General features: G+C 34.8%; 5 protein-coding genes across 7 annotated transcripts in view; 4 read left to right on the top strand and 1 right to left on the bottom strand.

The window, feature by feature from the left end:
* MS3_00000021 (uncharacterized protein) overlaps nt 1-700 on the top strand; it is a 7319-nt gene extending 6619 nt beyond the window's left edge. Inside the window, exon 5 of the mRNA XM_051207956.1 lies at nt 440-700. Within this exon, the coding sequence (XP_051068778.1) occupies nt 440-441 (2 nt within the window). The 3' untranslated portion in view covers nt 442-700. The remainder of the gene's footprint in view (nt 1-439) is intronic.
* An 11495-nt stretch (nt 701-12195) lies between these two features.
* MS3_00004882 (uncharacterized protein) lies at nt 12196-25718 on the bottom strand. Of its 2 annotated transcripts, XM_012939807.3 has the most exons (6): nt 25479-25718; nt 23614-23740; nt 23468-23581; nt 23079-23433; nt 21031-21243; nt 12196-18715 (listed from the first exon to the last, which is right to left on the bottom strand). In XM_012939807.3, the coding sequence occupies exons 2-6, from the start codon at nt 23721-23723 to the stop codon at nt 18539-18541; spliced, it is 969 nt and encodes a 322-aa protein (XP_012795261.2). In that variant the 5' UTR covers nt 23724-23740; nt 25479-25718; the 3' UTR covers nt 12196-18538. The 2 variants fall into 2 exon arrangements, with proteins under 2 accessions (XP_012795261.2, XP_051068777.1); XM_051212858.1 differs by having other exon boundaries at nt 12196-23581; nt 23614-25718.
* A 3232-nt stretch (nt 25719-28950) lies between these two features.
* MS3_00004881 (uncharacterized protein) lies at nt 28951-47158 on the top strand. 2 transcript variants are annotated; one of them, XM_012939806.3, is made up of 10 exons: nt 28951-29027; nt 29750-29896; nt 29940-30030; nt 30065-30153; nt 30198-30296; nt 30341-30425; nt 33920-34201; nt 40472-40650; nt 43608-43792; nt 46417-47153. In XM_012939806.3, exons 2-10 carry the CDS (start codon nt 29763-29765, stop codon nt 46671-46673), a joined length of 1401 nt encoding a protein of 466 aa, XP_012795260.2. In that variant the 5' UTR covers nt 28951-29027; nt 29750-29762; the 3' UTR covers nt 46674-47153. The 2 variants fall into 2 exon arrangements, with proteins under 2 accessions (XP_012795260.2, XP_051068776.1); XM_051212857.1 differs by having other exon boundaries at nt 28951-29151; nt 29940-30153; nt 46417-47158.
* Nucleotides 47159-94545: 47387 nt separating this feature from the next.
* Nucleotides 94546-113763, top strand: MS3_00000020 (uncharacterized protein). The gene is made up of 16 exons (XM_051207955.1): nt 94546-94858; nt 95448-98265; nt 98370-98393; nt 99176-99196; nt 99718-99738; nt 100614-100637; nt 101488-101511; nt 103252-103278; nt 103838-103855; nt 103958-103984; nt 105191-105214; nt 106582-106599; nt 107294-107314; nt 107894-107917; nt 109587-109610; nt 110084-113763. The coding sequence occupies exons 2-16, from the start codon at nt 98223-98225 to the stop codon at nt 110140-110142; spliced, it is 399 nt and encodes a 132-aa protein (XP_051068775.1). The 5' UTR covers nt 94546-94858; nt 95448-98222; the 3' UTR covers nt 110143-113763.
* Nucleotides 113764-132735: 18972 nt separating this feature from the next.
* Nucleotides 132736-138548, top strand: PTBP2_2 (Polypyrimidine tract-binding protein 2; the record flags this gene model as incomplete). Its single annotated transcript, XM_051218943.1, has 12 exons — nt 132736-132771; nt 132817-132879; nt 132959-132973; nt 135193-135273; nt 135306-135722; nt 135769-135879; nt 136613-137203; nt 137692-137725; nt 137902-137994; nt 138039-138330; nt 138370-138433; nt 138480-138548. The coding sequence occupies 12 exons, from the start codon at nt 132736-132738 to the stop codon at nt 138546-138548; spliced, it is 1866 nt and encodes a 621-aa protein (XP_051068774.1).
* Nucleotides 138549-144179: the final 5631 nt, after the last annotated feature.

Here is a 144179-nt window from a genome sequence, read left to right as displayed (position 1 = left end):
GTTATCAGAGGGGGTTTTGTGGAGATTTCTTTTTCAGGAATTTCACTGATTGAAATCATGAGTCAATTGAAGCTAAACCACCGTGGAAAGCCTTGAAGTACTGAACGGCTCAGTGGTCTAGTTGGTTAAGCGCCTGGCGCGAGACTGATAGGTCCTGGGTCCGAATCTCGCGGGGTGCGTGATCGTGTGTGCGCACTGCTGAGGAGCCCCGTGCTAGGACGAAACGGCCGTCCAGTGCTTCCAGGTTCTCCATGGTGGTCTAGCTTCAACTGACTCATGATTTCAGTCAGTGACACTGATAGTTATCTATTAAATGATAGTTATCAAACACTAGTTTAGTTAATATACATGGTAAACATTTTAGTCTCAATCTTATTTCTTTATTTGAATACATTTGAAATTCTTTTGAAATTACCTTTTCCCTATTTCTTACACATAGAGACAATTGTATGTTTCCTTTGTATACTGACTAAAATTTATATATTGTTACGTCATTGTTTGACTTCTACACTGTACTAAATGTAATGCTATTCAATTATATGATTGTTTTAACTGTTAAATGATTGTATATACATCATGATATACTAATGTGTGATATTATATAACTGATAAAGCCAATCTCAGTTATTCTTGATTAGACTATCATTTGAATACTTGATCATGAATTCTTAACCACTTTCGAAATCTCGAGCTTTCTCCTGCATGATATCGTTAGATGGTAAGAGAAACATGTGCAGTAAGGACAAAATCTTGACATGAAGCTTAATTATGGACTTATAACTGTAGGGCCTGATGATGAAGTTATTGAAAACAATTGTTCGCTTAAATATTCTTCATTTTTAAAGCTTAATTCATGAATATAAAAAAATAGAATGTTTTATGGTTTAACATTATGAATTGATGTGTTAATTGGAAGTATTTGAATTATTGTATGAACTAGGAATCCCTGAAATAGAGTAATTTAGATTAAGAAGAACTAGATGAGCACAAACGAAGGTATTGTATTTGGAATTCGAAACACAAACACCAAACTTGACCCATGGAAACTTCTTAAATCATGCTAAATTTCGCAAAAGAGTGTGTATTATTCCAATCGATGTATAGTACATAATCTGTCAATTGACTAGTGGTTCTCAGGTCTCTTCCGATGGATGCTATGTGGGAAGGATGTCATCAGTTTTGTTCTTGAGTCTGAAGACCTCACTTACTTACTTATGCTTGTTAATCCCCGTACAGTAGAATAAGTTGTTCACCAGCATTCTCCATCCAACTCTGTCCTGGGCAATCCTTTCCAATTCCTTCGAGTTGCCATTCATCCTTTTCATGTTTGCTTCCGATTCTCAGTGTAGTGTGTTCTTCGGCCCTCCTCTTTTTTGTTTCTCTTCAGCATTCCAAGTTAGCGCTTTCCTCGTGATGCAGTTTGATGATTTCCACATTGTATTCCCTATACAATTCCAGCATCTTGTCCTAATTTCCTCTTCAGCCGGAAGATAGTTTGTTTTCTCCCACAATAAGCTGTTGCTGATGGTATCCGGTCAACGGCTATTGATTATCTTGCGTAAACAATTGTTTATAAATACTTTTACCTTCTTGATGATGAGTGTAGTAGTTCTCCACGTTTCAGCTCCGTACAGTAGAACTTTTTTGACGTTCGTACTAAAGGTTTTGACTTTCAAAGATAGTTGTTTCGATTTTCAATCGTTCTTCAGCTGTAGGAATGCTGACCTTTCTTTGTCAATTCTTACCTATATGTCTGCATCATATACTCCTAATTCATCGATGATGCTATCCAGTTACGTGAACGTTTCTACCACTTCCAGAGTTTCACGATGAAGTGTTATTTAGTTGGTGTTCTCCGTTTTATATTTGAAGATCAGAAGTGTACGGAAAAACAGGTGTATTTATCGGTTTTATAATAAGCTAATAACATCAGTATGTCAGTCGATCTGAGATTATGAAGTTAGACAATTGTCTAATCATAACATGCCACATTGATATTATCGACAGATCTATCAGGTTCTGACTGTATGGAATCTCTTCGGCTCTTTAAGGGACACTGGAGGCTTCGTTGCACCTTCTAGGAGCCGTCCTAACAGTAGTCCAGGTGAACGTTAATTGAAATGAGTTAATACAAATTAATACTTAAGAATTTTCACTTCACCAGATGGTCAGAATTGGAGTGACAAACACTATACAATATGGTTTTTCTGCATGTATCGACTTATTTTGTTCACAAATATAAAAGATAAAATAAGTAATTTTTATAAATTGTGGCTGTGTGCCCTTATCAATTTATATCGTAATGATCCCGCCAGTCAAAGAACAGTGACTTATTGATCGGACCAATGATGCATATAACCTGTACCAGCAGTCTACAGTCCTTATCGGTCCTTCTCCCTTCTTAGCACTGCCTGTTAAGTTCAGAATACCAATTCCAGCCTCTGTGATATGAATCATGTCTTTCAAATATACTGGGTTTATATACCAATCAAACAGACCACATCGTACCATAAAATGGAAAATAACATTTGTACAAGATACAGTCAAAAGTGGGTGTGATTGAGGGAGACTGTAATTAATAGACAGGGTATAATTCAAGAATGGTAAATCGTATAATAAAAGTGTATGGATTAAAATAAAACTTATAATAAGAGGAACATGAATATGCATAGTTTAACTATTTAATAAGTATGCAACAAAATATATGTATCGCATTAGTCCATAGATAGTTCTAAAAAGTTAACATTCATAATTCTCGTCGGGATACAACAGTAATCGTTATGACAACTCCACTATTATATCGACTTCACAAAATACATTCGTCAAATCGAATCAAGAGTAATTTGCGAAAAACATTCAAGTAGCTAAGAAACAGTTGTTAATTGTGTGAAATTCAACAATGATAAGCAATAATTCGAATCGAGAGCTATGCACGCCAAATGTAAAGCATTTTGTGGGTGAAAAAAAATTATCAATGAACACTCATATAATAAGGGTGAACTACTTGGAATGCTGAAAGAATACAATTACAATAAAAAATAGATTAAATCATGAGTTCAAACATATCACGAATAACAATAAAGGGAAATTCACTGATAATTTTTAAGCTACTGAATATTAGTAAGTAACGTAACTAGTACACAGAAAACAATATTGTGATGATCAAGCAAAACTAATGATAGTATTATGTATAATGCACTACAATACAATACACATTACCCAATTGAGTGAAACAAGGTAAATATTTGAGGATAGTTTGACAACTAGGCTTAGTTCAAATGTCTTAATTAATCCTCTAATGTGTATTTTGGTGAAGAATATCATGAAGTGACGGACAAGCTGGAGACAACAAAGTTATATCATGAAATGGTTTGAATCCATGACATTTATCCACTAACTTTTTCAGAATAAACTAACGAGATCATTATCAGTCTCCATTCCCTAATGTTTATCTTCAAAAATAATTTTGTGCCACACATTACCATCTAGTTTGATAATGATAATAATAAATTGCCTTATTCAATCCTGTAAATTTGGTTAAAGCAAAGCAGTTGCACAAGTGTACAATACTGGTAGAATTTATAGTTTATATCGCACATACTGTTATGACTTTATGTCCGGCTTCTTATCATGTGATTTATGCACCAATCAAAATAGGACTTATGCAATCTTAGAACTGTGCCAAACCAATGACGTTCGACCGGTATGGGCAGCCCAGCGTCCTTATTGTTCCTATGTCCGCCTAGCACGTCCACTTGAGTCCAGAACACCAATACCAGCTTCCATTATGCGAATCAAATCATTTATTTCAGATATACTGGGTTTATATGTTAACCAAACAGACCGCAACGCACCATAAAATAGGAAATAATATTTGTACACAATAAAGCCAAAAAGTGACTGTGAACGTGGGAGGCAGTAGTCAGTAAATTGAACATAGCTTAAGAACCGTAAATCGTAAAATAATAAATTAAGGGTCAAAATAAAGCTTAAAACAAGGCAAATATAGATATACATAATCTAGTCACTGAATATTTATACCATGAGAATATATAAATAATAATAGTCCATTAATAAGTCTCAGAAGTTACTCGTAATGTAATCTTCATTAGGAGATAACACACACAATAAAAGAAATGAATGAAAACATTGTTCGATAATGATCAGTTGACATCAAGTTCCAATTCTTAATTCGTCCATTTACTTCCCCCATCTAGAACGTGATCACTTTCCATTTTACCAGAAATCAGATAAGGAGCAGATTATTTACATAAATATCTAATTCTAGATTTGTAACAATGAATTACAGATAGTATATTGGGAATGATTCACGAATGTATAAAGTTAGCTATTTGGTCATAACTAAGAATGTGACATAAATTAGCTTGCACAAGATTCTTCTCATAACATAAATAATTATGGGTTCGAGTTCCACGTGTGGGATCGTGGATGCATTAAATTGAACAGAACAAGAGCAAACAACCGAGCAGAATAACATGAATTCACCATATTTTGTTCGCTTCTCATCCGTTGCTTACGATCTGTAATATTTAAAATCAAGTTTATAGGAATGTTTACAAACGTGTAACAGTAAAAATGGATATGTCTCACTATAGTAGAGTAGTGAAGACATATAATGAGTTTTGTAAATAAATATAAAATGTGAGAGAAGATTCTGGACCATCAGACAGTAACAAATGACTCACTGACTATATAATGAAGTAGTTAGACGTAAATTAATAAAAATTAAGTTAAATATTAACACCATTGGATGCCGGCTCAAGGGTCTAGAGGTTAAGCTCTCGTACGCGAGGCCGAAGGTCCTGGATTCGAATCCCGTGAGTGGGGTCGTGTGTGCGCGCTACTGACGAGTCCCATGCTAGGATAAAGCTGCAGTTCGGTGCTTCCGGGTTTTCCATGGTGGTCTAACTCTGATTGACCCATGAACTGAATTATTAAATTAAGAATAAGATGAGTTGGGATTAGTTAATTTAAAAAAAAAACAGATAATAAGGTTATAACATCGAAACAAGGGATGCAATTAAAATAGGAGAGAGAAAGAGAGAAGAAAATTCCAAAAATTTTATAATAAACTGACGATAAAACCACTATGATAAGGATAGATTTACAACTGTGTTCACTTGGATATATAAGTCCGACTTTAGGTGATTAATGGTTATGACTCTTTCCAATTTGCTGACAGTCTCAACCATATAAACAGTATTAATAAGTTAGAAAGAACCTTGAAACTTGAAAGAGAAACGAAGTTGAAGGGAAGATTGATGAAATGGTGTATTATGCAAGGTACGATACTTTTATTGTATGTAATGATCCACAACAAACAAAACACCTAAACTTTCCCAACAATTCTCATAAAAATATTCAATTTACCATGGAACAAGAAATGGATGATAAGTTCCACATTGTGTTCTTGACTCAAATGAGCAGGGTTAGGCAGGAAGAACCAATAAAGACTTAAAGTTGACTCTAGTCAGCTCGTATTGTTTTACACGTCATTGGTTTGGCACAGTGCCAAGGTCGTGTTAATCGGCGTTCTGATTGACGATCTTGCCACTAGATAATTAACAGAGCATAAGAACATAACATAATGTATCTACATATTCTGGAAACGAACTACAATTATAGTTCAATAAGTGATTGCCAGTGTTCAGTAAATTTGAAGGTATCATCACAAACTACTAGATAATCAAACCGGAATTCCCCATATTAATCATTTACTTGACAATAACGGTTTTATCAGAAGGGCTTTGTGGAGATTTTAGAAATTTCACAGATTGAAACCACGAGTCAGTTGAAGCTAGACTATTATGGAGAACCTGGAAGCACTGGACGGCCGCTTCTTCCTAGTACGGGACTCCTCAGCAGTGCGCACCCACGACCCCGCACCCCGCGGGACTCGAACACAGGACCTACTGGTCTCGCGCGCGAGCATTTAACCACTAGGCCATCTCCACAAAGCCCTTCTGATAATAATCATCTGCTCACTAGTGACTGACTTCAAGAGATACTCCTGGAGTTCTAGTGGGAAGCCGTTACCAGTGGAGTTTAGCCAGGTCTGTTGTGAGATATCAACTCACTGAAGACAATGGTATAAGGTGGCGCAACTTCGTGGATTGGTTGAAGCTAGACATTAACACCCTCGTATGTCAGCTTGGTGGTCTAATGGTCAAGTGCTCGCACGTGAAAGCAGTAGGTCCCGGGTTCGAGTCCCGCGGGGGTGCGGGGTCGTGGGTGCGCACTGCTGAGGAGTCCCGTACTAGGAAGAAGCGGCCGTCCGGTGCTTCCAGGTTCTCCATAATGGTCTAGCTTCAACTGACTCGTGGTTTCAATCTGTGAAATAACGGTTTTATCGTGCCTCAAATTTTATGCCAAGTTAACAAATTATAGTGACAACATTGTACAACTGTTTTCTTCATGTAATTAATTGAGTTTCAATTCAATGGTCTGATTGATAAATGCTTATTCAGACACTGAAAGATTCTGAATTATGTCCCTCAATTCATTCAAGTGTGTACACTCCTAAAGAGTACATCGTAAACTGTGAAAAAAGGAACACACCATACTAATGATGTCTTGTAAGATCAAAGCTGTTATTAATAAGCAATGTATAAAAAAACATGAATACATTAAGAATGCAGTACAACTAGAACTTTAGTGAACAAGAACACCAGTGGGGACAATCGAATGTATTTGAGCACAAAATTACAGTATATCTCACTAAAATCTGAGAACCATATAGTAAATCATTAATTTGCAAAATATCAATCCATCATCTCAAACTTGACTGTCCCTGTTGCAAACACCAATCCATTGTCTCAGATTTTATTGTTCATGCGTTTTCACATTAATTGCGTTCCGTTCCCGTTCTTTCCTCATCGACCTTCTACTGAAATACATTCTCTGACTGACCACCGTTATATACTACTTGTGTGGATATAAGTAACCCACACCGCATAACCTCATATGCATTGTAAAGTGATAAATATAACCAATGAAAAGTATATTGAACAATTTGATCACTAAAGTAAAACATTTCCCATATAACATTTTGTGTAAAGCATTAAATGATCGTCACTTTCGATGTTTAGCATATTGAAGAGACCAAGTTGCTTTATGGAAAAGAATCGAATTTATTGAAGTATTAACAGCATAAGTGATCTGTTCAACTGTATAATATTCAGATATCTAATATCATTACATTTTAACCGACATTTTCATCCTCTTACCATAAACATTAACTTAACAGAGATACATCAGAAATCATACTGTATAATCACGATCTTTTAGCAATATATACCATCCTCTCAGATGTTACCTGTTAATCAACTAAAGATGTAATTTCATAGTAGACAATGTCCATAAATGATCAAAAGTTAAAATAACACCAACTTACAAAATAATAAAATGACCACTATTTTGGGTGGAGTTTTGTTTTCTTAACTAGATTTTAGTTTATGCAGATGATGTTGTTCAGAAAAATAATGAAAGCTCCACGATCGAACCATCCAGTTCAAAGAATAAAACTCCACCTAAGCTAAAAATCTTACTCATCATCTGAAAATCATATAACTACTATTTATAATTTATAGATCATTATAACTAAAATGAGTGGAATGTAGTTGTTCAGTTAACCATAAGCATTGAATACTCTCAGTTCCATTTCATATATACGTCTTTTGAGTTAACTATTTTGGACTTCTACTATTGATTTACAAAATAATTTTCCCCAGTTTTTCTTTAGCTTTCATTATTTCACTTGCTAATGTCAGTTAGTAACTAAAAATAGCCTTCAAATTCATTTATTTTTCCAGAATCAGTTACATAAATATTATTTCCAATCAATTTCTTATTATCATTATACGGTTGAGGAGATTATTAAGTTTTTGATTGAGATCATGAACCGATTGATGTTAAACCACTACTGAAAACTTGGAAGCACTGGACGGCCGTTTCATCCTATTATGAGACTACTCAACAGTTCGCATCCACGATCTCGCTAGCGAGACAAAACGGCTGTCTTGTACTTTCAGATCTTCAATGATCTTCATGATCTCAATCAATTTCTTATTGGTTGTATCTTAAACGATTAAATTATAATTAGTTGATTGGTAAATTTAAAAATAATCAACCTATATATAAAGAGAAAAAATGAAAAACTTTTTATCCATTGCAGTTACATTACTACTTATATAAGTAGATTTATTCAATATTATGAATTATATACAAATTACGATAATTATTATTTTGCTTTATTACTTAAAACATCAACATATATTAGTTAATATACATGGTAGTGTTATATATAATACATCATGTATTCAATACAACAATAGTAAAACATCTAATGAATGTAATTATACACAATGGATATTTTTAACAGGAGCCCCTCTTCTCAATTTTATTTCTTTATATACTTTAAAAATATTGAATACAAATTATTGTTTAATTGAATGTCAAAATAATTTGAAATGCTATTCATTTACAACAATGCCCGTAAGTCGTAGAAGGTTGAGGAAGTTGTATATTGCTATTATTGTCATTATTATTATTATTATTATTATTATTATTATTATTATGACTGGTAGTCGTAGTAGTAGTAGTAGTAGTAGTAGTAGTAGTAGTGGTAGTAGTAGTAGTAGTAGTAGCATTTCATAGAATTATTGGGACTAAATGTGGAATAATTAAATTAAAAACAGTTTCCTTATGAGTAAATGATGAATATTCACTTTCTGTCGTTATGTATTTTAATAACCAGTGACGTTTTTCCTCATCAGCTTACAGCAATGTTCACTTTTGTGTTCATTATTGTTAAGTGATATTGTTTAAGGGTGGTATCTCAAGTTAACAGACTAGTCATATCTTAAATAGCTCAGTAATAATTGCAGTGTCACAACACTAACTACGATAGAATGTAAATCAGTAGCATCTTGGCAAGTGACTTCAATCTTTTAGTATAAACCAATATATTAATAGAAAAGATCGTGAACGATTAGTCACGTATACATTAAAGGATTCATTTGGATTTGCTGACAGCACGAACCACATAAATATTGTTGGTAAGTTCATGGTTTCCTTTGATGTGACATCAATGTTTACAAAAATACCACTTCTTGAAATCACAGACATAATTTGTCAGCATTCTGACATCCTACCTCTACCAGTATCAGAATTCAAACGACTGTTAATCATATGTACAAAAGATGTTCCAGTTCAAAAATATCATGTACCGACAATTCGATGGTGTAGCAATTAGAAGTTCTTTAGGTCCTGTCCTAGTAGATATTTTCATGGCTAACCTCGAAAGAACCAAGCTCAAAGGAGCGATTGACGAAATGATGTATTATTCGAGGTATGTTGATGATATCTTCATTGTGTGTAATAATCAACAACATGCAACAAATCTGCTAAAATTTTTCAACGAAGCCCATCCAAATATTCATTTAACTATGGAACAGGAAAATGAAAACAAGTTTCATTTCCTTGATATCGCAATAAAATGAAGGAAGGATGACATAGTTCAACGCTCAGTTTATAAGAAAGACACGTGGAATGGGATTTATCTCAATCTCAATAGCTTTTGTCCAATCAGTTACAAGAAGGCACTTGTTAAAACACTATTTCACAGAACAAAAAGTATATGTTCTGCCGATACACTAGAAGAGGAACGGATGAATGTTAAGAAATGTTCAAAGAACAACGGATACCCCTGGGATTCCTTGAGAAATATACAAAAATTGAAGACAAAAAAACACCCAAAGAAACCACAGTAAAAAAAACCTATTTTTACTCAACTTTAATTCAAAGGTGATGATATGCCAGGATCAATCATTGTGAGACTAAAAACTGCATCGACAAGAACTTATCCGGCAGCTAAACTGATTGTCCTATCCAAAACAACATGTTCTTTAACACAATCAAAGGTCGATAGGTATCCCTTTCATATTACCACCAACTATGTATATAAAATCACATGAATCTGCCAAAGCAGTTACATCATTAGGACAGAAAGGAGGGTCTACGTCCGATTCAAAAAACATTAAATCCATGTAACAGAAGAATAAAAGATAATTTTAAAACTCAAGATCTAAGAGAAGACAAAGATTGAACGCCTATTCATCACTGTGACTAATTCTACGGCATGACACTTAATGTCTCTAACCATTAGTTTACATTCTGACGAGATAGTCTACAACTACTAATAATTTTAGTCCGACCGTCTATGACTTCGTGAACTAATGCCATGTCTCGGTTTGAACTGCCTTGAAATTTTCTTGTACTTATTGTTACATCAGTTATCGTTGTACGTTGAGATAGATGTTGGTCTTGTATAGGTAGCACATGTATTAGTCTTCTCAAAAGATGAAAATTTACTGACTCATCAACCGACTCACCACTGGTTATCTGTGCGTGGTGCAATAATACACTTAATCAACGCTTCGTATTCAACTTCTGATTAATACACCTTTGGGGCGTTATCAAGTGACGGTTATCAGGACGAACTGCATACGAAGTTTAAGGATTATATTGAATACCCACCACCACAATGTCTTCTTGAGTACGATCATCAAACACTGATGAATACTGTACAAGAAAAAAGTGATTATTCTTAAAGCCTTCGAATTAACTCATTTGCTTGCAGATGTCTTTACTAACAAAATTTCCAACTGATCTATGTATCATAAAGATCTGCCAAACTTTTTTCTCACATTTCATTGTAACTGTCACGACACAAATTCACGCAAACACGTACCTTCCAACTTCTAATCAGTATATTAATTCTATCTTATTTATGTCGTTTAATTACAAATAAAACTTCCTGCTCAGAGACTCCAGAGCACTGAGAATTCTATGGTTACTTATTCTTTTTATTATGATTCCTATTAATGTGTGACTCTGAAGATACCACAGGTATTTATAGTTTGACAACACTTCAACCAGTAACACCTTCTATGAATGAATCGTGCCAACCCAGTGAAATCAAAAGTCAGAAGCGAGGAGGTTTGAAGATGTATTTGATAGGCTCTCAATATATCAAGAAACCACTGATGTAAACTTGCTAGCGGTTGCAGGAGAATTTGAACAAGGCGTTCCCACTCGTGATCTGGTGAGGAAGCATGACCGAGAGCCTTCAGCTAGGTGAGCCTATTAAAACTAATGTGATCAGCATCCAATATCGAAGACTTACAGAGTTAGTGATTTTCACTATCAAAAGTGTTTGTGAACCGATTTTCTTGCAAAAAAGCATGAACAGGCTGATGTTATCGTTCAATGGTGTTTGATTCGATACTGTTCGATCAACAGATTACTAATATATTTTAAGTGACTATTTTCGGATAACGATGCAAAGTTTTTTTTAGTGACTGCCATGTCAACCTAATGGTACCTAACTTCGAAAATATATTCACAGTATTTGTAAATAAGATATACAACAGTCAGTGTTATGGATGAAAATTCAAACCGAAAGACCACCGTGAGAACCATTAAGAAATGAAATTATTTAATTCTCCACACGGTGTAAAAAGATGACTACAATAAACATAATATAAGACGATTTGTGAATAAAACTAGATAAAGTTCATGATTTATGATATTTGATTGAAGCTATGAACCGATCAATGTTAGAAATCTATTGAAAACCCGGAATCACTGGACAGCCTGTACATCGTAGTATGAGACTCTATATATATGCACTGGTATGTGAAGCTTTTGAAGAAATTTAATTGATCACACAGAATCTATTCCCTATATTCTTTCTTCTAATATTTATAGAGTACGGCATCATGTAAACTGTACAATGCAAAACTTCCAATTGATCCCTTATCGTTTGATGGAAGCTCATATATTTCTGCAACGAAGGCTTGTTGTGGTAGGTAGTATATCTATTCCTATAATACTTGTACACTGATTCAAAAATTTTCTGGTAGTGTTTTTTAACTTAACTTTAGCATTCATTTAATCTCGGTCGTATTGAAAAGAACTGCGTCAACACTTGAACTAAGAGTAGAGAGTGAAGTAGTCGAACGCGTTGACAACTTCAATTATCTTAGAAGTCTGATCAGCCTTAACGGGTTGGTGTCTGACAAAATCTCAGCGCGGATTCGAAAAGCCCGATTGGCTTTAGCCAACTTACGTCACCTATGGCGAATGCAAGCTATCCGTCTACCAATAAAAAGACGAGCATACTGAGCACCAGTTCTTTCTGTTCTAATTTACGGCTGCAAAACATGGACATTAAGAGTTGAAGATTCTCGTAAGCTACTACTATTTGACCACAGATGCCTCAGAAATATTGCTGGCGTCTGCTGGGATCACCGGGTAAGTAATAGTGAGGTTATACGCCAGGGTATTGGGGAATGATGGTAAATCAGTCGATGAGGTTGTGAATCTTCGTTGACTGAGATGGTTGGGCCACGTGTTACGTATGCCTGAAAACCGATTACCACGACGTGCAATGCTGACTGGTGTTGGGGATGGTTGGAAGAAAGTTAGGGTCGGCCAAACCAAAACGTGGCATCAGTGCTTGAAGTCACTAACTTCTGATGTGAGCCATGGTGGTAGATACAGACTACTTGGTTGGGTTCTGTTTGACTATCGTAACCAATGGCTGGAGACTGTCGGTGAAATGGCTCAGAATTAATCACAATGGCGTCGGTGTATACACTCTCTGTCTTCTTTCAAACTATGAAATTAAAATCACTTCATATCCGGTGTTCATCTTGCTGTGCTAATGATGTATGGCAACTTGGACCGATGCATATATGTGCCTGGTCCTATGTTGTAGCTGACTGATTGTGTATTATAATCGGAATAACAAAATTTCTAAGTTACAATTATTTGATTGTTAACCTAATGATAAAAGTCAATATAAAACATATTTCGTCACGTTTAATTAGTAGGCAATCTACTCTTTATGATTGCTAAACACTTTGACCATCATGAGTTTCTATTGTCACTTGACTAGATTTTGAAAGACTTATGGAATATACTGTACTCATGAATTAGTAACAATGTTATTTTATTCATCCGCGAAAGTAATACTATTTCCAAGAAAGTGTTGTCTTACTTTTCATCGCAACTCAATATATGGTCTGTAATAACAAGTAAACAAACATGATATTGGTAACTAGTTAGTCAGCAGTCAATGTTAAAGTCTCATTCTTACAAGATTTGCTGCAACACGATCATCTTGGTGACGTGTCTCTGAAATGAATTGTAAATATTACTTCCAGATCATAAAGTCTACATCAAACAGTAACCATATTCGAAAAACCATTGAGAATTGGAAAGTATTAAGGAGCTGTCTCATCCTACTATAAAGTCTTTGAGTAGTACTTATCCACAACCCTATTGGCGACTGAACACAAGAACTTCAAATCTCGCGGCGAGATTATAGATAAGACTTACTAGTGAGTGTTAATTAATGTCATCATTAAACAGCTGTATTATGTATGCCATGTCTAAATGAGAAATAAAAAATACTGTTTCTTACTAAATGATCTCAGGTATTCATTTTTAGTTTAGGCCTATTGCATTGAATCTATGAATTAATTTACAGTAACAAAAGGTTGATCAACAACCATCGACCATTTAAAAACTCTTAATTTGCTCCATATTCAGCCATTGTAAGTCCTAAAATGACGAAAATCTTATTTTCAGACAAGTGGCCTTGTGCCCTATTAATATATAATGTAGTGATACAAGTAGTTAGGGCACAGTGGCTTATCGATCAGACCAATGACGCACAAGACCTATACAAGCAGTCTAAAGTCCTTATCGGTCCATCTTCCTGCCTAGCCCTGCCTGTTAAGTCAGTAACACCAATTCCAGCCTCTGCGATCTGAATCATGTATTTCAAATATATTGTATGTTTATACAAACCAAACAGACCACATCGTACTATAAAATGGAAAATGACATCTGTACAAGATGTAGTCAAAAGTGGCTGTGAACGTGGGAGACTGCAATTAATAGACAGGGTATAATTCAAGAATGGTAAGTCGTATATGTATCGTATTAGTCCATAAATAGTTCTCAAAAGTTACCATCCATAATTCTCGTCGGGATAATAACATATATACTGTGAGATCTTTCAGTATAAACTAAATTTTGTTTAGCTGGGTTTTTTTTACAGAAATTTCAGTTTAGTTAATTAATAGATTGAGTCATGATGGAATAACTACTTTAATAATTCTTCAGTAGTAAAACTATTTCAAATAAAATTATGGCTCTTACACAGATCATTTCAGAAAACAATAGAATTTTAGATTGTACACAATTATTCAACTGAATTATCTACTTCTTTCAATTTATTACCATCAAATCATCTTGTCATAATTTGCACATCCATTTCCCTTTTTAAAAGTAAAACTAATCTCTGTATTATTTGTACAAATAAATCATTTTATTGTTATATTTCATACTATATGTCTTACTATAATGATATTAAATAAGTTACAATGAAAAACATTAAAAGATAACCAGAACATAAAGAAATCATCTTTTTAGTTCTCAACTGTCTAGATTTGAAGGATATATTTTGACCAATTGTTTAAAGATCATAAATTGATGTTAACGGGGGAACCGTAGTTCGATAGACTGACAGACTGCTAACAGATGGAAAACAGGAACCACTGGAAATCAGTTTTGCTATAGTGTAAAACTCTTCGGAAATGTGTATTACTAAGCCTGTTGGGAATCTAACTCAGTATAACAAGTATATATTAATTTGCTGGTACAAAGCAAACTTGATATCACTAGTGGTTATAGATTATCTGTTAGTTGATTTGTCGCTGTATATTATAGTTTATGCTACTTATATCGACATGAGTAGTATGTAACAATAGTCAAAATTAGATTGTCTGCCGGCACACGGTGAAGGAAAGAACGGGAACAGAATGCAATTGCTATGAAAATGCAGGAACAACGAAGTCTGAGACGACTGACTCTTATTTGTAAAGAATGAACAGTCAGTCTCGAGATAATTGATTGATATTTTGTGAATGAAGTATTTACTATATGGTTCTCAAATTTTACAAAGATGTGCAGTAACCTTATGTTCAAATATATTTGATCGTCCCCAATTTTGTTCTTTTTCACTGTATATATGTCAGTAAATCGTATCCGCAATACTGAAGACATTGATGTTGATCTTCAGAAATTAGTCAATATTGACGAGTTGATAATTTAATACTCAACACTGTGTTAGACTAATGTGAGAATTTTAATTGATCGGTATTGTTCTTCTTTGAAAATTGTACTTGTTGAACAGTTCAATGATCATAGGTCGCAGTTTAAATATGAATCTTATTCTTGTTAACAGCTAGTATATTTTAAATTTTAAGAAATTATTGAAGTGGAACAACTACATATATATATCTATGAGCCATCAGCTAATACGTTGAATATAGTTCCCTCCTTAAAATTTAGTCAACGGTTAATTGATAGTCAAGTTATTATAATGATGACCTATAGATCTACAGAATTTGACACTTTTCGAACGAAAATCTCGGTTTACTATAAATCAAGTGAAATTGAATTTAACAGGTCACTGCGATCCCACCATGTATTTTAAACCATCATTTCCTCTGCTATGATAAAAGTCCTTAGTGTGCGCTACTAAAGAATTTCAAACCGGAATGAAACATTACCCTTCTTATGAACTAACACTTTGATTAAACGTATAAACCAACGTCAAAATTTAATAGTCGAATTCATGAGTCAATTGAAACTATGCCACCGTGGTAAACCGGGAAGCACTGGACGGCTGTTTCGTCCTAGTATGGGACTCATCGGCAGTGCGCATCCAAAACGTTTAAGTTTAAAGTTGATTTTTATAAAGGACTTTGATCAACTGTAAAGCTACTGAAAACCGTGAAGTACCACACAACTATTTCATCTTAGCATATAAAATAACTATCTAACCCTCCTTAGTTTTCAATAGGTTAATCATTCAATCTCAATATGTGTAATCAGAGTTAACTTCTAATAAATGAATCGTTAATACACTCAAGTGTTATTATATTCAATGTCTAGAAAGGCTCAACAACACAATAAATCTTCATTTTTCTCCAAATATCTGAAACTATAACAACAATGAATAATGAAAGGAAAAAAAGTGAACAGATTTGTAGAAGAACTACTATAGTAACACTAGAAACTAAACAATAGAATACTACTTAAACATAGTCACTATTGAAAACCATATAATAAGTAACAACTTAGTATTTGAATGAATAGACTTTCGAATATAATAGAGATTGTTTTAAACACGCATGAAATGATAGTGCGGTTTCTTTAAACGAAACGATGCACCTGAATATATCTAAAGGGTTGATGGTATTGTATTAAAACAATGTAATTTGTGAATATTGAAGTATACAATCATAAAACAATCTAGAATTAAAATGCTAATTCTCATGTGATAAGCCAAACAATGAGGGATACACAAAGAATATACGATCTAGATAATTACATTGAAACAAATATGATTTTATAGCAGTATAGTTATTAGCGGGACATAGATTGGATTGAAGTATGCTCAATGCACGATTACGTTGGCGCACGCTGATTGTCTAATTCTTATGAGTTTTTAACCTGAACTAAATATTAATTAATGTAAAACCATTCTTGATTCAGAGAAATTCATATATGAATATTCCAATAATCTTTGAATTTAATCAACTTGAGTTAAGTTATTCTGGTAAATCTAACAACGCATATACTAACTCAGTTGACATCCTAACTACTATATGATAATTTTGACATTCTTAGAGAAAATCGACAAACGAGGAATGAAACCATACCATTGCATTAAACGGTATCAAAAGACATTGTATGTTATGTTTGATATTTCGAGGGAAATGATTAGAAAACTAAGCAAGCACTTTTAAATAGTTTACCCATAATAACTACATTACGATACTAGAAGTGGTTGGCCCAACGAGTGAAGTAGCGATATTTGACTCTAAACCAGTGTAAATTATAGGTTAAGGTTATGCTTCAATAATCTCAATTTCGATGGTCGTTTACCATAATTAACCATCGAACAGTATGACAAAAGTGTGCGAATTATAATTCATAGGATCATTTAGAGAAATCCATAAAAGCCATCACACGTGAAATAATTTTAAATATTCTAGGAAAGCCTTACACTGTAAACTAGAATCCCGAAGAAAATCTAAGTGGTTCAACTTCACACTTAATTGGCTGTACTGTTCTGTTTAGCCGAACAAACGTGTTTATGATGAAGTATTCTCATGCAAGTACTTCAATATATCAAAATATAGATTTCAACTACAGGATGCAGCAGTCTCGAAGAGGGTTGGTTCTGGAGAGGGGGGCAGAAGGATAAAACATTTATTCAGGTGTTAACATGTCTTATTATTTACTCCCTTCCAGAACTAATCATCTTCAAGGCCATAGAAAGAATGTTCTAAAACGGCAATCAAATAAACTGAGTGAGATTTCGTTTTTCTCATTGACTGGTCAACGACTGGAACGGCTTAACTGAACAAATGATATCAAGTCTATCAGTGAACGCTCAAGAAATTGGGTTTCCAATGGAAAATAACCTGCAATGATTAACACAGGTCACTGAAGACTGAAAATATAAGTCTGAAGTCAATAATACACATTACAATAAGCAAAATGATTCCCGCTTACAACTTACTGGTAAGAAGCTATTTGCAAATGGACTCATTGGTGAGATAGCACTGTTAACCGTTATGATTACATAAGTGAATACATGTTTAATTAACAAGCAATACGCATCAGCATCTTAACTAAAAACACTTTGTCTGGTCTACTTGACGTATCACTTGATAACAAACCTTAAAAATCGAAATTCCTCAAACCACTAAACTCTAATAGATTTCGCCGTAACATTTATTGAGGAATGCTTTCGATTTATACAAACCCTCTAGTAATTGGCTAAAACGTGGTTCCGAAATCACACGATTATTTTAAGAATCACTCAAGTTTTTTTCCATACAACTATACTTTTGCCAGTTTTCGTTGTTTTCTTTCACTAAAAACATGTTGCCCACTTAACTTAACGCAGCCGTTAAATGAACAAGTGGTGTCATTCATGGTTACTTCAAAATAAAATATCGAGTCATCATCATCATCAACGGTATAGAACCTGGTACATGTGTGAGTTGATCCATGTTGCCATACTAGATTAGCGTAACGAGATTAAAGTAGCAAACAAATGTTAAAATAATATGATAGCAATAATATAAAGAAAGAGTAAATCTTGCAAGATAAAGACGACACTGAACCATATCACCCAAAGTCGCTAACCACTGACTGTAGTTAACGCGCTGATACCAACCAGAGTTAAAAATTTACCAGTATGAATTAGACCAACAATCAAAGATTTCATAGACTGATAACATGTTTTGATTTAGCCACCTCTAGCCTCTTCCCAACTCATAAAAGAAATAATAGTAGAAGACAAAACAACAAATTTACAAAACTGAAACATAAATGAATTTTTGTGAGAGAGAAACAAGTTGTTTTATTTCTTTTTCTTTTTGTCGTGTTTATGTTTTTTCTGATGTCCTGTACCATTATTATTACTAACGTCACTAGTATTCGATAAGAATTTATGTTCAGTTAACAAAAGGCGAGCAACATTGTTGATATGTTTGAATCGATCAGGTCCAAGTTGAATACCACCATACCATCGACTTACCTAGAAAATAGAACACACAAACTACGAATGGCAAAAATAAAAATATGAAAACATTTAGGAGATTAAAGAAATAAGGTTTAGCCAGATATTTCAAATGAATTTTGACGTGTAGATGAAACACAACGATGTATTAATTAAGAAGTGGATCCTTGTAAAGAATATGTCATACAGAGAAAAATAAATCAAAAACCACTTGAATAGAATTCAGGAAAACTTGTAACTTTCTTTTTAAAATACCGCCAATCATTCGATAAAAACTTTGTGGATGAGTTAAAAGCTGCTAACTAACCAAATATCATCTGCTATGAATACAGTAAAACTTCAGATTTTACAGTCCTAAAACCTTAATTATTACACTCGTGCAACGAGAATTATTTGTGAGCCTACAATACAGATTCTTTTCAATGAGTTTCACCTGTTTTCTATTTCTTCATTTGTTTTCTGATATTTTATGTTGCCCTGTCTCTCAAGGTAAAAATCAGATTGTATGTAGCAAGGAGGTTCAAACTAATATTACTTTTTGGGGAGATAATAAAAGATTTGTGGGCCCCTACACGAGGAATAACAGGCGTAAGTAAAGTAAGTCTTTGTAAATGCTGATGTTACTCCTCTCATTGTCTAAATGGGTCAACAGCAACTGAAGTGTAATTGTAAGGAAACTGCTTGATTTCCATTTCATAAGTGTAAGCCAAGTCCTTATTTTATTATAACTTGCTCTAGGAGGAAACAGCTTTCTAGTGCTTCCAAGTTTCAAAATGTTTGTCATGATTGTCGTGATTTAAATAAAATATTAAAGATGCGTTGCTCTCCCTTTAAGGGGAAAATGTTACCTCATGATTGGTTTGTATTATAGTTCAGATTGATCATAAAGAATAAGGTAGCTAAGTGGATAAACCATTTAACGTATCGAAGTTTCATTTGCTTTATTGGGATGGTTTGATGAAATATTGGAGATAAAGAAAGCTCGCTTGACGTATACTAACTAGCATCTCTTTGTGGCCCTCGCGTGCCGTTTCACTGCACGGCAGTTTGCTGTCATATTTTATAGCTGTGAAATATCGCAACATTCGTCGGCTACTACTATTTGATCACAGACGTCCTTAAAGCATTGAGAACATCTATTCACTGACTGTCGGTCGAAGCCATATCGGTAGATACATACTAGCTGGTTGGTATCCACGTGATTACTGTGATCAATGGTTAGATATGTGGGATGACATGAGTTACGATAGATCACAGTAGCCTAGATGCACTGGCTCTTTATCGTTCTCTGGATTTTGAGTCCAAGCACTTCTTTACCCATACCTTTTTATTCAATTTACTCGAACAATATTTTGAACGTTTGATCTTTTTTTACCATAATTTCAACTACGATTATTTCGAATCTCATGCTATTCATCTCATCATGCTGATCTAATATGACTAGCCAATATTTGTGCCAAGGTTTACAGTAACTATGACTAAAAGAAGTAGAAATAAATTCAGTCTAACGAGAATCTAGCCAGCTAGAAAGAAGCGAATACATCATGGGTAGATCCAAACAGTTCACACTAATAAGAGTGGAAGCAAAAGGGCGAGTCAAAAAAGGTGACCATCAAAAAGGGGAAAATTAATAAATGCGGGCATTGAAATGGGAAATAACATTTTTAATGTTCGCTTAGCCCTTTATCCTGTATTAATATGCCCCTTTTTAATGGTCCCGCACATTAATGTCCACCCCTTTACACTAGCCCTTTCGATAGTCAACCTTTTGCTTGCACCCTTCAGGATGAATACTACTCCAAACGCGACACATTTAAAGTCGACCATCAAATAATTATGGTTAACGGTAGCTATCCACAATTAACGTATCGGTGTTTTCTCCGAAGATTGACACAAAAGGATAAACAATGTAACACTTTGAAAAAAAATGTGATAGGAGACAGCAATGACTTTTAACTCAAAGGACTGAACCTTAAGAATAATTAGACATTAGACCAGTTACACTGATTAGTAATTTTGCTGCCTTCGATTATTTGGTATTCAGCAGTGTAACCAAGAAGATTAAATCTACAAAGCCATTTTGTTAAGAACATTTAAATTTGCCCAAGTAGTGGAAATTGATCAATAATGTCTACAAGTGCCACTAAATAGGTTAATATTATCTGTTAAGAACTGAACTACACTATTGCTTAGATGAAAACCAACGAATAACAATTTCCCCTGTAGAGCATACCATGGTCAAATAAGATGTAACAAACTATATGTTAATATTACAACTTGGTACCTTGAATAATCGCCAATATTAAATACGATTTTTCAGTTATAACACTCACCATAACCGCTACATTTTCAATTCCTGATAATGTAAGTAAGTGTAATAGTCGACCACCTGCATGTGTTTCTCCATCATCGTCACAGTCAGCTTCTTTGGAGGAGATACGCCAAGCTAGGATATTATGAGTAGCTGTAGCAACTTTTCTATCCGTAAGCAGTGTTGATATAAAAAGGGATACTTCACCACGGGTAGAAACACGTGCACAATGAGCCTATACAGTCAACCGACATAGTCAATATTAGTATTTTATTAATGCCGCTCATATTGAACAGTATTATTTCATCTCACAAAATATCCCACAGCTTAAACGGAATTTTAACCGACTCATGGTTCAAACGCTGAGTTATCAAAGCAAAATGTAATCAATAGTCAATCGCATCAATCCGTAATTTGGTGATAAGTTGCATTAAAAACCACAATTTTCAGAAAACCAAAGTTACTTATATTGTTCAACTTAGGATATCAACCTACTTACGTATAACTGTCCTAGAGAAAACCAAGACTTCAGCAAAAATATATTTCTGTATGTGTATTCTCCTGAAAGATTATTAAGGAACTATAACAAACAAGCTAATGAAAAGATCACAGGGAGATCTCAATATACGTAATGCTACATAAAACATCTGGTAACTAAAAGCCTGTATGTTACGTTGTTTCGACTCTGATAATCATTCGTATATGCATATAACCACTGCCGGGGAAGTCCTACTCACTTCCTTCACGTGGCGGCAGTGTTGTCTACGAAATTCAGGACGAAAAGCGAATATCCGACGTTTTAACCGGGTCGGTGGACACAGAGAGCCCACCTAGGGGAGTTGGAAAACCCTGATCCCTAACCAATGGTCACATGGGTCACAGGATCCTGAAGGAACAAATGGCGTATGAACCAGTCGTTGGTAAGCGGCTATCATGAGACTGCATCTATTTATGTTGCTCCAATGCCTTGTGGATTAGACCTTTAGGTCAAAGGCTCGGAATGCGGTCATCTAAGAAAACCACCTGCTTGGGTTTTGGCAACCGGGCAGTATCCCAGTCCTCACAAAAATCGAATGAGATTTGTGTGGCGCATACTTATTTGGTGCCTCCTTGTACCAATGTTTATGATGTTAAATAAATAAATATCGTTCGTATAATTGGCTCTTTTTCCAAACTGAACATACTAAAGTACTTATGTTAAGTTTATGGAAGCAAATATATATGTTGTTATATGTAACTATCAACTGAAAAAAACAGAAAACGACAATGACGATAATGGAAATACCTACGAAAATAATTAGGAATTCTTGTAATTACTAGATAAAACAAGTTAACTTCCCGTCAACTAATATTACCAAATGAGAAATTACCAGAAAGTAAATATGCTTTAGAATGTTTTGGAACCAGAATAATAGAAGTATAATTGTTTTATGGTAATCTCTTGAGAGGTTGTGCAAATAAAAACAATAAATAACATTCTTTAACAATCCACTTAGACGAAAACAATCCATTATCACCAAGTTATTTCCTTAACTATCTTACAAGTACTCTCATCTTACACCTTGTATCCTTAACACTTCGAAAGTAGTTAACACAAAATGCAACTGTAGAACAATCGTGTGCCAGTCATGATATATAATTAACGTAGATCATGTCACGAACGTCCGTCAACGAATGTGTCAGAACAGTTGTAATAGTAATAGCATCAGTGGTAGTAGAGAAGAGAATACGATTTAAAAAGAATCAGTTTGCGGAATAAGACGTATAAGATCATTTTAAGATTAAAGAGCTATAAGAAAACAGTGAATGTACCTGCACCATTGGACCAACTTTGAGCGATTTCACCCACAGAATAATCATGAATCTACAGTTCAAAAACCAACATTTCAATAATAATCAATGAATAAATAGCTAATATCTAAGGAATACTTATAGTTACGCAGGTACTTATTGATAAACGGTGCTCTTGTTTAAAACAATCACTTTCAATAAAAATATTCCCATACGTCACACCGAAAGTATAGTTTGATATGAAACAAATATCGACCTTTTAATCACTAAGATAGTTACCTGGAAAATGCTTTTACGATCTATAAGCGGTTCACCATGATAAATCTCTGGTACTTTTGCGTTTAAAGCAAATGGCAAAATTTGGGGAGATATGTCAAGATGAGATTTTACTGAAGGCACCGATACAACCGCACTTGGTAGTTCGTGATTTTCCGGCACAGACTGTGATGATGATGCTTCAACTTTATGAATGGTTAGATTTTCAGTACTCGAAGACAAATAATTACACATGAATGATCGAACAGTCTCAACCAACATATAAACAACTGGGGAGCCAAGTGAAGACGAGACTACAAGCTGCAATTGTTTGTCGAGTTCATTAAGAATATTACACTTGAGCCAAGGTGCATGCAATCTGAAAACATAGATGATAACATCACAATACGAACTCATATTTTACTGGATTGACCGAAGGATAGCCAGGGACTTGCTGGAATTTCAGGATAATTTGTTCCTTGCTAGTAGTATCACCCATTTTTGAGTCGATCCTTATCTCGTAGACTCTATGACTCTATATAACTAAGAATAAATTTACTTGTTCTCAGGCTCCAAGATAAAAAAGTCCTCTTCATATATAGCAGAGAGAACTTCTATTTCTTCTGCTGCTTCTGTGAAATCATACGGCTGATCAGTTGAGAGGTTCATTCGCTTTACTCCTACTTCTAAATTTATAGTATATATACACACGAGTAGTGACGAACCGTTTAGACGAAAAATAGACTAACATACCTACTTTTCAAGCTCAACAACAAAATCATTATTTTTATGAAAATCTAATCAAAAAAATTAAACTGGATGGTTTTTTTCGCTGGTAAATACACACCGGCTTTTAAATAAGTTAATATTAAAAATGGAATAAATGCTCATCTGACTGCATTGCCTGGTTTATTAGATGGTCATATACATAATACCTGGCCAACTTATCATCAAATACACAACATTGCTTTACACTGATAACGTCAAAATATAGCGAGTGGCTGAGGATGCTCAAGTAAGTGGACTTCAGTTCGAAATCAACAACCTGTTAAAGTGGTCTCTGATATGAAAAAACCCTAAGAATAGAGCTGCGTCACAATGAGTATTGGATATGCAAATAGCACAAACTACAAAATTAAATCTTTGTCCCACTAGTATTAACTTACAAAGACCATAGGATTACAGCAAGTTGTCTTTTAAAGACTGGCTCACTACCGTTCGGTTGAAGCCAGTTATTAAAACAGTGACGACATTAGCTTTCATAAAGTGAGGTAAAACTATGTTTAAATTTGTTCACATGGCTTTAGCAATATCCAAACCAAAAAATATATAAAGGTCATAGGCCCCTGTTTGGAAGACGACTAATATCTTGCAATGAGTGCAAAGGATAATTACGTAGCGGGTATTTGCTTAATCCCTGAGCTACACGCTTAACCTTAAAATGGGCTTGATGACTTAAACGTTTTTACGTAATCCTACGGTAAGTGGATAAGACCTAATTATTACTCAATAGACACTAGGTGATTTCGAACTTGGCATACCACTTACTCTCATATAAGGAATACTCCAAGAACACAACGGATGGATTTAAAAGCTAAACAGGCAAAATTGCCGTAGTGTACCGGTTTTCCCAGTGAGTGACCAGAACTAGAAACCTACTACCGCAAGAACTAGCTAATCAGGAAGAAGACTAGACGAATACAGAAGGATATTTAAAAAAAAACTAACTCCAGAATGCTAAACGTGCAGCACAAACGCGAAAATCAACTGAAATCAACGTGGTTGTTGAAAGATCAATACAGATGTTTCTAGAGCAGCACTCCACCTACGATAAATTGTGCTGAAGGTTGTACTCACTGTGAATTTATGCCGTCAAAAAGTGACAAATAAGGGTCCTCTACGTTCTAACCCCAAAGAAGGTGAAGAATGAGAACAATTGATCCCTCCTTTGTTAACAATACATCCCAAGGGACGTCACGTTCATTTGAGTCATGTTTGCCTTTATTTCCCCTTTTTGCTAGGGTATTATTTACGAAGTAGTGCATGGTTGGTAGTGTTTTTTGAAACAGCGACCGACGTTCTTGTAGTATTAGTTCGGCTACAATCGTATAAAGTTGTACAGACATGTCAATGACCCACAAGACATCTTGTTACAAGTAGATTTGCCTACGGAGAAATACAACGATTGGCCTTAGGTAAGTTTACATCTTGCCTGAAGTTGCTTTATGTGCTGAGACATGTAAGGAGCAGAATATGATAAACGAACGAGGGTAAAAGTGAGCCAAAGACTCAGCGTGTGCATAGAACTCGCTTGCGTTTATTGAAGAAAGCCATCGATGACAATCATATATAACAAGCATGAATAAAGCTAACTACAAGTGACCTTAAAGCCGCGCTAGAACGACCTTCACACTGTCCACCTACCTATAAGGATTAAATGAGGGATAGAAATTGGTTTCAGGTATAAAGATCACGGTTAACAGTTGGTTGTTAGGGTTAAGAACTAGATTTTGGCTTTTCATCACGAACTGACATCAAACATAATGCCAAATGTGATCCACCCAAGTGAGTGGATGAAATTTGCGCTAAACCTTGAATCGGTTTCAATGATCCATAAATTTTTATTATTTATGGCAATCACATATATGGAACCAGAAATTATTAACGAAAGGTTCTAAATACATTGGTGGAAATCTATGTTAATCATTCAGATGCCATGATGATTTAATGTCCAACAGATATCAACGGAAGTAACCAAGCATAAAATTGTCTGAATAAAGTTCTTTTTCATATGCCTAGATTGTCGTCATTACGTCATTATGCAAAGTATAAATGAGTGATCCTTAAGAGATCATTAAAAGCGGATCCACCATATATACTGTACTCACTTCCGGAAAGAAAGGGGATTTTTAGTGAATATTGTTATGTCCTTGGCTATACGAATATCGCGAAATACGACTATCAATTTAGATATGCCAACTTATATGACCAAAATAATGACGTATACACCATTACGGACAGCCTACAGTTCAGACGTGTTTTTCTCATTCTAGTCCTGCCTCTCAAGTCCTGAATGCCAATCTCAGCCTCCGCGATAGTACTCATATGCTTCAAATATAATGGGTTTATGTATAAACAAATCAGACCACATCGCACCATGAAATGGAGAATAACATCTGTACAAGCTCAGGCAAAGATTGACTGTGATCGTGATAAACTGCTACCAATAGATTCAGAATGACTTGAGAATAGAAAATCATATAACAGCAACCAATAGGCCGTAAAAAGCTTATATTGAAAGTAATATGAACATACATATAATATAGTTCCCTACTAGTCCATAAGTAATTCTTAACGGCTATCATTCATTAATTCTTGTCCGGATATAACAAATATGTAACGGCAAATTAATCCTCAAAACAAATATTTCACTTAGTCTTCAACATTGATGCTGGCCTCATTTGTTTTACTAGACACACACCAGCTCAAGGAGCTCAGTCACTCATCCTCACTAGGTCAGGAGCGGGCATGCCATGCTACTCACCCTTTGCAATCATTAGTAAGCTTAGACCAAACGCTTTTCGATATATCAATGGGTTTCGAAATATAACTTCGAACCCCTACGTTTCAGACCTCTAGGTTGAATGAAAGGATATACTTTGATCATAAAGGTGTTTTGCGTAAAAGCATTTGTCTTTGTTACTAGAATAATAGCGCTAATTGAAAATCCTATACCTGCCATGATGGGAATGCCTAATGTATTGAAACTGAAGTCGAATTCACATCGTTGTCTGTATGCTAAATGGCGAAAAATTGGGAGAATTGTGTGTGAGGCCTTGCCAAAATCGAAGTATGGAATTATCGCCGATTAACCGACGACTTTTCGCTGGGCATTTTGGTTAACAGTTTTCAAGTGCGATGTGAAGCTGATGTATTAATCGCAACCCCATGTTGAGAGGGACTAGTAGGGCTTGTCGGAAGTGTTAACAGATGTTGGTGGATGATTTCTTCCATCTTAATAGAGCCATGGTTTGCAACATCACTTGTTAATCGTGTTTTGAATCTCGAAGCATTAAATGATTTGTTCCGTACATATGGATAGGCTCCGTGATCCATGAAAATATTGAGTTGTTTTAAACATAGCAAAAGAAATTCACTATCACCTCACTTCACGAACGGTACAGGAATCTCGTCAGGCCAACCGTCGTAGGACGTTTTCAATATATTTGGAGCCTGCTTGTTGGTGGTGAATGTTAAGTGAGTTGTGGATAAAAATTTATCTATCAACATTAGCACAACATCAGTGAGAAGATGTGTATTTCGTGGTGTAGCATTGTCAGAAGTGGTTGTTGAATCGATCACATATAGTATCAATACCGTCTACAATGTTACCGTTGAACATAAGGAATGTAGTTTGTTTGAAAAATGGTCGACACTCGTATCAAATGTAAATTGCTGAAAAACATGAAGTTTAAATGCATGTTTATAGTGCTTCAGTGAACATTTGGTCATGAGCGTAAACAACGAGGTCTAACAGTGAATTGGAAACCGTGACAACTTTAAGCAATATGTGACGTTTAATATCTAACTTTCTGAACTGACAACCAATTTTCCGTTTAACTATAGGCAGTGGAGAATATGTCATATATCATTCAAGATGCTTCGAAATTATCCTTATAGTAGCGCATGGATAGTTTGTGATTCGTGGGCCAGACAATTTCACTTAGAATATGACCGGTGATGTTGCAATCACCGTCAATAAATGAAATGGGAGAAGGTATGAAGAATCGAACTGACAAGCAGGTCACTGCTGCTGATGCGAAGACTACAGATTTTCAAACCCCTACATGTAAGTGTATATGAGTATATTTCAGGTTGTTGCGTATAAACACGAAAATTTCACTCTGCAGACAAAGTAAACAATATGAACATATCCAACGAAACAAAAAACGCACAAACAACAAAGTGTTGAAAGGTATGGCGAGCGCTTTGCGATGTCTGGAGAGAAAATTTGACAATTTTTACTTGGAAATTAGTAATAAATAGGTAATACTTCCATTGCTTTAACGCGTACTTTGAGTACTCCATCTTACCATAGGAAACGCGACTGGAATAAATGTACGCGTGTAGAAGTGACCGGAACCGTTAAATATAGGTTCTTTGTCGTTGTATTTTTAACCTCATTATACACACAACTTGTGAACTGATTTTTCTTCATCATATATCCTTTTTCCTTTACTAGTAGTAAGGATATATCAATCAACTTTTGCTCAGTTTTCATTATTTACGTTAGTGATCTACACTAGTGAGTAAGACGTTAAATAACGCAACCTATTATTATTGCATTCCGTGCTTATTGTTTTCATTTTTGTCGTCGCTTAATCCCATCAATTTCACTGAGCCCTAGCCACTGAAATTCGAGCACTTCATTGATCCTCTCCAAGGCCAAGGACCACCACTGCATGGGCCAGTCCATAGCGTGCAATTAATGGATGCGCGTCGGTTGTCATTGCCCTTGACGAGGAATAATGAAAAGTTTGACAACTGCCCGATGACTTGGCTAGGGATCAGTGACATTTCACTAGTTCTACAGTGATAATGACTAGATGTTCATATAAGCTCCTCATAAGACAAGTATCGTGACCCTGAATATGTATGCTCAGTTATCTTTGAAGTTACGACTTTCATGCTATAGGCTACTAAGCACAACTTCGAGATTGCAGTGCTCATGTTCGATTTGGATTAATTGGCTTTAATGACAGGAAAAATCCTTTTACCTTGAATAACTACCTACGGTAACTTTCATTGTTTTCGGTCGAAGTCACCCCATTTCGGATCAGTATAAAAGCAAAACCAGTTTGATCAACCAGTATATGGAATGAAAACAAATTAAAATGTCAATGTTGGTTTTACGTCGTGAGGCTCGTGTGCTAAGGTCAATTGAAGGTCAGACCGCGATACATATGTTGCAAAGTTGGTTATGAGGCTGACATAGGATACTGACTGTTTGATAATATTTTCAGTTGTTTTGAAATTATTAAGCATCAACCCTAAATCAGGTCTTCATTACCTCGCATGCTGCAAGTTGGACGGATCTGTAATTAAGTTTTCTGGTAAAATTATATTCTCACCCATCTGCTCTCACACGCTGTTTAACTAACTAGCATTTCAATCATAATTTTAATGTTCATAATATCAGTTGTCCAGAGAATTAGACATCATTCGCATGCTAACTCTAAACGTTTTGACTGTTTCTGCAATGATCTCATACACAAAAGCGACCAAAACTCAGTCCTTGAGATGTGTATTGATGGATACGGTGCGCTTGGTTAGATATGTTATTGATATTCTTAGAAGCAGCTAATTCGGATAAAATCTAAGCATTCTAGCTTTTTACGGCAAACAGAATGGTACATAAAAGCACTTGTTTTATCATTATAACCGACTTGTCTAGATATGCCATTAGACTGGTAATTTTATACGCTCTTGTGAATAATCTACTGGTAGGGAAACTCAAAATAACGACTTGATACCCTTGACTTCTGATTTAAATAGCATATTTTGCTTTAACATAATTTGTACAGGTAACAATAGTTACATGTATGGACGGATAATACTAGTTACATGTACAAATTAATATTATTTTTACTGTTAGCTTAAACTTTTGCTGATCGTACGTCACTTACTGATTTTAGATATTTTGGATATATGAAAATGGCTGTTAATTGTAAGACCGCTAGTCACGAACCGAGTACCGACGGAGATATCCAATCCACTACATCTCGAAATGATGACCATGCTAATCAGCCACGAGATCCCCATACAATAGGGAAAAAAATAAAGTGATCTTGAATAATAACTCAAATTACACTAATCTTTCTGTAGTGAGTACCAGGCACTCATGAGTTTAATCAAGGGTAATATTGGCACTGGGATACTTTCTATGCCAGTTGTTCTGAGATATGCTGGTCTGTGGGTAAATTTGTATTTGTATTTTTCTTATTTTCAAGACTGGGTTTACTATGATTATAGTATCAGGGATTTTGTCAACTTACTTAATGCATGTTCTTTTGAGAACTGCCAATGCAGTTCAGCAAAGGTATGCGTTCATGAATCACACTTGTTTATTTTGGAATCATATAGACATAATTGGGATAGATCAAAAATGGATTATGCCGAGACCGCATTTCTAGTGCTCAAATATGGTCCAGAAAGATTAAGAAAGCCCAAAGGAAAGTTGAAGTATGTTTTTGATCTTTAGTTGTGTCAAACTCGATTTATTTTAGACATACGGTCAATGGATTTTTGATTTTGACACAAGTTGGGTCTTGTTGTGTTTACACCCTATTTATCACGGAAAATATTCGATACGTAGGTTTATTAATTGTGTTTTGTGCATTGATTTCACTCTCTTCAGTCAATTGTGAACTGATATGTATTTTATATTAGCGAAAGTAAAACAAAACCAAACAAATATACGTTACTCTAGCTATAGTTCACATATGAAAAATGATAGTCAGTTAGGAAAATGCAAATGCAGACAAAAGTCATATTTCGCAATATGATGTAACGAACGCACTGCAAACTTTTCGAAACATAATTATCCACATCAACGTCCTTATTGAACAAACCATAGTCATCCGCTGACTCCGAGTTAGTGAATTTTCGTATGCGAAGCCAATCCATAAGTTGAAGTATGCTACGTTAATCAGGATCAAAGAATAGAATAAAAGTAAAATGGGACCAGCATCGACCCAGATATTTTAAACTAGTTGATTCAGACAACAACTCACTGTAATGTCTAAACCAATAATGAATATTCCAGTAGATAGGTTGCTCTGTAGTTGCATCTTTGATCTTTAACAAAGGTTGCTACTAAGCTGAAGTTATTTTACTAAACTCTGTCTTAAATTAAAACTATCCGATTCTGGTTTTGAACTCAATCCTATACATAAATAAAAGAGCCCACAAACGACCTAATCTTCAGCTACTTAAAGGGTTCGCCACATTCCTTACATGAGGTTAAGTCATCAGCTACACTTTTACCGTGAGTGAGGATCGTTGATTTAATATACCGTCTAAACACTAGACGTTCTAACATGTATTTTAGAGTACGGTCCTGAAAAAAGAAGGATTAAATTTTATTAGCTCCGATCGTTAACAATAGGGGGGAGTTGGAAAACCCTGATTCCAAACCAACCGTGCACATGGGCTCCACTATCCTGAAGGAACAAATGGCGTATGAACCAATCGTTGGTCACCGGCTATCATGTGACTGCATCTCCTTACGATGCTCCAATGCCTTGTGGATCAGACCTCAAGGTCGAAGGCTTCGGGTGTGGCCCCCTAAGAAAACGACCTGCTTCGGTTTGGGCACCCGGACAGTATCACAGCCCTCACACAAATCAAGTGAAATTTGTGTGGCGCATATGTATTTGGTGCCTCCTTGTACCAATATCTATTTGTTCAAATAATAATAATAACAACAATAGATTCAAGTATCGGACATGGTTAAATAGTGACGATTTATTTATTTATTTGAACACATAAATATTGGTACAAGAGGGCACCAAATATATGCGTATATATGCGCCACAAAAAACAATGAGAATAGGAAGAAGAAAGGTAAGGAGTGTAAAAGAAAAAAAGAACAATAACGACCAGATTAGTGTAAGGTAGTGTAATAGTAATTTTCATAATAATAATAACGGGGAAAACGTAAAGGTACAACCAGAAGAAATCTTCCGGTTAAGGAAGATACAACCACTTTTTATGAATAAAGTAAAAGAAGGTTACAGCAGGATTGCCACTGGTTTCTATTCTGAGCCATATCTGATAATGTCTCTAGCCACTGTGTCGCATCATCTCTCGGACCCCAGTCAAGGAGTCGTGAAGGACCAACACAAGCCAGCCCTTTGTAGCTTTCTTTCATACAACGATATCATGTCATACACTGACAACCTCTCCACTCTTTCCAACCAGTCCCAGAGACGGCAAATAATGCACGACGTGGAATTCTCTGGGACGACCTTCGTAGAACATGTCCAAGCCACCGAAGTCGGTGTTTCAAGATAGTGACACCAATTGCATTATCATCTCTGTGCCCGAACACACGATGCCGAATCTCTGCATTACTGATATGGTGTTGCCACTGGATGTCAGCAATCCTTCAGAGACAACGATGATCAAACACAGAGAGTCGTCTAACATCCTCAACTCGGAGAAGCCAGGTTTCACAGGCATAGAGCAGAACTTCTCTCACCGATGTGTTGTAGATCCGATCTTTTACAGCCAGACTGATATCACAAAGGTGCCAAAGATGGCCTAGATTGGCATAAGCTGCTCTGGCTTTCACTATACGTGTATTGATCTCATCACTTACGCTACCATCAGCACTTATGTAGCTACCTAGATACAAACAACACAGTCAGTTGTTTACAAAGGTCTGGGAACTAGAGAGCGTACCAACGTCATGGAATGAGTCGATAGTTGTTCCTATCTTTAAAAAGGTTCACATCGTTCCTGTAACAACCATCGGGGGATAAGTCTACTTCCGATTGCGTCCAAACTATTGGCTTCCGTCATACTTCGTAGGTTGTTCAAAACCCGAGAAAGATTGACTCGCGAGGAGCAGGCTGGTTTTCGTTCTGGTCGAGGTTGTATTGATTACAGAAAGGCTTAGGAACATTAGACAAAATGATAGGAAGCGTCCTCAGCATCATTCGTTCGTGAGAAAACTCGTGCTGATACGTCGCCCCGTATATATGGTCATAAGACCTCATATACAATTTCTGAGTTATCCCATTTTGTCAGATTGCTCTCCAACTAACCTGTCTGACATGTTTTTGATCCCAAGAAACAACTTTCCCAATTAATATGCTATAATTTATCATTTCTGGTTGAATTTCTCCCGCCATCAACTATTTCAGGTAAAAATATTATCCACTGAATACAGGGCTAGATTTAAAATGTAATCTAAGCAGAACATATTTCAGTAAATAGTCATTCTTTTATATGGTCAAATTAAAATATAGGCTAAACATAGTTGTATATTTTTTGTGGAGACAAATCCACTCACATACAAACTTGGCTCATAAGTTATACAGCCGTGAAAACGTAAGTATATAAAGCCAAAACATGAAACTGGTATGTTTCTAACCGTGGTCGATACAATTTGGATATACTAGTTTGTTTGTTTACCGATGTTCTACAAGTGTCAGATCCTATGCAGCATTTAAATATTCCGATAATATAAAAAGCTTGCGTAATAGAATCCGAGAATAGCTTAATAATTTATAGTGAAGCAATAAATATTACTCCAAAATATATATTTAATTAATTATTCAATACATGATCCCAAACTCATTATTCTTAGTGAACTCAACCAGCCGCATAAACGCGACCAAACATAGATGATATTTATTGATACGCTATTAGTCACAAGACGCATCCCTTATATCTACTGGATAAGTAGCTTATGTGTCTGTTTTCTTATGTTTTATTTTCTCTGAACCAATATTTTCTTTACAAACCATCTGTTGGGTTTATATTAAATGAGTCCGTGACTTAGTGTCTAACACACTAAGCTTTCAATCAGTGCGTCACAAGTTCAAAAGCTTTCTCACCCACTTCGGTTTGCTCAGTTGATCAGTATCACTAGCCCCTTCACGTGAAGTATGACCTAAAGCAGAGTATGTAAACCTGTAAATAATTTAAATTTTACGTAAATACTCCTGGTCTCCTATATATCACTTTATGATGGTTTCCTGATAAACAGCGGTAGTGTGTTATATATTATCTTAAGTAAATAGGCTTTGTGCCATATATAATAGTAATACTTCTTTTCTATCTTATGTTTTTTGCAGTTTTTAATGTCCTTCTTTCCACATCTAACTCTCAATGTGTATCTAGTGGGATTTATTGTTTGTCTAATACTAATTCTAATGAATTTTAAAAGTAGTATGCGTGTAGTCACCTATTTATCCGGTTTGGCTAATATATGCACTGCAATTGGTATGATATTAATATTCATCTATTTATTCACATCTGGATTACATTCAATATATGAATTTCCGGTTATTACCAATTTCAATGGTCTACTAATTGCATTTAGTATTGTCATGTTTTCATTTGAAGGAATTAGTCTGGTAAGTAAAAGTCATATTTATTTGACAACATTGTATCCTTAAGTTTTACCTCCGTGTGTATATGTATGTCTGTGGATTTTGGGATTACCGATGATTGCGGTGTGTACAAGCTATTTTGAAAAACAACATTTGGTCGTAGAAGATATTGAGTTATTGACTTGATGACTTCAATGGTTGGAGGATTTAGTATTCAGTCAATGGACCGCAACTTCGAACCTCATGTTACATACTGCTTTTTCAACGCAACTGGATAGCAATATTAGCTTTCAAGTAATCAGTGTCGCTCAAAAATAAGCACATGAGACGTGTAATTGGTTATTAAATTACCTAAAAAATAAAAAAACGACGTTCAGTAATTTCTCTACACTAACAAAAGATGTTTCTCTTTCACGTAAGCAACTTCTATGGACTACTTTTTCATTTTAACGATAAATGTGATGTTTATAATTCTGCGTTAAATGGTATAACTTTTTTTAGATTATCATAATGCCGTTTAAGTATTTTTACAATATGGATTGTTGCATTACAGTGATATTTGCGTTGTAACTGTAAATTGATAATGGCAACATCTGGAAATAGAATTGTCAATGAGACGAATGATGCTTTACCATCAAAGATATTGACACAAAAAACGATCTTTAGAGACGCTAATTTTTGTCTTGTAATATGGGATTGTTAGGTCTGAGAATAAGTGTTTCTGACCTATGACCATCCATATATCTTGGTACCGCTTGAACTTGAAACAGTGTGCCAAAGTTTTGTAACTGACTCCGTCTGCTGCTTAATTACCCAGGTAGTATCACTATACTTCACCATTTTAAGTATGGTTAGAAGCCTTAATATGTAGACTCGTACATGATAAATAAATTTAACTTATTTTCGCACAAACAGGTAGCAATCAGAAAGCCATATATTTATATAAATATTTGTATGTTGTGGTGGAATTTCTGGAATACTGCCATCTATTTATCTAACCAAGCTTTAAGCCACAGGAATTGACGGATATAATATGGTATCATGCGTCTAGTGATAAAAGCTTTCGATTTATTTTATGCTGTGATCCAGTTTGTCCTTTCTATTTGGTCTGACAGCCTCTATCTCGGTCTGATCTGACTGATTGATTGGTGATCCAGTGTAAACCAACTGTTCCAACTTCAAAGACGTCATTAATTTTTACACTAGATTATACAATAGGCTATCATTACATATTTGAGTGATTTTACATACCTATTAAAGCTTTCACAGACTTCGGCTTATCCTCATTGTTGAACAATGATCTAAATCCCAACGAAGACCTAAATTTTGTAGTTTACATCATTGATTGGTCTTAGAGAACTATTGAAAATCGGGAAGCACTAGGCACCTGTTTCGTCCTAGTATGTCCATCCACCATCCCACTTTGAATCGAATCCAAGATTTTCTGGTCTTGAGGTTAGCGGCTAACCACCAGAGTTAAGTGGTTAGACGCTTTATGTGTTAGTCTATACATTTGTTTATTAATGTGTAACCGAACGATTTATATATATACATAGTTTGATCGTTTAGAGCTTCGGGTTAAACTCACTTGTTTCATGTCATTCTAAGCAATTTTTGTCAAGCCATGTGTCAAGTGTCATTTACTAACTATTCATAATATCGCTCGTCATTTTACAATTTCAATCGATTGTGCCATGTTTATTCTCTTTGTTTTTAAACAGTCGAAATCTAACAAAATTTACATATCCATACAACTTTTTACTATACATTAATTGTAAAAACACTTAGTTTTTGTATGTAATTATTCAGCTACATTTTACATAACGCAGTGTTTAAAATTTTGATTGATGCACATGTGTGTCTCAGGTAAATTACAATATCATGTGATGATTTATTTGGCTTATATTTTTTCCAAAGGCTGTTAAAATATTATTTGAGTGAAGACGCTGATAAAATGCAAAGTCTTTTGGTAGCACTAAGCAACAATGCCAGAATGTTTGGAATGCGCTTCTCTCCCTCTAAATGCAAGGTGTTTCTTCAGGACTGGTCTGCGTCAATACCTAAACTAAGAATAGGGAGTGAAGTAGTCGAACGCGTTGACAACTTCACTTATCTTGGAAGTCTGGTCAGCCTTAATGGGTTGGTGTCTGACGAAATCTCAGCGCAGGTTCGAAAAGCTTGATTGGCTTTTGCCAACTTACGTCAACTACGGTGAAGGCAAGATATCCGTCTACCAATAAAAAGACGAGCATACTGAGCACCAGTTCGTTCTGTTCTAATATACGGCTGCAAAACATGGACATTAAGAGTTGAAGATTCTCGTAAGCTACTACTATTTGACCACAGATGTCTTAGGAATATTGCCCGCATCTGCTGGGATCACCAGGTAAGTAATAGTGAGGTTAGACGCAGGGTATTAGGGAATGATGGTAAATCAGTCGATGAGGTTGTGAATCTTCATCGACTGAGATGGTTGGGCCACGTGTTACGTATGCCTGAACACCGATTACCAGGACACGCAATGCTGACTGGTGTTGGGGATAGTTGAAAGAAAGTTAGGGCGGCCAAACTAAAAAGTGGTATCAGTCCTTGAAGTCACTAACTTCTGATGTGAGCCATGTTGGTAGATACAGACTACTTGGTTGGGGTCCGTGTTACTATCGTAACCAATGGTTGGAGACTCTTGGTGACATGGCTCAGAACAATGGCGTATGTGTATACACTCTGTCTTCTTTTAATCTGAGATTAAAATCGCTTCATATCTTTCTTCCTGTACTATATCTTTATATGCAATCTTTCTTTTATATCTTATTACTATTGAATTAACTACTGTGAATCCGGTGTTCATCTTGTTGTGCTAATGCGGTATGACAACTTGAACCGATGCATATATGTGTCTGGTCTTACTTTGTAGCTGACTGACTGACTGATTTGAGTCTGAAACTCGTAGGTCGTGGAGTATTTCTTGTTTACAAGTGTACTTGCTATAAAAGTTTGTATGTGTTCTCGGCTTACTTATATGGTTAAAACAAATAGTAACGTAAGTTTTTTTTATAATTGTGACTGGTTAACGGTTGTTAAGAAGGTGTAATCACGTGGGTCAGTCAAAATTTATTACATTCATTTTCTAGACTAGTTTAATCTTTTGATATTGTATATATGGTGTTCTTGATTAATTAACGTTTAATATCGTCCAGTTCAGGTTATTTTATATCAACTAATCATCAATATATATAAAATGTATAAAAATCAGTGGCTTATTACCCCAACCATGTGTGTACATTTTCACGGTCTAGAAATTATATTTTAGGTAGCTTCACTGGAACTGTTAAATTGTCATCCGGACTTCAAAGTGCTTATCATCGATATCTTATCCTTGACATATTGTTTAAGTACTATCTTGGTTTCATAGGTGACGTCCAATATACCAGCATTAAATATTTTTTGAGTAGATCTTCTAAGTCGGTATATTAAGATGCTACCAGTTATATCTCCTTTAAAATCAGGTGTTAGGCAAAAAGATTTTAACTACATTGTTGGCCTTTGTCGTATTTTACGGTTTTTACAAATAGTTTTTGGAGTCTATTTGTAGTGCTTTCCTTTCACACTTGGTAGAGATAGTGAATGTGGAACAGAAAAATGGCCAATTGGTTTATGTCAAGCCCCGAACAGTCTACGTACGGATTACGCCTCGTCTACTCAGATAAAGCTATCGGAACCAACTTCCGTAAACCAGACTTGTCTGTTCATGAGAGGTATATTCAGCTTCTGTTTTTCGTGGCCCATAATTAAGTTACCTCATAAACAAGCTAGATTTTATAAACTCATGCCCATTCCTATTCGTTTTTATATTTATTTTTGCCCTGTCCCATCCATAATTTGTATTTATCTTTCTTAATCCACATAGATTTCTTATCAGACTTCGCCAGATAGAATTTCCCTTATGACATGTTATCTTCACATAACTATATTATTATTATTATTTATTGGCATTTATTATTATTATTACTATTATTATTAGCTCACTTAACCCGACATAAACATCTCTGATGGTATTCATAATATTCATATGATTTATTGTGCTATACTCCTGCTTCGATTTGGGTATCCGGGCGGTATCACAGCCCTCACACAAAATTGATGAGATGACAAATATTTCACAAAATACTATACTCGCTCCGATCAAGACTCGATATCTTACTTTTTTTTCTATCCTTTTCGTAAGAGACCTTTCATATTTACGAATGATACACTTTGAAAGTTATCAAGCCTTAATCAATTCAAAATGTCACTAGTCTAACATATACCATTGTCTCATTCATTTGTTTAATAATGCCTTAATTTGACCTTTGTATTACAGTACCGATGGATTTATAAAACTGTAGAAACCGATAGTGATGAAGTTTTTCGGAATCAATTGTTTGCTCAGATTATTTCCTGTTTTTTTTTAAAAAAATACTCTGCAAATTTCCAAACCGGTAAAAGAGACGATCTTTAAGCGATTCTTAAGTGGTCTTAAGAAACTTCAATTACTCTACTCGGGTTGAAACGGGGTTATATGTCAATATGAGGTATTAGAATTAGAAGTTAGGGTTTTTGTCGCATAAAATAGCATAAGCTATAAATCCCAAGAATTGTGATCTTAAATCTTATTGGTTCGTTCATAAATTTTAGTCTTCCCCATAATATTTTATTATATATATATATAGAGAGAGAGAGAGATAGGGAGGGAGAGGAAATCATGTATTAATGATGTTAATTAAAGAAAGCATCACAATTCATATTTCCAAAATTGTTATGCAGTTTCTCTGAATGGTTATAAAAAGACTGAATAACCATTTTGTTCCAGCTGCCACATCATTTTTTGTTGTTGTTAACATACATGAACTAATTTAAGTAGTCAGTTAAGAGGTATATTTAACTAATGACATATGTTTTTATTATTTATGTGGGTTTGTATTTTCCGTTTGTTGATACTGATGATCTGAATATGATCATTTTCTGTTGGCATATAAACTCTTTCATCATTAAAGGACTTACCGTGGAATCCTATTGGTGACTAGATATACCATTTAGTTGATTGGGCTTAACTAATTAGTGGATAACACTTTGACGTTCGAAGCGAAAGATACTAAAATTTATTCTTTGTGGATACATATTTGACAGATATATCCAGCTAACGAGTCACAAATCGAGGAAACATATATGTTGTAAATACCTTTATTAGCCAAAATCTAAAATATTTTAAAAGTGGTTTGTACTTTGTTCAATATATGACTTTTTTGTTGTTGTTTAAACTATGCACAATAAGTATACGTAGATTTTTTGTAAGTGCAATCCTAAAAATAAATTCCACTTTGGTAATAGTTTTTCACATAAAACACTTTTTTAATGGTCTTTAATGACTTGCTGGGTCTAATCATTAACAGGGTTAATTGTTGTTGATGGAAAAATCGTTTTTTTTTAAGACTAATATGGAGTGATATTATTACTATCATTCAAGTCGTCGGTAAATACACTCCCAATGAGTAGTCAGTCACCTGATGTAAAAATTAACTGCAATAGATCTGATATATATATCCCTTAGTGTTTTCTTACCTAAACTCTATACTCTATTATATACTACTGTTGTTTACTTACATATACTCCTTTTTTCTCTCCTATATTTCTGGGGCACATACCATTTTTTTAGTGCTCATTTGAACCAGAACGAATACACAGTAAATAAAAACATAAAATAGACTATTGTTTGTGAGCTACTGATACCACATGGTTGCTTAAACAAAAGTATGGACAGGATAAGGAACGAACTTGCTACCCATTAGTTGAAAGTCAAGTGTTGCGGCTTTATAATCATCGCTAACCTATCACTTACAGCATAAATCATGCATATACTTAATGACCTAATGAATTATGTCGCTTGAAATAAGTATGAATTTGAACTAGTTTCAGGTCTAAAGCAGAATTTGATTCGAATTTCTTGAAATTTGCTCAAGCGTGATGCCAAGGAAGTTCCTCTTCCTCTTTCTCTTTATCAAGAAAACTATTTCAGGTTCTCCACTGGCGTAACGAACCAGTAAGTTACACAATTTCTTTACGACACTAACTATAGATTTGTGATAGATAGACATGCCTTAGTTCTATATAGCTTTCAGACCAGTGAACTGTTATAGACTGTCCACTTGTCCATGATGTACGTATGGTGAACTCCACTGTTACCGTCTTTAATAAAAAAGTGTGGTGTAATTTTCAATCGCACATTATGTTATGTTATTAATTTTTACTCAAATTTAGGTATTACCTATTCAAAGTAAAATGATTGATCCTACTGGATATGGTTTACCATTTGGTGTTTTAACTACTGGCATGATTATTGTTATCTGTATGAATGTAGCTGTTGGATTTTATGGGTTTTTAAAATTTGGTGAAGAATCTGAAGGAAGTATCACGTTAAATATACCGCAAGTGCCTTAGTAAGTTCAAGTTGTTTACTGACTGAAGATGATCGTGATATCATGTATTTCCTTGTATGTAATATGTAATATGTCATTTCACATAAAACTTACACTTCTCGGTTAGTGGTTCGACTGATATTTTTTTATGGAGAACTGCTGTATTTATTCAAAAACATTAAGAAATCTGTGATGTGTTAAAATTTTGCACTGTTTCTTGATAACTGATATAGAAAGTAGATTACTCTAGGGAGTGCTAAACATCAGGTACAAGGTAAATATGGCAAGTACGTTGATGTAGTACTTAAGTCATGTGTTATGTTTGACTAACTACCCCTTACTTCGATGCACTGTTTAGAGCCATATTAGTAAGTTGGAAGAAAGCCATGGGTGGTCAAACCAAGACGTCACATTAATCCAGTAATTCATTGACTTTTACTGAGCCGTATTAGCAGATGGAGATTTTCTGACTATGGTCAGCGCGATTATTCTAACCGATGGTCGGAGACGGGTGACATGATTCAGAATCGGTCATATTCGCGATCTCATCTAAATGTACTAATGAAGTCAACCAGCTTGAACCAATTCACACATGTGCCACGTTATATGTCGCGCTAAACTAACTGACCGACAATGACATGAATGCATTATTTAGTTAAATTAAACTACCCTTTCTCACCATAAAGATCACACATTTTTCATCCTTAACAGTGCACACATACATACACACACGAATTTACATACATTCGCTTATGAATCACCTTGACGGAAATGACATGACATTGATTTGTTCAGACTTGTTTTTTGACTGATCACAATATTCTTGTTGTTCCGTTGTACTATTTAAACCTGGATTAATTTTGATTTGGTTATTTGTTTTCTGAAGAATTGGCTTACACTGAGTCATGGAACGTCAGAAAATCTAATTTTTCTACCTATTGGGATATTACAAATATATTAATTAATTAGTTTATTCATTCCTTTTATTCCTCGAATTCATTTTTTTCCGAATCATATTATCGATGTGTAATCATTTTTACTACTGCTGATGCTGTCACTATTTTTACTACTGTCGAGTTGTTTTGATAACACCATGTTCTTGTACTGGTACAGTTTAGTGACCGATGCACATATGTGTCACGCTCTATATTGCTTATGACTGATTAACTTATAGATTACTTCATACTATCAATTTTTACTTTTCACTTAATTATGTAATCTTTTCCATTGTTATCATTCACTCATAATCTATCTTGACTGGTTTAATAATTTCGTTTAGGTATATATAAATATTACTGTATATTAGAGTAAAGCCTGATGAGGATCCAATTCGAAACAATATTGTTCGCTTATATCTATGTTGTTCTAAATTTGTATATTGTTGTTTTATTCATTTCATACATTGTGTTGTAATATATTACATAATACTATTCGGTAAATTCTTTTGAAGTGGTTTACCATTCACACTGTACTAACCTATATCTGTTAACATTCCAAAGTTTATTTAACTTATATAAGTAAATCTAATTGAAATTAATAGAAACACTATCAGTTTATCTAAGAAATTTTATATGATAAACATTAATTATTTTTTTGTTTTTGTTTGTTTATATTCATAAATGATCTTGTAAAAATAATTCAATGGACTATTCAAATGACAGTTTGATTGACCTTAAAAGATTACTTACATTTGAAATTATTATTTGATGACATATTATTCTTATAAAACATTGGTAGTTATACAATCCTATTGAAGTCTTCTATATAACTCTAGTATCCAACCATAACTTATTCTGATAGGATATACAGTCTTGTTTGTCTAGATGATTCAATCGAGTTATATTGTCAGGATCGCCCCCAAATGCCCTGATACGGCCAAGAGTGGGGAGACTCTGCTCTCCCTCACGAAATGCTCTCACATGGGTACGTGCATAAAACTACTACCAGGGAAGTCCTACTCACTGCCTTCTCGTGGCACGGGTGTTGTGTACGAAATTGAGAGGACGAAAAGCGAATGTCTGGCGCTTTAACCGGGCCAGTGGGCACAGAGAGTCCACCTAGGGGAGTTGGAAAACCCTGATTCCAAACCAACCGTGGACATGGGCTCCACTATCCTGAAGGAACAAATGGCGTATGAACCAATCGTTGGTCACCGGCTACCATGTGACTGCATCTCCTCACGATGCTCCACTGCCTTGTGGATCAGACCTCAAGGTCGAAGGCTTCGGGTGTGGCCCCCTAAGAAAACGACCTGCTTCGGTTTGGGCACCCGTGCGGTATCACAGCCCTCACACAAATCAAATGAAATTTGTGTGGTGCATATGTATTTGGTGCCTCCTTGTACCAGTATTAATGTGTTCAAATAAATAATATGCCGTCTAGGTCTTGTGCAAACACTTAACCATAACTTCCACTGGATTAGGGTCCAGTGATATAATTCTAGCCTCACTCGATTTGCGATTTATGTGACAGGAAAACGTAAAGGCTTTCTGACAGTTATCCAACCATCTGTGCTGAATAAGTACAGCAAGTCCGCGTAAATTGCCTCACTGTCAGAACCGAATCAATTATATATATATATATATATATATATATATATATATATATATATATATATATATATATATATATGTCTGCACTTACTTAAACGGAGACATGTGGGGCTCAACTGGACAAATAGTATACTCATCTGCAAATAGACCTACCTATCTTTTCCACTTCTCTTCACCATGTGACTGTGCAAAAGTAAGTGATCTGTCTGACGTTGGAACAGTACATGATCCGTCTGAACTCGGCTTGTCACGATATTTTTTAAGCTTACTGATGATCTTAGTTTTCTCAATTATCTTGTAGAATTTTGATACATTTTAGATTTCAGCTGTTTTATTCGTCTTTCATATTATGTATTTTGTTATCCTAGTGATCTGTTAATGCACCGTTCTGTTTCCTATTATATCTTCCATTATTTTTCACTATAGTTGGTTTGCTCCAGTTAAACCATTGTTTATCATAGCAATGTTTGTTAGTTATTTATTACAATATTATGTACCAGCACAAATATTCAGTCGATTAATGGAGAAATTAACGTGTCATCATGAAGCATCGGGTCGTCGACGATATATTAATTTGAAATTAATGCGAATTAGTCTGGTTATATTCTCATGTAAGTTAATATTGTAATTATGAGAAATATGAAGTATTTAATTCGTAGGAAAGAATAATCGTATTATTCGTACTCCATTTGTTTCACTGACTGTTCTATTCGAATGTCACTTGTCATGCTGTTACTTAGTCGTAAACAACCTTGAACCTGGTAAATGTTGTGTATCGATTCAAGTTATCACACTATATGTCAGCACAGTGTAATGAGATTATTAAGACAAATGTACTGATAGTATTTACCAGTAGTAGAATGGTATAACTTGCTACATGAATGTTTCATACAAAACATTTAGTGAACCACATGATATGCAAATCATGTTGAATTGGTAGGTCATTTTAGTAAAAGTGGTAAAAATATAATTATTCGGATATTAATTGTGGTGTGGGGTTGCTTGTAAAGAAGTTAGATTTATGTCGGACTGTAAAGTAGTAGCTTAGAGTTGTTACACATTTAAACCTCAATATGATCATGATAAAATCACTTAGCCTAACACAAACTGTATGAATCGAAACTAGTTACATAATAAACCTTGTTTTGGGAAACTAATATTACGGAAATCGCGACTACGAAATGTAAGTATACATAGTTATTAAACAATCAGGAAATAATAGAGGGATGTCTTATAGACGGAAGAGGAATCTGGTTTCCAAGGAAACGGAAAAATATAAAAATCAATTCAAATACATCGTTGTTTTACCAACGTTTCCCGAGAAGATTCTCGCATGATTTTGTGAAGAGAGTTGATAGAACCGAATGAGATTTGAGCCCTGATAGCTAATCATTAATTCCATTAAGGAGTTGATGACATACAGTTTTCATATATCCAAATCGGTTGTTTGTTAAATATTTAGTAATGTTTATTCTTGTGTTCATCATTTTGTATATCAGAATTTTATTTTGTTGGATGATAAACCTCTTCTACTGCACAGTTCTTTCGTTTTCTGATACGAAATCCTATATGACCGTTTAGTTGCTTTTGGCAGTTGTCAGCGTTTACAACTTTAATTAATTTGCCGTGCGTTGGAAGCCCTAGAAAACTTCTCTGAAAGTCTTCACAAATTACTGGAACTATGTCGTCCACTGAGTTCAGTAGGAACTTATCATAGTATTAGAAAAACGACAGATTCATTATCATGTTCACACAGGATAATTATCGATTCTGTGAATAATTTAGCATACTTCAGGATTTAGGTTGGTCAAGCCTAAGTGGCTTTTCTTGAATTGTTTTCCGTTTTCCAAGGCATACAAACCCCCGACGTGGATGTGATTGCTTTAGAGAAATCGTTACCCATGGGTTTTGGCGTGCAGACGTCGCACCAGGGACAAGTATACATTACATACATACCGGTTTTTCATCCATTCATCCCATGTCATACGTATAAGTATATTTTCTCACCTGGGGTGGTAGGTGGTCACCGCTACCTTCAAACATATTTCTTACAACTTACCGTCTCCTACGCATACCACTTGTACATAAACTTTTTCCAATGCACTTCATGACATAAACATAATCACACGCACTCTCAGGGTGGGTTGGTGGTCTTTTCTTTTTAGTATTTGCTACCACTTCTTTTTGTTATACCTTCGACCCGCTGGTTCAGGCCACTGATTTTATTAGACATAGGAAGACATTTTAGCTTACGTGCCTTTTGCGAGTCCGGTGCATACCCTTTTATATACCTCCATACACAACAACACAAGCCGAGGCTCATGGAATTTATGTACATAGGCAAACACGTCGGGCAGCCTGCAAGATTTTAAGAGCCTCATGATTAGTATCCCAAGTAATGCAGTAATAGTAGAGTGGTGGATTAATCCTATCTCCGCCAACCACCCAAGTTAGCTAGTAAGGTTGATCCTGGTACCCAGAAGTGCTGCGAGGAGGCTGCTGCCTCCAGGATGCTTCTAAAATATTAGAGTTGTACATAAACCCATATATCTGTTCTCTGTATCTAAACCAACGGTGAAATTAAAACCTCTTCTCATAGTTATCACATGTTGTCTACTGTTTTTGATGCAATAGTGAGAGCATTTTGGTATCTAGGATGCAGCTAGAAAGCCAATGTTACTTATCACAATATACCCTAACCATTGTTTACTTCTATTAAAGGGATATTGTCACATAATGAATGTGGTATTTTACTTCATATGATCCAGAATGATTTTAGTGTTTCATGTTATTCACCTATATTACACAGGTAGTAAGGGCGCATTATTGCTAACATCATACAAGTTAACGGTTGACACTTCTAGTCACTTACTACGTTTACTTCAGTGACTTATAGGAATATCATACAATACCCGGTTTATCATTATTTAAAAAAAGAAACAACTGTTTATTACGAAACATTTTAAACCAACCTAAAATTATAATGGAACATTGATTGAATGTTTTATTCTAATTGTTTCAATGACTAAATCAATCTTCAAATTAAAATTATTCAAACTGCCTAACGGTATTAATTAAAATCTAGAATGGGAAAATTCCTATCTCATTTCTCACGAATACCTACATAATGTTGATCTCTTGCTTGGAACCGCTTCTTATCACTTTGAACTTCATAATAATAATAATAATAATCTGATTCCATCGTGAAAATTCAAATTGTCCTTTATATTTCCAGATGCAGCAGCTGTTTTAATTCCTCGATTAGATTTATTATTATCATTGATTGGATCATTGGCTGGATCAACACTTGCTTTTATATTACCTGCTACTTTAGAAATAATTTTCTTATGGCCTGATCGTCAACAAATCTCATGGTTTTGGTTAACAGTATTTACTAAACATATCATCTTTATATCCATTGGTCTTTTAAGTTGTTTCGGTGGTTTAATTGCTACAATTATACAAATTATTGAAGCATTCCACTCTAAATAATCCTAATTAAAATTGATTATGTATGTATTCTATTGTAAATCACCAACATCTTATACACACAATCGTTGGTATTGCCTCTGTTAATCAATTAGACAGAGCATAATATTCATTCTTTAAATACTCAATTATATCCGTCTATTTTTTATGCCTACACGATATCAGCTCATTGTATCAGTCAATCACTGATTCGGATTACTTTCTTAATTTCTAATTTATTAAACTATTGATCATTTCAATCATATTTTGTATTTACCCCTCTTTTACATAATGTAAATTTAAGTAGTAGTTTTTTCTCTTTCAAGACAACATTCTTAAACCTGTTTCAACCGATGATATTAGAACACAATTGTTTTCTTTTCCATTTACTAAAATCTAAACTAATTTTTGTATTGATGTATAAATTATTTTATTATATCATAGATATAACATTCAGGTATGTGTTATTCAATCAGTTACTTTGATTAAAGTATATTTTCGGAATGGGTTTTGTGGAGATTTTTTTTTAGAAATTTCACTTGTTGAATTCATGAGTCAATTGAAGCTAGACCACTATGGAAAACCTGGGAGCACTGGACGGCCGCTTCGTCCCAGTATCGGACTCCTCAGTAGCGCGCATCCACGATCCCGCACCCTGTGGGGGTCGAACCCAGGACCTATCAGTCTCGCGCTAGGCGCTTAACCAACAAGACCACTGAGCCGGCATTCAACGGTGTTAATGTCTAACTTCAACCAATCCACGAAGTTGCGCCATGATTTCATGATTTCAGCATGTAAAGTATATTTCATCTAAATTTTAATCGAATAGTTTCATAGTATCTGAGCATCAAGTTAATGCGAAACATTAAGGGTTTAGTTTAAATCAGTCAGTCAGTAACAACATAGAACTTCGTATGTACGTACATCGGTTCGAGTTGCCATACCACATTAACATAGAGATACAATTGTCGATTCAAATCCCGTATTGGTAGAGATAGTAAGAGAATCAGCAGTAATTGGAAAGATTAGGGTTTGAATATGTTATTCAAGGAGTATAATCCAGTGAAATAAATTTGGAAAGAGAAACAAGAATTCAGAAGATTAGAATTTTTGAGGACACAGAGAGTGGATGCACCTGCGCCATTGCAAACGATTTTGAGCCATGTCACATTCAAGGTTTCTAACCATTGGTTGCTATCGTCTCGTGGATCCCAACCAGATAGTCTCCACCTACCAACATGACTCAGTCCACTTTTCAGTGACTTCATGGTTTGTGCCATGTTTTGGTCTGGTCGCCCCTAGCTTTCTTCCAACCTGCTCCTACACCATAAAACACCACACGTTAGAATAATATTTTACGGTGCTTATAATCTTTGCATATCATGTAAAAAAATTATAATGAAAAATTGTAATTATCAAGAATATATTTTCATTTTCGATTGTTTTCAATTCATTAGTTGATTTATTCATATCACATATTAATAAATGTTCAAGGGATTATTTGTAATTTATATCATTATTGAGATATATTTAAATATTTTGATCGAATTAATGGATTCAGTGATTGGTAACTTAAGAGCAGTTCTATTCGTCTGTTGCCTCGAAAGCATAGATTAGATTGTCCTGCCTCCCATAGCCTGTGATGGCTGATCCACCTAAAGAGACGGAAGTCTGCAAGGAACTCTAATTCCTGAGGCACCACAAACCAGCAGGCCCAGATGACTTACCTCCGACCATTTTTAAGGATTATGGATCACCGTCAAACTTATCACAGACCAATAATCGTAGTGTTTCTTCATACTAGGACGGCGTTCGATTCAATGGGCAGGACTGTTCTCCGGGGTTGTCTATTGAAGAAGGGTGTGTCTTAGAAGTTTATTAACATCTTTAAAGCCCTATATACAATCACCTCAGGTAGAGTGAGGGCATAAAACCACCTTTCTCAATTGTTACATTCAAGTAGTGGAGTTAGATAGGGTTGTCCAATCTCACCATTCCTCCCCAACTTTGCCATCGATGACATTCTGGAAACAGCTCTGATGGATGTAAGTAATGGCGGTGTGGATCTGTTGCCTGGAGAAATACTTCTCGACCTTGAGTATGCGAATGGTATCGTCTTAGTGTGATAATGTGTGTGTCATGCAATCCGCACTTAATCAGTTGGCAATCAGTGTCCGTAGGTATGGTATGTGCTTTGCACCTCCGAATTGCAAAGTACTACTACAAGACTGGCAGGATTCTAATCCTGTACTCAGTCTGAATAGTGAGCAGATAGAAGTAGCCGAGAAGTTCGTGAATCTAGGTAGCTGCATAATGCTGGTGGGGGCGTGAGTGATGAGATCAATACACGTATAGTGAAAGCCAGAGCAGCTTATGCCAATCTAGGCCATCTTTGGCACCTTTGTGATATCAGTCTGGTTGTAAAAGATCGGATCTACAACACATCGGTGAGAGAAGTTCTGCTCTATGCCTGTGAAACCTGGCTTCTCCGAGTTGAGGATGTTAGACGACTCTCTGTGTTTGATCATCGTTGTCTCTGAAGGATTGCTGACATCCAGTGGCAACATCATATCAGTAATGCAGAGATTCGGCATCGTGTGTTCGGGCACAGAGATGATAATGCAATTGGTGTCACTATCTTGAAACACCGACTTCGGTGGCTTGGACATGTTCTACGAAGGTCGTCCCAGAGAATTCCACGTCGTGCATTATTTGCCGTCTCTGGGACTGGTTGGAAAGAGTGGAGAGGTTGTCAGTGTATGACATGATATCGTTGTATGAAAGAAAGCTACAAAGGGCTGGCTTGTGTTGGTCCTTCACGACTCCTTGACTGGGGTCCGAGAGATGATGCGACACAGTGTCTTAATGAACGACTAATTATATAGACAATGAATGTTACATGTATAATCATCGGTATAGTATTAGTTTGGTTTATTTATGACTAGAAGTGTAATTAAATAATATTAGTTCAGAGATGAGTTCTCTTTTTGGTGAATTCATTTTGAAAGTTGTATAACGGCCAATATATACTTATTTTTCAATATGATAATGATTATTAATAATGCTAAGTGGATAGCGCGATGACGTTTGAAGCGAACGGTACTGAGTTGGAGTCACAGAGTGAACAACAACTCTGAGATGCAAGCACATCCAGCTGACCAGTCCCAAACGGGACGAAACGTGCGTCCTGGATTCCACTGCTAGCCACTATCCATCTTTGTTTATTATTAATAATGGTTTGATAATAAAATCTTGTTAGACATGGTAACAGCGAGGTAGAATAAACAAATTAATGAAAACATTACCAAGGTGATTAATAATAATTTTGTAGTTGAGATTAGCAATATTCATCATGAAGATGGAAGAAAAAGTTATAATTGGGAAAAGGAAAGCTCAATGTGATAAGATAATATGTTGAAATTGAGATGAAATGTAATCAGATGAATCATGGAAACAGAAACAACTCAATTAGGTGTCAAAAGTATATAGAGATTGATAGAAGGGAAGTAGACGAGTGTACTTGTTATCATTTTGGAAAGTAAGCGTACGTTTGCGATTGTGCAACATTGAAAATAAACTTGATGAAAAGAGATACTAGAAGTGTAAGTGACAAGAACGTGATCTGTTACAGCCTTATATTAGCAAGGATTTCATTATAGGTTTATATTTATACCAATAAAATTATGTTATTTTAAAAGGAGACAGTTACTCACTGAAGGAAGTGGAGGATGGTCGTGCAATATCGTGGATCGGTTGAAGTTGGACATTAATACCGTTGGATGCCGGTTCGTTCAGTGGTTTAAAGGTCGAGTTCGTGCATGAGAATGAATGTCCTGGGATCAGATCCTGCGTGAGGGGTCATGGATGAACACTAGTGAGGAGTCCAATACTAGGACGAAACGGTCGTCCACTGCTCCCAGGTTTTCAATGGTGATCTAACATTGATCCATTCATGATATCATTCTAATCTCAGCAATTTCTATAACCCCTTACTGATAAATATAAATTTGCCAAAATATGCATCTGTATTTCACGAAATGCAATTTTTCGCTTAAGTGATATACGTTCAGTTTATTACCTTTAAAACAATAAAATGTCATATTTAATCACATTTCGTTCAAGGAATATAGGTCTTGAAGGCCTTCAAGCACTGGATGGCCGTTTCGTCCTAGTGTGGAACTCCTCGACAGTGCGCACCCACGATCCCGCACATGGGATTCGAACCCGGGACCTTCGATCTCTCATGCGAACGCTTAACCTCTAAACAACTTAGTCGGCAACTGACAATATTAATGTCTAACTTCAACCAATCCACGAAGACATATCCTGTAAAATTTACCATAATGGTCATCATTCTTTGTAATTTGCTGTTTGAATAGTACTAGCTAAAGTCAACCATACTTATATTTATTTAAGAGATTGCTTTCATGATTCGCCTATAGACAGAGAAGACCTGCAAAATGATCTAAAAACATTTGTATACACTCAGTTCATTCCTACAAAATATTTACCTAATTCAACCATAATGATTTCCCAAAGTATAAAAGTGATTCAGTCCATCTGAAATACTTTTTTGTTGTTTAACGTTAAGCCCTAAAAATATAGAATCATTTCTGTCTGAATAAAGCGGAATATTTCAATGAATCTATACAAAAATATGGTACAAACTGGATCACATAGTAGTAATACTATAAATAATTCTTAACAATGAAATATCAAAGAAACAAACATTGACAAAATTATATTTAGACTACTTTAGTAAACATTAAAGTAGTGTATATCTAAACTTATTTACATACTATACTATTAACTTGTATTGACAAGTAATATAATCACTTTTAATTAATATGTGATCAATGTGTACTTAGATATGTTTATACTGTCTAACTGTTTGATTTATATTGTTTGTTTTACTATTTCAACTTGTGATAAGCTGATATAAAGATGGGCGTTGATCTAATATCAGAGTGAGAATTGGTGTAGTAATATTGAAAGGAGTTATTGGTTAACAAACCTTTGGTATAGGTGATTCCCATCAACATTACCTGTTTAAGATATCACAATATGTTCATTGAACAACATTTCCTTTGAAGTTTATACTGATGATGTTATTCAGAAGAACAATGAAAGCTCCACGACTTAACCATCCAAATAAGAGAACAAAACTCCACGTAAGCTACAAATCATCTCCACCATGTCGATTTTCTATTTGAATGAATAACTGTATATTTATCAACGAGAAATCCAAGTCAAGAAAATTAACCAATGTCTAGTTTTCCTTGAGAAACGAATGTTTATCAAACCTTCGGTAAATTAGAATTATCTTAGCCTGCAAAATAGGCGTCGATAAGGAGCCATGATTTCAATGATCCTTTCTGATCATGCATTCTTTAATTTCACCTGCATATATGTTGACTAACTAGATAAGACTTTATCTAAAGAATCTCAAATCGCACACCGAAGAATTCCGTTATAAATCAATATTACTATTCAGCGCTACATTTTAATCTGTATTCAAAATGAGCAAAGATGGATAGTGGCTAGCAGTGGAATCCAGTTCGCGCGTTTCATCCTATTTGGGACTCGTCAGCTGGATATACCGGCATTCCAAAGTTGATGTTCACTCTGAGACTCGAACCCAGTACCGTTTGCTTGAAACGCCAAATAGGACGAAAAGCGCGTCCTGAATTTCACTGCTAGCCACTATACATCTTTGCTTATAAAGCTTGTGAGTTCAGGCAATATTGAGGCAATCCGCACAGGATTCACATATGTCAATAAGAGACTGATCAATTGCAGTGGTAAATAACAATGTGAAGATACAAGTAAAATACTACCAAGTGAATTTATACCATTATTGTTAGAAAACTTTGTACAATATTTCTTATACTTTCGACATTTAATCATACGATTTTGCATATCAGCTATTTTGATCTAATTTGAATGTATTTTTCATTTACAGGTCTTAAATATAATTGGTTCCATGGTGAGACTATCATCCATAGATGACCTTCGAGTGATTCTTAGGTGACCTTAGGAATGTCTATCAACCTACTAGAGCTAAATGAGGGTTATAAATCAATGTAAAGAATCGGAATTATGATTTACAATTGATGGTTAGGATTATGAAATAGATTTAGGATTTTCATCATGAACTGACATCAGTTAAAATGCTAAAGCGCTATTTAACCAAATGGATGAATGAATTTCGCGCCAAAATTGGAGACCTGTTATCTTATATCTGATTGGTTCATCCATAAATTATGGTCTCACCGATTTTCAGTGCTATCGAGCTCAATCAAACTAAAGTTGCCGTTTATTTACAAATATTTTATCTAATTTAATATGTAAAAACACAGGGAATCTCATTAGATCAAATGTTGTGGTGAAAACAGTTAGAAAGGTGATCAAATAGATCATTGAATAAGCCGATATGAAGGGGTACAAAAGCTAGAATTTTGTAATTTCCTAACATTACCCCACTGTTATCAAATTTAATCAGACTCAACTAAGCCTTCTTGCACATCTCTTCAGAATAGGTCATCAATATTCCAAAAAATAATCCATCTTCGCCTAATAAAATTTTGATTGCCATTAGACTACATTGGATAGATAAAATTATTACTATTGTTCTCTACCAAAAAAGATAGTTCTGCCAGCTGAAAAAAGAACCTGTAAAGTGAATCTTTTTTTATCTTTCCAGTAGTGATACTGGAGATTTACAGATTCTATTACATTGGTGTAGAGGAAACATACAACTTGGAAAGCCTGCAATTAATCTTACACACATCTGTAAAAATATGACATTCTTTTCAGGAGAGCTTGTGTACAAAATAGGCAAGATTACTAGTATTTAAAAAAGTATTTAATTAACTTACAATGAAAGAATTCTACCTGAAGTTTGTGCTGATGATGTCGTTCAGATGAACGATGAAAGCTCCACGACCAAACTATCCAGCTCGGAGAACAAAGCTCCATCATAATATATAAGTAAAATGCTTCCATTGAAAATTTCAATATATTTCATTCAACCGATTTTCAATAAAATATGATGGATGTATATATTCGTACTTCTTTTGTCGCTTGTTTGAAACATTGTTTTAGTACAGTCAATGATTATACATCATAACACGTGTTGATAATGTAAGATGACTAATATATGTTCTATATTAGATGTAACCAGTCAGTCAGCTACAATGTAAGACCAGGTACATATATGCATTGGTCCAAGTTGCCGTACCTCATTAACACAACAAGAACACCGGATTCATAGAAGAAGTCACTTCAACGGTGGTAATATATAGAAGAAAGATTGCATATAAAGATATAGTACAGGAAGAAAGAATTAGTTCGTAGAAAGAAAGATATGGAGCGATTTTAATCTCATAGTTTGAAGGAAGACAGAGAGTGTGTACACCTACACCTTTGTGATTGATTCTGAGCCATTTTACCAAGAGTCTTCAACCATTGGTTACGATAGTCACGCGGACCCCAACCAAGTAATCTGCATCTACCAACATGGCTCAGACTAGAAGTTAGTGACGCCAAGTTTTGGTTTGACCGCCCCTAACTTTCTTCCAACCATCCCTAACACCGGTCAGCATTGCGCGTCGTGGTAATCGGTGTTCAAGCATACGTAACACGTGGCCCAACCATCTCAGTCGACGAAGATTCACAACCTCATCTACTGATTTACCATCATTCCCCAATACCCTGCATCTAACCTCACTATTACTTATCTGGTGATCCCAACAGATGCGAGCAATATTTCTAAGACATCTGTGGTCAAATACTAGTAGCTTACGAGAATCTTCAATTCTTAATGTTGATGTTTGGCAGCCGTAATGTAGAAGAGAACGAGCTGCTGCACAGTATACTCGTCCCTTAATTGATATCGTATCGTTACACGGAATACGTTATAGCGACAACTAAGCAATTGATGTTACCGAATGCTTAGTAGATGCAATAATTAAACCAGTTCAAATCGTATTATTTGTCTGATTTAGCCAGATATATAAATCGAATGTCAAGAATGAAGAAATCTGGAAATTATATATCGCTTTAATTACTCAAAAGCGTATACTTGTAAAGCTCGAACTTGTGATTGTGTCTTTTGAAAGTACCTTCAACCAACAAATAATAGAAGATGGATGTTTTTGAACGCATTTTATGAAAAATTATCAATTCGTGAAATACGTTTTCAGGTGGGATTTTTTAAAAAGATACTTTAATACATCAATATAATGAACCAACGTTTAGATTTAACAGCAAATGTTTAACGTAATTTGAGGGGTGATTCAGTGTTTTTCTACATGAGAGTAAACATGTTTGCTGTTTTTTTGACAAAAATATACAAGCAATGAACTATAAACTTTGCTGTTGACCATCAAATACGAACTGTAACGCATTAGATGATCGGGAACTGTTGACGTATGAACTGCTTCATTCAGTACATGCACAACATATTCCATGGATTCAAACTGATGGTTAAATATAGCTAAACGTATGTTATTGGTTCCAATAACTGTTATTATTGTATAACACAGCAATCAACATGTTATTGCTAGTTCATAAATTAAGACCTTACAAAATATGTATAAACAGAAGAATTCTAGGATTTAACAAAAAGACGGCAATCTACACCTTTTAAATACTGTATTCCTAATGTGCTTTGTATTAGGGATGAAACTGATAGTTACATTTCCATTACACTCCATCTCTTTAACAAGAGATACAACATCAGTTCAAAGTTCTTTACAAAGGATATTCAACAAAGAATAGATCTCATTTTATTTTGAAGGTTCATAGAAGTCTTTGCAGTCAGAGGATCAGAAGACGGTCTAGGTTTATAAATTGAATTCATACTGAACCATAAATTGCTTTGATAAGACAAATGAAATAGGCTGAAAACTTAAGTTTCATATTTTCAGAATTTATGATTATTGTTTAGTTATTTTCACATAATGTATCTGAAGCGAAAGTAACCAAACAGATTGGGTTCCTATAATGCTGTAAATATTTACATTTTTGCTTAGTATAAATATATAATTGTACTGTATCATTATAATGTATATGACGGACTACACTACAAAGTGGTGCATGGAAAACAGCTGACAGACGCATTCCAAGTGAGGTCCGGAGTCAGAAAAGGTTGATTACTCTTCTACTTTCTCATTCTTCTGGTGGCTGACTGGATTATGAAAACCTCCATATCTGAGGTGGAAGCACGGAATAAAATGGATAGCTCGGATGCAATGGAACGACTTAGACTTCACAGATCACGTAGACCTTCTATCTCCCACACACGCACACCAACAAATGCAGGCCAACACAACCACTGTAGTAGCAGCCTTTGTATCATTAGGCCTCAACATAAACAAGGGAAAAACCAAGATTCTTAACTACAACACGGAAAACACCAACAACCGCCGAAATATTTTTTCTTTTGAATTGACAGCGAATGGTAACATCTCGCATGGTAACATCAGTTTTTTCAAAAACTTATTATGATAGTGTCTTCATTTCTAACTTTTGTTTTAATCATCATTTCAACTGCCTACTATTCAGGATAACTATTTCAATTTAAAAGTATACCTTTTCTTAAATGTTAGTAGAAAATGCTTCAAATATGTTAAACCGTTAAGTAGAGATAAGCCCAGTGAAACTGCGTATTTGTAAGTAATATCATGATTATCTTCTAGACAGTAAGCTGTACAAGGAAAATAAAAAATGTTTATAATTGACTGATCATTGAGTAATGATCAGTGTCATGTATGTCAAGTACTTTTTAGTGCAGATCAAATCCTATCGACCAAGTTGTAATGTGGTCACTAGTTTAAGTGACTCGACATTGAGTGCACTATGTTAAGATAAGATGACGGTTAGAGGTAGTCAACAAGAAACTCTGTACCTAAGGTTTCGTGCTATTTGGCACTCGTCAACAAGATGTACTTGTAATCTTGATGGAACTGATGCTCCTTTACGGATTTGATCCTCAGTGACCTAACTTCACATTCAGTGATGTTATCACTGAGCTATCCAGATCTACGCACAATATATTTGTTCTTAAGAATCACAATTGATTGATCACTGGGTGGTGATCAATGTCATGCTCGTCTAGTCCTTATTAGTGCAGATCGAATGCTATCGATCATGTTGCAATGTGGCCACCAGTCTAGGTGACTCGACACTGCGGATAGCTCAGTGGTAACGTCTCTGACTGTGAAGCTGGGTGACACGAGATCGAATCCGCCAGGGAGCACCAGTTCCCTCAAGATTACAGGTACACCTTGCTGACGAGTGCCAAGTAGCACGAAACCCGGGTCCAGGGTTTCCTGTTGACTACCTCCAACCACCATCTAATCTCAATACATAGTGCCCGCAGTGTCGAGTCACCTAGACTGGTGGCCACATTGCAACATGATCGATAGCATTCGATCTGCACTAATAAGGACTAGACAAGCATGAAATTGATCACCACCCAGTGATCAACCAGTTGTGAAGAATATAAGTTTTTAATCAGATTAACGCTGACAGTTAACGATCATGCCTCATGGTTTTATCAAGTATTAAGGTGACAAAGACAATATTTATTAGTCTAAATCCATCAAGAACCACATTAGTTGGGATTATTTTTCTTTATAAATTACTTACTATTTTGGCATATTTTTAAAAATCAAGATTCATCTGTTAAATCTATGGATAAATCCAAGTATTGTGGTGTATGCTACTTTTATTGACATACATAAGTAGTATGTGGCACCAATCGGAAACGGAATGTTAGGCAGCAGAATATTACAATAAAGAGAATAGGAAGGAAACCTGAGAGCAGTCGAAACGACAACGGTATTAGAGTAATAATGTAGTATGTAGAGGACAATGCAAAGATTTTAAAATAATGTATTTAATGTATGATTTTCATAGTTTACTAAGCCATTTTGTGATTATGCGCTAAAGAAAAATTGGTTAACCCACTTGACTTCTTCGTTCTCTACAGTATGTCCACCGTAGTGTATAAGACTGGGTATAAATGGTAATTCTAAAGCAGAGGCTGTAATTTATAGATCAATTGATAAACGTACAGAAGATAGGTGAATTCTATTTGAAAATCCGTTCAACATTTCATAAATATCAGAAGGGGTTTTGTGGATATTATAGTAATTTCAATGGTTAAGATCATGAGTCAGTTGAAGCTAGACCACCATAGAAAACCTGGAAGAACTGGATGGCCGTTTCGTCCTATTGTGGGACTCCTCAGCAGTGCGCATCCACGACCCTGCCCACCGTGAGATTCGGACCCAGGACCTACTGGTGGTCTAGCTTCAACTGACTCATGATTTTAACCATTGAAATTACTAAAATATCCACAAAACCCATCTGATATAAATTAACATTTTTCTATTATAATATATATTTCAACTCTTGATAAAACTCGTGCCAAAAATCAGAACATAAAGCCATACTGTAAATTATGTGTTTACAAAGAACTACACATATAAACATTAGATACCTATATGCTTTACATCTTTTGTTGATGAACATTAACAAACACAAGAGTAGTTATGTGCTCAGTACTATTTACATATTTAAAAGAAAAGAAAAGAAAAAAAACTCATGAAATATGAGAGTCATGTAAAATTAGGCAAGTCTCCATTGTCTGACTGTTTATGTTAACTGTTAATGTAAACACATTGAGTAAATATGAAATGAGAGTGTAATTTAATGAATTTATTTTTATCCCGCTTATTATTTAATTTTGTTATATTTATACTAAAACATAAAGACAATTTATTGGACAAACTTGCGTCCAACCTGTTTCACTGATCCCAATCACCTCAAGGTTGTATCTCCTCATTCCTGCAGCAATTTGGAAGACTTTTACGGTCTCCCACATTGTACGAGCATTCCATGCACCTAAATAAATGGTTGCTCTGGTTGTCAGAAGGGGAATCGGCCTCGCGACTTCCGAAAGAACTCGGTTTTCATCATGAGGCTTCATAGCTCATCTAAATGAAGACCTTCTGACTCCTAGGGCGGAGTTTAAAAGATTTGAATAATTTTTTTCTGGTTAGCGTTTTTTTAGCGAGTTAGTTTTCTACGGGATGGGGTCGCCAACCCCATGCCCAACGCTCCTCCTTTATCGGGGCTTGGGACCGGCAGTAGGCCCCGGAGGGACTCCAGGCGGAGTTAAAATCGGATTAACTTCATTGAAATAATAACATTCAGGTTGTAATTTATATAAGCCATCTGAATATTTATTGTATTCGAGTATTTCATCAAACATAAGCATATGAATGTTTTATTGATAGCATTCCGAAGGTTGTACATCCTGACGGAATATCTCCGTGTATAGCGGGTAGAAACCATTGACAAGTTTATATTGTTCACTGAAAACCTTGTTATATTCAATTCGAGGGTTTACAAAAAAATAATATATTAGACATGTAAACACATTCAGTTTCTTAAAACAATTATCTATTCAAATTATCTACGAATATGATCCATTTGAATTGAGGGTGAATTTGTAAAATATGCTGATATAATATACGATTAAAGCTAAACCACCATTGTAAACCTGGAAGGAACAGATGACCGTCTCGTCCTAATATAGGACTCTTCAGCAGTGTGCATCGACGATCCAAGAGTATGATGTGTTATGCGTTTACAAACCTAAGATGTGTACAATTTCTGAAATTGTTTTCTACCTAATTTGCCGCAATAACTGTAGGCATTTTGTGAGATCTATCTTTATAACCAGGGTATACCAATTGATACGATCATATCACAGGCTTACTTCATAGTGGAAAGCGTTCGACATATTCAACTGCGTAGATGAAATGAGCCGAAGTGGTAAATAACCCGCCACAATAACAAGCGTCATAAATATTTTCTAATCATGATAAAATGGTTAGCTCCAAAATATACTACTTGTTAAAAACATTTAGTCAAATATCATTGTTGTATTCCGTCATAAAATTGGAATAACAAACTTCATTGTTTTATTAAACTGATTTATGCTATGTTGGTTTTCAGAAGTGAATAACCGCGCTTCAAGCATAGATCTAATCCATGTCTTTTAATTCATTTGGGAGCAAGCAAACAGTCACATAATATTCATCAAATGCGTCTGAGCTGACTACATCAGTTCTAATATTTAAAAATGTGATTAACCACGATTTCTCAGTAAAACATTGAGATATTACCAAAAACAAAAGCTGGTCAATTTATGTTTAATTGAGATGATCTTCAGTGGTATCAAAAACACATTGGTTTTCATCCATATGAGTTAAAAATTGTCCAGAATAAGGCTTTACAAAGAAAAAAATGTTTATGGTTATTTTGCGTTTTAAATCCAACAATAATAATACAAATTCTTGCAGATAATTTGGTTACCTCAGTATGAGGTTGTGGCAACTGTTAAGTTATTGTTCACTTGATATTGTTTTACTTGAATCTTCCCATTGATGTTTTAGGACTGAAATTGATCAGTCTCTTATTGGCATATGTGCATACTGTGCGTATGCCTCGATATTGCCTTAATTTACAAGCATTATAAGCAATGATGGATAGTGGCTAGCAGTGGAATCCAGGACACGCGTTTCGTCCTGTTTGGGTCTCGTCGAGTCATACGCACAGTATGCCCATTTACCAATAAGAGACTGATCAGTTTCAGTCCTAAAACATCAATGGGAAGATTCAAGTAAAACAATATCAAGTGAATTAATCTTCAACCCATTGCACAAGCAAGTGGCTATCAGGTCTCATTAGCTAGGTGGATAACGTGATGGTGTTTGAAGCAAACGTTACTGCGTTCGAGTCCCAGAGTGATCATCAACTCTGAGGTGCAGGTACATCCAGCTGACGAGTCCCAAACAGGACGAAACGCGTGTCCTGGATTCCACTGCTAGCCACTACCCATCTTTCCTTATAATATTATATTTTTGTTTGAAATCTTGTATCGATTAAAGCTAGACCACAAATGTAAACTTGAAAGCACTTGATGACCGTTTTTTCCTGTTTTGTAACTGTTCATCTGTGAGCATCCATGATCCCGCTTCGCGAGTTTCGAACCCAGGTTTCATCGGTCTCGCGCGTATACGCATAAGTTATAGACTACTGAGCCGACATCCAGTGGTGTTATTGTCTAACTTCAAATAATCTACGAAATCGAGCGACACGTCCACCATTGTCATCAATGAGTTACTATCTCACAACAGACCTAGTTGAACTCCACTGATAACTGGTTCTTATTAGAACTCCAGGAAATACTTCATGAAGCCAGTCACTAATGAATTCATAAGTCAATTAAAATTGGACGATCATGGAAAACCTGGAAGCACTGGACGGTGCACTGTTGAGGAGTCCAATACTAAGAAAAAAACGGTCATCTAGTGCTCCTCAGTCAGTGAGTGGTCTTGAGTGCTGTTAGAGGTAATGATGGCGGTTATCACTTCCTGGTTGCCCACACCATGGAAGTGCCTGAAAAAGAAATTGGATTAGAGGTGGTTTTAGTGACCTGAGAGTGTGACCTCAGTGCCCAAGGGACAACTGCTTGAGGTCAGTCACACACGACCTTTTTGTGAGTAATTTTTGTGTTAGCTCCGTACTTGTTGAGACCTTACCGCCGGAGATGGATATCCACGGGATAAGGCGAGGTGTGCATTTTTAGAGTTGCCCTTTTCTAACCTCGCCCCTTGTGGGAAGACAGCATCGCTGTCGTGCTGGTTGTCTGAAGGGAACACTTTATTACTGTCACACCTCTGTACAGTCAGCAGTACGACTTCGCCTTCGGAACTTGGGTTTGCTGCTTTTAGTCTTACCGTTCTTCAACCGACCTGTCTGACATGGTAGGACCTAGAGGAACGGTTGTTCCAGCCGGTATAGCTCGATTAGTTCATCACGAGAGGCAAGCCCGACCACCACGTCAAGGTAGCAACAACGGTTTGGATGCTTCTAGGCTCTCCATGATGGTCTAACTTTAATTGACTCATGAATTCAACTATTAAAATATTGACATTAAACAAACTCATATACACGTACAGATTTAACTGAATGAAATTGTTTTTTTTTTCCAGTGTATTTATATTATTCTTCAAATTTTATTCATCAGTATAGAGGAAATCTTATTGGTTTGATTGTTAAAGTATCCTTTTGATAGAACAACAAACATATTTTTACAATTCAATAATATGAGAAAACAATTATCCCCCCCCCTTTCGTTGATAAATATTCAACCCTGTAAACATTGTTTCTAAGATAAATCTCTATTGAATAATTTATTGTATGATACAGAATGAACTTATATGTATCAATCAAACTGTGTAAGAAACAATCATAATTTAATGGAACTAACAATCATATATGATTAATACATGTAAGCATAGTAGGATAGTACACAATATGTGATTCAGTCAATCAACAGATTATATATATATAACCTTATTATTGTGAATGAAAGTCAAACCTCAGATAGTTCTATTCGAAAAGTCTATTAATGGAGTTTGCTATATTAATTCTGATTACATTTCTACACTCATTTGGTAAGTGGAAGTGAGAATTTATAAAGTTATACTTGTAACAAACGATAATGATATTTTGATAATGAAAATGATGATAACTGCTTTTTGATTCGCCTTCAAATTGCCTTCACTGAATGAACTTTGAAAACAATCAAAATGGTTATCCATACAGTTTACTTAAAACGGTCATTAGTTGTTTCATTCATTTAACCAGAAATTCATCAGAGGAAACTTCTGGGTTACAGATCAATCTGTATAGCATGAATGTTTTTATAAGGTACTCAGTTACATTCATAAGTATGAAATTAATACTGCTTTAGGGTGTATTATTACCTGAATTTTAAAAAAGTTATGTATGTATAAAAAGAGATGGGATCTTGATAAGTAAGAAGTTTGAAATGTTTAGTCTTATTCTAGCGAAGCATCATCGGCAAACAAGGAGGATCGGATGCAAATGTAAAGGTGAAGATTGGCAAAACAACAACAGCATTCCTAGATTTGAAGAACATATGGAACTCAAAACAACTGTCAGCCAAACATCAAAGTGAGAATCTTCAATACGAACGTCAAAACAGTTCTACTGTACGGAACTGAAATTTGCAGAACTACCACAACCATAATCAAGAAGATACAAGTATTTATAAATAGTTGTCGACGCAAGATGCTCAACATCGATTGGCCGAATACCATCAGCAACAGCCTACTGTGCGAGAGAACAAACCAGCTTCCAACTGAAGAGGAAATTAGGAAAAGATGTTGGAAGTGGATAAGACATACATTATGGAAATCACCAAACTGAACGACGAGGTAAGCGCTAACTTGGAATCCTGAAGGGAAACAAAAAAGAGGAGGGCCGAAAAACAAATTACATCGGAAAATAGAATCAGATATGCAAAGGATGAATAACAACTGGAAAGAGCTGGAAAGGGTTGCCCAGGACAGGGTTGGATGAAGAGTGCTGGTGGGTGGCCTATGCTCCTTTACGAGGAGTAACAGACGTAAGTAAGTTAGCAATTAATCTTATTCTGAAAATATAATTTAAAACGATGCGTAGATATTTCGACGTTTCCAAGCTATTATTCTGGATAAACTATATTACTCTTCGAATTCCAACTAGTTATACAGTAAGTATATGAAATGATCACTCTGAAACAGTTAATATTATTATTATCGCTAGCTTTATTTAATATTATATTTTCGGTATAATATAGAATTCTCAGCACAAAGTATTTCAACAAATTTCCGTTTCTTGCTTCTTCGTCAACCCTGACGACAAATATTGAGCGATCGCCAGTTGGATGTTAATAGTCTAGCTAATCGACATCTAAATAATATACATTCTTTTTGCGGTATATTGCCAGCAACAACGATATCTCTGATTGGACTCTTTTGTAAATTAAGCAACGAAAGGCTGTACAGTTTTGAGAAACGCATCTGGATAGGTTATGCAAATAATACCAATAATGATCTATTAAAACATACAAAATTAGATAACATGTTGAAATATCTCGATGGCAGGAACAGGTAGCCCGAATATTCAAGCAGGCCGCCGGGTTTACAGATAAATAAAGTTTGAAATAGCGGAATACTAATTATCGTTGCACATTTTTATTGAGACAGAGTTAACTGATTGTGAACATTCTCTTCATGTCCAATTTCCACCCAAACTTCAGTAATATGCTGAATAATTTTCATATACACTATATATTACTCAATCTTAAATAAGTAGTATACTTTCTATCGGATCAATTTTTATTGAGTTAATTTTAAACTCCCTGTTTCTCAGATAATTTAATTGACTATTAAAACAGTGTCTGCTTTCTTCTTCAGTTGCTGCAGAATCAACAAACAGTAAGCTAATAGTAATAACAATAGTGATAAAAATAAGAAAAAATTTAGTTTACCATTACAACTTAGAAAACCAAGTTAAAAGTAATAATTTTAATAGTTGAGATCATGAGTCAATTGAAGCTAGACCATCATGGAAAACCAGCACGTACTGGACGGCCGTCTCGTCCCACTGTGGGATTCCTCAGCAGTGCACACCCACAATCCCGCTTCACGATATTCGAACCCAGGATCTATCGGCGCTTAATCTCTACAGCACTGAGCCGACCTGCATTCAACGGTGTTAATATCTAACTTCAACTAATCCAGGAAATTTAGCCACCGTCCACAATTATTTTCAGTGAGTTACCATCTCACAACACATTCGGTTGAAGTTCACTGGTCACTGTTTTTCATTAGAACTCCACGAAATACCTCTTGAAACCAGTCATTAGTGAGCAAATGTTGATTAATATCAGAAGGGGTTTTTGGATACTATAAAACTAATATCTGAATCCATGAATCCATCTAAGCTAGACAACCATTGAGAACATGAAAGCACTGGGCGGCCATTTTATCTCAATAACGAACTCATGAAAAGTGTGCATCCATGATCGCTCATACGACTTTCATATCTAGGACCTTCAGTCACTTGCGCGAACACTTAACCTCTAGACCATTGAGCCAACATCCAATGATGTTAATGTCCAACTTCAATCGATCCATGTTCTTTCGTAATCATTTATTCATTCTTTCATAACTGTCTCACACTCGAGACGGATAGGACTCCACTAGTTACAGCTTCTCTCTAGAATCTCTAATAATAAAGTTCATTATTCTATCAAAAATTATAAGAAATAGTTTTTGTATTAAGTATTGAGGAACAGAAATTATTTAACATGTAATCAATATATAAACCGATGTAATCAAAATGATTGAGAACTTCTTATTTTATTAAACATTCCTGTTATAGGTACCAATTGTAAGTATTCATTTACTGATAAGTTCATTTAAATTACAATACTCTATATAGAAATTATATAACTATCCTTGTATTTACATTTTAGGCCTTGAAAGATGTGAATCTGACAGTAAGTTAAATGATCATTAAGGTCTATTAGATGTTAAGCTTATATTAAGGAAAAGAATATATTTCCTGTTGAATATAATAAAATACTTCTACAATAACATATCTATTAATTGAATTCATGAACCAATTAAAGTAAGATCACTATAGAAAACCTGGAAGCACTGTTTGACTGTCGTTTCGTCCTAGTATTGTAATCCTCAGCAGTATATATCCATGATCCTGCTAGTTAGATTTGAACTTATACTAGGACGAAATGGACCTCCACTGCTACCAGGTTTTCCATGGTGATCTAACATTAGTTGATTTATGAATTCAACTATTAAATTACTAAGATCTCCACAAAACCTCCTTCATATATCGATATATTTCATTGCAAAAGACCTACTGTGAAAAAAAGAACGATAAATTTTGATCCATGTTGCCATGTGTATGTATATATTATTATTTTCAGTATGTAAGCAATTAAAATGTATAAGGAATACTAAGATTAGACGTATTTTTACTGAACCGATTTCATGAGGCCATGTCAATTGTTTACATGGCTTTAATATAGAAGATACTGTTACGTATAATAATAATAATAATATTATTATTATATATGCCTATTTAATGTGGTTTATAAATGATACATGTCTGTGTGTAACTTATTTGAGATGAATCCTGAAAAGCACGTATATATATATACAACCATGTAATAACTTTAGATCCCAAGAATATTTGACAGGTTTAAGGTCAATAAGAACCGATCAACATCGAGGTCTACAGGACAAGCTGTGAACCACACGTGCAGAAATTCGAACACTTTACTTCTACCTGAAGTTTATGCTGCTGATGATGTCGTTCAGTAGAACGATGAAAGCTTCACGACCAAACCATCAAGCTCAGAGAACAAAACTCCATCAAAATCGTCCACCTGGGCTACAAATCTTCTCCACCATATTTGAAAATTGTCCAATGTAGGACTTACAATAAAAATTATCATATGGACTGTTGGGTCAAATACATAAGTTTTGTTTATAAACTTGTTTAAACTAAATCAATTTATACGCATATTCAACACACTAAGTTAAGTTATTATTTAATCACCGAAACAATTGACAGTAATCTAAGTGTAATGCAAACGGTAACTAGATGTTGGTTACGTAATAGTAACGTTAAAATACAATCAAAATCACATAAATTAGACTAAAATTCAATCTTAAGTTTTTCTCTTGATCCTTGCCATTTACGAGAGATGTAGAATTTCAACAATAGTTGGGTCACCAAAGCCTACATTCTCCATGTGACTAATTCAAAGGTTTATAAAGAAGTCTATATTCATTATTTATATTTAAACACATAAATCATTCGATTTATGTAAAGACTGGGATACTGCATGGATGCAAAAACCGAATCAGGTGGTTTTCTTAGGGAGCCTCACCTGGAGCCGCCCACCTAAATGTCTGATCCACAAGGCAATCGAGAGATATAACGAGATACAGTCACATGATAGCCAATGTCCAACAATAGGTTCATACACCATTTGTTCACTCAGGATCCTGTAGCCCATGTTCACGACTGATTTGGAATGTGGGTTTTCCAATTTCCCTAGGTGGACTCTCTGTGTCTGTTGGGATGTTCGGAAAAATATACCAATAATTATCACGTTAAGTCTAATAGTGTCCTTGGACTTTAAACGGACATTTCCTATTGGTCAATGTTTATTTCACTTGTCAAATATTGTACAAAATGTTGTTTTCTATTTTATGGTACGATGTGGTCTGCTTGATTGGTATATAAACAGAGTATGTATGAAATAGAATGATTCATATCTCAGAGGCTGAGACTTGTGTTCTAGACTCAACTGGCTGGGCTAGACAGCGAAGCAGGGTCAATAAGGACTCTAGGTCGTTCGTACATGTTTTACGTGTCATTGATCCGATCGATAATATACGCTTCGCTCATAATCTGCAGTCATAAGATACAACAGTGTCCATCAACCCGGTTAAAGCACCGGACACTCTGTTTTCGTTCTCTCAATTTCGTAACCAACACCGATGCCACGAGAATGCAATGAATAAGACTATCCTTGTAGTGGTTGTATGCACATGGCCACTTGAGAGCATTTGGGAGCAATATACTCTATTTTCATAGAGTAAATTCTATAATCTAAGTAGAATTATTAATAAAACTATTTTTCTCCATCAATGATTTTCACTCTAGAGAAATATCTGAGGCCATATTGTAAGTAATGTGTAATTTCATTTCATAATTTATGCATGATACACTATTTGCTTACTATTAATTATTCAAGGGTTTTTGTTATTACCTTCGCTATACAGAATGAAAATCATTCATTGTATTGATAAATTAAAACGATTGTTTCATTGCAAGTGTATAAACTATCAGAACTAATTAGCGACAACATTCAATCAGATGTTAAATACAAATAATACGGTATGTTGAAATCATTATCTTAATTGTGGATCGTGTTTTGAAACAACAAAGTTTATGCTTCATCGTAAACCCACCGTTTTTACCAATTTAAATGTGTGTGTGTGGTCACACATACATAGGGAGGAGTAATCCTGATCTGAAAATTAGGGTGTATGAACATATAACTAAATGGTTACAGAAACAAATAGAATCAAATAACCCAATAAGAGTGGAGGATAAGCATTCATCCAAGTTACAAAAGAGTTCAATCAGAGACATCGTGGTTGCTAGCAATATACAACGAAATGAATATACACTATTAAGATATTGATTCCTAAACTGCTATTATCTAACTGGCGATCGCTCAATATTTATCGAAATGATCGAACAAGAAATAAGCAAAGGAAACTTGTTGAAATACTTTGTGTTGATAATTCTATATTATACCCAAAATATAATATTGAATGAAGCTAATAAATAATAATACAGTTAAAACTCAGTTATATACCTATCTTTAATAGTATCCGCAAGTTTATTGATTTTATTCACTGTTTAGGTAATACTGCATGTTTGAAAAGTATGTCTTGATTAATCACTTATTTCAATATTACAGAGTAAAGTACTTCAGATTAATTACCGTTTACTGAAAAAAACGTTTTTTTCTTAATTTTCTAATTGAGATCATGAACCGATTATTGTTAGATCACCATTGAAAACCTGGAAGCACTGGACGGCCGTTTCATTTTGCTGTGGGACTCCTCAGCAGTGCACATCCACGATCCCGCAAGTAGGATTCGAACTCAGGGTCGTCAGTCTCTCGCGCAAGCGTTTTACTTCTAGACCACAATACCGGTATCCAACGGTGTTAATGTCTAACCCCAACCAATCCACGAAATTGTGCAACCATCTTCCATTGTACTAAGGTAAACATACGTCTCTACCCGACACGCATTAGCTCCACTGATCATGGCTTCTCACTAGAACTCCGAGAATCGTCTCATGAAGCTAGTCACTAGTAAGCATATGATATTTTCTTAATGACTAATATTCATTTGTCATTTTAATGATCGTTAATAAATTCTAGAATGAACATAGATATAAATGAATCTCAAAATTATAACTATTCTTATAATTTGTGTAATATATATATTACAGTCTATTCTTCTAAGAGTGATCCCTGAGTTGTTGTATTGTTGTCCTTAATCGTTCTATAAGATTGATTTAGAGTGTAGTCATTTAACCGATAGCAAAATTAAACACAATAACGTTTGATAAGAACAAATTGAACTAAATCATGATAAATTACTGAAAATTCTCAAATGATCTTTATCCATTTGTTTTAAATTAAGAAAATTTATTTCACTATGAAAAAGGTACATTCGACTGACGACTCCTAAACAGGATGAAATGAGTGTCTTGGATTCCACTCCTAGTCATCATTCATCTTTGCCTAAAAAGTTTGTGATTTAAGGTAATATCAAGGTAATCTGTACAAAATGCTCATATGTCAATAAGTGATTGATCAATTGTAGTTCTAAATATCAATGAGAAGATTCAAGCAAAACAATACTAAAGGAATTTATGAAAAAGATGGGTTGTCAAATTGAATAAACCGAAATGTTCTTACATGATAGATCATTACTTATAACAACCATTGTGTATCTACGTTATTTAATCATTAAGAATCATAAGTTGGATTTAATTTTGTAATGGATGTTCTCAATTTCAATTATGTAAAGATTCGTCTGATTGTAAGACTCCACAATATTATGCCAGATTATTTGAATGAATGAATCGGAAGTTTCTTAAGATCTGGATTTGATATTATCTATAGAGTGGATTAGTATAGTTGTTTAGAAAGTATACCGGTTGTTTAACAAACAAACTGATGATTGTCATGAGTTGAAACGTAAAGAGTTTCATTAACAAAGATATAAGACATACAAATATACATAATGTATATAATTTACATATTGTAAGGGTCATCACTTAGCTGGTAATTCAGTTATCAATAAAGTAACTTGGTGAAAATGAATGAGTTTCTGCGTTATTCTGTCAAAGTTGTGGAAGTCGATGTGAAGGCTACCTTTCTTACGGCTTTGAAAATGAATTCACCGAAAAGAGAACTCTTCGCTGAACTTATCTTTCTTATCTAATATCTTAATAGGTGTATTCCGTTTATTAAAAAATAGATTTGACAATTTATTCATGGAACTTCATATACATAGTCGAAGTTCTATCATTCATGTTTTCATCAAATAACTCTATTAACATCATTTGTTAAAATTTTATGCCGGTTAAAATCTGTATAGAAACGTCTTGACAATTAAAAGCAAATTTATGTCATAAGAAAACCAAATGCATCATAATTGAAACTGAAGTACTTGATGTTGTTTACTTGTATCTTTTGTTGGCCTATGTGCCTCGATATTGTCTTAATTCACAAGCATTATAATCAAAAAATGGATAGTGGCTAGCAGTGGAATACAGGACGTGCGTTTCGTTCTATTTGAGACTCGTCAGGTGGATGTACCTGCATTCCAGAGTTGATGTTTACTCTGAGGCTCTAATCCAGTACCGTTCTGTTCAAACGTGATTACGTTATCTACTTAGCTAGTGGCTAGCAGTGAGAATCAAAGACGAGCGTCTCATCCTATTTGGGACTTTTTAGATGGATGTACCTGCATTGATGTTTACTTCAAGACTCTAACTCATTAAAGTTTACTTCGAACATAATCACGTTATCCACTTAGCTACTGAGTTTTGGAATGAACATCAACTCTGGAATGCAGATACATCCAGATAATGAGTCCTAAATAAGAGGAAATGAGCGTCATTGATTTCTACTGCTAGTCCTCATCCATCTTTACTTATTAAACTAACTTATATTTATGAAAGCTTAAGCGAATGTTTTACACAATTCCGCTGGTTACATTAAATAAATTGAAAAAAAAAACGTTTTTACAAGATATGATAATCATATCCTGATTGATTGTAAGATACTAACTTACTGAGGACAATGATGGATGTGTCACTCAATTCAGTGAATTATTTGAAGTTAGACATTAACACCATTGGATGCCGGCTCAATGGTCTAGAGGTTGATCGCTTACACACGAGATCGACAGGTCCTGGGTTCAAATCTCGTGAAGCTGGATCGTGGATGTGCACTGCTGAGGAGTCCCACAACGGAAGGAAACTATTAAATTTACTAAAATCTTTACAAAACCCCTTCTGATATTAAATTGTAAGTAATCAATATGTAAATATACACTGATAAGTGGAATATAAACAAATTTCTTGTAAACCGGCAACCATAATTAAACTATTGACAATGTTTTGAGGATAGATACTTCAATATATGATAATGAATTGATAAACAATACATAAAATGGTCCATTTCTTATAGACTGATAAAGGCTTATTACTATTTATAAACAAAACAATTCTATTCACCTTTGATATATAGATGCTAATCCACAACATTTTTATTGTAAGTACATTTTCATATTGAACTTTGTTAAATGAATTTTGTTGATATAATTCAATTCAAATCTATTGAAACAATGGTATTCACGTACTTACTTACTTACTTTCGCCTGTTACTCCCAATGGAGTATAGGCCACCGACCAGCACTCTCTAACTATTTCTCTTCTGGACCTTCTTTTCTAGTTCTATCCGATTGTTGTTCATTCTTCTCATATATCTCCATTTCTCGGCATAATATTTTCTTTTGTCTTCTTCTCGTCCTTTGGCCTCGAGGATTCCATGTGAGGGTCTGTTTTGTGACACAGTTGGGTCCTACCCACTTTCAACGTGTCTTTCTGATTTCTTTCTCCATTGGGATCTCTCACAGTAGCTTGTCGCTGATAGTGTCTGGCTAACGGATCCGAAGTATTTTGCGTACACAACAGTTAATAAACACCTGTATTTTCTGGATGATGGTTTTCGTAGTTCTCCAGGTTTCTAACTCATACAATAGAACAGTCTTGATATATGTATTGAAAATTCTTACTTTGATGTTGGTTGACAGACAGTTGTTTTGAGTTCCAGATGTTCTTCAATTGTAGATATGCTGCAATTGCTTTACCGATCCTCGCCTTCACATCTGAATCAGATCCACCGTGTTCATTAATGATGCTGCCCAAATATGTAAATGTTTTTACATCTTCCAATTCTTCGCCGTCAAGTGTGATACGATTGTTGCATGCTGTGTTGTATCGAAGAACCTTGCTTTTCCCTTTGTCTATATTGAGACATACTGCTGCTGAGGCTTCTGTTACTCTGGTCGTCTTCTTGTGCATTTATTGTTGCGTATGCAATAGAAGAACCAGATCACCTGCGAAGTCTAGATCGCCCAGTTGCATCCTAGCTGTCTACTGTATCCCGTGTTCCCGCCCCAGACGTTGACGTCTTCATAATACAGTCGATCACCAGTTGGTTTATCTCACATATCCTAACTAGGAAAATTGCTGGATACATACGATATATAAGGACAAAGTATACAATGTTAATACCGATTTCGCTTACCGAAAATCCAAGCAGAATGAAAATAAATAAATTCTGATAAAAACTATGCACAGATGTCACATTGGATAAGTAAATATATTTAGATTCGTAGAAAGCATCACCTTATCATATAATGATTTAATGGAAAATCTCTTCTGTTAGGACAAACACAGAATAAATATCCAAATGTTGTGTGTTAATAATTTGCATAGACTACGGTAAAAAAATGACCCCCAAATGCCTTGGTACGGCCGAGAGTGCAGAGAGTCAGCTCTCCCTCTCCAAATACTCTTAAGTGGCCACATGCATACAAACACTACAAGGATAGTCCTATTACCTGCATTCTCATAGCACCGGTGTTGTTTACGAAATTATGAAGAAAATAGAATGTCCGGTGCTTTCACCGGGTTGGTGGACACAGAGAGTTCACCTAAGCAAGTTGGAAAACCCTGATTCTAAACCAATCGTGCACATGGGCTACAGGATCCTGAGTGAACAAATGGTGTATGAACCTATTGTTGGTCATTGGCTACTATGTGACTGTATCTCTTTACGTTGCTCCGTTGCCTTGTGGATCAGACAATTAGGTGGACGGCTCCAGGTGAGGCTCCCTAATAAAACCACCTGATTCGGTTTTTGCATCCGTGCAGTATCCCAGTCTTTACATAAATCGAATGATTTATGTGATGGATATCTATTTGGTGCCTTCTTGTATCAATGTTTATGTGTTTAAATAAATTAAGCGGAAAACAATTTTTGTAAAAAAAAACTTCACACTTCTACTCTTTACATTAAACATGATTTTCACTTTTATCCTCCCTGTCATGATATGGAAAAGAAAATAAGGAAAAAAATTTTTTAAAAACAAACAAACAGTTATTATTATATAATGATTAAAACGTTGTGTATTACCATCAGTTTTATACATAAACCATATATGAATCTGAATTTCATTTAGAAGGATGTATGTTTAGTAGTATTTTTGTGTTACGATATCCATATCTTAATGGTTATTGTTTTAACTTGTGCCCTGTATCCCTATCAATGTTTAACGTAATGATACCTTTAATTAGAGAACAATGAATTATCGACCAGACCAATAGTACATAAAACAAGTATGAGCAGTCTAGAGTCTTTACAGGTCATTCTTCCCGCCTTTTGAGTACAGAACACCAATCTGAGCCTCTGCAATATGAATCATTCTATTTCAAACATACTGGGTTTATATACCAATCAAACAGACCACATCGTACAAATAAAATAGAAAACAACATTTTTACAAGATTTAGCCAAAAATGGGCTATGAATATGAGAGATAGTAATTAATAAATTGGGCATAGCTCAAGAATGGTATATTAATAGTTGATAGGTCAAAATAAAGCTTATAATAAGAGGGACACGAATATAAATAGTTTAGTTACTTAACAATTACACCATGAAAATATGCGCATAGTATTGGTCTATAAATGGATCCCTAAAGTTACCATTCATTATTCTCATCGAGATATAACAGTTATAGTTCAGTTTTTTTTAGTGAACTCCTTATAGATTCATCAGATGAGCTCATTTGATTGTAGTGTTTTTATTAAATGCTCATTCATATCAACATTTATATTGACACATCCTTACCTAGAGGGTTATTATCTGAATTCCATGAATTAGTTCTTTCTTTGTAATATCTACTAATGAACATGAACTCAAAATATCTATATTTGTTAAATCACATTGTATCATTGTAAGATTCACTGACAAATAAACTTAAGCTACTTCATATTTCATCAGGTTCAAGCTAAAATATTATCGTTATCCAACATTGTTGAATCAAGTTTATAAGTAAGAATTTTCGTCTAAATTTGAACGAATAGTTTCACGATATTTGGGCGCTGAGTTAATATTAGTCATTAAAGAGGAAGAATGTTGTATTTGTAAAATTTCAGCGAATGAATTTTAAGTAAATCCAACATTTCACCTGGCATAAGTATTTCAAAGCGTTAAGAATAATCACCCATGAATCTTGTCACCATCTAAATACAATGACAGTGCTGTTTTATATCTCCCTTGGTTACTAATGAAAAAAGAGCTAATTGATTTTTATTTATGCCTTCATCAATTTCCTCTTTCATTTACTATGATAGACATATGTATAAATGATTGTATGAAAGTGATAAATCAATCAAGATTGTTTATGAGTAAATAGATTATGTAATGATCACTTATGGTTATGGATTCTCAAGTTGACAACAATTAATGATGCTAACTATACAATAAAAGTATGATATTTTTAAATGTTTGTTGTTGTTGTGTAATTACAGGAGACAAGATTTCCGCAACTACAGAATCAGTAATTGATAATAGTAAGTTACAAAAACAAAATAGAAACTCAAAACATCTGAAAATTGTAATTTGATCATTTAAGTTTACAACTTCATAAAAACGTCCTAATGAAACCTTGAATCTTGAGAATGTAATTGAATATAATATTTCACAAGCATTATAAGCAAAGATGGAAAGTGGCTAGCAGTGGAATACAGGACGAGTGTTTTAACCTGTTTGGAACTCGTCAGCTGGATGTACCTGCATCTCAGAGTTGATGTTCACTCTGAGACTCGAACAAAATACCGTTCGCTTCAAACGCCATCACGTTATCCACTGAGTCCTGATAGCCACTTGCTTGTGAAATCGGGTGAAGTTTAATTCATTTGGTGTTGTTTTACTTGAATCTTCCCATTGATGTTTTAGGACTGAAATTGACCAGTCTGTTATTGGCATATGTGCATACTGTGCGTATGCCTCGATATTGCCTTAATTTACAAGCATTATAAACAAAGATGGATAGTAGCTAGTAGTGGAATCTAGTTTGATGCACGTTTCGTCCTATTTGGGACTCGTCAGCTAATCAATTGCCATCCTAAACATCAATGAGAAGATTCAAGTAAATAATACCAAATTGAATTTAAATATGTTATTGTTATTCAAATTTTCTTGCTTATTATTATTCATTATACCTAATTGTTAGAACACCATTTTGAGATGATAGATTGTATAAGATGATAAGGTCTATTAAAGTATTTTGATGTTTTCAACATTAATTCAAGATAAATTCTTAGACAATATACGTTTGTAAATAAAGAAACGTTGAAGTTGATATAGTAAGCTTTATTGGGTTGTACAAATGTCAAATAAAATAACTTTAACCTTGAATTTACTTGGTGTTGTTTGCTTGTATATTCCCACTGTTATTTACGATTGCAATTGATCAGTCTCTTATTGGTATATGTGCCTCTAATTCGCCTTAATTCACAAGCTTTATAAATGCAAAGATGGATAATGGCTAGCAGTGGAATACAGGACGTGCGTTTCATCTTATTTAGTAGTGGTCATGTGGATGTACCTGCATTCCACTGTTGAAGTTCACTCTAGGATTCCAATCCAGTACCATTCTCTTCGAATACCAACACGTTATCCACTTGGCTACTAAGTCCTTTTAACCTTCGTTACTTCAAATTTATTTGGTTTAAATAAAAATGTATGATTCATTCCTTTAACTACCTATTACATTTGCTCGTGAAACTTATTGATACCAGAATTGTCTGGACGTGTATTTATAACGTGAACTTTCGTACATTCTGGATGTAAATGATAACTATTATACTGATGCTTTTTCAGTCCATAATAATAACTGTGCTTTATATACAGTGACTTAGAAATAATTTTAAACTTTTTATTGTAGTCATAGCAACAATTGGATATGAATACTGTAAGTTTCTTTATACTCAAAGCTGAAAATATCCGAAAGTTAATTTTTTTTAATCAGAAAACTACTTCCATTCACTATTATTTTATCGATTTACAAGTTTCATATTGCAGATAGTATATAAGAACTTTCGTCCATTGGCAGTGGAATTCAGGACGCCAGACGCTTCGTCCTATTTGGGACTCGTTATCTGGATGTACCTGCATCTTAGAGTTGAGGTTCACTGCGGTCACTCTACTGCTAGCCACCATCCATCTTTGCTTAAAATAACCTTGTGACTTAAGGCAATATCAAGATGATCCTCATAAGATGCTCACATAACAACAAAAGACCGATCAATTTCAGTTCTAAACATCAATGGGATGATTCAAGTAAATAATTCCAAATGAGCAAAAACACTAAATTATTTTACGTTTGATGACTTAGTGTAATCCATTTTTGTGAATAACTAAACGTCATCCATTGGGGGATTTGTAGAGATTATAGCATTTTAACAGTTGAATTCACAAGTCACTCTAAACTAGACAACCATTGAAAGACTGGAAGCATTGGACGGTTAAGAAATCTCGATGGTGATCGAAGATTCAGGGTTTGAATCCCACATGCATGTTCATGCATGGGAACAGCTGAATTGTTCTATACTAGAACGAAACAGCCTTCTAGTGATTTACAATTCATCATAAAATGTAATCTATCCAATGAGTAATTTATTTCGAATTATTTAATCAAACTATAACAATGTTACTTACAAACTCATTTATATTTTCATCAGATGAATAATCAGTCAGGTTTACTAACATTTAAACAGTCGTAGTATGGGACTCCTCAGCAGTGCGCATCCACAATCTCTCCCCACGAGATTCAAACCCGGGACCTATCAGTGTCGCGCGCGAGCGCTTAACCATTAGATCAATGAGCTGGCATTCAATGGTGTTAATGTCTAACTTCAATCTAACTTCAGTCTTTTATAAATGATACTAAATATCCTCTATTTAATAATTCAAGTGAATATTCAGTGAAGAACTGAGATTCTATGAGTTGCATTTCTTTTTAAAAACAAAATTCATTTACAGGTATTGTTGGCTGTAATAGTACGTGATTATCAAGTTTCAACGACATTACTTAACGTTATAGTTATTATATGTTGAAAGAAAAAAGAATAATCGAGAATTCACGTTTTAATATATGAAATTAGTAAACACTATATATTACGTGGTTAAATTTTCTTCGCATTTAGACTCATCGTATAGTAGAGAAAGATGTAAGCCTATACAATTATCCGTTTTTCCATAAGTGTATGTTTATAATTTACACTTGCCTTAAAACAAGTTCATAAATATATGAATTCGAATCAATGAATACTATCTACAAATATAAGCAAAGATGGATGGTGTCTAGTAGAGGAATCCAGGATGTGCAATTGGTCTTATTTTAAACTCGTGAGTTGAATGTACCTGAATTTCAGAGTTAATGTTTATTCCGGGACTTGAATCCTATACCGTTCGCTTTAAATGTCATCGAATCAATCTGTACAGGATGCACATATGTCAATAACAGACTGACCAATTACAATCCTAAACACAAATAGGAAGATTCAAACAAACAATACCAAAATGAATTAAAATTTCACCCGATTGCTCAAGATAGTGGTTATCGGGACTTAGTGACCAAATGGATAACGCGATTGCGTTTAAAGCGTAAGGTAATGAGTTAGAGTCCTGAAGTGAACACCAACTCTGGGATGCAGGCACATCCAGATGACGAGTCCCAAATAGATTGAGACGCTCGTCTTTGATTCACACTGCTAGCCATCATTCATCTCTGCTTATACTGCTTGTGATTTAAGACAGTATCGAGACAATCCGTAGATGATCCATATACACCAATAAGAGACTGATTGATTGTAGTCCTGAACATCAATAAAAAGATTCAAACATACAATACAAAAATGAGTCAATATCTACGAGTACGTTACATTCTATTGAGAACTTAGATGAGAGAGCGATGATTTAAGGTCAGAATTTAAATTTCCGCATCTTAATGAAGGTCAGTTTAAGTTGAAAGAATTAGTAAAGGAATACATTCAGTGTGATAAATACAGTCTGTCTAAATAAATAACTGGCTAAATAGAAGTGATCAAAAGTGACTACCATAAAACCGCTTGAACTATAAATTGTAGGAATAAATAATATTCCTTACTACTGATAACAGTTTATGTTGTAAATAAACATACTTAAAGAACAATGTTCCCTCTCCGTTGTCTAGTATCGACCTTTCTGCACTGAAGGTCAATTGACCTGATAAAACCTTAAAAATTATGTTTTTACGCTGGTATTACTATCACCTTACTGACTAATCGACTTTCAGTTCACTTCAGACTAGTCCTTTATTGCGAGTGTCACTAAAATTCCAATGTGCTTGAATAAGCGGTAGTAAATCCGTATAACACTCGATCAAGTGAAAATATGAAAATTTCATGGCACTATTTATCTTACACCTGGTCCACTATCTATAAACTGAGTCTGCTCTTAATGGTCTTATATTAAGAAAAAAAATTGTCCTGCCAACAAATTTTTACTTGTTGAAGGAATTTCATAAACATGTCTTACACATTATACTATCTGTTTCTTCCAAATCACTAGCAAATGCTTAGATGATAATGAACTCGTCAAACATGGAAAGAAGTAGCTATAGTTTATCGCATTCTTTCCACTTATAAAGCTGCTAGGTGTTTTATCGTGGTGTGCATATTTTTTGTACCTAGCTGATTATCATTCCAAGATAGATAGTGGCTAGCAGTGATATCCAGGATGCGAGACACTTCGTCCTATTTGAGACTCGTCAGCTGAATGTACTTGCATCTCAGAGTTGATGTTCACTTTTGGATTATAATTCGCCTTAAAAAGTCACACATATTCCCTCTTCCATTAAGTCTTATCTCTTCTTATTGGATGCAGCAATTTATAATGAAAGAAATGATGTCTTAGTCACTAATTCATGTTTTTATTCTTTTCATTAATATGCAGAAAGTTAAACTTGTTGTATCAGTCCAAACTATCATATAACCATTTATTTGAAGACAAATGCTAATCTATACAACCGATTCATCAATATTTTTATTGCTTCTTTCCTTTACAACTCACCTTATTATTAACTGGAACATTTCAAAGAACTTTTTTTCTTGTTATTTTATGTAAAAGTACTTTTTTCATGCTGGTTCCTGTAGTTCTTGTATTTATAGCTAGTCAACTTAATTTATATACACCACTCAAAATAGTACTATTTAAATGCTTTCCAAAGATTCCAAAGAAAGATCTGAGCAAATGTGAAAACTACAGAGGCATTACACTACTGTCAATACCAGGGAAAGTCTTTAACAGAGTGTTGCTAAACCGGATAAAAGATGCAGTAGACGCCCAACTTCGAGATCAACAAGCTGGATTCTGTAAGGACCGGTCGTGCACAAACCAAATTGCTACACTACGACTAACTATGATAAGTAACTCTCGGAGTTCTAATGAGAAGTCATGACCAGTAGGGTTTAATTGTATTGGATAAGAAGCAGTTACCTACCAAAGACAATGGAAATCTGATAATATGGTGAAAAGGTTTTAGCGAACAAAGTATCTTAATAAGATTATTGTGATGTTTTCATTTAGAGATTGAAATCAGTTGATCTAGTTGTTAGAGCTCCTTAAAAACATTTGTAGCTTATATTAAAATCATTACATTTTGGTTGGGGAGCAGTTACTATTGATTATATGACCGGTACTCTTTCGGGATTAACTTAATGGTTGTAGGATCTGTCATTATGGTGTAGAATTATATTCAAGTCCGATATTAGTACACTTACCTTTGTTACTATAATAATAATAGACCTATTCCCAGAAATGTAGATACGTCATGATGTGACTACCTGATCTATATGATCTTACATGGAAGTCACATCATAGTCTACGCTGACTCGTCCTATCGTTATCATCAGAAATATGATGTTTAACAATTCTGAAGAAAACATTTGAGTTGGGGTAGAATAATATGTTTAATGTGAATAGTAATAAGTTACACATAATGACCACACCTGCAAGTCCAAGCCATACCATCTCGAATGATTGTTCCCATGTTTAGTATTGTTGACCTTCTCTTGGTGTTACATGTCAAGCTTCTCAGTAATCATAAGTTTAGCTTAGAGAAAATCGTGTGGTTAACAACCAATACCACTACAAATATACATATCAACCTATAGCTACTGACACTAACTTCACATACACTTTTTATTAATCTATGTAATTTAACTAATATTAAATTTATTTGCAGGTTACAGAGTTTGTCGTGGCAGTGAGTTGACTAGCATTTCATGTATATTTGAGTTAAATACCATGAATGTTGATTAAGAAGAAATATGTTTTCATAGAAGCATCCATATTAAGTTTAAAATCATACCGGTTAATATCTTGTTCATTGTGACAAAAGTTTTCATGAATATTTTGATTGCTTCAGAAATCTGCTTTCAAGATATAATTTGGGACGCTTCAAAAATAAGTTTTTTCCGATTGATATCATGAATCGATCATTGTTAGACCACAATGGAAAATCTGGAAGCACTGGACGTTTGTCTTGTTTCCATAATTCCATAATGACAGATATCTACTTCAGTACAATGGAAGATGGTCGAGCGATTTTGTGGATTGGTTGAGATTAGACATTAACACCATTGGATTCCGGCCCAGTGGTCTAGAATTTATAAGTTAGCGCGCGAGACTGAAGGGCCTGGGTTAGAATCCCGCGAGTGGGATCGTGGATGCGCACTGCAGAAGAGTCCCACAATAAGATGAAACGACCGTTCATTGCTTCCAAGTTCTCAAAGGTGTTCATGATTTCAATCAAAAACACGATGAAATATTATTCATTTAAGAAAGAAAGCGTATTTTATCATGTCCGTAAATCAGACTATACTTTTTTTAACATACTTGTAGAATTTTCGTCTCCAGCTAATCGAACTTCATTGTGATGTTGATTAGATTTTCAACTTATTTTCATGGGTTAAATTATATTTAACTGTTAAACGTTTTCAGAACATACCAGCCTAGATGCACTTTGTAAGTCATTTAGAAACTATTATTAATCCATTACCGCCTGAAAAATATCATCATAATGTCTTATGTTATTTTCCGTGTAATATAGAGTGTATCCTATTCAACCAAAAACTTGCAGTATGATGGTACCGATATATTTATTTAATTATCATTTACTTACTTACTTACTTACGCCTGTTACTCCTCGTGGAGGAGCATAGGCCGCTCACAAGCATTCTCAATCTAACTCTGTCTCGAGCAATCCTTTCCGCTTGTTTCTAGTTGCTATTCATCCTTTTCATATCTGTTCTTATTTCCTGACGTAGTGTGTTCTTGAGTATTCCTGTCTTCCGCTTCCTTTCACGATTCCAAGTTAGAATTTGCCTCGTGATGCAGTTTGTGGATTTCCGTAATGTATATCCTACCCACTTCCAACATCTTTTCCTAATTTTCTCTTCAGCTGGAAGCTATTTTGTTCTCTCTTACATTAGGCCGTTGCTAATGGTATATGGTCAACGGATATTGAGTATCTTACATAAACAGCTATTTATAAATACTTGTGCCCTTTTGATGATAGCTGTAATAGTTCTTCAAGTTTCAGCTCCATACAGTAGGATTGTCTTGACATTCGTACTGAAGATTTGCACTTTGATGTTTGGTTGACAGTTATTTTGAGTTCCATATGTTTTTCATTTATAAGAATGTGGCCTTTATTTAACTATCACGTATATAATAACCCTAATGAGTCAGGTAATTGAAACAATGAAAACAATCGCATACTATGTTTTAATGCATTTCGAAAAGCAAAATGATGAAATGATTTCTACGTCAATTCACATTACAATTACTTTCAAAAAGCATAATAACGAATTCCGATAACCCAGTATGAATTGTTTTATAGTAAGATGTAAAGTGTCCTCATGAATTACATCATTAAAACTTGAGATCAATCTTCTAAAGATTGTTGAATGTATCTAAGCTACAAAATTGTTTATGTCCTTTCGAAATGATCATATTCTGTTCTCAATATTTCTTACTGTCAACTATGATTATCTAGAAACTGAAATCAATGAAATATACCCCTCAAAAGAGATATCTATCGAAATTAGTCACATTATTCTTGTCGAATGATCAAGTTAAACACTTAAACAATAGTTAAATTGATTCATATTACTTTAAGGTCTTTATAATTGTGAATGGAAAAGTAAGTGTTGTTACAAGCTTCCTTTATATAATTAAGATATTTTTCCTTTGGAACTACTCATAAAATTATTGATTTATTTATTTGAACACATAAATATTGGTACAAAGCGGCACCAAATACATATGTGCTACACAAGTCACTTGATTTGTGTGTGTGAGGCGAGGGGTCAGTGATACTGCCCGGGTGCTCAGACCAGGGCAGGTTAACACAGAGCTTCAAAACATGTTAATTGAATGAATATAATATTGAAAATCCCAAAAAACGTCTTATTTATAATTCATTACCCTTATATATCATAGCCTGATTAGTTTAACTGAATGGAAAATAAGGTATGATTATGAAACGTTTATTGGTCTTCATCCATCCTAACAATAATGATATACGATATTGAATGTATGATAGATTGGTCGTTGCTAGGTTTGAAGCTGTCACCAGTTCACTTAATCTGCGAACGAGAAACAAGACTCGGTGACCAAAGACCAGTAAGCTAGCTATTGACGCGTCCCAGCCCCGCTAACTAGAGGGAGAAGTCCAAACTTGGAATGCGAAGTATATTCTGTATATTATATTGAATAAAGTATTATCTAACCTATGTTTTAGTTCTTTTTATTTAATTGTAAATCATGTACCAGTCAGTCAGCTATAACGTAGGACCAGGCACATATATCTATCGGTCCAATTCGCTATACCTCATTAGCACAGCAAGATGAACACCGAATTCATAGTAGTCACATCAATGATAGTAATATATAAAAGAAAGATTGCATATAAGGGTATAATACAGGAAGAAAAAACTAGTTCGTAGAAAGAAAGATATAAAGCAATTTTAATCTTACAGCTGAAGAGAAGACAAAGAGTGTATACACCTATGCCAATGTGATCGATTCACGTACCAGATACTTGGACGCACTGAACAGCCGTTTCATCCTAGTATGGGACTCCTCTGCAGTGCTCATCCACGATCCTGCCACGCGAGAGTCGAACCCAGGACCTATCAGTCTCGCGCACGAACGCTTAACCTTTAGACCACTGAATCGACCGACATCCAACGCTGTTAATGTCTAACTTCAACTAATCCACTAATTAGAATAAATTAAATGACCTCAACTCAAATTCAGTGAAACATAATATCAGCTGTCATAAAATAAAAATTTCTTTCAGAATGATTTATTCAGATATTTCTAATTATGAAAATCAAGCATCATACTCTACATTGTTTTATTTTTCTGAAAAATCTAGAGAAAAACGGGCTTATATCAGGTAAATGAGAATAGTCATTTTGGTTGAAGTTCTCAATAGTTTTGTTTGTGAAATGATAAAATGAAAAGTTGCGAGAGAGAGACAGAGAGAGATCACATTTGTATATATAGTAACGTTGTCATTGACTTTTCTCTAGAAATCGATATTGTGCACATTTAGTTAAAAAGAAAGAAACAATTGCATATATTATGTTCATTTATGAATGATGTACAAATTTGAGTATACCTACTTCACTAAAGTATTTCACTCAACTGAAAAGTATTCATGTCGGTTTCAATGTCAATTATCTAATTGAACTTATAAAAGAAGAACTGAATGGGATCATTTCATAATTTATGTCATACAATCATACTGTATATTTTACATCACATCACAATCCTTCATGTGAACACGAATACGTATGAAACAGACACTATGTCAAATGATCTTTAATAGACATGAAAATGGGATATAATCAAAAGTCTTAGCATTCTATACCTCATCAAGATGATTTAGCTTTTTCAACATTATGACTTATGTCAACTTGTAGTTGATCAATGACTTAATTGAATGGTAACATTTGAGTACTGAAAATGTAAATAGTTAATTACGATACCCGTTGATTAACTCCAAAGATTATCAGTTCTATTATATTTAGACAGATTTTTGATCATGATGTATATGATTTAAAATCTATCACTTTTGTGGATGTATTTAAATCACACTGTCGAGTTGTGAACAATTCTGTTCTACTTTCGATAACATGTGACTAGAAAACAACTTTATGTTTAGTTCGTTGACCATTGTTTAGAAAGACAGGTCAAAGCAAGATGGTGGTTGGAGGTAGTCAACAGGAAACTCTGGACATAGGCTTTGTGCTACTTGACACTCGTCAGCAAAGTGTACCTGTAATCTTGAGGGAACTGATGCTCCTTGACGGATTTGATTCCGTACCACACAGCTTCCCAGACGGAGTCGTTACCCTGACCTCCTGTAGGAGTGAGATGTATTTACAATTGACTGATTACTAGGTGGTGATCAGTGTCATGTGTCTCAAGTCCTTCTGAGTGTAGATCGAATCCTATCGACCAAACTGCAATGTGGCCATCAATCTAGGTGACTCAACATTGTGTTTCTTGTTGACTACTTCCAACCACCATCTTAACTCAACATAGTGCACGCAATGCAGAATTACCTAGACTAGTGGCCATATTGCAACTTGGTCGATATGATATGATCTGCACTAAGAAGGATCTGACATTCATGAGATTGATCAACACCCAGTGGTCAATCAATCATAAACAGATCAAAGTAAATGTGATGACGCTTTCTGGAGACAAATGACCATCATTTGATCTAAAAATATATACGAAAAAAGTAGTTATTGATAGAAATTTCACAGTACTTATATCTCATCAGGAAAAGATCTTGTTTTGATTGTGATGTAGATATTTACCGTAGATGTGTTTAAAGTCAAAGAGATATATGATCTATGTCGTTAGTTGTTAATTAAGGTATCACACCAAAGTGAAAGTTAGTTAAGTTTTTGACAGCAAGTGAACATGTATTAATGGATGATATTTTACCAATAACACATAGATTCACGTAATATTAGTTAAGACAACAAAGATTTTGAGCTGTTTGTATTATTCATTGAAATACACTATTTGATTTGAAGATAATCTATCCCTATTACGAATAATCTATTTATCATTGTTTCAATAAATGATATAATTGGAAAGATTATAACGCATGTGAGTATAATTTCTCTATAAAAAGTTCCATAAAACTTAAACTACATTCAATGTGAAATGACTTACTACATTCAAATATCATTTATATGAAGTATATACAGTTTACCCGACCGTTGCTGCTACCTTGACATGGTGGTCGAGTTTGCCTGCCGTGATGAACCGATCGAGTTATACTGGCTGAAACAATCATTCCTCAAGGTCCTATCATACCAGAGAGGTCAGTTGAAGGATGGTAAGACTAAAGGTAGCAATCTCAAGGTTCGAAGGCGAAGTCATACTGGTGACTGTACAGAGGTTTGACGGCGGCAAGGTGTTCCCTTCAGTCGACCAGCATAAAAGCGATGCTGCCTTCCCACAAGGAGGGGTGGGATTAGAAAACGTTGACCCTAACAATGCACACCTCGCCTTAACCCACGGATATCCGTCTCCGATGGTAAGGTCTAACATGAAAATTACTCACAAAAGGGTCGTGTGTGACCGACCTCAAGCAGCTGTCCCTTAGGCACTGTGGTCACACTCTCAGGTCACTAAAACCACCCCTAACCCAATTTCCTTTTCAGGCACTTCCAGAAGAACTCTTCCATGGTGTGGGCAACCAGGAAGTGATAATTTCTTTCATACCTCTAACAGCACTCAAGACTGATACAATTTACAGTTATCTAAACAGGTAATCTAAATAAAGAAGCCGTTAACTTACTATCAGTTATCTTTTGAAGATAATGGAGGGTGAATGGGCAACGCTATCAAATAATAAATGTTAGACATATATACCATTGCATATCAACTAAATGATCTAGAAGCTACATGTTCTTATATATTATTTGAGATCCTTAGTTTGATACCCTTTCTAGCTAATGAATACTTACCTGTTTTCTCTTTGTCTAAGTTCGAGTCATTTATATTCATATATACATTCGTAAACTTATCTAACCAACTGTCATAAATATCATTTTAAATAACGTTTATTATCCCAGGTACGAGTAATTGCATTAAAGAATAATCATATGGATGATCATGATGAAACATTATTTGTATTCACGTTACGAATATACATGAAGAACTTCTTGAATAAGTTGAATATCTAACTAAACCTTCCAACTTACATTTTGGTAAATATGACTATAATTAACTAATGATGTTATCCATTAAACCTTGGTTCTTTCTATTTTTCAACACTGAAATGTGTTTAAGATTGTATATGTTTTAAACAATATAATTTATGCTTAATTCATTTACGTTGATTGTTTTAATCATTCAATCTATGTTTAAGACTATGATAAATCAGTAGCTCTATAAGTTTTCGACATTGGATGCTGACCATATTCGTTTTAAATGGTTTCACCTAGTTGAAGGCGCTCGGTCATGCATCCACATCAGATCACAAAAGGGGAACACCGTGCTCAACTTCTCCTGCAACAGCTAGCCAGTTTAGATCAATCACTTCTTGATATATTGATAACCTATGAAATATATCTTCGAACCTCTTTGCTTCTGATTTTGGATATAACCAGAGTAACAAATACGAGATTACTATGACATAATGTTTGTATAACAATTTAATTTGCTTACATTGTCTCTAGAAGTGATTTTTAAGACTGTCATTTATCTAACTTGGAAATCTGAGGTTCAAATATAACAGTACTCTTGAATAGACCCACAGGTACGGTGACACTTTAAGCTAATCCTGTACAAAAAGTATGTAAAACTAATTAACATATTCGACTAGTTCTAGATGTGGTCAATTCACCTTAATACACAACTGTGAAATGGCTCGTTGAACTTCTGAAGTCATCACACAAAGAAGTACGATAGCGCAAAGTCAAAGATAGTTTTAAATTTGTCTATAGAATCAGTGATTGGAATGCGAACGGTTAATTCATGAAATAAATTGATATATTTCATTTATTTATAAACGTACTTGTCAGAGAAACACTTAATTTCGTATTAAGTGATTTATAAAATCGAGCAATGGTAATCAACATCTCTCTCTCTACCCCAAAAGAATAATCATTCAAAAGTGCGAGGAATATACAGTTTTTGTTTCATAAAGAACTCTGTAGATAATGCACCGGTGTTGCTACGATCACCATAAGGACACTTCCTAACTGATCTTCTTCTAGAACAATTAGAAAATGGGCCCTGAAAGATGTAACAGGCAAATGAGAATTTTTTGTTGCTATATGAATGATACATTTGTACTTACAAAAAACAATAGCGAAGATAAGAGCCTACTGAAAAGAGTTATAAGGGTTCACTGGGCAATTTCTATCACAATGGGAAAAAAATGTCCGAAAACTTATTCATAATTTACTACGTACGTATGGACACCCTAAAAAGTTCCAAGAGGAACATGGGTTTGCATCCAAACTATGAATGACCACTGAACCGGCATCCTATGATGTTATTTATAATTTCAATCAATCCATGATCTTTCGCGACTATTTATCTGAGGTGGACAACTATCTCGCAGTCGACACGGATTGGACTCCACTGGTCACGTCTTCACTAAAATGCTCCTTACTGAGGAGCCCTATACTAACAAGAAATAGACGTCTAGTGCTGACAGGTTTTCATTGGTGGTCTAGCGTAAATCGACTCATGAATTCAACGGTTAGATTACGTATTACTGTTTACAGACATAGATTTTAGTCAGAGAGGGATTTTGTGGATATTTTAGTAATTTTTAACAGTTGAATTCATGAGTCAATTGAAGATATACCACCATGGTAAACCTAGAAGCACTGGACAGTTACACACTAAAGAAAGTAGATGGTTGCATGAATTGGTTGAAATTAAAGTTCTGTACAGTTTGATCCCGGACTAGTGGTCATGATTTTAGGCATTCACGCGGGTTCGAATGTCCTGTGTTCGAGTCCCACTTTTGAGATCGTGGATGCGCACCGCTAAGGAGTCCAATACAAAGCCGAAACGATCGTCCAGTGCCTCCAGGTTTTCAACGATAGTCTAACACAGACCGGTTCATGATTTCAATTAAAACCTAATTACGAGATTGCGAATCGGTGGACAAAGTCACGTTTTAGATTACTATTTATCTTCTTTAATCCGAGAACCAATTAGTGACTATTCGAAGTACAGCAAATACATTCATCAATTTCACAACGAATTCAACTTAGTTGAATACTTTTTTGTGATTTTTCAAGCAATGATATTTCCGAAACAAAACTCTTCAGATTATAAGCGGACAACACTAACATTTACAAGATTCCTCTCATCATTTTACAATACTATGAACCGAAATGACTCAAAAAACTTTAATCCCATTTATCACTTGACTGAAACAACAAAGCTAAGACCAAACAAGCAAACAGAATCCTCAAGAGCTTACACTTCACTCTGTGAATTTCAGAGGTTCACTTATGTCATTTATTTATAACTGTAATGTTCTGATTCATATCATCATATGATATATATATACATACATCACAGTACCATAACTACTTCTCATTTACATATTGGATAATGTGACTTTCCGATTATTGACATTATTGAACCAGTGATTAATTGTTACTAACTGAAACATCAATTTCTCATTTCAACAAACACTAATCAAAACATTCTTCAAAGTAGTAACTAACACTTTAGGATTATTTAGTATGAAAACAGTTTCAAAATTGAGAGTATCAAGTTAATAAGACCGTTACTCATGTGAATTATCAATGATTGTTTTTTGTTCAGCTGACTTGACACCTCACCTTATTCACATTTTACCATTATCATTATTCATAAACATGATATAGAATCATATGGTCTTTCAATTTTTGACCATAATGCAACTTAATTAATTAATCTTAACTGATAGTTATACAGTCAACCTATCAATGGTGTCGTAGAGACTTATCTTGACGATTAGTCTAATCAATGATATAAACGAGTGAATTTATTGCTTTGCATAAAAATGTAATAAGCTTATAGGGGAGATCTAACGGAAATACTGCTATTATAGATGTCGTTCAGTTTGAGACTATAGACTCCACCTAAAATTGGATAATATAACATTTATTTTTGTTTATTTCAATCTACTAAGTCTTTCGAACTTAAAGTTGATTGTTGAATCGTATTGATTTCTAATGGAAACAACGCTCCTGCCATCCAACTTTTTTTAATCTTTATCACCATATAAACTACTAACTAATTCTAATGTTAAATGAAGATGTTGGGTTTTTCTACAGAATATAATTATTGCCGTAGTTTCTTAGTGCACTTATCATTAATACACGATCTCGGGAAACCACTGATCCCTAATCTTTTAACAGGCTTCGTAAATGCTTGATGACTAGAAAAATTAGGGATAGTTTTGTTCAAATATAAGATATATAGCAAGTGGCTGTCAGGACTCAGTAGCTGAGTGGATAACGCGATGACTTTCGAAGCAAAGGGTACTGGGTTCGAGTCCCAGAGTGAACATCAACTCTGAGATGCAGGAACATGCAGCTGACGAGTCCCAAACAGGACGAAACGCGCGTCATACTGGATTCCACTGCTAGCCACTATCCATCATTGCTTACAAATAGCTTGTGAATTAAGGTAATATCGAGGCATACGCACAGTATGAACGTATGCCAATAGCAGATTGATCAATTGCAGTCTTAAAACCTCAATGGAAAGATACAAGCCAAGCAATACCAAGTGAATAGGATATCTTGTTTCCAAGAAGAGTATAATTTCTCCAAAGAATACTTTAAATTACCATTCGAGAGATCCTACAGTTTCAACTTCAAAATCAAGTGTTATTTGACATTGGATCCTCCCTGAAAGGAATATAGTCTTCAACCATTATACTAACATTGGTATAGTAATGGATTCTAGGTCAATTTCCCTTGAGCTAAATGTTCTATACCTTGAAATACAACTGTGCGTTGAATGGTTGACAAAGGATATTGAGGTACAATTTGGGTCGATCATGTGTTACCACGGAGTCCCTATTGCTTGGAAATCCAAATAGTGGTCACATCATGTATCTCGTTAATGTGTACAGTATGTTCATCATCAAACTTGTGCTTAAAAGATTCTTAAGAAGCAAGACAGTCCGGTGAGCAAGTTAGTGAAGGCCTTGATAAACACTGTCGTGACTTCAGTGTCAGATCACATGAGTCATTGTCGTTTACGTTCAGAGTAGCAGATCGTCTGAGCATTTTCCCACGTATGATTTTGAACTACAAAATACAATACTTCTGATTTTGTACACAAAATTATTTCTGATTTATATAATGACCCATTCATGTCTAATAAAGTAAAAATTAAACAGTTTTACGTATTCCTAATTGTCAAATCGATTTCTACTTACTCTGGATATCATAGTTAAGCAGGTGAATTATACCTAGTGTCCTACACTAGGCCAGATCCATGTCTTAGTTCGGGGAAATAGCATGACACTGACGATCTAGAAAGATTTTAAATGAGAATTCTGAATCAAATAATCAGATAATTCAAACCAAATTCAGATATTGTAAATAAATAATACATCGGGTCATTTACCAAGTGCAATATCAGTGATTCTTTAAGTAATAATAAAGCAAAATGGTCAGAAAGCGAAACTAATAATTATACATTTCAGTAATTAACCACATTAGCCACGCGAAGACAAATCAATGAAAGAGTCGATCTATGAAGGTGTAACAGTTAGTTCATTATGGTACTTAAATCAACATATGTATTCCATTCAGCCACACAACTGATGCATGTATGAAGACAACATTATAAAATCTATCCCCTATTTTCGTGTTGATTGTGTTGAGTAAAAAAATAAATTGTGTTACTCACAAATTATGACTAATTCAAACCCCTTTATCATTAACGAAATACCTGGAACGTTTCTGAAACGGCGAGAAGCGACCACATCATAATCAATAGCTCTATACCAGCTCGTGACGAAGATATTGAAGATTGAATATGAAACCCATTTTTGAATAAACAGAGAACAACCATTGTTTAGAATAGCAATTATGTGGTAGATGATAAGATATCAACAAGCAAGCAAACATAAGTCATTGGCCCAAACCATATGAGACATTTATCTGAAAGTCATGAGAAACTAGTCATTTAAACTAAATTTGAGAAGATTGAGGTTTTTATCGGGAATAGCTTTGTCGTATTCCAATCTAAGTGAGTCAGTTATCTTAGCCATTGTTAATAAATAGCAAGTCTAATTGAAATTTTCTATTATGAATTCGTACTGATCAAAACTAACTGTTGAAGAAAACAACCGTTAACAAAAATAACCATAGATTTTAAAAATCTATTATCATTTTTCAGGTGGAAATGGATGGTGATTGGTAGTTGAATCCAGGACGTTTGTTTCGTCTTATTTAGGACCCTTCAACTAGCAACTGTCTGTCTACGGTTAAAAATATTTGTGATTTAGTGGCAATATTCAAGCGACCCGTAAAACATCCACATATTCCAAAACACACTAATTAGTTGTTGTCTTCAATGTCAATAGGAAGATTCAAATAATCATCATATATAGATGTTGTTATTGTAATTTACTGAACGGGTACGAAATTGAAGTTATAATCTCGACATGAATGACTGTACCATAGTTGAGCGTCACTCAGATTACTTTGTGAAAAAAATCATTTAAATAGAATAATCTGTTATATTTTGCAGTTTTGAACTCAGTATTATTCATTGTCACGTTCAGTGTTGATTTAAATATACAACATGTTGTACTGTCACGATTTCTCTTTTGACACTTTTTCTAACTTCTAGCTGCATGACTAGAAATGATCTTTTTAATTTTATCTCGTCAAATGTGCAAAACATTTTTATGGTGTTTTCATAGTCGAAAAAACGAATATCACCTTCAAAACATTTAGAAATGCACCAGTAAAATGAAATCATATTGATACTAATACTGTTGTAGAATCCATTCAGTAATGCATGGACACTGTAATTTCATCATTTAGTTTACCGAGGTCTTATTTTCATTTCAGAGAGTTTACAGTTTGACCGACGACTAAGTAGGTATTCCTCTGACTGTTGGTTAATGTCTGGAATATTGTTTGCTATTGTTCCTGTACTCACTGAAAGTAAAAATCTTTAGCCACTATTGTAAACAAGACCAAGTGGTTTCGAAAAATAATTACTAGAATTTTCCACTTACCTCGAAAAATTCAGTTTTCCAAGCAGATAATGTAATACATCTTCTGAAATGTTTTACGATAACTATACGTTACATAACTACAGTGTCACTGTCGAATATCTTTATACGAATGAGAGAAAAATGTTCTTCAATAAACCAATATCAGTATCTGAGGTATCTCTGAGTAAACACTTGCATAAAATTTGAACTATATTTAAAAACGGTGATAGTGTTTTGGACTACCCACAAACTTTTTTAACACATCATTATGTCTATTAGTCTCATAACATATTCAAGTGTGTTTGTGAGAAGTATACGACATTTCTCTGTACAAGTTACAAAAGAGCCCAACCAGGGACATCGTGGTTGCTGGCGATATGGATCGAAAAGAATATACATTAAACTAATGTCGACATGTGAACTGATAACATTTAACTGGTGACCACTCAATAAGTTATCGTCAGGACTGATCAAGAAATAAGAAAAGGAAATTCGTTGAAATACTTTGTGCTGAGAAATCCATACTGTATCAAAAATATAATATTTAATTAAGCTGAAACGATACAATTAAACTTAGTCATGGACTGAAGGTTAGTTTTTAAAGCTGGTCATCTTCAAGTAGAAGACGCTCCGAACATTCACTATGTTAGCGTTTCGAAGATTTGTGTAACTCTACACTATTCTTTTCCTACTGATGTCTGTATAATTTTGAAGTGGAATGATTAGTCATATACTTGTTTATCACTGTTGCTTAAAGGCAGTATTTAGAAATCGAGGACCGTGTGTAACTTTATTTTCTTATTTGCTAAACAACTTCATCGATAACTATTTATAACTAAGTACTGATTACAATTACAGATCAAGAATCGTCCAAGTATTTAACATTATCACTACTATGAACAAAAGTTCCAAATATCTTCTTCAGCTCACATAGTCCGGCAATAGAGTATCGGTTAGAGGACTTATGATAATCCATAGAGATGACAATATAAAAATTCACCATAATAATGACATCCATATTTATTCAATGATTTCAAGATCTACTTGATTACGCTTAAGATTATCAAGTGTACATCTTGTTTCGAATAGTTTCACACAAGCAAACATCCGGTATAAATAGATGTACAATGCCAAAACAACTTGAGTCTAGTTATATGGTGTTTTTGATACTATTATCCTCATTTTATTACAACTTATAGTAAAGAATTCATCAATAGGCAAAGTTTTTAATTCAAAATTATTCCTTAAACATTATGAATTAACCAAACTGTACAATATTCATTATGCGGAGATTATCTGTTTCCTTTTTTTTCAATGAGAGCGTGGTGTGTACTACTGATGTCAATAGATATAAGTAGCATGTATCATCAATCGAAAGTAAAATGCCTAGTGGCACAAGATCGAAGAAAAGAGAACGAGGTCAGAGAATGATTGGTGTGGAAACGAAGGGAGAATGAAGTCTGGGACAGTTGATTGAAAGTTTGCAAATGAAGTATTTACTGTATAATTTTCAGATTTTACTGAGATGTTCTGTAATTTTGTATTCAAATACGTTCGATTATCCCCACTTGTGTTCTCGTTCACTACAAAAGTACTTGGTATACTAGCATGTATGAAAACGATTAGAAGTGCCAAATAATTGGAAACTCTAAACTCACTAATATAAAATGTCTACTTATTTTGCTAATTATCAGCTTTATGCTAATCGTTAGATTGAACCGCCCTTGTTCTTTTTTCTTTAATCATATCATAACGCATGCTTTGTTGTCGGAAGGGGTTTTTGTAGATGTCATAGTCATTTAATGTTTCAGTTCATGAGTCAGTTGAAGCTAGACCACCATATAAAACCTTGCAGCCATTCACTAGTAGACACAAGAGGTATTTCTTGGAGTTCTGGTGAGAATCACTGACCATTGGAGTCCAGTCAGGTCTGTTGTTATGTAGTTACTCACTGAAGACAATGGTGGACGATGGCTCAATTTCACAGATTGGTCGATGTTAGATACTAACGCCGTTGGATGCCGGTTGGCAAAGTGGTCTAGAGGTTAAGCGTTCGCACGCAAGATCGATAGTTCCTGGGCTCGAATCCCTTTGGTTTGAGACTGTGGATGTACACTGCTGTGGAGTCTCACACTAGTACGAAACTGCCGTTTAGTACTTTCAGGTTTTACATGGTGGACTAGTTTCAATTGACTCATGAACTCAACAATTTCTTTTATGTGACATTAAATAAAAAAATGTAGTTTGCTATTCATTCTCAAACTATATAAGGTAGTTGTGAATTTTTAAGATGACGAACCATAAAACTGTTACACAAACCATATAAATTTCAGAAACGTTTCTTTGTTAATTGACATTTTCCAAAAATGACTAATCATACGTATTTGTGATGGTTACTTTTCTCAAAATGTCTTCTTCGTAATATTGTGTCAACTTTTGAGTCTTTCTTAAGTTGATCACCAAAATCACTCATGTTAATCTGAGTAATCTAATTCATAATGAAGTTGTATCCGCTAATAAAACATGACAAATATGAGTAGATCAAGATTGAATGGAACATGTGATCTTGACTTAATGTATATCATGTGGTCTTATTACTGAGAAGATTATAAATACGAATGAATCCTTCAACAGAATATCCGGAGTTCGCCTAACTACACATAGATTTATTACCAATGTTCTTCGTTACATTGATTCTGATCATATCTGTTCAATCATTTGGTAAATCAATCCGCGAGTTTATTTTTGCTTTTGTCTTTTTAAAAAAAAACTACGATAATTTGCATTTAATGCCGTTTACTGGTGTTGATGATTATGTTATCTATCAAAGTTTCTAGTGCATTAGGCATGTTACACATAGACATTTAGTCCCTTCCTAAAGTCTAAACTACATCAGTTAATAAATTATATTAATGTGTGCGGTGAGACTATCATTTATGGATGACCTTTGAGCAACGCTAAATTGCCCTTCCGAGTGTCCACCTGATAACTAGGACCATATGAGGATTATGAATCAGTGTGAGGAATTAAAATTATGATTTACAGTTGATGGTTAAGCTTAGTAATTATATTCAGGGTTTTCATCATGAACTGACATCAATAATAAAGTCAAAACTCTTTTTAGCCAACTGGATACATGAATTTCGCGCCAAAATCAGAGACCTGTTATCTTATACCTTGGTTGGTTCGTCCATAAATTATAGTTTCGCCATGCGTGGAAAATTTTATTCAGTGACATTTCGACTGATTGTTTATTCTTTTGTATCATATTAATAGTTAAGCTGATGTTGGTAATTGAACTGCTTTTTAGACTGTGAATTGACACCACGTAAGTTATTTGATTTTAGATTAGTCGTTTTACTTTATTTATGTAAATAAGGACAGTTAAATACGAGGAATCATAATGAGAATATGTATCGGTAATCATAACGACTGGATATTTTAGGGATATTATCCTGGTAATTAACAAGTGTGTATACTTTCCATTTATACACTGTGTACTTATGAATAGTTATAATATAATTTTGAATAAAAAAGTCGTAATTCACCGCAAACAATATTTTTTAAAGCGAAGATGGATAGTGCCTGGCGGTGGAATACAAGACACGCGTTTCGTCCCACTTCGGACTCGTCAGTTGGATATACCTGCATCCGAGTTGATGTTCACTCCGGGACTCGAACCCAGTACCGTTGGTTTCAAACGTCATCAAGTTATCTACTTAGCTACTGACTTCTGGCAGCCACTTACTCGTGCAATGGGGTGGAGTTTAAATTCACTTGATATTATTTACTTGAATCTTCCTATTGATGTTTAGGACTGTAATTGACCAGTCTCTTATTGTCATATGTGCATACTTTGCGTATTGCCTCGATATTGCCTTAATTCATCAGCATTCTAAGTAAAAGTTTATAGTGGTCAGCAATGGAATCCAGGATTTAGTGATCATCACATAGTTACACCAATAAAGTTGAATTGAAATTTTACACTGATTTTACACCTCAATAAACAGTTTCCCATAAATTCGCTATTATGCCTACAATTCTCATCAACATTTCAAGACTTCTATACACTTTGCTTACCGATTTTCTGATCAATGTCAACATAACAGAAAAAATAATCTGTCATCGAAATGAAATTGGTGATAACGATTATCTCGATAGTAACAAATAATCACTACAAAACAACTTACCAAGGGCGTAAAATGTAGTTATATTCACCTAGAAATTGGTTTTTTGTATTGTTCTTTTTGGATGCTACTTAGGGAATACTGATCCATTCATTCTATGAAATCATTTGATCCATGGGAAAAGTTTCTGCAATGGGTTGGTTTCTTTCTCAGAATGATTTATTATTGAGTGACAGTTGTCATAATGAAATGACGATATTATCATGAAACGCTATAAATGTGATTCATTTTCATTGTGAATGATACATTCATGATACATTTGATTAACTGTTACAGTATGTTCTGACAATAGTAATCGTTATCCCTCATGTTATCAAGTCATGATAATTGAGTATGGTAACTATTACTCTTTCATAAAAGCATATATTCAATAACATGTCTCACTGTACTATAACGCTGTAACTTGTTTCGATTACATATATAGCTACTGACAAATAACAAGTGATAGGTTAACATAGTATAAAGATGTCAACGTTTAAGGGAAACTGTAAGACACAATGGCCAGTCGCATTTCATACTAGTTTGGGCAAGTGACATACTTTTCCTGTTTAATCTATTCTTCATAACAATGTTGTAGAAATTCAAATGCTTGCAAGGATACACTACAGAAGAGATGAAGAATATTCATTTCGAATAATGGAATTAGAGATCCAATTTCCCACCGAAATGTGAAGAATTATGAACTCTGAGTTGAAATATTATTAGTCTTTTAAGTCATCAGCTTAACTTATGAATATAATCCTTAACTAATGATTGATACGTTTCACTGCTGAAATATCATTCATGTTTTTGGAATTTAGGTAATATTAGTAAGTTACTAAAACTTTTCGTCTTACAATTTCTATCTAACAAATTGAACTAAAACTATAAACCGTACAATCATATTACCTACTTAGAATGATTTAAGATCTGTGGACAGTAATTTCCACTCATACTGGTTAACAATAATGTTTTATTGAATGTATCATCGGACGTTTCATAAATTTACATAATCGAAGGGTGTTTAGTTATGAAAATAAAACCTGAAATTGGCATAGCAACTACAGAATATGTTTCAGTCTTATTGTTGTATACATATATCTTCAGGTAAATTAATACTAACAATCTAAGTAAATGTTCCTCATGTATTTTGTCGAACTAATCGATCACATATGAATACAATCAACTTTCTTGTATTGAATTGTGGTTGCACCTTTTGTTGTTTAATCGGATGACATTAAGAAAATGTTTTGCTGCAAACGTTCATTCTGTGAGACTATAATTTACGGACGACGTTGGGACGAAGCTAGACTAACTTTGAAAGTGTTCACCTGGTAACTAGGACCAAATGAGGATTATTAGCCAGTGTGAGGAATTCAAATTATGATTTACAGTTGATGGTTAAGGTTAGGAATTATATTTAGGGTTTTCATCACCAAATGACATCAGCTATAATGTCGAAACTCTATTTATCCAAATGGATTAGTGAATTTCGCTCAAAAATCCGAAACGTGTTATCTTATATCTGATTGGTTCGTCCATAAATTATAGTCTGTAAAGATGACATTACAGTTTATTTTCTTCGACATTTGTATTGATGCATGCATGATCTAATCAGAAATGTTCAGCAACATCACGAAACACTTCAGATTATGTGATTTCTAGATTATTGATTTGTATAAATGAATGCACGATCTTTGATTGATGTAATCCTTAGGTATCTGAGTTGAATAGTGTGAGATGTAGTAAAGATAAAATCAACTACAAATCACACTAAGTTACCATAGTAAATCAGTATAGAAATTGAAGTGGTAATACAATAATGAACGAAACAATCATTTAAATCTGAATGACAATTTAAACAATGAAGAGATTGTAAAATATTCAAAAAATAATAAAACCAACTGAATGGACTTTAAATGAAATACTATTCTCTTAACTTCTTAATAATAGCTCGAGAATGTAAGTGCCTTTTTAATAAATTCGTTTTGCTATTTCAACTATAGACTGTTACAGGTCAAGTAATTTTTGATGGGATCCTATTGTAAACCGATTTTCAAATTTAGGTGAAAAACATTGTAGGGGAAACAGTAAGTAAAACAAATCATTATTTTTTATGTTGTAAGTTACATTGGTCTGGTTATGCTTCACTTGACTTCCAATTTCACTGTACATCAGCAGTGATAGTAGCATTATTTATTATTATTATTATTTAATTAAGTAATGTTTGACAAATTAGATAAATTGAAAATAGCTCTATGTTTTCGGTTGTGCGTTCTAGCGCGTAGGGTCATGGATTTACACTGTTGAGAAGTCTCATCCAAAGACGAAACGGCTTTCCAGTGCATCCAGATTTTCACTAGTAGTATGAATTAGAACAGTTCATTATTTCAAATGAAATAATAAAGATATTCGCAAACTAACATGCGAGCATGGATTGAAAATTTGAACACCTGAAATGTTCATAACATTTCTGAAATTGAATGTTATGATTTTCATCAGTTGCTAAGTTTAGTATTATGACGTTATTGAAGCAATCTATTTGACTAGGAGACCTGGATAAGAATGTTTGCTTGATGTTAGTGAACATTTGAATCAATTGACGAATGTCAGTAGAACTATGCAGCAATTTAATGGTTAATGGATACCTCCAAGTAATTTAAATTATGTAATAGGTTTCATTTCTACAGTTTTGCTATTGCTTATTCAAGTACATTGTCTTCATTATACATCACATCTTAAAAGGATAGCTTATAGTCTCCAGAAGCTATCTCAACAACCTATGTTCGAGGTTTTACTGAGAATGCACATCAGTGATGCTTAAATAACTATGATTACTAATAAAGCTGCCTATGGATTCTTGCTATTACAGATGAATATGCTACTCGATACTGTAAGTATATTTGAAGATTTGATGAAAATTTTTGAATAAGACTTCTATTTTGTGTAATATGCTCATCACTCAACACCTTATTTTGTCTGTGAAGTGTGAAACAGTTATGAAATATCCGAACGAGAGTAGTAGTAGGGTAATCTCAATGATTTAATTTGACTTATGAAAATTTATTGCAAACTGACCTTAGTTTGTAGATAGCTAAGGTGTTTTGATCAACTGTGAATGAATCAAATCATTGAACAGTACACATGCGTTAAGACGACATGATCCAAATTAACAACAATGGGTTTGTAACCCATAAGCAAACACTTGAGTCACCCAAATAAGTCATGTTTTTCTTCGTCAGTGAATAATTTCATTCATAAATTTGAAGCTTTCATATTAGATTGTTCAAATGGTTTCACTTGTGATATGCTGTGTTTTACAAATAGACGAAAACAAAATACCTGTAATCAGTATTTAATTATACATCCTCATTGATTACAAACTCATTTTTGATGTATAAACTCATCTTTAAGGTGGTGGTCTGTGTTCTGGCAGTAAGTTATTGTTATTCAACCGTTTTACATTGTAATGCACGTTATCATAAAACCATTGTCACTGGCTATAATAACAACATTTTTCTTCGACAGCCTTCTGTAAACTGGCTCACCTTCAACAATTTATTGACTAACATTCATTATTTACACGACATGGATAATGCGATGAGTTTTTCAATTGGCAAACTAAACAGTCTATATTTGAATAAAACAACTCTGGATTATTTTCGTACTGACCCTGATTGCACAATGGAACACCAAAAGAATGTGGTTTTATGATACACACTTACACACTGGTGCTCAATAATACCCAAAATCTTTCAAATTATTCATTCACTACTGAAAAGTCACAACTTCAAAACAACCTGAGTAGTTTAGGTGATTCACCACCAACATCATAAGTTTAATTGTACAGTCTTTTATCCAGTTTGATTGTACAATATAAGTCTTTGTCTTCTGATATGGTGCTATGATAAGGTAATCGACTGGTTTCATCGAATCACAATACAGATAAATTCTCTTCTTCTTTTCAAATTGGATCCCTTGTGTCTGTTCAAGCTAATAATAAAATACGAAAATCCGATTGTTATCTTTGTAATGTGGCAGGTATAGACGACTTTAGTTAAACACTAATCACGTTTGCGTGTAAAACTGATCACTCTACGAATCACGTTCGTATCATCTATACATTCTTCTTGGCCGAGACGAGTTTATTAAATCAACGTGCATTTGAAATATTCATTGTCAAACGACTGTTCCAAAGGGATCTTCTAGCTTTGAGAATAGTTGTACAAATGTCTTCAATTTTGCGAATGTATAAAATGATTTGATGGACATAATAAAATAAGTGACTATCAATTTACTTTAATGTCTAGCCACAGGAGCTCAAACATTTTACTGTAAGTATGATATATCTTTTCGTTGTTAAATATGTTTCAAATGAGAGCTTCAAGAGATCACTAGGTATTTGACTGATATTCACAAATGGGTGAATGCACTTAGGAACCGTAGTGTTTCATCTACTTAAATGTTTTTATTGTCATCTATTTAAAATGAAAATAAAAATATAGTGGAATTTTGGTGAAACGTCGATCTTGAGCAACCTTTAAATCAGTCACGAAAGAACGGTCAGTTATTTTATAAAAACAAATAAATAAATATACAGTGGATATAGGTTTTGAAAATGATCGTCGAACATTTCAAAACTGAAGTTGTGTTTCATTCATGAAGTAAATTAATTAGATAGCTACTACCAAAATCTTTGATTTAGATTCGAAATACCCATTTCATTACTAAAAATATGTGCTCCATAGAGAATATACATAGTTCGATTCGGGAAATAAAGCAAATCGACAACTCAGAAGCCAAGTATAACCATGTAAACATTTATTTATTTGAAAGTAATAATTATTATAATGATCAATTCTGCTGTTAAATAATTCGTATTTTGTAAACGTATTTCAAGTGTGTTTTTCATCAACATAACCCATTCAAGGGAAATTTCAATTGACATTGACACTTTATTCTGAACTATTCAAATAATCAACCAATCAAATTACAAGAAGTTGTATGATCACTGAACTGATTTATTTAAGTTAGTCTGTGTTTACGGTAAACCAAATAGTACTGTTACTAAAACGGATTAGATATCAAGATGTATTCTTTTAATTGTGTAATTCTGAGACACGATTTGTGTAGTTCATATTATTTATATTCAAAACACTGATGTTTGGAACATTATTTTTGTAGGTTATCTCGCATGCAGTCATAACGGTATGTCTTACTATATAATCATTAAATTTGTTAAACTTATGAATGAATATATAGTGAATATATCATTTTACAATTAACTGGTCAAATATTTAGAATAAACGCGTTGTGGCTGATTATGAAGTCAAGGTGCGAGTAGAATCATATTTTTGGACTGATTAAGTGGTTGATCGTACATCTCAGTCTTGATGTTTACATAAAGATTATTGTCTAGTGTTTTCTGATCCACACATTGAAAGCGCTTTCCATCTAGTAACTTTATGGATAAATTGAGTATATGAAGCACATATTCCAACGATGACTAACCACAACACATTCTACCATATTAACAACTTAACAATTCAATCCCTTACCAATGGTCACATATGATCAGTGATGTTAAATGACTGATTCATTTGCACAAAAATTGGGGATCTGAAAAATTTAGTTCTACAAATAACCGCAGTACACTTTTCAACCATGGAATTACAGTCTGTTTTTACCTTTAATAATGAATGATTCCAATCTAACAAACCGTACGCAACATATCTTAGTATTTAATAGATTTAAATAGTTTGATATTTGATAGCTCATAGGCTTGCTAAACTAAACTAACCATCACAGAATGATCATATAGCGGTAATCCCTGGTTTCGAAAAAGGAATAAAATACTGAATAAATCTTCAATGTATTGTGCAACTAACCTCAAAATAGGCAATCTCCTTTTGCCTGAAATAAAACGTTGGTGATAGATATTTGCCTTAATATCTTTGATGGAGCAAAGAACTTATAATTTGAATAAATAGTTGTGAAACATACATATTCATTTACACAAAGTATTTCATTACGTCATTTTTTAAAGATTTGCTCCGTCTCGAAATTGTTTCAAACAAAAGATTAATGAAGGCCAAATATCAATCGAAATATCCAGGGAATTAAATAACAATTTCGTTTCTCTTTAAAATTCCGGTGAGATTATAATTTATGGACAACCTTTGAGCAACGCTAAACTGACCTTCAGAGTGTCCACCTGATAACTAGGACCAAATGAGTGTTATAAACCAATGTGAGGAATTCGAATTATGATTTACAGTTGATGGTTAAGGTTAAGAATTAGATTCAGGGTTTTCATCACGAACTGACATCATTTATAATGTCAAAACTCTATTTATTCAAATGGGTGACTGAATTTTGTGCCAAAATCAGAGACCTGTTATCTTATACCTTGATTGGTTCGTCCATAAATTATGGTCTCGCCGAAATTCTTTAGCACACAGACTGAGTACGGCACTGCTTACTATAGAATGTAGGACATATATGTTCTGACAAAACATGTTACCATCTGATTATCCGATCAGAATCCTATCGATAACGTTTACTGACATGGAGTTGTTTTCATCGAGATGTTATCATCATCGCACCATGTTGGTTCATGAAACTAAAGACAGAAAATTGAATATAAAGAGCTATTCAGTATCTCATGGTTTCAATCGGTTTTCCTAATTTATATTTATTGACTTTTACCGGTATTAATACTACAAGAAATCAAAAGCATATGAATTGTGCGCATTTTTGGAAGTTCTTGAATAAACCTGGTATATATTTATTTGTACACTTAAGCTACGTTCAAATTCAACGAGATTGCTTATTTAGTTTTTCAAATTATATTTATCGGTTCCAGGTGATATTACTTGTTGAACTGATAAACACTAAGATGACTTCAATGTGGTATTTAAAAGTCGATCGGTTGTTTTACTATTTCAGCCTCTACGCAAGGAGATTTCGACGAATGTAAGTTCCGAAACTGATATACCCAGCTTCTGAAGTTATTTCTCATTGTGGTTGATGAACAAATTTAAAACTATTGTCTGCATTCACATTTCGTTTACATAAGAATGTTGCTTCGTCTTAACATGATTCCTTTCTAGCAAACTTTGATTGATATGAACGTTGATTAATTCTATCTTCTAAAGTCATAACTTAAACCATTAACAATACTATTCTGTCTGGTAAACAGTGAATAACGATTAACATATTTAGTTAGATAACAATCGAAATTGAGGGAAGCAATGAAATATTTGTGTAAGATATGAAACGCATCATTTCAGTCTCTATTAGCTGGTTGAATAGAAATTTAAGATATTTGTTGTTGTCAGTTTACAAGACTGCACCAGAATGCTCATTGCATGAACCAACAATCGAATCTCTAGTTCATTTTTTCTAAGATTAAATCATACACACCTGATTCAATCACTCGGATCTGATGTAAATTGTGATTCATTTAGTGGGTTAGTTGAATAGTCATTGAACAATTGAAGTTACAGCTAAACTATCTATTATTATTTGGCAGGTACAAAAAAGTGTGAAAGTAAGTGAAAACAAATCAATAATGTCAGTTCCATGAAGTTTCAATGTACAAATTCCATTTAGTTTTATTTTATTATAAATACGAAATTTGCCTTTATTGTAGATGGTAGTGGTCTTGGTGAGGAACCGTGTAAGTACATAAATTGTTTATTTTGCTATACGTAAACAATAATCTGTAAAACTTGCCTTGAAAGTAAATCAGTAAATTGTGACTTAAACGGGTATACGATGTTCTCATCCAAACAGCCTACAAATCATATTTGATCCAACTTCCTGATACACTTCACCATACGAAAGACATCAGTCTGTATTAAAAGGAACAGTTTTTAAACTGATAATCGTTATACAGTCCCTACAAAGAAGTCATCTTATATTCACATAATATTTGTTAGTTTGTTCCAGGAAACAATAATAAAGCATTTCATACACGCAGGCATCGAAAGGATGTTTTACAAATGCAATGAAGAAACCTCAACAAAATATCCAATAGTTTAACAAATGAGTCGACAGCGAACATCCAAATTGTTGAGGCATCAATGTGATGCAAATGTTTCCGGGATTCTCCTAAATACTCCTTCGTGCATCTAAATATGAAAATTTGCAGTGTGGTATTCCATGTCGATAATCTAGAAACAACTAATTCTTACTAGTTTATTTGATATTGCTGCTTATTTGGACTTTGTTTTACATACCACTGGAACGAGCTTCTTGGTTTTCACATTCATCCAGAAATGTTTTTCTGGTCCAAAAAATGATAACTAAGAGGCAGTGATTAGTTAGCTAGATACTAGGTGCTCTCCTCACATTGAATTTTTCGATTATATCAGACCTTCCACAACAAAATGTTAATAAAACTGATGGCTGATGTAAATAAGATCATGTCTAAGTTATTCGAAACGACGCCCCGAAAAGGTATTTTCAATAACTGTTTCAGATTCCAAGTGATAGAACAGATCAAACTTCGCTATGGCGGTGATCGAAATCGTGTAATAAGAAAATTCTTTCCTTTTATAGTAGTGATATTTTCCGATTTTCATTCACTTCCGGTTCTACACGCGTGTCTTGTATAGTAGATATGGTTACTTAATGCGACCTCATGTTTTTTATACTAACGATATTATTGAATGTATCTGTCACGATAGGACGAGTCAGTTTTGACAATTATTTGATTTTGACGTAAGATTTTATGAACTAGATAGTAATATCATGGCAAATTCATATTATTGATTAAACTATTATTCTAGTAGCACAGATAAGTGCAAATCCTACATAGAAATTTCTTGAGTGAAAATCAGAGTTTTACATTTGTTTTTCTATCTACCCAACACTCTTTAAGGTATGAGTGATTGTGGGGCTGTCAGTAAGTTGCTTAAATTTGTACCGAATATCATTATACATGAATTAATACATAGTCCATTTTATACAACATATTTGTGCTATTATTATTTTCAATCTTGATCATAAAAGAAGCGCTTAAGCTGGTTAACAGAAACTCTTTCAAATCCAACTGTTCAACGAATCAGCCGATTTAGCATTATTTGTATTTTATGTATCACAATAGTTTTTAATGATGAGATGATCATATTTCATCTGTAAGATCGTTTAATCCTAGGCTAACACTGTTACAGGATTCAGTGAAAAACAGGGAATATTTGTGAATCTGTTTCATGTAATTAGGTCACCATCTGTACAAGACCATGAATTAGATCAAACCAGCTAAATTTACTTAAAATAACGAGCATTGTCCGCTGAATCTAAGGAATACGAAATTCAGTAGTACTTGTGTCCAACTTCTCTTGCAATAGTTATCTTGCTGGTCACTAACGAAACCTCAGGTTCGGGTTATCAGTATGTGTGCCCGGCATTAAAGTCAATGGCGCATAGCTAGCACCAGTTAAAACAACACTTAACAACTCTTAGTCTGATCCCTATCCAATTGTTTTTTGAGGACGTTCAGATGCCGGAGAGGATATCACAGTGTGAGCCGATAAACCGTGTCCCTGTTTATCGTGGTAATTTTTAAGACCTAACCCTTATTCAGTTCTCCCATAATACAATCATGGGCGAAATGTTCTCGTTGTTAGTGCCTTTCCTCTGGGTGTTCAGTACAACAGAAACTGCCATCTGTATGCTATGGTCAAACATATCAAGCCTGATTTTCATCAACAGGTTATTTAATACATTGTCAGTAGTACTGACCGACTTCATTGAATTTGTGTGATGACTTGGAGACAGTGGCCTAGTGTACGTGTTTAGAGCTCTGGATACGCTTGAACCTGGTCGGTTTATTACTGACTTCGGTGTGATTGAGTGATAGCTCGTTTTCGTCACATTTGTGGGTGACATGTTTGAACGGTACCGAGAAAGCAGTTTGTGATATTGTTGTACACAATCCTTCCAACCCATCCTGAAGTACGGACCGAGGTGTTTAGAATATGCATGTGTAAAGTAAACAATGTTTTGGACTAAAACGCTTTATAATATTCTTACCATCCATCTCAATCCAAAAGATGAATAGAATTTTATCATTAGAATGATATTGTTCGTAAACTGTGTTCCAAGGAATGCAGCTGATTTGACAATGTTGTGATGTGATCTCACGAAAGTTACGATAAACTATCCTGTAACGATTGCCCTACACAAGATAGAAGAAGGTTCAACAATAGTGTTTTATGTTTGAAGACATATAGACAAAAAAATAATTCATTAATGTTATTTCATTTCCAGCCAACCACGATGAAGTTTGTAAGTTACACGTCATTCTTAAACTGTTGAATGATGGATATAAAATTAATGTGAAATTTTCAGACAGAACATAAATTTTTCGATAACGTGATCTAACACTGACTGACCGATTACGAACGAAGATCATATACAGATCAGTGAAATTATATTATAAATGTTCAGGCCTATCGATAAAAGACATCAAGTTTACTAGCCAAAAGAAAAATGAATGACTGTGACCAGCTTCAAGATAGTTTTAATTCATACAGCAATTAAATTTACACAATGTGTGAACACCCGAAGGTAGACATTTATAGATAGCTACAAAATTATTGGATAAATCGCATCGGCATGTAACAATTGAATGTTTTCTTATGCATACGAAAGACGATGTCGTCATGATTGGTTGCAGTGAACTATATTGTCAAACGAAATGAATATCCTAGTAGATTTGGTTTGATTTTTAATTGTGAAGTTGATGGTTGTTTGTATTACTTCAAGGATCTCACCTTGGAAAGGTCATTTTCAATTCACTTTGAAGTTGTAAACTAGTACGAGATTAATAATTATGCTAATAATAATGCTTTGAAGTATAACTATTGTGTTATGCTAGTGGTCCTTATAGAATATGTTAATATGTAAGAGTAATGATTAGGTTCACATCATGCACGTTTACATAATCATCCACCTTAAATAATATAAACAATCATTTTAGGTGGTATCGTTTGCGGTGGAAGTAAGTTCACAAGTATTGAAAATATATATGAGTTAAAAGCTGTGAATATAAAATGTCGAATGGAAGATTTGAAGATGTTTCACGGGAGAAAAATTGTTGATGAACTTGAGAAGAGTGATAGATTTACATATATGAGAATGTTTCATAGCCAATTCACTACTATGTTTACATTACTGAATACGTCTAACACAATAGTGATGTTTTTGAGTGTGATTTAATATGCAACCTTGACAATGTGATTTGAAAAGGGACATGAACAGAATTTTATCGTTAATTATGTAGACGATACTGGATGCAAACGTATTATCTGAGCGATTAAATCAAAGTGACTGAAATGATGTTTCATTTAAGTATTTGTTTTGTTTATTCATTGTTCTTGGAAAAATGATTTGAGAAGTTTGAGAAAACTGATATCCGCATTCAAACATCAGGCGGTATTCATTATTGCTGTAGATAAGATTTAGACTTTTCAGATATCACAGTCGAATTCTTAAGGCCACACCACTGGATTCCGTTTTGTTCAATTTACAAACATGTTCTTAAGATGATTTTTTGTATTCAACTTTCAATATTTTACAGATAATGGAGGCCTATTTCCACTTTGTAAGTCATTTTTGATGGTAATTTTGATGCAAAATAAGTGCGTGTAAAATGTCTTGACTGTTCAGTTTTGTTTTGTTGAAATATAATAGCTTGATATGAACAAAACATGAACGTTAATGGACTAAAAACTAAATGCCCGGCAGTCTCCAAACGTATTCTGTAACAGTTGAACCATGAAGCCAGATTTGTCAATGGTTAATCTTAAATCGATTAACCTGAGATGAATACGATGCAGTATAATATAGTTCAAATTTATATTCAGTAATAACTAACATTTTGATTGATCAATAAAAAGGTGCATTTGAGCAGTACACTTAGAAAAATTCGGTTACACATGACAAATTGTCTCTGTAAACTTGGAGTGGGGATGAACTATCTAATAGCCAAACCTAAATACTCCTTCCTCACAGTTTCAAATAACATTTCAAAGGCTATACTTAACATTAGTGTTTTGTCTCATTTCGAGTGTAGCTTGCTATTGACTCACGTGGTTTTCTTCTTCCTATGTTTATCGAATCACTTAAAACCAGTTAATTTTGATGCCAATTGATCGCTTTTTGATCACTTATCCGAATGTATGTATGTCTTAACCTCGTAAAATGGTTTGTACAGTGGACCTCGACATAATCCTTCACAGTGTGCATATATCTTTGTGTAAACATAGGCTAATTGTATTAAGTAATAATCGATTGGGAAGCGTATTATATTAAAACAGAGACAAAGCACATATACTGATTATTAAAATTTGCTTGACAATATTTCCTCATTAATCACAGTAAAACGACTTGAGCGACAAAACTCCATTTTAAATAGGTTTCTTTCAGAGTTCAGTAGTGATAAATAACCAGACAGTTTGCATAATAATGGGTGAGACTATGATTTATGGATGATCTTTGAGCAACGCTAAACTGACCTTCAGAGTGTCCACCTGATAACTAGGACCAAATGAGTGTTATAAACCAGTGTGAGGAATTCGAATTATGATTTACAGTTGATGGTTAAGGTTAGGAGATTTTAGTGGCCCGTAGATCTGACTCCAAGATCGTACGAATGTTTGCTATCGCCTATTCTCGTATATAATCATCGACTTGAATCGCGTTAGCCAATAACGGAATTAAATAAGACGAATAACGAGAATTGACTTGAGAATACATATATTTTGTACATGAAGCGAATGAAACAGCAAAGCAAAATGACACACAGGGAAGATGGCTGGGAAGCCAACTCCATTTTAGTCAAGCGTTACTCAATATTTATAGTCAGACAAAATAAAGCTACAGACATTTGATTAATGGAATAAGAAGGGCACACACATATACGCTCATGTAAAAACAGTCTAGATTGATAAGCGAATAAATAACAAGGTCAAAGTATGGCTCGAGTAGGATGAATAAAATGGGATGTCCGAAAGTTAGAATAAAGTATATGGGCTTGGTATAATAACTGAAACTGCAAGTTATATTCAGGGTCTTCATCACAAACTGACATCATTTATAATGTCAAAACTCTATTTAGTCGAATGGATGAGTGGATTTTGCGCCAAAATCAGAGACTTGTTATCTTATGCCTGATTGGTTCGTTCATAAATTATAGTCTCGCCTAATAATGCTTTTCTTCAGAATTCTCCAGTTATCTTGTCAGTAATTAAATGAAAATGATTCACATTTAGGTTTATATAATTGCGATCAACAAAGTAAGTGATACAATTGAATATAGACATTTATAATATTATGCTATAGAATGATTATGTTTGACACTACCTAAGATTCATTCACCGATATCAATGATCGTTAGCTCAACAAGAAGATTCAAATAGTTCTGTTTGTTGATCTGATCAACTACATAGTTGAACTCAACAATGTCTCTGAATCACAGTTTTACATTTCTATGATTAAATATTAGTGATATACATATGAAACTTAATTAGAGAATTTCATTCTTATAAAAACCGATTCGGGCGACTATTTGTAACTGTGTTAAGTTTAGGCGGTGGAAGAATCTATTTATTGTAATATATGATTAATTGAAATTATTTGATTTGGACCAAGTTAGTCCTTGAATTGTATCATAAAAGATGCACATTTCTGCAAAAGGGAAAAGATATGCCAATACTGTTGCTGCCAGATATTCAACTCTTCATTATTTTATTTAATTTGAAAAATACAGATCCAAATGGATATGAAGGGGGTAAGCTGCCTTCTGTTTATTACCAAAGTTTTCATTAATGGATTTACTTTTGGCCTTATAAGTGTCTATCAGAAGAGTTTCTCTTATTCCCATTTATATTAAACAGTAAATTCGTGGCCTCCTTCCTAACATAAGAATGTTTAAACAAAATCGAAAGTGATTTATGTAAATTAATTGAAATCGTGTTAAAAACTGAATCTTAAAATCACTACAAATCTCAACTCCAATCACAGCAGCACATATAAATACTGAAAGACCGTTTCGTTTGTTCGCGCGAAGATCGACGGTCGAGGGTTTGAGTCTCGTGTGCAGGATCGTGGGTGGATGCGCACTACTGGAGAGTTCCATATTAGGACGAAACGGTCATCTAGTACTTCCAGTTTTTTTAATTATGGACTAGCTTAAATAGACTCATGAATTCAACTATTAAAATTTCATTGTTAATTGTTTCATGTCGACATTACTAGATGTCAGTGATACAGATTATGCAAATAATTACATAGGATGTGCTTAATTGGTTGTCTATCAGTTAAGAACATATATGCGAACACTATTAATAAAATGTGAGAACAGGTAGATGTCACTATACACAGTCAGCAATGAGTAGTAGAAAATTGTTAATAAGTTACTCGGTATCTGCTTGGAAAAAGTCTAAGAATAGCCAATTACGATTCTTCACAACATTCAGTGGCTAGTGACAATAATATGGACTGAATTCATATAGACTCTCAAGTAGTGGTTAACGATTTAGGTCATGTGAACAACTACAAACTAAATATTCGCCAAATAAACATGGAGACTGTGAAGATATCGTTTGTACGTAGTCCTGTGAGTTTACATGAAACTACCTCAATGTTACGTCATATGTGATCACAAAACTTTGTCTTTACTTCAACATACAATCGACAACTTTCGATGCCATTATATGTAAATTCACTAGAAATTTTTGTTCGCATGAAATTAGGATCATCCATGTTGCCTATTATATTAGTCTTCTCGTATTTTTCTTGATGTTGCATAATTTAGAAATGATTGCCTCTGTTTACTGGATCATTGTACTTCAATGACAGTTAGCTTGAAATACTGCATTTTTGACTGTTATTACTTTATTCGCCGAGTCAACTATTTACAAGGGATAAAGATCAAGTTTAGCACTTTCGAAGAACAGTTATTTCGATTGGGAAATTTTATTGCTTACTTTCTAAGTAAATCAATAACTAATTGCTCGTCATCGGAATAAATTGAAGTAATTGATCCTGCTCTTTTGATGCGGGTTGACTGCATGTAATAGGTTAAACTGTTGAGGCGTTCTACATTGGTGTGTTTTATACGTGTTTTAACTTCTTCCAGTATAGCTTGTTTATCGCGTTGCTATGTTTCTATTCATTTGATAAGAGTGTGATTATTGAGTCTACTTCCATATAGAAGATAAATCCAGGGTAATAAAGATTCTAAACGTTACTCTCAAAGTTGAATGAAGATTGATCGGATGGAATAGAACTTTCACGCTTATTTCGGTGAATAGTTGGTCGTCTAGATGTAAATATATCCTTCAATATTCGACCTACCTTCTACATAAGATTTAAGATGATTTGTTGAGAAATACACTTATTTCTGTGTAGCTTAATAGTATACAAGCCTAGTAATGCTTAGTGCTACTGAAAAAGCACAAAATATGAGATCTTAATTCTAGCATGCTTTTTGATACTCGTTATATCATAATTTCTCATCCCGTAAGCATAGTGATAATTATATATTGATCGTTATTTCTTTAAACATGATTTGAAAGGCTTTGACAACTGTAAGTGTAACGTTTCCTAATACACTATATTTATCAATACCATATTATTATGTAACATTGTTTATTTCATTCAAATATGACAAACCGAAAACTTTTAGTTCATGAATACCTGAAAAGTGAAAGAAAATTAGTGCTTCTTATTACAGATTATTCAAAATTCAATGTTTTGTAACACTAGATTTTTATAGAAAATAAGCCAAGTTGTTCAGATGTTTTTCGAAGATATGGCTCAACAATTAAATGACAGAAGAAAGGGGTTTTTGTAGATATTATAGTAATTTAATAGTTGAGATCATGAGCCAATTAAAACTAGACCACCTTGGAAAACCTGAAAGCACTGGACGGCCGTTTCGTTCTATTGTGGGACTTCTCAGCAATGCTCATCCACTAGCGGGATCCAAACCCAGGATATGTATTCCAAACTGATGTAAAGCGGTCAAGGGAACTCGCGAGGTGAGATCATGGATGTGCACTGCTGAGGAGTCCCACGATAGGACGAAACAGCCGTCCACTGCTTCCAGGTCTTCCATGGTGGTCTAGCTTCAACCGACTCATGATCTTAACCATTGAAATTACTGCAATCTCCACAAAAACCCATCTGATATTAATCAACATATGCTCACTAGTGACTGGCTTCACGAGGTATATCCTGGAGTTCTAGTGAGAAGTAGTGACCAGTGGAGTTCAACCAGGTCTGTTGTGAGATAGTAACTCCCTGAAGACAATGGTGAATGTGTCGCTCAATTTCTTGGATTAGTTGAAGTTAGACATTAACACCGTTGGATGCCTGCTCAGTGGTCTAGTGGTTAAGTGCTCGGGCGCGAAACCAGTAGGTCCTGGGTTCGAATCTCGCAGAGGGCGAGGTCGTGGATGCGCACTGCTGAGGAGTCCCACAATAGGACGAAACGGCCGTCCAATGCTTCCAGGTTTCCCATGGTTGTCTAGCCTCAATTGATTCATGATCTCAACTATTAAATTAAATGAGAGTTTTGCAAAATGATTAGCACATTCAGTGCATAAGTTGTTCTGTGTAGACAACTTCACAGTAACTTACATTCTGAAACTGTTCATTCCAACGTGAATAACGTAGACCCGTACAACAAAACTTTTGAACGTACAAAATGATCCAATTTAATTAGAGATATTTTTAGCCATGTTAATAAATTATCCCTCATATTTATGTATAATATTCCTTCATTGATATTTGATATCTCTTGATCTATTACCTCTTAAATATGGGATTTCTAGAGATGAAATATTTTGGAGAGATTATTCTGAGATGTTGATAATGGTTAGCTGTTTGTTTAGTCAAACTTGTAGATAGTCTAACAGGTGTTAGATGAGTTATGTATACTCCTATCCTTATTATTACTGAGATTGTTGTCGGCTTTTTAGTGTGGAAATATATTTACATTCTAGTCAGGCTATTCACTTGTTCTTGATGTGAGTCGTGTTGAAGTCCTGTAGAATAAACACTGGAAGAGAATCTGAAGTAGATATTCGTCTCAAGCAAATTAACGTCCCATTCATAAAAATAAAGAATATTCGATCGCTATAAAATTTTCTCTTATAAATCTTCGGTTGTTGGTACTTCGTTATAAGAGTTCATTTATAGATGTAACTAGGAAAATGTTTTCTTTTCCAGGTAAAACAAAGTGTTACGGAATGAACGAACGGTGAATTCCTGTAACAGATTGCTCTTTGCTCTATCAAGTTTCTTCAGTCGTACGCTAAATACGATGTTAGAATTCAACATTTCATTACGTTATTGTTTTATTATTTTGCTTATTTATTAACTGTAATTAAAGAATAATAACTAACCGAAATCAAATAAATTCAAAATATAATTTGCAAATCGTTTATATTTTCAACTTGACAATGCTTCTGTCCTCAAAATGATACCTCAACAATCCTTCGAACATGTCGTAGTGATCAGTGGCGTCAAATCCGTGTCGGGTATGAGACAGTTATCCATCTTAGACAATAGATGAAGGGTCATGCAAGATCACGTTAGATACTAACATCGTTGGATGCCGTCTCAGGAGTTTCGAGGTTAAGCGTTTGCATGCGAGACCGAAGGATCTGAGTTCGAGTTATGCGTGCTGGATCACGGATGCATACTGCTGAAAAGCCTCATACTAGAGTGAAACATTTTTAGATACGACTGTTTCTTGAACAGCCTAACGATAACATACAAACTAAACGGATAAATTTAATCGATATGAAACATGTTTGACATAGATTCGCGTCAGTTAGATGAAAAAAATAACTAGCGTTGTTATTACTTGACAAACATCCGGTAAATGTCGCCAACCTTGCTGAAAATTCATGTTGAGGTAGTATACCATCCATAGTTGTAGAATGAAGAGCTTTATCGAGTTACAGATAACTTACAAACAGACAAACCGAAGTCCTGAGTTCAAACAATACATATGTATGAGTTTTTCTCGCCAATGTAAATATGCAAAAACATTATCACCCTTTCACCAAGTGAATATTTAACTTCATGTTAGTTAAAAACAGTTGAAAATAATATGAGTCAAAACATCTAGCAGTATACCATTTATTGTTTCAGTATTTTAAAGATTTAAATAATCGCTTTGCTATTCAAGGCAACATGAGTCGTCTCTACAAGATACACTTATGTTTCTGACATTGCGGAATAATAAACAACATCCTTAACTCTATATCTGATGTTCACGTAATTGCGTAGTAGTCGTGGTGAAAATGTGTCTACATCTGAATCACTAACAAAATTGTAGAAAGCTCGAAACGCTAAAATAAAAATAAATCGGAGTCTCTCACCTCGTTAGTTATACTTATATTATTCCTAATTTAAAATATGAGTGTTTTTAGTTTCACGTAATGCCCTAATATTTATCATGGAATACGAAATGGAAATTCGCTGAAATACTTTGAGCTGAGAATTCTACATTATACCAAACTTATGATATTCAATATAGCCATTAATAATTATTATTATTTATTTCACCCTAGTGACCAGCTTTTTGAGGGAATTCTTGGAGTTCTGATGGGAAGCCGTGACTAGTGGTGCTAATCCGTGTCGGGTAGAAACGTATATCTACCTCAGTAGGATGGAAGATGGTCGTATAATTTCCTGGATTTGTTGAGGTCAGAGATTAACACCGTCGGATGCTGGCTCAGTGGTTTAGATGTTAGGCGTTCGCGCGCAAGACTGAAGGCCCTGGGTTCGAATCCCACGAGCGGGATGGTGGATGTGTACTACTGGGGAATCCCACAATAAGACGAAACGACTGTCCAGTGTTTCCAGGTTTTCAATGGTTGTCTAACATTGATTGATTCATGATCTCAATCAAAACTCAACAATCTCCATAACCCTATACTGGAAATAAACTTTACTGAATAAAACAAATCATCAACAACAAAAAATTTTCCCTTCACCAAATGCATATGACTGAATAAAAATTATGCTATGTTTGCAAGATACTACTATTTAATAGTTTAATTCATGAGTCAATTAAAGCTAGATCACCATAGAAAACTTGGGAGAACTGAACGACTGTTTCGTCCTAACATAGGACTCCTCAGTAGTGCGCATTCATAATCTTGACTTTTTAATTAACCTTAAATAAAAATGAAGTTATGATCACTTCAACAATGAGATTTCAGTCAGTAGGTCAATTAGCTTCTATGTAAAAAATAACTTCCATATCACCAAAAAATGATTTAGTTTTGATCAATTTACATAAACTACTACAACTGTAAATGTATATTTTATAGGATGAAACTGTATCCCTATTTACTTTTATTTACACGAATACTATTCAACTATCAGACATTAAGACATACATTCTTCAATACAAATACATACACACAATTGTAAGTGAACATGAAACTGAGACAACGTTGAACTCCTTGATAGATGCAACTCAAAAAAGATAAAATAATCTTTGAAGCATGAGGATTAAGTCAGTCATCAGATGATTTCAAATCATTTTGTGTCTTAAATAATCAAAGGGGGAGAAGGGAAGAAAAGCTGATATTATTATTTTCTCTTTCGAATAACTACTTCAACTATTTCGAAGTTATTTCCTCTAGTTTCCAAGGTGTCTTCGTCAGAATTTCTAAACTTACCTAACAATGAAAATGCTGATTTTCTGTTATTTTCCTTAAAATTACCCAACACAAAACCACTGGTCTTACAGTCATCTTGGAATGAGCACTAAAATTAATCTTTTTCTATTATGTTTATCTTTACCTTCATTCAACAATACGCCTAAAGTGAATGCATATAAAGTAGTTTTCTCGAATAGTCTTTCGTCATGTAAACATGTTATGGCTAGATAAGCTGACCGATGATCGACATTCATTATTCTATTATATACAGTGATACTGAAATCTCTTTAACCACTTACCTTATTGTTTCACTAAGTGAAAACTGAATATTTTTAGTACTATATGTGGACTTATATTTTTATACCAATTTCTAAATGCTGGACATGTATACTTAAAGATGAGAGTAACAACCAAATGCTCATCCACGATGCATCGAAATCTTAGAGAAGGAATTCTGTGGATCACGTTGTCACCCCTGGATGATTGACAACGAAGTACGATTTTCATTTATTATCTTCAGTAACATACTGTTTCATATTTCTCTGGAATTATCTTCCATATATGCTTCACCACAAAACCCCAGATTTTGTAAAGCTTAGTGTTGTTAAACTATAACATTTGAAAAGATACACTAAGTAGGACGTGCAAAATGTAATCCATAACCAGGAAGGTAAATCGTTGATTTGACTTACTATCTTGATGGCAATGTCGACGACCTAAATTCAAAAATATGTTCGTTGTTGATTTTAGTCAATCATACTATGGATTATGAGAGTAAGTCGTCGAAACACAGGATGAATTCATCGAAAACGGACACTTACATTCTTCGTCTATGAAAAGAAAAGTTAAATAAAATGATAACTTGTAGCCAACTTCATAACTTTGACATTCTATTTATTCTAAGCAGAGATGGATAGTGGCTAGCAGTGGAACCCAGAACTTGCGTTTCGTCCTATTTGGAACTCGTCAGCTGGACGTACCTGCATCGCAGAGTTCATTCTGGGACAATACGCACAGTATGCACATATGCCAATAAGAAACTGATTAATTGCAGTCCTAACAATAATGGGAAGATTCAAGTAAATAATACCAAGTGAATTTAAACTTCACCTCATTGCACAAGCAAGTGGCTATCAGGAATCAGTAGTTAAGTGGATAACATGATGGCGTGTGAAGCGAACGGTACTGGGTTGGAATCCTAAAGTGAATATCAACCCTGAGATGCAGGTACAACCAGATGACGATTCCCAAATAGGAAGAAACGCACATTCTGTATTCCACTGCTAGCCACCACCCATTTAAGCTCATAATGCTTGTGAATTAAGGCAATTGCGATGCTATCCGTACACCATAAACATATGCCAATAAGAAATTGGTCAATCGCAATCCTATACATCAATGGGAAGATCCAAGTAAACAATACCAAGTGAATTCTATTTATTTTTTAAACATTACTCCTCTCATTCATTGTTAAAATCACAGTATATAAGTTCATTTGATTCCTTAAATCGAATATACCTAAGATCATTGGGTTTTATACTGATTTTGATGCATTTCGACTGGCAACTCACAATATAACACTATTCATACAAGATCTTATCTGTGCTTTAAATTTTGCACTATTGATTCAGTTAACACAATATTTCAACATATCTCACTAGGATATTCGTAGAACCCATCTCAAAGGTAGTTTCACTACGATAATCATTTTACTAATATTTTGTATTATCTGAAAACAAATTAATTTCAACTAAGTAACCTCTGAAGTACAATAAACCATTGACTGATAGTTTTATTTTGAATTTTTTAATTGTCTGCACACATTACTACAACAGGGATTGAATTCAGTAACTCTTCACAGACATCATGTGCATACGTTATCATATTGGTACCCTCATCTCAAATGGAACAGAAAAGGTATACTTATATTATCAAGAGTGAAAAGAAAAATTGATCTCTTGAGTGATTTCATATAGGTTAAATGTTCCTACATAGCCATACAGGTAATAAGAGATTTAAATGTTAGTGGACTTTTGTGAATAAATCTATTCAAGGTCTCCAGTCATACGTTCATTCTTGACCCATCCAATAATTTATATATACACTCACTAGTTGTGTACTACGTTTGACCAAAGGTATAAAATGTCCTGTAAATTATTAGTCCTTCGGCTGTTTATAGAGTTTTCAGTAGGTATCAAAGAGAGTGTATAGCAACTAAGACAGAATACCATAACAACCACACAGAGGTTCACTCTAAGTATTGAGTAACTTAAAATAAGTATCTAAAGGATAAAACTAACGGAATTACTCCTATATGATTTTCCTTAAGTTTAGTGTTCAATGTTCTTATGACATTTTTATGAAGATAATATTCCACTCTTAATTTAAAATCTCAACTCAACTCCGTCTTTTTGTAGTTACTCTGACAGAAGACAATTTCTAACTGACAGTTATATCTGTATAAGTGCTGAACCAATTCACACTTTACCTTGAAAATATGAAGAGATGGGATCTACATGATGAATAGCTGAAGAGTCGGAAAAAATGTGCCACCAACAACAGTCAAAGAAAGTGAACATTGAGAATGTAGTTTGAGAATTCGTAAGAAAGACTTATCTGTAATGAAATATCCGAACTTATTATCTAAAGTAAGATAGTGGAATAATGCATCTTCTCTACTGAGACAAATTTTGAGCCGTGTTACTTGTTACAACAATGACTCCGTGAATGTAGTCTACATCAACCAATACCGATCAGACCAATAGTCAATGAATTATGGACTGACGCTTCGTTTAATTTTGAATGTCTTTTCCCTTCTTCCATATACTTCTACCCAAATTAGTATTCTACACCAATCAAAGACTGATAATCTCATGAACCGATTTGTCATCTTTGCCTGAGCATACAAAACTATAAAATGTTCCAGAATTAAGAACAAAAGAAAATTTATGAAACTGAACTATTCTAAACTACATTCCTCCAATCACAGATTTCTAGGATTTCGCGTAAACAGAACTTTTATAGCCAGAATGCACACGTGGGCTAACACATGATGTCAACCAGAAATCAGTAATATAATGAGTTTATTGTCTCACTTGGCCTAACAACTCGAATCTACATAAACGCAAGTGGCACTTATTCGCAGTAAGTATCTTCGCCAAGTCAACTAATCTAAATTATAAAAGGGTCAGTAAATGTTTTCAGTTTCCTTATGAAAACTATGTTGAAGTAACTTATTCGTTATTCTTACATAGAAGTCTGCGCGTGATCGAAATTAGTATAAAATATTAAGTCATATTTAGTATCAGCCTCTAGTCGAATTGATGGTTTATTACTCCATGTTTTTTGTACTGTAATATTTCTATACAACTAAAGTCTATCATATATAACTGTGGTGTTTGAATGAACTAATGATAACTTTGTACTTGTTGAATTTTTGATTTCGAATTCTAAATACAGTACATTCGTTTGTCCTCATCTAGTACTTCTTGATTCAATTGCGTTATTTCTGTGACTCACATTTATCACGAGAACACGACTGGTTTAATAAAAACAATTATTATCATAACCAACTGTACCAGTGTTTGTTTGACTGTGCTAATGACAGCTATTTTGTGCTTCCATTCATATACACACTATGATTGTAACTTCGCGCGAATTCAGTTACGTTCTGTAACCAAACTGGCACGGACTAGCGGGTAAGCCAGGGATTTTCGCGCACACGTTACATATTGTCGTGGATTTTTTGTGTCGTTATTTATCAGCTATTAACAGGCTTTTTTGCATGACACATCAATTTCTGTATTGCTAGTGCTTGTAACATAGTTTTTATTCCAATTTATTGGCAGTTTGACGTATTTCTTGCTCACCACGTAAGTAAATCTGAAGTTAGCTTAATATAGTTATTTGTAACAATACAAACTCAAGCAAGTAAAGTTCACCGTGTTTCTAGTCAAAAAATACATCACAGATTGAGTTTTCATGAAAATGAACCGTAAAATCTTTTACATATGGTTCACCTCCTTGATTGCGGTGACGGTGAACATGGATGTCGGTAGTTGTTTATAAAATGTAAGTAGAAGCAATAAAGCGTTAACCTAATTGTGAATATTATATAACTTGTTTGTATTTAGCCATAAAAAGTTATATCCATTAGAGGTACCATTGTTTTGTACTGAAGTGACATAATTATGTAACGTATAAAAAAAATATGTGAGTAACAATTGACGTTTATAGTGTTGTCCAGCGGCTTTCTGAATGTCTGCAGTAATAGTGTATAACACCACATCAAGTAGGAACAAAATCTTCATGAATAAAACGATCGGTGTTTCTTGTGAGAATGGTGACACAACCATGTTTTTTAGTTAATACTGATTTGTGACGTGTCTGTTATAGGGTTCACAAATGAGTTATTATATACTCTTCACTCCGTTTCGGTAATACAGTTGTTGTGTTACTTAGGAAGTTATGAATGAATGTCACTACTTGTTAATAAAAGACTTATAGGCACAGTCTGTTACTTGCTATTTGAATAACTTATTGAATATGATACTGAGAACAAAGTTTAATTGTTTGTCTCAAAACGGATTTGTTGTTTTTCAGAATAGTATGAAGCTTATGGAATTTAGGATTACGGAAGATCGTGTGGAAAACCGGTTTACAAGTTTACGATAACTGTTTTATATTGCCTACTGCTATGCTCATTCATCTAATGAATTATTTAAATATAAATATAACAACCATACGCAGTGTTTTATATTATAAATCCTGTAAGTTAGTATAATTATGGTCTAAATAAAGCCAAAACAAATATTGACGCACAATCATGTGACTGCATTACATTTCGTGGTTTCTTATAAGTTGCATACAACTGAATATGCATTATAATTTAAGATTGAGGGAAGAAATAGTATGAAATATAATAGAAAGCAAAGAATTGGAATGACCTAGGTTATCAATAATAACTATACATATGTATATGCTTGAACAGGTCAAAGGTCATTTGGTGTTAGACTTAAAGGAACATAAAGGATGGGTGGTGTAATAGTCGAGTGAAGCTCAGAAGCATATAAGATAAATTGTGTGATAATTCTAGATGTAATGAATAAATCATTGAATTAAGAACTAATAAGATAAGTGAAGACAATCTGAAGAGTTAACATAATCTAGCAAAGAAGTGTGAGTGGAAGGGTGGTCTAAGGATTACGTAATCCATCTTATCAAGGAACTAGCTGCATGAAATTGTCTAGTTCCATACTAATACTAACTTGATAATGGACGTAATCTGACAACGGAAAATATGTAAGGCGGTTGTTTAATCTGTAAGGTTTTACGTGGAAGTCGCATTATTGTTTTATTTGACTCATTGATTCCTGACAATGAACAACGATATAACGCTAAGTTCTAACGACAGTTCGTAACTAATACAGTAGTACAAATTCTTAATTTTCACACACAATTATTCGTTAAAGCGATTGGTAAACCTCCCCATGAAAGTATGAAGAAGACTAAAATAAAAAATGAGAAAAAGTTTATTGATTTTTCATGACTACTAAAGTGGAAAGATAAGTTTACAAGTTGTATAAATAGTGGTATAAAATAAAGCCACAAAGAACTGTTAATCGTAAACCTGCTGTCTAGCTGTTTATAATTCTTAAGTAAAAATTGTAGACCCTTCTCTCCACCTGATTCGCGAAGCGTTCACCATATTTCTCAACAATTCGTTGTTTGCACATTCTTTGGAGCCGTTGAAGTTGTATATATTCTTTACTTCGTCTCCGTAATGAAATTACTGTGTTGTTTTGTAAATTGTGCGTATTGTCTAATTTCCATCTACAGCAACACCTAAGAAGTTGATGGGCTATGCAGTTTATATTTTATAATTTAAATAGCTTACCTGTTAGACTTCGTCTTTTAATATATGCCAGCAGGAGATGGCGGCACGGATATCGACACATATTAAACGTGCTACAATTGCATTCACAAATACTTACATCTACTTCGTAATGTTGTCCGCGGTCAAGCATAAACAACCACTCGCCGCTTTCATATTCTAAGTTAACGAAACGCATTCTTTTTAGTTCGTATAACACTTTGGATCTTGCGAATGGGGTCAACATGTTCAGCAAGGGTATAAGACGCTGTGGAGCATCATAATTGTATGCATGCTCTCTAACTTGACCGTTTTGTCGCATCATCTGCAATACCTGCTTCCGAGTCCAACCTGAAATATATTTATATACACTTACCAGTGGAGAGTTCAGCTTTCATATTTTTGACATCAGCAGCGGTCACCTGCTTACCTGTTCTTCCCTTAATACTTTCGATAACTTCGTCCGTCGACTGACAGTGCAATATAACTGGTTTCAAGTTTTCTTTTTCTTCTGATGACAATCGTCTACTCAACGGATCACAAACCATCCACGAACTTGTACACGGATGGTTGTGAGTCATGTTGTAAGATTTTATAACGTATTGTTGACCCTCCAATCTTACGCGAAACATCGATTGGCAATTTAAAAATTTAGACCTTAAAGGTAACACATTAGTTAGAGTCCTCACGGTTTTTTAATCACATTCAGACCTTCTGATTTACGTTTACGACCAAACGTGCAACGAAACACTACGAACAAGTATTTATATCTCACATCCTTCAACAATCTACTTTCTGCGTGAACATAGTGTGTATGGGTCATCTGAGAAAACATAGATTTATCCCATCATACTTTATGGAAATCCTTTAGCGCATTATCTAATTCAATCCAGCTTCCGAATCTCTTATTCAGCATAATACGTTGGAACGCGTCGCTTACGTTCACTGAAATTTCACTTGAGCATGAAGCACTAGATACAACATACAATAGCTATTAAAAAAAGGTTATTCCTTGAAAAAAATTAACTGAAGGAAGAACAACAAATATTTAGGACTTACCCTTCAGTTGACATTTCGTCTTAACTCACAAAAACTATGCGCATCTATAACCTTTTACGTTATTTTATCTTTCTTACGTTGTTTTCCGGACCTTATCAACAAATTATATATAGCTGTTGACTTTCACTACAGCACTTAGGACCACAGATCAAGTTTCGAAGGAACAACAGAGCTAAAGTGTGCACTACAAAACAGAAAATACTCAGTTAATGCTCTTAGCAGTTATTTAGTGTTTATTATGCATCAAAAGATGACTTATATATGGAAACATTTAATACTCATAGGACCAAACACACACGGCAATTGAAATACGGAATGCCCGCTTCCAGTCAGCGCGTTCAAGGTCGTTGAAACGAAACGGCGGACAGATTTGAAAGGGATTACCGTTTATACCTTGCCCAATTTGGTCCATTAATTGCCTTCTGATATTTGGCTTCTCGGGGATTTTATGGATTTATTTGATTACGTTGAACCTTCGCCTTCCGATTCATTTGGCACGCGATTCTTTGTAGCGGTGTTCATAGTTAATCCCAACTCGACACCACGCTACAGTTCATACTATAATCCAAATAATTCGAAACATTATAATAACTTCATAGTAACGGACAGGAAGGAATTCCCTAATATGAAGATATTGGTAAGACAACCAAGTTTGAGGAACGCAAGTATAAGTTTGGAAAGAGTTGTCTCCACATAATGCTTCCGTGCAAGTTTAAATGAAAGGATTACCAAGTAGTCATGAGTCAGCCCTTATTTACTTCAATCGTTAAACTGGAAATTTCGAGAAACATCTCTGTCGAGAGCATAAAAACCTGTCACAAAACAAAGTGAGAAAAACCATGTCACTCAAGTTCTGTCGGTACCTCGTTCCGATGATTGCAGATAAGGGAGAAATGTTTAACAGGTGAAGATACCGGCTGAGAACTAGGAAAACTCCGTATTCATGTGGTGGACGACGAATCAACGAGGAAAAAGCCCATGAATACAGAATGACAGTTCACTCACTTACAGCTACTCCTCCACTGTTTCGTGTCGACCTCTTTTCATGCCGAGCAATAAATATTTTTGAATATGTCAGGAGTAAAGAAAGAATCAAACGAGTATTTTACTTCAAAAATGTGTGGTTTCATTCGATAAAGTTAATTCTTTTCCGTGTTTATCAATAACAATTAGCAATGGGTTCTCATAAGAAGGGCTTGGTCAGCAAACCTGCGTTCAGAAGTAGTGACTTATTTGCTGGAGTTTAGATTCATGCATCAACAACAACATACTTATCTGCAGACCTATCACTTGTATAATAATCTCATTGTAGTGTGGGCGTCGATATTTGTAGTGGGCAGGTCTGGTCAGTCAATTACTAGAAGAGAGATACCGTGCAGTGTGTATTATTTGATCAACTAAGTATGCCTAGTACCTCTCTTTATTGTCCGTGCCAAAACCATATTTTAGGAAGCATAAAAAACAGGCTAAGTACGAGTGGACTAATTGGTTGTGCGTTAGGTAATAGCTGGACAGGGAGGATTTTATCCGAATTCCATGGTTCAGTCGTCGCATTCACGTTCTGTTGAAATAACAGTGGGTCACTGGTTATTAAATTTGCATGTGCTTTGTGCTATCTCGAAGAAAAGTCACCCACTTAAAATTCATTCACATACCGAATCAACATAACAGACTGCTATAAGCTATTACGCGACAATTTTTCTAACCTCTTCACATTGTAATACATCTTCATTGATTGTTTATGTGTAAGCATACCGATATCTGTTTGCCTGCATTATTCCACATCTGATTCCATGAATGTGTCATTGTCAGTTATTCACTGTCAACTTTGAACAATTTTATACGTGCTTGCCCTACGCGTGCCTGTCATCTACACTCTGCTAGGTTTTCTGCAATTCATAAATCACTTACTTTATATTAGAACTGAGTCACTCAATGTTCACTCGGTGAGTTCTGCCGCTACTTCTCTCTGAATTTGCCTTTTTTCCGCACTCACCCGTTCATGTTGTCCACTTAAATGAATGCCTGCAATATATTCATGCCTGAAATGTAACCCCTGTTTGGCTTTTTATGCTTACGTCATATTTGCGTGAAATGGTCTACAGAAGATTCAAGAAATTAAGCTGGCTATCGTGAATGGTAATTGGTCAATCTGTCTAAATTACTAGTAGATCAATATAATAGTCGAATATGACCAACAGAAAAACAGACAAATAGGGAACCAAACAAAAGGATATTGGAAAGATTCACAAGTAAGACATCCGAATTAGCCAAGCGATCGAGCATATGCTAACCAATAGAATTGAATTTATGCGTTTGGTAATCACGCGAATAGTAAGATATCGTGTTCCAAAGTGAATAATCAATTACGTGAACTTTTCATGCCGGTAGGTACCCCTCATTTTATCGGTTAAAGAAAGCAGACTAGTAGTGAATATGTTTGAATTTAGATTGTGGAACAGAACAGTCGGAGAGCGGGGCTATTATTTTCAAGTTCAATATAATATGGTGGGAAATATGATGTCAGTATAGAATAAGGAGGTGAATGGATAATTTAGCTGTAATGCTTGCGGCCAACTCTTAACGAATCAGCTTAAGTGTTGCAAACTGGGCATGTCTGTGACAAACACTACTGGGAAGCTTTGTTCAATAATGGACTGCAGAATTTTGGTCTACTTCGTTATTAGTACAGCTCTAATAATAGACCCAATCCTAAAATTGTCATATGTAAGTCACATCATTGTCTACACCAACTCATCGCATCGTAACAATCACCAATATATGATGGCGAACAAACTTAGGCTAGGGATAGAACAATATACTTAGTATGAATAAAAGACAATAAGACAACACTCAAGAGTGACCACGCTTGCAAGGCCGAGTCACTCCATCCGATCAAAATGAATTAACTGAACTCATTCTTCTCGCCTTTTTCATCGTCAGGTTTTTACCTGCGTTAAATGCTGAATATCTTTTTTCCCAGTTGTCTCGTATTTAGCTTTGAGAATTGTGTGGTTAGGGCACAATGCCGCTACAGGACTTTATACAATATGCACACATTGTTATCATAGTTTATGCCAAATCTGCACAGTTATTTCTCCGCTTTGTATTTCGACACAGTTTCACACTAAAGTTTGTAGTGGTTGGCGAAACGTTTCACATAAATGACCATAAAATAAATCTATGCTCTCTATTCTGACGGAACAGATGAAGCATAAACCAATGATTGGTCACCGGATACCATCGGGCTGCATCTCCTAACGTTGCTCCATTATTTTGTGAATAAGACCTTCAAGTTGAAGGCTCGTGGTGTGGCCGCCTAAGAAAATCATACGTATTCGTTGCCCCTTTGTGCCAAAATTTATGTGTTCAAATAAAAAAAGATGGTCTGTGTGCAGTGCCCTAAGTTCAAACAATACAGCGTAAACTCAACAAGGTATATGACTGGTGCAAGAGCTGGAGCCAAAAACTCGACACAGATAAATGCTCCCGGTTGTGTGTTGGAGACGCGTCTGTTAAAATAAAACTAACATGATGTACGGACTCAAAACAATTACCAGCCTTCCTAAGTATTGCGTTCACAGTCCAAACTTCTCTGAACATATATCCACTAAAACTTCTAAGATACAAATCCTGTTAAAATAACCACCCACTTTCTTGCCTACTACTAGTGGTCCTAAGTTTATAGAGCCAGTAACTCATCAACCGGTTGTGACAGCACAAGATACAACCAGCATCAAGTTAATGTAAAGTTCTTATCTATTTTTCATCAGTTTTCTGCTATCATGCACCCTATGTTGACTTACAATTAATTTCATCTCATTACTAATCTCCTTATTCATAACTGTTATATCCCTACGCTTTATCGCCTAATTTGGTAATCATTTGACTGGCATCACAGCGGTGTGAATGGCTATAATTTAGTAAGAGACCCATAATTTATACTATAGTCACCTAAACCGTTGCATCGATGCCTTACCTACAGCTCATACTTTGTAACCACTTGACAAGTTTGTGAAATAGTACTTATAAAAACAGTGTTCTCCGATAGGACATGAGACACGGGGCATCATGTAAAACATAATATTTTATCTAAGATAAACTTGAATGAGCCTAAATTCACGAAAGGAGGAGGAAAGAAATTACTAACCAGTAAGCATTGATGGTGAGGTGGATGACTTAAAATCGCCCATGTTTATGGGGCAGAATATCCTGCTTGTTTCAAGCTCTTTATAACCGATGGTTCTTACTTCGACTTTCCTTCCATCTTTTGAACCTTTCTCACTTTGTTACACATCACAACCCATTGTTGTTTATCGTAGTATTTTCTTTTCTGGAGAGTCTTACCACATTTCATTTTAGCAACAACAGCCAGTATGAGTTTTATTTACTAATTTTTCATACACCTGTCCGTTCTACTACAGACCGTTGAGCTTTCTTCAGGGTTTAGACCAGAATGCCTTATAGCTCCCCTGTTTCGTTTTTTCCGGCAAACTTAATGAACGAGTATTTCGATGCCGCAATGCATACCATGTGCCCTTTTTATTTATTTTATAACAACTACAAACTTCTTAATCAGTTATATTGCATAAATTCGAATACACGGATTTCGAATTTGTACCCAATGTGCGTTTCTAAAGGTCAGAACTTGAGCGTAATGTCACTTTTGAAGCATCATAAAAATCGTGCTCATAGTACATTACTAACATTAAAACCTAGATATTAACTCGCTGGTAAATCTGCAGAATGTACTGCTTTTTATTTTCATTGATTTTGTTTATCTAACAACCCTGCTTTAGAAGCAACATATTTGTAAACCAGTGTTGTAAATTATCATGGCTGTAAAGATGGCCTGTACCTGTTCTATTGGAAATCTATTATTACTGTTGTTAAGTATCCTGAATCATTAATTGCAAAAAGTCACGATGCTGACATCAAGCAGCTGTGAGCCTAACGATAGATAGCCAAAACAGTGATAATATGCTGAGTAATATGACTCCACTTTATCAAGCCATAAGTGTGGCGTTTGCTTGCACTTATTGAAAATTGTTGTCGAGAATGCGGTAGATAGTGGCCGGAGAATATAAGTAAATAAGCAGGGAATTATATTAAGTATCCGTGGCAAGCATTTAGTTCGGCGTATGCAACATTTCTGTGTCGTCGTAAGCGTACTGTTCTGATAGACAACAACGATATGTTGCTGCTAATTCCTAATTCACTCATCAGTAATTTTGAGATTTCAATCGCAAATTTCTAAGTGACAAGAAAAAAAATCCTTTTTGCCTACTGCATTACCAGTTCGGACCGTGTGGCAATATTAATTTAGTAAAGAGACTATCTTCAAGTCAACTCTAATCAAACACCTTAAAAGTAGAATGAATATTCTGTCTAAACAAAAGTACATCGAACTTCAGCAGGACTTTTTACTGTAAGCATTCGCACAAGCCAATCTGTTTACCAGCTTTTTTTTTTACCTAAAACTGTACTTTGAAGCAGTGAAATGTGGAATCAGCAAACATAGTGCTATTCCCTAGCATGGTAAGCAACGTTATGAATAATTGAAAAACTTTTTTCATCGAGGACCTCGTTTCGTCTGTCAAATTTGCAATCACTCTGAGGATCAGGTAAACAATGATCTATTTAGAGGTTTATTTATATGGGCTTTGTCACTAAAGACTTCGCCTGTAGCTCTTTTAGAGCCACTGCCGGTTCCATGCCTGACTAAAGAAAGATGGCTGGGCGTGGAGTTGCCGATTGCATCCGACAGAAAACAACCTTGCTAAAGAAAACGCTAACCAGAATAAACAATTTTAACCATTTAAAGTCTGCACTCCGAGTTGAAGGAAGAATTATGACTCCTCTTGATGAAAGCCGAAATTCCTCGGAAGTCACAAGGCCGAAGCCTCTTCTAACAACCAGAGCAAAAATTAACATGGAAACACGGAACGTTCGGACAATGCGGGATACCGGGAGGACCAGTCAAATAGCAACGAAAATACAGAGATACAGCTTGGCAGTTTCCGGAGTCAGCGAAACCCATTTGATGCGAACTGGACAGCAAAGGTTAGCTACGGAAGAGGAGCTGCTGTACTCCGGTCACGAAAACGTAAATGCTCCACACACTAAAGGTGTTAATCTGATACTGTCCAAACAAGCACGAAACGCACTTATTGGGTGGGAATCTCATGAATCCAGGATCATCAAAGCATCCTCCCAAAGAAAGAAGTAAAGAATCATAATGAATGTTATTCAGTGCTATAAACCCATCAATAATAGCAATGATGACGACAAAGGTTAGTTCTATGAGAGGCCACAATCAATCATAGCGAATCCAGTATAGCTCTCAACAACAGGTTCAAAGCCTTACAGCATCTACTGAAAGGAGAATAAACTGCGATGGAGGACAACTCGAAAGAGAACAAAGAAGCACTAACTTCGACGTGTCAGGAGATTCTGGGCTGCAAGAAGCTCCATCATAAGGAATGAATCCCTGTCCAAGCGCAAGATTCAAGAAGAGAAGAACAAGAAGACTGCAATTAACAGCAGCCGAATAAAGTCAAGGCACTAGCTGAATACAAAGAAGCAAACAAGGAGGTGAAGAGAAGTATTAGAGCTGACAAACAGAAATATGTGGAAGACTCAGAAACGATAGCAGAAAAAGCTGCAAGAGAAGGAAATATGGAGCAACTACGTGACACGACAAAGAAACTGGTAGGGAAATATAGTAGACCAGAAAGATCGGTCAACAATAAAAGGGTAAGGAAGATCTTGGCGACTGTGAGAATTACAAAAGGATCACACTACTGTCAGGACCAGGTAAAGTTTTCAACAGGGTGTTGCTGAACAGGATGAAAGGTGCAGTAGACGCCCAACTTCGATAACAACAGGCTGGATTCCGCAAGGAGCGGTCGTGCATGGACCAAATTGCGACACTACGGATCATAGCCGAAAAATCGGTTGTGTAGAACTCGTCACTATACATCAACTTCATTGATTATGAAAAGGCTTTTGACGGTGTAGATAAGAGAACTTTATGGAAACTTCTTCGATACTATGGAGCACCTGAGAAATTTGTCAACATCATATGGAACTCATACGACGGACTACAGTGCAGAGTCGGGCATGAAGGACAACTGACAGATGCATTCCAAGTAAGGACTGGAGACAGACAGGGCTGTCTGCTCTCCTTCTTGCTCTTTCCTCTGGTTGTTAACTGGATTGTGAAGACCACGACATCTGAGGGAAAACACAACATACAATGGACAGCTCAGAATCAATTAGACAATTTTAACTTCGCAGATGACCTTGCCCTCTTATACCATACTCACGAACAAATGCAGATGAAGACAGCTTAGCAGCAGTCTCTGCATCAGTAGGTCTCAACATACACAAGGGGAAAACCAAGGTCCTCAAATACAACATGGAGAACGCCAACCCTATCACACTTCATGGAGAAAATCTGGAAGATGTGTAGTCCTTCACATACCTGGGGAGCACCATTGATGTACAAGGAGGGCCGGATGCAGACGTAAAAGTAAAAATAGGCAAAGCGAGGCCCACATTCCTACAATTGAAGAACATGTGGAACTAAAAACAACTTTCAACCAATATCAGTCAAAATCTTCGATACGAACGTCAAGAAAGTTCTACTGTATGGAGCTAGAACGTGGGGAACTACCACAACCATCATCAAAAACGTACAAGTATTTATAAACATTTGTCTTCGCAAGATACTGAATGTCCGTTGACCTGATACCATCAACAACAGCCTTCTGATGGAGATAACAAGCAAGGTTCCATCTGAAGAGGAAATTAGGAAAAGACGTTGAGAGTTGTTTGGACGTAGATTGAGGAAATCATTTAACTGTATTACGAGGAATGCGCTAAGCTGGAATCTTGAAGAGAAAACGGAAAAAAGAAAGGACAAAGAACACACCACACCGAGAATTGGAAACAAATATGAAAAGAATGAATGGCAAATGGAAACAACCGGAAAGCATTGTCCAGGACGGAGTTGGATGGACTTTGCTGGTGAGCGGCTTATGGTCTTCCTATGATGCAGTGACTATCAGCTAAGGATACATTCGAGGATGAATATCGTGAATACAATTAGGTCCGTCCGCTTCGAGCTGTTGTAGTAATGGTCAGAAAACAATTCGAAAAATCCATGACTAATAAACCTTCCTTGAAATAACTGATTTGCCTTTCTCCAATGTCACTACAGTATAGTTTGCTGAAGTACCTCTATTTCCAACATTTAGTGAATCTTTTAGAATGGAATTCTATCATTTCCCTGGGTTTTTATATTCTTATGAGAAAACGGCTGATTACGGCGAAGTATCGAGTTTTAAACATTAGTAGTTTTCAATCGTTTCTAAACTAACGATAGAACGTTAATATATTCACTTTTGAAGGATGATTATTTCATCTTAATCCTAATTATGTTATAGCCTCAGTCCGACGTTCTATGAAAAGATTATATGGGCCATAAGCCAGCAATTGCACATTTCTATCCATACCAAGGACATGAAAAAATGCTCCAGCTTTTCCTTCTTGTTTGAATAATCTGGGTTATTTAACCATAACGATGGCAAACTTTATTGTACAACCCCCGACCTCGTTGTCAAAGTAAATATCAGAAATACTACTTATAATTATCAAGTGCCAGAGGTATCTGTGCAATCCGTCTCGGTAACTAATTATCTAAAATATTATTCGCAATACGAGAACTGTATAAACAGACCCTCGTCAAAGGTTCGTGGACAAATGACCTCTCGCATTCGCAGCAACGTTTCTGTTTCTGGGTCATGTTGCAACTCGAGGCTATGGAAGAGTTGTTCTAACCTACATCGATCGGTCAGGTATCCACACTTAAGGATAGCCTTTTTTAAAGTTTCGTAAGGCAGTAAGAACACTACGTGTGATGTACCTGTTAAAAGCGCGCGGTAGTGCCCTCGTTATTGCAAAGAATTGGGGACGTGGGTCTGACACACCGTGCTCATGGAAGTCAGCTTCTGAGCAGCAGAACCAAGGATAGATACTATCTGGCTAAAATGGCACTAGCTGAAATGAAGGAATCGAGAGAGTCTTAATCTTAAATAACGTAGGAAACTGTTCCGCCATGATGAATATACCTACGCGTGGAAAACTGTCCAAAAACATGAAAACGATATCACAATATGTAAAAATGAAAATAAAACATGATATATAATGTTCCAATAAGGAACGAACACACAGTTTACGAATTGGTGTAAGATATCACGTCGGTTTTAGTGCTAAGGATGTCACAGGTATTTGGAGGCCTACAAAGACTTTGCACATTACGTCTATATAATCGAAGTATGTCGACGTAATCAAATCAGAAGTCAGAAATGAAGAGGCTTGAAGATATATTTCAAAGGCTATCGATATATCTGAAACTATTTAATGTAGCGTGACTAATGGTCGTAAGAGGTGCGTAGCAAGTTGTACCTACTCGTGATCTGGTGAGGATGTATGACCGGGAGCAGGCAGATAGATGTGAAAATCAAAACTAATCAGTTCAGCATCAAATTTGAAGACATTCAGAACAATTTATTTTGGGGATTTGTTTACCGCTATATGGGATCGAAGATCCAGCAATCGTACACAATGCTCAAACGTTTGTTGGACAAAATGCCGACAATAATCAGAAATAATACAGTCCTCAGATTGGGACAACCCCTGAAATGAAACTAGAAACCAATGGCTGAAGACACTATAGGCCAGGAAAGGATTTATAGTTTGTAAAGCGCGCCAACGTCAAAATAAAAATTGCAACGAATGAAGCATTTTCATATTCCAAAATACAAGGAGAAAGTGAGCGAAATATGAATTGCTGTTAGTAGTTTGTTTTTCCGGTAGTACGAGATACATGACACCTGGCGCCGAGACGCCATGTTTGGTGTTCTATGCCCGTCATCTATGGTGAGTGCTTGCCTTCTGTTTAAAAGCAATATGTCCAGTAGTTTCCTTGTACTAAATTGCTTTTGTTTGTTCTTTTTAGCCTAACAAACGTAAAGTAAGTTCCAAGTAATTTTTTCTCCACTGAGATATATTCTATTGTTTATTCATTGCATTCGTCTCTAAATGGAAAATCCAATTGCTTGTACTACTCGTATCGTGATTTGGCATCAGCCAGTAATAGAAAGTACAACTCGGTTTTGTGGTAGTTTGTCGCACATGCGTACAAAGTGTGTAGAACTTACGGATGTTCATGCATTATTACCTTTACGTAGTGTCCGGATATGATAGTACTGCAGAACTTCAAAATCAGTCCGTGAATTATACGATAAAGATTTTTGTACTGTAGGGGTTAACGGGGGAAAAGTGCTTCACAAAATCGGTTAGTAGATTAATTACAGAGAGTTTACGGGTCACAAGGCAACTAAGTTCTTCTCATTATTGTTAAACAAGATGTCTTACAAACCGATCTGTTCAGTGAATAGGATCATCTCAACAAACACGTTTGACTATTAGGGCTAAAAACGTGCCAGTCGGATGAGTAACAGGTTAACCACTGCTACTTGAGCCTGGGGGATAGTCCTCCCGTACTGTAAAATTGGGTACTAATTAAAGATTTGATGCAACCTGTGGTCGATGGCCACCTCAATCTAGAAGAGTTACGTGTTAAGGCATAATCAGTTGGAGGACTCGCTACAGTGCCACTTACCATTACAATCATTTGATTATACGTAACTCAAGTCCTGTGCTCAGTAAACCTTTCGGTACGCACTTGCCAGTATGCAGACTAGGGTTTAGAAGCACTGTATCCACAGTCCAGGTTTCCTGTTCAAACTAGTAGTTTGATACGTGACTAAAGTTAAACCCCGGTTTTATTAGTATTTCATTCCCACCGAAGGGTTTGTAAAATTAGCTTCATTCGAAGCTGGTGACATGTCAAGTCTTATTTTTCTTATTCATTGTATGAGCTGGCACGGTGATACCAGTCTCATCATCGTTTAAGATGCCGAGGACTTGTTACCTGTGTTTACTCGCCATGTGCTTCAGAGCATTACCCAAATAGTCTAATTATTGACTGAAGATCAAGAATCAAGCATATCAAGATATATTAGTTGGTTCGTTCTGCATGAGGAGGTACAGGCTAGGTTTTGCGAAGTAGTCGTGTTTCATAGATACTTGAACTGATCTTTAAATTTCTAAACCTAATCTTGCGAGTTCCAAACTTAATAACATCCTTTGGCGAGACTCTAACTTAGCGACGACCCTTGAACGGATCTTAAATGACCTTGACAATTGTTAGCCAATCAAAAGACAGTATAAAGTGAAAATATATTACAAGAAAGTAATAAATTACGGTGGATATTCTTCTTTTACATGATTTAAAAACTTGGAGGTTAGGGTTGAGGTTGTAGCCTGTCAATAAACACCTCTTCTCTAAAATCCGATGTAAACCGATCGCATGTTAGCTCCCTTAACCTAACCCTATAGACGAGTTTCTATACCATATGCATTTTGAATTCAGAACTTCTGAGCCTTTATCAAACCCTAACAAGTTTTTAAATCATGTAAAAGAAGAATATCCACTGTAATTCATTACTTGTAATATACTTTTACTTTATACTGTCTTCTGATTGGCTAATAATTGAGATTGCCCAAACGCTTCCCATTGATTCGTCCCCAAATTAGAGTCTCGCCGTCCCATCTGTTGTAACCTCTCATTAGTCACCTCCTCTCTAAAATCCGCTGTGAACCGATAGTATATTAGCATCGCGTGTTGAACTTGGCTCCGTGACCTTGAAATTGCTCAAACGCTTCTGATTGGCTCGTCGCTAAATTAAAGTCTCGCCCATCCTTTGATATAACTGTTATGTGTTGTTCACCCATCTTTGGAGCCGTTCATTTTGGAGATTCTAAATGATATCAACACCCAGTTTAAATTTAAAAGGTTCTTCCAAACAGGCACAACTTGAAACAAATAATCACATACTGGACTAGCTTGGGTGATTAGGAATGTAACTAACATTTTGTAAATTAAGTGTTGAGTTTTCGGTAATAATTAATCTTTAAACGCTGTTAGTGTAAGATACACAGCTTCATACACCTGGTAAGAGTATATTAAGAACCTTGGATCGTTCTTTCCCCGTCCGTAAATTTATAAGTCACGCAGCTAATAAGAGCGGTAAGTTGTTCTTATGTATTTGTTATAGATATGACATTCCTCTAATATTTTGTTTACTAGTATGCTTATAATACTTAACCATCTCTTCTTTTCTCTAGCGAGATTTAAGTGTACCAAGCATAAATTTACATCGCAACGGTCATCTCTCAATGGACCTCGAAACAGTCGATACTAAAAAGGTAAACTTTTAAAGTACTGCTCACTTTTGTAGTCGCGTGTCGACCGGTTGGAAGCATCACCTTCACGTGTTATACACATACGAAATATGCCAGCAGATGCAACTGAAAACGAGATCGCTCTTTTTGCCATACCTTTTGGCCTTCTTAAAAACATGGTCCTTTCTAAAAGAAATAATCAAGCACTCATTGAGATGCACGTTTTGGAGGAAGCTGTGCAACTAGTTGCTCACTATTTAAAGTATCCCGTAACTTTACACGGGAAACACTTGATCTTTCAATTTTCTACACATTCCCATCTTGAACTAATTTCAGAAAACGATGCAATAGTTAACGCTATTAAGAATGCCAACCGTGTTGTTCAGCAGGATCTGCCGGGTGCTCAGACAGGTGTTCCTAACACTGTACTGCATGTGGTCATTGACAATATCATGGGCCAACAAATCAACCACGTTATTTTGTATAAGGTAACCTCTTCATCCCAGTCTAGCTTTCTAGATATTTCATCGGTTTGGAACTATTTTACGTGTCTTAATTTTCTTGCGTAACAACCAATATCGATGCTTGTTGGAATTTCAAAACCATATCCAAGCGTTCGTTGCTATGTTAGTAAGTAAAATATTTCATTAAATTCAATTGTCGCCATTTCTGTGTATTTTGGTTATCAGTTAATGCTTCGATTCACTCGATTCCATCGGTAACTAAACGATTAAATATTGCCTTATCTTGGCAATCTTTATCAGTCTCTACTAATTGCAAACTTATTGAGATCTTTTTGTAAATCAAAGTACTAAATTTTCTTTTGAGCTTCTTTATGAACCTTACATTACTCTGCTCGTCAATTCCCTATGACTAGACGAAGAAAAATCATTTTAACATACAACTTAACATTTTCATTTCTCACTTCAACTTAAGAAATAATTTGTCTCAATTAGTATGTACTACTGTTGCACTTGAAAAGTTCATTTCCTCGTACTCTCATTACTATTATTGCCATTGTTGATTAATAGTGTCATTTTAAATATCCTTAAGCAAAATTTCATCTTTATCTATAACCTCAGGACAACATCAATTCACTTTAGTTCAAAACTCCAGGCAAAATTTAGAACCGTCGATCGAAATTACTCTTAATTGTAACAGCAATCTTAACCAGTTCTTATCTAATATTTACTTCATCAAGCTAGTTATTGGTGGATCAACGGTCATCTACAAAACTGCTGACCACAATTTAGTTAAACATCACTTGACCTTCTTAATCTTCCACTGTTTCATTACCATTTTTAAGGTTGGTTTTCATCTGTCTTTCTTTTCAAAAATCTTGCTATCACATTCCATATTTTAGCTTCTAAACGGTCAAAATATTTATACGGGTTGTTGTTCTCTTCAAGTGGAATTTTGGAAAGCCCGAGGGCCTTTGGAAGTTCGTCGCGAGAATGATAAATGCCGTGATTATACTGTATCACCTCTAACGGATGATGAATTAAACAGTTTACAAGCTCTCCCAGGTGGAGTAACTGCATCGACGAATAATTCAACCATTAATTCGATTCCTCAACCTTCTATCGGGCAAAATATACCACTAGGTAATCCGGCCGCAGCTTTCACAGCCGTCCCGCAAGCTGCAGCGTCAGGTATCAACGATCTTGCTATTCAGTTAACGTTGCTTGCTCAACAATCTGGTCTTGCATTGACCCCTGCTGCAGCCGCAGCAACTGCCAGTTTCATGGCTCTAACTGCGCAAAGTGGGAATTCTGCCATCAATCCAACTCCAGGAACTGTTTTAAATGCTGCAGCTCTACAAGGTCCTCGTACAGCTTTACCAACTGTACAAAACCAAACACAGCTTCTGCCAAACTTGATTAATCAATCTGTGCCTAACTTGGGTCAAACTGGAACTAGTACTGTGTTAATAGTTTCCAATCTCAATGAGGAGGTACGTATTGATTATTCTTCTTAGATTTTAGTCTTCTCCGATTTCCTTTTTCCATTTCAATTTCCTTACAGATTATTTGATGAAGTTTTGAATTCACTCTTATTCTATTCTTTATTGTTATTATTGCTTTGTTCATTGTGATAAAGCCTATGGTTCGCAATTGTTTTTAACTTATTGCGTTTATTTTGTTTTCCTTTTTCCTCTCCGTAAATCTATCATTTGATTCCAATGTGATTGACTACAATTCGACTTCATTGTGATATGGTGCTTAATTCACTTGTGAAATGGTACAATTTATCTTCGCTGTACAAATCAACAATCCAATTCACGTTGGTATCTACACAAACTTAAAATGCATTTTTACCACGTTTTGGTCTGTTCCATTATTTATTTTCACATATATACAAACTAATTTTGTTCGTATGCTTTGCGTGCTCACATTTCAATTTTATACCTGGCTTTTATCTACCTACTGTTTTCTGAACTAGAAAGTATATCCAGATGCATTATTCACACTCTTCGGTAGGTTTATTTATTTATTCTCTCAAAAAAATCAATTTCCCTATATTTCTGAAATGCCTGAATGGCAGTGCAACTTCAGCTCACTTATCATTTCCGAGTGCAGTCGACACATTTTTAATGTTTTTTTCGTAGTTTATCTGATATTTCTAATTATTTTCAATTCTTTTGTTCAACAGGTGTTTATGGTGATGTAACACGAGTCAAAATAATGTTCAATAAAAAAAGTACTGCTCTTGTGCAATTTTCAGATTCACAACAAGCTCTTACAGGTATTCTCTTAATAACGAGTCTTAGTATTCTGTCACTTCTGTAGCTTTGTATCATCTTAATGGACAACCATTGTATGGAAAACCTCTAAAAATAGCTGTTTCACGCTTTAACATTGTCCAGTTACCAAAAGAAGATAGTGATGTCGGACTTACTAAAGATTATACCAATAGTCCACTTCATCGTTTTAGAAAGCCGAATTCTAAGAATTTCGCGAACATTTATGCTCCCAATCATGTTTTGCATTTAAGTAATATACCCTCCGCAATCACAGAAGAAGAGGTTAGAATGATTTTTGAAACTAAAGGATATCATGTTACGGACTTTAAGTTTATGATGTAAGTTGTCTGTTGATATAACCATGTTCCTTTGTTCAGGAAAGATAAAAAGATGGCCTTAATTCAACTGGAAAACGTTGATATGGCTATCCAAGCCTTGATTGTAAGTCAATTTTTGTAAAGATGCTTATCACTAATCTACTTTTTAGGACCTTCACAACTGTCAGCTAACAGAAAATTCCCATTTGCGTATCAGTTTCAGCAAAACAGCGATATAAATGAGTGATCTATCTAACCAGTTTGTTTACTTTTCTCTGACTTCGATTTCTGGTACATAAACTTTTATATTCTAGCTAGTTTTTTTTCTTATTTCGTTTAATCTTTTGTAACAGCCTCATAAGCTCTTATGTTATGCTATATTTGTTCATACTTATCAATTGTTAACCTATCAATCTTATCTACAAAACATGATTCAAACGTACGACCAACACAAAAAGTAGAGTTTACTGGACTGTTAATAATTTTCATTAATCTCAGTTTACGTAGCAGTGTTGATATTTCCGACACATCTTAGCTCATTTATAACATACGAAGTTTCGGGTGTTTCTGAACTAACTGTAAGATCATATGCTTGTAAATATTCCCATCAACTAGTTTAAATATTTATCGACGTCGGTTACCAAGTGATCAACCAATCTACATCTCAGTTAATGATAAACAATAGTTCATGTACTCCATAACGTTTTGTTCCTTTACCGGTCAGTTTTTCAAGAACTGTTACTAGAGGTTGTGAGCTAGAGTATTCACAACTTTAAAACAGGGTTTGGAGAAATTGATCAACACAAGAAAATCAGCCGATCTGAAAGTTGAATTTCTTTTGGTAGATTCACCAAGTGTAATTTGTAATTGTCAGTATGCTTGTTTTACAATGATTAACAACGTCAACAAAAATCTCAATGTAGTCAATTCAGAACTGATTGTTTCGATCATTGTGTCTCAGTTGTTTATATAATTATGAACTTAATATTCTATGAATACTAGAAACATGACTAAATAATAAATACAATAAAGCTTATGTGTTCATTCTATTTCACACTCACTACCTCCCTTTTCTAACTTACTGGTCTATCATTATCTAAATATTCAGACGCTCCTTTAGTAATTTACAGAAAGATCCGTAAGCTCTCAGTGATAACCTCAATAATTAGGTTTATTCCTTCAGCTTCAGTTCGTACTAAAACTTCAAAAAAAAAAATCATATTTTAATGATCAAAACATTGTAAATAAAAAATGTTTGCGTTAATTAAAAACGTTTTCTTTTCAGTCACTTACGAGAGTACTATTCATAGGGTTTTGTGAAGTGTATTAGTCAATATGAACAGTAAGTAGTCATTTTGAGTAGATCAAAATTGGCCTGCTAGTGACGTTTTTGCGGTAACTAAGCTTGTTTGCTGTAGAAATGATCCCTGAGTACAAATTCCTGTATGCATTAAGTCAATACCTAAATCTATACCATTGGGCTCCGGACTAAGGGGTCCAATAGTTTGGACATGAGGTTAAGAGTTCTATCATTAGTGTGATCATAGTTGCTTACTAATGAGTCCCATACCATAACGGGAACAACGCTGCGAAACAACTGTTCCGCACTACTTAGTATTCCATAATGCCCAAACTGATACCCATCCACTAAAAGTACAACCTACAAAAGTAGTATGTCTATTTTTCCATCAAGACTTTTAAACAAACTAGACAGCGAGTATTCAACAGTTTTTTTACACTGGGAGTATCTTGTATACTGCTAATAAGTCGAAACGATTGTGAAGTTTCTCCGGGCCTGTTAACCAGTTAAGATATGGTTCCCAATCTGAATCGCGAATTAGAATTCTTACCTACGAAGACTAAGTTATATGTTGTTAACCTATTTACATTTCTTTCAACAGCAGAGTTTATGTTTTAGATTCATTCTAGGGTGAAGCCGTATAACCTCCGATCATGCTATGAAACGCTAACCTGAATTGTGTAGTGTAATATGTGCATGTGTTATCAGTTTTCAGCTATATTATTTCAGGTCTTTAAATAAGAGGGTATGATTATCTGGTGGGTCCAGGTGGTGGCAATGAGGACAGCACGACCTACACCAACAATCAATGACTTCGTGGTCTGTTGCACGTCCTGTTCTGAGCATTTTGGTTTTTCTCAACTTATTAAATCAGCCAGTCTTGTATGCATCAAAAAACCTAAGTTCAATTCCTAGGATTATAAGGATCCTCCTACAGACGGGTTAACTTAGAAGGATAGGTTAGGAGTAAATGATGTCACTTCTCATTTCGTCATTTGAAAGTATAATCAGGGTTGTTATTCACACGTGGATTTCTAGAATGTGATTGCTTATTCCATCATCCGGCAAGACATTGTTTGATATGTTACGTAAGAGCTGGGATTGTATTTCATTTTTTATATCCAGTACATCTTTCAAATAAAGATATATATAAGTGAGAACAGTGGTATGCTATATTGAACAAAGTAGTGAGTGTGACTACATCATTCTCGTTTTGTTGAAAAACTTTACAAAACTATCATCCAGAGATTGGTAAACTCCGGGTCAGTTTTTTAATACACATTAACTGAAACATCCTCAAAGCTCGCTTAATATTCTTCATGATAACGTATTATGAGACTAGTACTACAGTGACTAGACTTCTGTTCTCTATTCAGTAACAAGACTATGATTTATTGTTACTGGGAAGTGAATTCTTCATTGGACGAATTACAATGATCGTGTTGCCGTACTTGATGGCTAACTTATTGCAAAAGGAATATAAATGGACGTAAAAATATTTTGTTCTTCAGTGGTAGAGATTATTTTGAAACAGGTATGAAAGACAAGAGATAAACCTATTACTACTACAAACAGGAAAAATTTAAATGTTGAAGAACATTTCACTACCTTCATTACTTATTTTTATGAAGAAAATGTTGCAAAAATTACCCAAACAACCAACCAGATAAAAGTGGTTGTACGATTATTTTAATTCATTTGGGATAACGTGCTATTGAGATACAATTATGCGTTCACGTAAGGTCCGCAACACTTGTATAAACATGCATAGTATAATGGTAATATAGATGTTTGTAAAGCATTAAAATGTTGAGTTCAGCTCAACCATATAGTAGTTGAGGACTTTTACTGGTCTGTAGATTTGACTATGTTTTGAACGTTTGGTGATGTTAACGAAATATGGGCCCCGGCTGCCCTCCTATATAATTATCGACTTAATTCGCGTCAGAAAATAACGAAAATGGGTTTTGGATACGTGCATTCAACAAACCCGTTGATCCTTCAGAGAAACGACTCAGAGAGGGCAACTCGATTTGATCAAACGTGAATCAATATTCATAGACAAAAGTAAGCCGCAGGTATGTGGTGAATAGGGTATGCAACACACATATGCTCAAAGACGGTCAAGGGTGATAAGCTTATTATTGGCAGTGTCAAAGTGTGACTCAAGAAGAAAAAAGACTGGTCTGTCCGGAAGCTAGAATAACCCCTGTGGTCTGGGCATAGAACTATACACTACGAACCTCGTAATCCTTTGCCATGGTTCCTAATCCCTAATTTTTTTTGAATTTCTGATATGTCATAGGATATTGTTTTTAGTCGTAAATCTAACCACTGACATCCGTTATATATTCCACAGTATTCAAATTAACAAATGAATCTTTAGAAATCATACGTTCGAACCATGCAAGTGTGTGATTGATTTACACTCTCCTTTCGCTAACCGTGGGCGATAGTCTTCAGATTTGTCTCTGGAAAGAACACACTTTCTGCAACCAAGTTCCACAAGGGCAAGTAAAGTGGTAGATATACACTGAAGTGGCCCAAAACGCTAGTTTGTCCTTGATACATCCTTGCATCAGGCGTTTACTGGGAAGCACTTCATAACTCATCTGAATAAAAGCTCCCCAAGGATTTAGCAAATCGGTTGCGTAAGGACTCTGAAGTTGTTTCTCTCCTGAACTCAGTGTTCATGAACGCAATCTACGGTAAAGTAGGGTATTTTAGATTACGCATTTTGGTTCCAGGTCTTGAAAGGAGATCCACTTTCCATAAGTATTTGTTGGATATTGTATAATTCTACATTGATCGTGTCTTCATATATCACCAATTCTATCTTCAAGTCGATCATTGTAAAAAGCTTTCCGGTCTTCTGAAAAAGTGATGCATTTTTGTTTGGAATGATGGTGATTGATTGATAGCTCAGGACGAGTATTTTTAGGATGTTTTGTTCTCTAAAATGGATGGTATAATCGTAAGGTTTTTAACTGACTTTCTCAAGAACATTATCTGGACACATTTCAATAAAGTAATAAGACTGATGCTGACTCCAGTATGAATATGATGGGACATACTGAACTTTTATATATTATTAAGATTATTGATCTTATCGTATATAATGAAAGAGTCATCCATAATCGCCAGTAGAAATGAAAGCCATTAATTGTTGATCGAAGAACAGTATTCTCAAGCTTAGCCATGAAACATACTGTTAAGAGAGAACTTAGTAGGAACCCCATAGAAATACCAACAGGATGTCTGTAGAAATCATCAAATCTGGTTGCACTTTGGGGCACCTTACTATGTATTTAAGAGCTTGCTAAATTGACTGTACAAAATGAGCTTTTCACAAATGTATATCTGAGCATTATCCAGCTTGGTTATGAAAAGGTGAATCCAAATTAGTCAATATCTCTATTATTGAACATCTAGTCGATTCTGGTAATCTATTTCTACCAGAAACTTTAATAAAAATGATCTATAGTATAAAGCGAACTGTTTCAAAGAGAAGCTAGATAATAAACCTATACATAACAGAGTCTTTGGAGATTACTTAATTCAAACCTGATCATTGTGTTTTGACATATATTCATGTATATTATTATCTTCCTTATAATTGTTAATTGCATAATCTTTCATATTCAGTTTGCATAATTATTACACATCTATTATTACATTGAAATATCTTCATTTTGTTTAATTATACAATGCATCACTTTCATTGTTTGATAGAATAATTTATTACAATCATATTTCTAATACACAATTATTTCATAAATCATTCCAATACAATCTATTCTGATTAATCATGGATTAATAGATAATAATGAAGAAAGTTGGTATATCTTTCATTATCTGTTCAATGATTTCACTTTAATTTCATAAATTATAATTATTGATATTTGTATTGATTGAGATCTTAAAGTGATTGATGTTAGACCACCATTGAAAACTCGGGAGCATTGGACGACCGTTTCGTCCTATTGTGGGACTCCTCAGCGGTGCTCATCCACGACCCCGCGAACGGGATTCGAACCCAGAGCCTTCAGTCTTGCGCGCGAACGCTTAACCTATTACGTTTTCAATGGTGGTTTAACATCAATCGGTTCAAGATCTCATTCAATAACTTAATAATCTCCACAACCCTATACTGATATTTGTATTTTTGGATTTAATTCACGTTATTATTCAATTTCATCATCATAATAACATAATTTAAAGAATTCATGGAAATGAACCGAAATACTTTATTTCAAATACAGAAAATTTTTGATTAAGATTATGAATCAATCAATTTTAAGCCACCAGTGAAAACTTGTAAGCACTGAATGACCATTTCTTTCTAATATAGGATTCCTCAAAAGTGCATATCTACAATCCCGCATCACGGGGAATCGATCTCACGTGCAAACAATTAACCTCTAGATGACTGAGCTGTCACTCAACTGTCTAACTTCAACCAATCCACGGAACTACATGACCATCTCCCATTTTCCTTTAACTGACACAGAGTAGCTCCACTGGTAAAGGCTTCTCACTAGAACTCGAGGAATTGTCTAACGAAGCTAGT

This window comes from Schistosoma haematobium, chromosome 3 (genome assembly GCF_000699445.3).
Source record: "Schistosoma haematobium chromosome 3, whole genome shotgun sequence".
NCBI lineage: Eukaryota > Metazoa > Platyhelminthes > Trematoda > Strigeidida > Schistosomatidae > Schistosoma > Schistosoma haematobium.
This window is presented reverse-complemented; position numbering and strand designations above follow the sequence as displayed.

Excerpts from the sequence above, each read along its gene's own strand:
- MS3_00004882 (XM_012939807.3), bottom strand. The coding sequence starts at position 23,723 with ATGAACCTCTCAACTGATCAGCCGTATGATTTCACAGAAGCAGCAGAA. Across the intron at positions 23,434-23,467 it reads GTCAATCCAGTAAAATATGA|ATTGCATGCACCTTGGCTCA; the intron begins GTTCGTATTGTG and ends CTATGTTTTCAG. Across the intron at positions 21,244-23,078 it reads ATCGTAAAAGCATTTTCCAG|GCTCATTGTGCACGTGTTTC; the intron begins GTAACTATCTTA and ends TTGACTGTATAG.
- MS3_00004881 (XM_012939806.3), top strand. The coding sequence starts at position 29,763 with ATGAAAATGGCTGTTAATTGTAAGACCGCTAGTCACGAACCGAGTACC. Across the intron at positions 40,651-43,607 it reads AATATACCGCAAGTGCCTTA|TTGGTTTGCTCCAGTTAAAC; the intron begins GTAAGTTCAAGT and ends TTTTCACTATAG. Across the intron at positions 43,793-46,416 it reads TAGTCTGGTTATATTCTCAT|ATGCAGCAGCTGTTTTAATT; the intron begins GTAAGTTAATAT and ends TTATATTTCCAG.
- MS3_00000020 (XM_051207955.1), top strand. The coding sequence starts at position 98,223 with ATGAAATACTATTCTCTTAACTTCTTAATAATAGCTCGAGAAT. Across the intron at positions 99,197-99,717 it reads TGAATATGCTACTCGATACT|GTGGTGGTCTGTGTTCTGGC; the intron begins GTAAGTATATTT and ends CTCATCTTTAAG. Across the intron at positions 109,611-110,083 it reads ATATAATTGCGATCAACAAA|ATCCAAATGGATATGAAGGG; the intron begins GTAAGTGATACA and ends TGAAAAATACAG.